Source organism: Dunckerocampus dactyliophorus, chromosome 7 (assembly GCF_027744805.1).
Source record: "Dunckerocampus dactyliophorus isolate RoL2022-P2 chromosome 7, RoL_Ddac_1.1, whole genome shotgun sequence".
Classification (NCBI taxonomy): Eukaryota; Metazoa; Chordata; class Actinopteri; order Syngnathiformes; family Syngnathidae; genus Dunckerocampus; species Dunckerocampus dactyliophorus.
Window position 1 is genome coordinate 10328628 of NC_072825.1, and position 130622 is coordinate 10459249.

General features: G+C 40.1%; 4 protein-coding genes across 8 annotated transcripts; 3 read left to right on the forward strand and 1 right to left on the reverse strand.

The window, feature by feature from the left end:
- The first annotated feature begins 10338 nt into the window (after nt 1-10338).
- Nucleotides 10339-48354, forward strand: vegfaa (vascular endothelial growth factor Aa). Of its 4 annotated transcripts, XM_054782357.1 has the most exons (7): nt 10339-11003; nt 12160-12202; nt 15639-15835; nt 16544-16620; nt 16703-16735; nt 18767-18898; nt 20964-23099. In XM_054782357.1, the coding sequence occupies exons 1-7, from the start codon at nt 10935-10937 to the stop codon at nt 20983-20985; spliced, it is 573 nt and encodes a 190-aa protein (XP_054638332.1). In that variant the 5' UTR covers nt 10339-10934; the 3' UTR covers nt 20986-23099. The 4 variants fall into 4 exon arrangements, with proteins under 4 accessions (XP_054638332.1, XP_054638335.1, XP_054638334.1 ...); XM_054782360.1 differs by lacking the exons at nt 18767-18898; nt 20964-23099 and adding an exon at nt 48276-48354 and having other exon boundaries at nt 16703-16739; XM_054782359.1 differs by lacking the exon at nt 20964-23099 and having other exon boundaries at nt 16703-16739; nt 18767-18903.
- A 10587-nt stretch (nt 48355-58941) lies between these two features.
- On the reverse strand, nt 58942-63490 carry LOC129185374 (uncharacterized). The gene is made up of 2 exons (XM_054782356.1): nt 63252-63490; nt 58942-62199 (listed from the first exon to the last, which is right to left on the reverse strand). Exons 1-2 carry the CDS (start codon nt 63265-63267, stop codon nt 60725-60727), a joined length of 1491 nt encoding a protein of 496 aa, XP_054638331.1. The 5' UTR covers nt 63268-63490; the 3' UTR covers nt 58942-60724.
- Nucleotides 63491-63901: 411 nt separating this feature from the next.
- rrp15 (ribosomal RNA processing 15 homolog) lies at nt 63902-69538 on the forward strand. The gene is made up of 5 exons (XM_054781817.1): nt 63902-63969; nt 64386-64663; nt 67953-68050; nt 68137-68329; nt 69007-69538. Exons 1-5 carry the CDS (start codon nt 63924-63926, stop codon nt 69148-69150), a joined length of 759 nt encoding a protein of 252 aa, XP_054637792.1. The 5' UTR covers nt 63902-63923; the 3' UTR covers nt 69151-69538.
- Nucleotides 69539-72210: 2672 nt separating this feature from the next.
- On the forward strand, nt 72211-112246 carry tgfb2 (transforming growth factor, beta 2). 2 transcript variants are annotated; one of them, XM_054782689.1, is made up of 8 exons: nt 72211-73224; nt 97820-97983; nt 105247-105379; nt 105465-105575; nt 105689-105863; nt 106881-107034; nt 107114-107248; nt 109250-112242. In XM_054782689.1, the coding sequence occupies exons 1-8, from the start codon at nt 72876-72878 to the stop codon at nt 109265-109267; spliced, it is 1239 nt and encodes a 412-aa protein (XP_054638664.1). In that variant the 5' UTR covers nt 72211-72875; the 3' UTR covers nt 109268-112242. The 2 variants fall into 2 exon arrangements, with proteins under 2 accessions (XP_054638664.1, XP_054638666.1); XM_054782691.1 differs by having other exon boundaries at nt 72862-73224; nt 107114-112246.
- The last annotated feature ends 18376 nt before the right edge of the window (nt 112247-130622 follow it).

The window sequence follows — 130622 nt, forward strand, 5'->3', positions numbered from 1 at the left end:
TCTGTATTGTTTGACGATTGCGAGGCACAGTACACTAGCCTGGCTCCAACGCGGTCTGGACACAGCACGATTGCACATGCACAGGACACAACACAGGTGTTTAACGCAGACTTAATAGTGACAGAAGTCCCAGTGTACTACTTATTGTACTGTTTGTCGTTTGTTAGGTGTGTCATCATATCATTGAAGATTATCAACCAAGAATGTTATCACCTGGCTATAACGGATGTCAACTACTGTATATCCATGTAATAATCGTGTTAACTAAATCCCTGGTGGTGTAATGTGTACACACTTCTGCCTTTCATAGCAGGGCACATGGGTTAGTTTCCTGGCCAGGGTTGCATTTTCATTTTAAAAGAGTATCCATTACGGATAATGCATTTTTGCCGAGTACGAGCATGAAACGAGTACAGCTCATCATTATCCATAATCGTGATGAAGGAAAATCCTCATTTTGTAACTACTTATGTATTCACTCTGTGATTGGCCAGTCACACGCAGCGACCGCCCTTCCCTAGACAGACTCGCTAAACTTGTTTCGTTACCTGCGCGGTCAGTTGGAAAACTTTGCTCGTTGCGGTGCTTTTATGAAAACTACAGTGAACAGATTATTTCCCTGTTTGCCATCACTGGATGTTTGCATGAATCACCAACTTTACACAGATCATTAAAAAATAATTAAATAATAGAGTCTTACAGATCACTTACACACAGTACACATATAGATGAATAATAAACAATAAATATAGCAACTTCTGATCAGTCCATGTCAATTTCAGACTTAAAATAATGTACTGATGTAAGCCCCACCCACTTCTGAGTAAACCACGCCCACCTCCTGTTTATTCCCCACCCACACTGAGTACACACGCAGATAATTTAGATGGGTGAACAGATACTGATACATATACAGAAAGCAGCGTACTCGCTCATCCCGAATGAATAATGTTCACACATTCATGGTGTAGAAATTACACAGTGCATTGTCTTTGATGCGCTACGTCGGACTTCTTCTAAGCAGTAAAAATAAGAGAAGTTAAACAATAAATGACGTCTGTCTCATGCCATTGTAAACCACCCACCATCGGAGCCAACTCACCACCAGGTGTCCAAATCACAACCCGACCACAGCCAGTCATTGTGTGAGGCATATTACTGTATTGTATAGGCTACTGCGTATAAGATACTTAGACAAAGTAGCAAAGTGAATCTTTTTAAGGCAAAACAATGTGCTTAAGGACAATTCATGTTAGGTTCGGACACTAATCTGCTACATGGATGTAGTTCATCTAAGCATCAGCTGAGTCTTTTGCTATTTGTTATGATATTTAACATTTTACGCATACTATGAAAATGTCATTTGGCCCAGACAAACGATCATCCTTAAGCATGCACACACTGGCAAATTAGTTTTTATGTTTTCAAATGTCTTCATAAAGACAGCATGAACCTCAAATTAGTCCAAACAAATACACATAGAAATTGCCACACATACATACATACACACACACACACACACACACACATAGTCTTGTTTCCTCCAGTGTACCTCACAAGATGTGCTCATGTGTAATTGGGTTGTTAACTGATCTGGTGAGTTGTGTGTGCTCAAGCCTGATGAGGTGAAAAGGATGTGGTTTTAGAACCAAGTCCATTTTAACTCAAAACATACCAGGACACTATTCGGGGGACTTTATGTGAGAGCAACAATACAGGAATCAGTTGGGTTGGACATCAAGCAGACATGACCTTGCCAGCTCCCAATTGTCTCTGTAAGTCTCTGTAGCGCCAAATTGAGTCCACATGTGAGAAAGCCAGGACATGCACGAGTCTGCTGTTGATGTTTTGAGTATGGGACTGGCTCGAGAAAGATATGAGACACATACAAGCAGAAGTGCAATTTATACAACAAATAAAAAACAACTTTTTAGAATTGTGGCCGTATTGTTTGTGGAAATTCTTTAAGCCAGGAGTGTCAAACTCATTTTCACTGAGGACCATGAAAGCCACTTGTAACTTAATACATACTGTATGAATATAGATATGAATATAACCTCATATTATTACACGATTGCCCATGCGTTTGATTATTATATTTTTACTAACACTGATGGATAGCTTGTTTTGAAATGAAAAGTGAAGTGAGAATGTCAACATGACGAGCATTCAAGTGTTTTTTTTTTTATAACAGAGGAATATCTTGTTGTATGATCAGATAATATTTAAGTTTAGAAGAAGTGCAACATGAAAGAACAAAAACATTTTGAAGGGAAAAGTCGAAGTGTATTATTGACACACATTATTCCCAGCCTCACTCAACACAATTAACATTCTCCTAAATGATCAATTACCGGCCCCTCCAGGATTTTAATGTGCTTCTTCCTGAGCCGCTCTTTTTTTGTCTAGGGTGTATGTTTTTGGTCATTGCCATGCTGGAAGACCCATCCACGACCCATCTTAAGTGTTCTGGCTGAGGCCAAGCATTTACCTCAATGCAGTGAAGTCTTCCTATACCTTTTAAAAGAGAAACAGCCTCAAAGCAGTAGCATTCCAAGTGTGAGGTGCAAGAAGGCTTCAGGGGAGGCATATTTTCAACATATTTTAACCACTCAGAATTGGATTCTTGGCATGGACCCTGCATCGCTCTCTGTATTGGGCAAGGTGGAGTGATTGCATTAAATATATGACTCTTTCTTCCGTACTTATCACATTATAGTCATTCTATGTCATTGTACAGACATGCCCAACCAGGAGCAGACTTCCGGGTAGACCTAGGACACGCCAGAGGGACTATGCCTCACAGCTGGCCTTGGTATTTCCATGGTGGAACTTGAGGAGGTGGCTGGAGACAGGGAAGTCTGAGTGTCCCTACTGAAGCTGCTGCTCCCATGACCCGGATAAGCAAAAGAAAGTGGATGGATTGGTTGAATGGACCACCGATACAGAATGTGTCTTATTAGTATTGGCATTATCAGAGAGTAACATGGGAAAAAGCATGCAACAAGACATGAACTATTCTGTAGGATCATTATACATTTGTATTTGCTGTCACTGGGCATGATGCAATAGCTTCAATTGAGACTTCAAAATACAGAGAAGATTTGGTATTCATAATCCTGTATTCGCTGCTTCAGGATGTCGAAGGCAAAGCCTCTTTTGGCAAAATTAAAGTAATAAAGATTCCGTTTTGATATTACAGATACAGCTGGTGGAGTCCAAACTTCACTGGAAACAAGTCGGACTTATTGCCGGCAATGGGGACCAAGCTCTGACACTGGTCATATAGGGCAGGGGGTCCCCAAACACCGGGCCGGGGCCCAGTACCGGTCCGTGGGCGGGGCCGAACTGGGCAGAGGAAACCTGTCAGGTGCAATGATAAAAAAATACACACACACAAAAAAAACCTTTTGTAAATAACTAAATGCAATTTTAAGTAAATGCATATCAATTTTGGAAATACGGGCCATTATTTTATTTAAAAAATAATATAGTTTGAAGTTTTTGCATGTTTATGTTGTTTGTTGCGAGTGTCCCACTTTGTTTGACAGTCCTTGAACGCACCATTGTATGTGCACTAGCCTTCTCCCACTCTGCACAGATTGTCAACTATACTGTATTTTTATCGGGGGGTTTTTCACTTCATATTTGCTCCCTAATGCTGATACTCTTTGGGAGTGCATAAAGGTAAAGTTTGATGACGTTATTGAGTGCTAATGTGTATACTTGTTGTGTGCACAGCTTCAAGTTAATTCATGCTAGCACAAGCAGCGGCTATAATCTTCTCTTTGAAAAACAAACTCCAAGCTTGTAATGGTGGATAGTGGGTCTGTATTCACTTTGTGCTTTTAATTTGATGTTGTTCCTGTCGTAGTTTTACACAATACATACTAAATGAGATCAATTACATCGCTATATGACCCCCACCCGTCTGGTACCTGTAGCATGTGCGTAATAAAATGTAAACAAATAAAAGTGTTTTCAAGGAGTCTGTGTATAAGCTGTAATTACCTGTGACTCAGCCGTTTATCAGACGTTTGTCTCTGTGCTTGGAGTTTTCCATGACCTTCCTCTTTGTGGTACCACTGTAACTAAAAATAACTTAAATCAATATGTGGCTCATTGCTTAGGCCAGGATGTCCAAGTGCAGGTTAGGGGCCATTTGCGGCCCGTGCCTGTTTTTTTATTGGCCTGTAGCACATTCTAAAATACAATTTTTAACAAGAAAAAAAAATATATGAAAAAATGTAAAAATAAGCTGTAATTTGACAAGAATGATGTCAAAATATCAAAACACAAAATGTAATCTAATGAAAATAATGTCATTTAAGTAGCATAAAGTTGAACTATTAAAGATGTTATGTTTTTAAAGTGGTAATATTATGAAAAAAAAACAAATAAGGTAATTTTTGGAAAATTAGGTTGCAGAAAAAAATATATTGTGACAAGAATAAAGTCAAAATATTATAGGAATAAAGTCATAATTATGAGAAACAAATTTAAAAGAAGAAATAGTTGGGGGGAAAAACAAAACATTAGAAATAAAAAAAAAGAATTGTAAATTAAGAGAAAAAAGGCGCAATTTTACAAGAATAAACTCATAATATTATGATGAAAAATAATATCATTTTAGTAGCATTGTGTGCAAACATAAAAAACATATATATGTCATTTTTTAGAAACAAAACACCAGGTTTAATTTTTGGGAAAATTGAGTTGGCAAAAAAGTTATATTATGGGAATACGGTTAAATATTATGAAGATAAAATAATAATATTACGAGAAGTAAATGTATGAAGATTATTTAAAAGTTTAAATATTTAGAAAATTTAGAAAATTTAAAAAAACAACAGCAAAAATGGGAAAAAGTGAGCATAGGCAGAAGCGCATATTATATATATTACAGGTGTGGAGAAAAGGAATGCAATGTCAGTCAAAGAAGTACAAGTGTGAGTATGTGTGTGTGTGTGTGTGTGTGTGTGTGTGTGTGTGTGTGTGTGTGTGTGTGTGTTTGACCAAGAGACAGAGAGAGGTCTAGGGGTGGAAGGTTGGGGTGGGGGTTGCCCATGGACAGTCCCTGCATTCCCCTGGGCAGACCCATGGAGCCGGACACCAGGAAGCTAACATCCCTGTCTGTCTGGGCCTTGGTGGGACACTGGACCACCCAGATGGATCCCACTGAACGGATTGGCTTTAAGCAGATTGTCCACCAGGATACTGAATATTCACAAACAGTGGTAGAATCATGGGAAAATATGACATGGGAATGTAATATTTTTAGCTTCAAATATCCGCAATAGTTTGATTTTAGAGGAGATGGAGGAGAATTATTCAATACGTCAAGGCATGCTTTAGTCAAAGTTCACCCAACCACAATTTTCCCATATTTTAACGTGCAAATGTTGACAGGTACGGCTTGTGAAGAGGACAATACTATCTCTGCTTACTGCAACAGTGATGCTCCTATTTTCAGATTGGTTGTCACTCCAGTCCAGTCCTCATTGTGATAATGATTTTTATATTGATCATCTCACATTATTTTTGTCCAAAAATGAAGAACACGGATCCACAGCCTTGTAATATTTTACTAACCTGTTTCTTTCTCTCCCCTGTGGTAGGCGCTCCTGCTTCAAAAGCTGCAGACACCAAAACTGCTATTAAAGTCCTATTGACAGTACACCTCAACTGCATATCATGACATCATAATTACTGCAAATTATGCAGCTTTTGTTGTGTGCTTTTCTCTCATCCGCATTCATGTCGTACTTGTATGTTAGTAACCTGTTTCTTGCGTTTTCTCTCCCCCTGTAGTAGGCACTCCTGCTTCCTGCAGCCATGACATCCCCTTTCTTGCATTAGTAGCGGTAATACCACCAGTGATGTTGGAAACAGATCCTCGTCATTACTGCCATAGTGCTATTTTTGTAGTTGATACAGATGGTAAAAAATAAAGAATTTTACCTTTATTGAAGACTCTTGTTGGCAAAGGTTGTGAGGGAGGAGGGCAGGGGACGCCAGCTTCATACCTGCCAATGAGTTCTTTCACCTTCTTTACCAAATTGCTCTCAACAACTTTCTGTGGGCCCATGGCATGTTATTTAGCAGTCGCACTCAGTAAAAAATACACGGACAGTGGGTCGCCAATGCGAAGGGTGCTTTGTTCTGGCACTCGATTCTGCGGAATGATACAGGACAGGACACACGGACTAGTCTGTTACGCACACTGTTGTACAAAAACCAAGACAAGATGTTGAACATTTTCATCAAAAACCGAATGATACAAAAACCGGAGTGTTTGAAACCCAAGGAAATAAAGATCGAAGGTAATTTGTGTTGTGGAAAATGTGGAATTTCTGGACTTCTGTGACTTTTTGGAGTGTATAAAATATCACAAATGATTTCAATGCATGAAATGTGAGAGAAATGTGTACAACTTGTAAAGTTGGTCAATTCATGCATAAACACTTAATATTGATTTGATTCATTTCCATTACTTCCTGTGGGACGCTTGAATTTTTCAGTCAAATGAATAATGGGTCAACCAGGCCGGACGGCGTCAGAAAAACTCTCTTGAACTCAGGGCCGATGATATAATTGTAATTCACAATCTTACAACTCATGCTCTCTGGAAAATTAATCTGTAGTGACTGCAGCATGTGATTGAGACTCCGTGTGGAATTTTTTTTCTGCATCACGCTTTATTCATCAAACATTGACCACTAAGTTCCTCTGAAGGGAATAGTCATCTGAGACATGAGACAACGTTTTTCCAGGTTGCATTTCTTTCTAAATTAGTAAGATGAAAAATTATTTCACACTGACTTTGTACACAAAGTATGACCATGGGCTGAAACCGACAAGCTTAGACCTCCCATTTGACCCTGTTTTCTTTTTACTCGACAGAATCTGAAATATCTGAGATATTACAGTTAACTGTCAGGGCAGTAGCATTGCTATCAATTTCTCTTCACTTTTAAATATTAAGACTCAGTGGGCCAGCTCGTCAGTGTATTTGTAACAATAGCTTGTAGTCATGGCATAGAAAGCCTGTTTACGATCTTCTAAATATGGTTTTTAACATTATTAGAGCCCTCTAGACATTGAAATAACACCATATGGCCACCTTTATGTTCATATTACCCATTATAGTAGACATAATCATAAAAATAAGGCATTTAAGACATAAATAAAACTTGTGCTTCCGTGTGGGGGAGAGGAAGTGACATCGGGGGCTCAGAGTTGAGTTTTAGCTTGTCGTGGATTAGGTCCCACGTAGCCTGTGTTATCATTATGATTACTATTATCGTGTTATTATTGTGCCTGTTGTGAGATAATTAGCATACTATAATGGTCATCATATGATGCATTAAATAATGCAATAAAAGCCTGTTGTCGCGGCGATCAAGTCCGGTGCTTGTCTCTCCGAACAATTACTGACACCCACCGACAAATATAGAATGCTACATTCACAATTCGAATGTCTTCTGAATGGTTTATATTTGTATTTTAGTTCATTTAGATATTTTTATGTCTGAAATTGCTTCAGTTAGGTAAAAAAAATACGTACAATTTGCTTAAATATGCTTTTTTCTTACTAATAACAGGCCGTATATAACCACAAAACAGCATGATTTAAAGGCTATGAATTAATTTGTATTTGATTTAGTGAAATGGTAAGTATTTTATCACCCACAGATTGTCAGATATCTCATTACTGTAGCGCTCTATATAAATCTAATCTATTCATGATAATTATTGTTATTGTTTTGGTGAATTGTTGAATGCTTTGGTCCATCAGACTGTCTTTCATTCTGCATTATGTTTGTGGCTTTCATTTTTCTTATAATAAGAATAACCCAGATCTTCCCCATCTCCTGACTGTGTGGCCAACATGCTAACCGCTCGGCCACCGTGTCACAAAATATGTGGATTTTTTTTTTTTTTAATGGATCAATAGATATGACGTGGAATTACGAACAATTCTACATTCATTTAGGTTGGAATCTTTTTCGGTTATGTCAAGGGAATTGGTTTGGATTGTGGCAAATTTGCAGGAATGGTTTAAAGGGGTTGAGAAATGTGGAAGCAGTCAGAATTCGTAAGATCAAAGGCAATTTGTGTTATGGAAAATGTGGAATTTCGGCAAAAGCAAACACATTGATGAGGAATAGTTTGAATCTGTGAAAACATGTGGAAGTAGCTCGGCGTCAAAAATACAAAAACAATAAAACAGTACTAAATAGAACTAGATGATGCGTAAGCTGAATGAACGAATGAAGGGGAAAAAAAGAAATGAGCAGGAATGGTGTGAGTGTCGATGCAGAAGAGGTCAAGCCACGCTGAAATGCCGCGGAAATTAACTGAAATTTAAAACGGATGTATGAATGATACCTAGCGTGATAACACTCAGTGTTTACTTATGAAAACGACTAAAATGCTACTATGCTAATGTTAGCATGCAACACCCAGTATGATAGAGCTAAGTGTCTGAATATGTTAATACTTATGAAAATGTCAAAAAATGATACTATGCTAACATTAGCATGGTAACACTTATCATGATAGCAAAACACAGTCTTTGCATATGTTAATGTTATATGTTAAAAAATGCTACTATGCTAATGTTGTCGTGCTAGCAATGCTAACTGCTAGCAAGATAGCGCAATACAGTCTATCAGGAACATTAAATGTTCTGATTGAGTCGTGCATTTTGACTTTGGAATGTTTTAAATCAGTTGAGAAATGTGGTACCATGACAATTGTTACGTTTTTAGAGAAAAGTGGGAACTTTGCGTAAAGCGAACATTTTTGTCATGTGAAACAGATATCCCGAATGTCCTGAACGTATTCAACAGTTTGATGTTGGAATGGCTTGAATAGGTTGAGAAATGTGGTACTAGAAACAATTGGTAGGCTGTTACAGAAAGTGAGAATTTTGCGTAAAACGAAAATTGTTGTCATCTGAAAAATAGGTAGCCTAAATGCATTGAACCAGTTTGATGTTGGAATGGCTTCAATGGGTCGAGAAATGCGGTCGTACAAATAACTGATACGGTTTTACAAAAAGTGAGAATTTCGTGTAAACCGAAAAATGTTGTAAGCTGAAAATTAGGTAGCCTGAACGTCCTGATCGTGTTGGACAGTTGGATGTTGAAATGGCTTGAATGAATTGAGAAATCTGCGTGTTCAAAGAAATCTTAGAAGAAGAGAAAACATTCTTACAAAAAAGTGTGAATTTTATGAAAAATAAAAAAATGTTGGCAAGTGAAAAATTGCCAGTTTAAAATCCCCGAATGACTGTCATGCTTCCATGGCGGAATGGTTGGAATCGGTTGAAAAATGGCCTATTCATTGTCAACCGGAAAAATTTGGAATTTGTGGAAAATCTGGGAATTTTTTTGAAATCTCTGAAATGCTTGTTAACTATTCCCGAATGAGCCTAACAATTTCATGCTTGGATGGTTTGAATCGGTCCAAAAATGAAGGCGTTAGAGTATTTGACCTGAAGCCATGTACCCCCTACACCTGCGCACTTACAAAAAGTAAAACGTTTTGCCTTAATTAACTTCAAATATTGAACATCATCTGCGATTGGCTGGCGACCAGTCCAGGGTGTACCCTGCCTCTCACCCAAATTCAGCTGGGATAGGCTCCAGCATACCCCTGTTACCCTAGTGAGGACAAGCGGCATGGAAAGTGGATGCATGGATGGATATTGAGCATAATGAATTGGTTAATTAATTTTATAGTAATTCTGGGTCATGCATGGTCACATTTTGATGACGTTTCACATGAGCACTGATAAATAGATAAGGGCTCATCGTACATATCTTTTATTTCGGTTTGCTGTTGGCATCCTTCTGTCTGAATGGCTTGAATTTGAGCTTCACATTTTTTGTCCGCTCACAGCTGCTATGGTTTAAGGTTGCATATTAATTTATGACCAAATTGAGGGGGGACGTTTAACAATCATGATAACGCATGACGAAAATGCCTACAACCAGAGATAAAGCCTCATTTTCGTCCGCTGCGCTGCACTGTGCGGGGATTGGAACACCGATGTAAATGAAATCTTCAAGATTAAAACACTCAAAATGTATTTGTTCATATAATAACAACTTAGTGTTGCTCTTTTCGGCTCCGTTCTCCTTGCGCCCGTAATTGTGAGTGTTAGTTGCCAATGTTTTTCTTTTTATTCATGTACCAGCTATAATAATTGGCGTACCCCTGTGGGTACACGCACCCCTCTCTGGGAACCTTGGTTCGACAGTGAAGAAATAGCGTTCTGCAATTGGCTGCTCTGTGTTGCCCCTCCTCCACAGTTGCTCAGGCACCTTTAATAAGGAATGACAACGCAGCTCTAAAGCCAACAGCAGACAGAGCGCTGAGCCCAGCCGGTGACAACCTGCCGTCTGTTTACTATCGAAACAAGCATAGAAAACAAGCGTAGACAGGGGTGGCCATTGAAGAAGAAACAGCGTGACACAGAAAGGCGTGAAGACGAAAGGGGGAAAATTGGATCACATTTTCCTGGCTGACGTTGCTCTTACCAGCCACACACACGCACACCTTTAAAAGACATCCAGCGAGTAAAGTTCCCGAGCTGATCCGCCGGTCCCTGCCTGGCTTGAGAACATTTTAGTAGAACGTCTGTTGAAGCTCGACCTGGTCCGGTGCGGATTGCAGACCTCGTCCCAGTGCCTTGGGATCAACGATGCCTGTTGGATGGTAACATTTCCTGAAGAAAACTGTCCGTGAACGTGCCACATGCGCGTGGAAGATATGGATTCGCTTTCACTATAGCCAAGATTTGCCGCGGTTTTTTTTAAACGTTCTCTTCCTTTGATCGTCAGCACATTTTTTTCCCCCAAATTTACTTTTATTGTCATTTTAAAGGACCTCTGGGATTACTAGACTCTGCTGGGGTTACAATCATGAACTTTGTTGTTAGTTTGGTACTACAAATTCTTTTGGCAGCGGTTCTTCACCTTTCCACCGTAAAGGTGAGTTTTGGACATTGAGTTTCTATTTCTGAAATGAACTGATGAATAACTACTTCAGGGGTGTCCAAACATACATGAAAATCGATACAATTTCTGCATTAAAGAGTATATAGGTGAATGTATACTAAGATATCTGAACAAAATATATTAAAGGTGACACAGCAAATAGTTATTAGTGTAATATCTAATAAATGTCTTATTAATAATTCATTAATTTTCAGAATATGCAGCGAGCCATTGAAAGGGCTGCACTTTGGACACCCTTGAACTGCTTGACTTCACTTTAAACAAATGTTGTGCAAGGTCACAAGACAACCAACGTACATACTACCAATAAGAAGTATTTGATTACATTTATAGTACGAAAAAGCGTTTGATTTGTACCGTAAGTAGAAATGATGCAATCAATGGTGGCGGGCTTATAGTCCTTCGTTACTGTACCCATCAGGTGGCATCATTTCCTCTTATAAATAACTTGCGCGATATTAAAAAGAAACAAAAAACATGGCAGTTTACTTTCAAAAAAGCAACTCGTGTTTAAATTTATAAATTTACATATGCAACCCACAAGTGCTAGAACGACCAATTAAATAAAAATGAAATAAGTCCCTTTATAGATTCCATCTTGCACAACTGTTGAAAGGAGTTCAGTGTAAGATTGTGGATTACCAACTCGAGCCCTCTTAGCTCCCCAAAAGTTCAGCCCTGGTCTATTTTTTTTCTCACGGTGATCATGAATATGTGGAGACTGGGGCTCGGTTTCTCCCTGCATGAAGCCCACCTCCTTCCCACCGCATTCCCCACACACAGGCAGAACCGCTTTCTCACGCAATATCTTGGCCAATTGCAGCAGCCACATGAGGTCAACGGATGATACCGCCTCGTCACTCTGCACATGTGAACAAAACCCGCTTGAATGGAGAACGAGAGCGCACCGGAAACGCATTTTGCGCTTCGACAACATTACACAGCTCATTTCGAATTCATACTGTAGGCTACTAATCACGTTATTACACAAGCCATCAGAATGACGACTCACCTTCCCAATCTCTCTTAATGTTCTACAATTTGTTTTAAAGAAGTATTTTATACTGAGTCGATTATGCATGACTTGCAGAAGTGTCAGGAATAAAATGCCAATGTGCTTTTCTTGCAGACTGCCAGCATTAAGAAGGGAGTGGATAAGAGTAAAAATGAGGGTAAGTGCCGTATAGATTTTTTAAATGCTGTGAGTTTGCTTTTCTTTGTGATGAGCAGTGTGAGAAATATACATATTGGCTATGCATAATTTGTGCTAAAATGTGTTATTTGGTGTCACACAGTACTTACATGGGTCCACGTGTGTTATTTTACCCTGTTAAAACCTCTCCTGAACTGGGGCTGCTGGGTCGTGCCTGTGTTGCTATGGTAACTGCTACGCAACGCTTGCATCAATATACACATACTGTACATCTACATAACCTGAAGAACGTCAGCTAAAAGGTCAACAAAAGCAATTTTAGGAAAACCGAAGACAATCCAAACCACAAACACTTCAATTGGCGAACATCAGTTAAAAATCAGCGTCGTGAATTAAAACGAAAGACTAATGCGACAAATTTGGCCCAAGCCAAGATCATCCATGCAGACCATGTAGATGTTATTTATTTGATTATGTCATTTTCAGAAAAAAGGTTTGAGAGGTTAAAGTATCAAATCCTGTTCTAATGTTGGTCTAAACCACGGGGTGTCCAAAGTGCGGCCTGGGGGCCATTTGAGGCCCATGACTGTTTTTTTTTTATTGGCCCGTGGCACATGCTAAAAATAAAAAAAAGGAAATAGAAAAAAAATTGAAATGGAAAAAAATTGAAATAATAAAATAATAATTTTTCGGCTGTGTAATAATAATAATAATGCTGTAATAGTACGAGAAAAAAATAATGTCATTTTAACAACATAAATTTTAAATATTAAAGATTTTTTTTTAAGTCATAATATTGTGAAAAAAACAAAACAAAACGATGAATAATTTTGAATAATTTTGATGCGAGTAAGTCCAAATATTATGGGAATAAAGTCAAAATTATGAGAAAAAAATTTACAAGAACAAAATATAAATACTTGGGGGCGGAAACATCAGCAGAAATGACAAAAGCAACTGTAACTTTACGAAAATAAAGGCAAACTATTAAGAGAACAAAGTTGTATTCTTCCGAGAGAAAAAAAAAGCGCAATTTTACAAGAATAAACTCAGAATATTATGAGGAAAAATTGTATTTTACTAGGAAAGTGTTGAATTATTTAAAAAATATACCTGTATGTAATTTTTTTTACGTTTTAATTTGAGAAACAACCAAAAACTAAAGTCGTAATTTATAGAAAATCAGGTTGGGAATAGTTATAATAATATGGGAATAAAGTCAAAATATTATAGAAATAAAGTCATGTTACATGAAGAAAATGTTAAAGATTATTTATGAAGAAAGTTGCCATCTTTGGAAAAGAAACACAGCCAAAATGGGGGGAAAAAAGGCCATGGACCTAACTTCATACTGCCTTTTCACTTAGATCACAAAGCTGAGATGCAGTTTTTTTCTTGAAATATATAGAACCTCTTATCATGTACTTTACAAAATATCAAAATGGCCCTCGGATCCATTCATTTTTCAGTAAGTGGTTCGCCGTGGAAAAAAATTGGACACGCCTGGTCTAAACCAAATGGTGTGACTTCAAAACAGCCGGAGGAACAATTGTTTTGATGCAAACTTGGATGGTTATGTATATCCAGAAGTATGTCTATGAATACGCTCCATTTAGTGTAGTAGGAAGGTTAAAGTTACAAATACAAAAGTCCAACAACTGATATATATGCTTCCTTGATGTGGTAGTGGTGGAGTTGTAAAAATTTTGTGTAAAACTTGTTAAATGTTTGGTCCAATAGTAGAAATGTAGCATGAGAGGTCCCTCCCTGTTTTTCCATTCCATCCCCTTTGCAGCCGTGAATAATCCATCCAGCAGTCCCTCAGACTAAGTTCTCAGTGATCCTTAGCAAACTCATGACCCCTGGTTGGTCAGAACAGCCTCACCTCAGGCGCTGCGGCGCCAGGGGTCATCTCGGACATGTGACCCTTTAAGCCCACCTATGTGTTGGCTGAGCTTCTGGACTAATGCCAGAGACTTAAATGTGTGCCAATGAGTTTTCCATTTTTATTTATATTTTCATGACGTATACATGAGATACCCTTGAGATCCTAATTATAGAAGTCACTAAAATTGATTGGCTGCACGGGTCAAATCACTATATCAGTGACGTTCTGCAATAAAAGTACCAATTAGCTCACTGTTAGTGTGGTGGTACCGCATTTTATCAACATGGCACAGGTTTGATTTCCAACACCCATCTATTGGAAGGTCTCTACTGCCGATCCCAAGCCCAGAATGGAAACAGAAGGGTTGCATCAGTGTCTTGTGTAAAAATTAAACCAAAAGAGAACCACTACCTCCAATTAGGTAATCACATGTTCTCCAATCACATAACAGCTCCAGAACCATAGCCAAGCCACAAAAACCTAATTACTGTTCTTATCTCGGTCTGACATGTGGTGTGACAGTAGCATGAACTCTGCCACTTCTGTGCTCTTGGACAGCAGTTAACGCCACTAGCAATCACACGGCCCTGTGCATGTATGTGCTCTAAAATGATGTCTGCAGCAGCCAATCTGTGTCGACATCCATCACCGTCCACATGGTCCAACCTTGGCCTGAACACAACAGTGCCACTGTCAAACAAACAAGCCTGTGGCATTGAACCAAGGCTGATTGCTGATGTATTGACTGAGCGACTGCCTGCATCAGACTCACACAATCTTGCGCCAAATATGACATCTCTAGTGATCTCCGTCTTCTTTTTTGCTGCACATTGAGTCACCACTTTTATGGCGACTCCAAAGTACCAAATCAGACCTTTAACCAACCTTGGAACTTTGATTCATGTCTTTGCTCGAAAGGAAAACAATCTTCAAACTATGCTGAGGGAACAATAACCACCATTGGAACGAAATCTTCCTTCATTTACTATTATTATTATAAATAAATGTATGTGTCCGTTACGTTTTACTTTTGAGCCCTGTACATTTTTGTTGTTTTTCAGGCTCCACTTCTTTTCTCAATTCTGACTGCACACAAGCCAAGTAACTGACTAGTGGAACGTCAAAGCGAACAATTTAAGTGGGCACACTGCACTGGCCAACTAAGAGCTACAACCTGACTGCTCACACACGTTTTTCGTCAGTGTTGTTCCACTGAAGCTTGCAGGTTGTAAATGTGTTTGTCCAACATACAGCATATGCACACAGCCGCACTGGTGCAATTATACAGTATTTACAGACTGTTGGTCCTCTTCCCGTGGATTTAGACATACATGATTAATGGCACATGATGGACTTGAAATTGGCCATAAATCAAAAGAGGCAGCAAAACACAGCCCCCCGCCCCATTAAGGAGCAACATTTCCCAATCAAATAGTAATTTAAATTAGCAGAGTTAACTGTGACCTTGGTTAATGAGCTGGTAAATGTGCATGTTGTGCTATATTAGGCACCGCTAAAATATCGTGCATAGTAATTAAAACGACCAAAAACATTCTCCTCTTTTCAGTTATCCAACTCACAGAGGTCATCAATAAGAGTCGGTGCCAGCCAAGAGAGGTGCTTGTGGATATCTCCCAGGAGTATCCAGAAGACACAGAACACACCTACATACCTTCCTGCGTGGTCCTCACTCGGTGCGGAGGCTGCTGCACTGATGAGGCGATGGAGTGCGTACCAATTGAAACCCGCAATGTTACACTGCAGGTGAGTTCAGGATGGTTGCAAACAATATATTTTTATAGCTTATATGGAATGTCACGGATCTATGCACAGTATTTATTCAAGGATAAACATTTTTGTTCTTAAAGTGTGTTGAGGGTTAATTTTTGGGGTGTCCCGATACGATATTAGTCTGATATCAGCGCAAAAATGAGTATCGGATGAAATCAACTTGCATCTAAAATCGCCGATATCGGCAGTCCGATACTAGCAATCCATTCCAGACTCGGTGCCAGCACTGGATTCGACATGCAGACCATGCCTATTGCCTATTGTGGATAAAGACGCATAAATAAGTACATGGGTCGGTTTTTCTCATACCTGCGGTACTATTTGATGATTATCGTTTTTGTGTTTGAGTATCATTTGATCAATTCTTTTGTAACTGTCCACGCGGCAAAATATATTCACAATGTTCACAATCATATGCACTACCAGCCAAAAGCTTGCAGACACTTTCCCATCCTAATGAATGAGAGAATGTCTCCTGGCCTTTGAACATGCTTGCACTTTGGCATGCATGACAGTTAAATACTAACAGGAATGGACCATCCTGTTGCACAAATGCACAAACATTCTCATGTTTTGAGTAGAGGGTGATGAGGGCTTTGGTTTTCCAAGGGAAAAGTTTCATCGATGTCATTCAATTGAACTTTTTTTTTTTTTTTGCCATGTCCTCTGTTTCCCTTCAAGGTAATGCAGTTGAGAACAATGGTAATACAACATAAAATCCAGTTAAGCTTCACAGAGCATCAAAAGTGTGATTGCAGGTGAGAGATTTTCATTCAGTTGAACTGTCATTTACATGCAAAATCGAAATAAATTCATATCAAATATATATTTTGACTTTAGGTTAAAGCCTGAAGTTCAAGCAAAGACAGAATAGTAAGTACGTTGTATATCTTTTTTTTCTTGTTGGTATTGTGAGGGTGTGGGGTGCATCAGTGGTTAGTGATTTTGCTCGGATTACTTGCGCTGGGCATTGTGGAGCCAGCAGAGGCACATACCTTTCCCAATGTGTCATGTAGTTTGGCTATAGATTGCCATCTTGCATATTGTCACACAATTACACAAGTAATTCAGATTTAAACCCGACCTTTCATTTTGATAGTTTTCCGTTGGGATTGTTTCGTCAACATATCCAGACACATTTGTGAGGTACAGTATTGTGCTTGACCAAAAAGGAGCATGTCCATTCCACACACTACAACCCAGGCCAGGCTCACAGGTGTACACCTAAATTGTGCTCACACATTTGGTTACGTTCAGTTAACTCGTGTGTGTGAACGCTGCAAAAATGTGAAACAAAAAACACCCAAAATGTGCCCACCATTTTTTTTAAATGTTAATCCAGACAAGTACAGCACATCAAATATGAACACAGCCTTCAATACTGTATTCCACCAAGATATATTGGACTCTTTTTTTATGCCGGTGTTAGTATTTGATGGTGTGGCTGAAGCAGTTGGAGTGACGGAGGCATAGTCTGCAGCCCACCCCTCTGCTGTCTGACTCCAGTTGCACAAATCTAACCCCCGGCTACCTCCCCAGTCTAATCGTAGCAACAGGTGTCACGCCGTTAACCTATTTTTATTTTTAGTGGCGCAAATAAGAGGGCGAAAGGAACTCTCTTGGTTACATGACTCGACACAAAGCACTGTGTCTTTACATAGCTCCGCTATCATCCCACAATCAATTGCTTGAGCTTTTAAGCAGCAGTGTGCACACATTAACCAAATGCTATTCACTTTGTGTTGTCTTCATAGCTTGCGCAGTTAAAAAACAAAGGCATCGTTCACACCTAAAAGTAGGTCAGGTTGCTCAAGTAGATAAGAGCAGTGTGTGACTGTACCTTCGCAGCTTGAAAGTGAATGTATTGGCAGCAGGGGAGAGATGATATATTAGCAAAGTCACATGCGTTTGTCGTGGGGCTGAAATCACCTTAGCTTCACCCTGTCGTGTTGGAGGTTTGCCCGTTGTTGTGCATAGTCCGCTGTTAGGCTGCGGCTGTGCTGTGAAGATTACAGTGTTGCGCGTTCATCAATCAAAGTGACATGCATCCTGATTCACCTTCATTGTTTGGATCAATATTCCAGCCTGCTAATGAGGAGACTAAATGAGAAGGCACGTGCACTGCTGGTTGATTAGTTTCTACTTGATTTTATTGATTTAGCTCAGCCAACTTTGCCTGTATGTGCTCCAGAGTCTCTGACAGAAGGAAGGTTTATCTGACCAAACCTTTGTTTTTACCATTTTGAAAATTTCCTTTATTTTCTACATCAAAATTTTCTGTTGTATTTGATGTTGGATGTGTTTTGTCCTACACTGATAATTGCTGCTGTCTGAGGACATTTTTATCTTCTGTCGTGTCTTCTTTTGCTCCCAGTGATAGTCGTCTTCATAGGCAGCAGTCAACTGTTAAATAAATGGAAGTTAAAACAATGTGGTAGACTGCTGTAGCCTTGACAGCCTCACCGATAAGGTCTGCTTTGGATTGCTTAGTTGCTTATTTAGTCCAATGAGGCAAAGCATTGTTTCATAAAGCCGGTCAGAGATATATATTTTAGTGTCCTTTTTTGCCTTGATTGTGACCTTCTGTCATATGAGAGCAGTGTAAATGTCTAGCTCAGCTTTAAAGTAGCGTTAAAGTTAATGTTATTCGATTGGCTCCAGTTTGTTTACATCATATGTTATTATTTGTCGATTTGCATTGATTTAATTCAAAGGAATAGTCATAAAGCATACATTTTCTTCACTCAACAAAACTGGTGATGAGATAATGAGGGGTGGGTTGGGATGTGAGAAGAAAGCGGGATTAAGCATTTTGCATGAGTGTCTGTCTGCCCTTTCTGCACAATTCGCTCTATAGCTTAGATCTCTCTCTCTTTTGTCTCTCCCTTTATGCTTCCCTTGCAGCCACTGTGCGCCTTGTTCAGAGAGAAGGAAGCGCTTGTTTGTGCAGGACCCTCTCACCTGTAAATGCTCCTGCAAATTCACACAATTAGACTGCAAGTCCAGGCAGCTTGAGTTAAACGAAAGAACTTGCAGGTTTGTTTACCATATACGCATTACGATAAACAGCGTGCCTTGAATCCCTACACTTCCAGCATAGATGGATTTCCTGTTGAGAAACGCATGCCTTTCCCTTGATGTTGATGTTGTGCTGTATGTGAATGTTGCATTTTCCTAGTTCGGAGCACTTGCGCTGCTGCGTCTTTTCAAACGCTTTTGTGACTTGCACGTAACAGTAACTCTGGTTGTTTAGCATCCCTTGTGAAATGCATTTACATGCAACTTGACATTCGTATTCTGCGTGATCACATATTGTATCCATCACTTTCACTATTTTTCATTTCAACATTTTTCTTCCTTATGTCAAGTAGCAGAAGATAATTCCTGTACAATCTTCTGTAATCTGCATGGACTTTTCCATTTCACCTTCCATCAAAGACTCCAAAGACATTTAAAATGGGTTGAAACCCATGGTGGGGGAAACCTTTACAGTATTGGACTGCTTCTGCCAAATAACAACATTGCAGCCAGTCCAGTCCATTCAAGGAAATTGTTGCATATTTTGTGACTAAATTAAGCATTTTCAAGCATAAAAATGGCTAAATAAAGAAAAATTCAAATATAAGGCATTCAAAATACGCATTCAAAGATGCTGTGTGGTCACTAGGTGTCAGTAATGTTACATTGATGAGACAACATCCACGGCAGGATGTACTGTCCAAAAATCGGAAGAACAATGAACTTTCCCAGTGCTGACGTGGTAGTTTGTAGTATGTTTTATTTGTGCCTTATATGTCTCATTTTCTCTTATTATGTCTCCTATATTGAGTAATAGTAATAATAGTGTCAAGGTGACTATAGGGCTGTTATTTCATGTCTAGAGGGCTCTAATACTGTAATGTTCAAAACTGTATTTTGGAGGTTGTAAACTGGTTTTTATGCTCTAAGGTCAAGTCTGCAACCAATTAACCGCTATAACGAGGGATTACTGCATATATAATTATTATTAGCAAACAAATGCACAAACCCAGCCCTTTATTCGACTAGCATTAACTCGGGGAGTTTCTAAAATTTCCACTGTGAGACCTGTTTTAAAAAGTAAAAAACGGGACCATTGTAAAAATGGCCCCAAAAAAAGAAGACCAAAAAAGGTAAATAAATTGCTAAATATACAGTTGGGTTAAGATTTTAATCAGACTTCCAGACTACAAGTTGCTCCAGAGTATAAGTCGCATCAGTCAAAAAATGTGTCACGAAGAGGAAAAATAACATATACAGAATATCAGTGGCATTTAAGAGCAGACCTTTTCATCTGGAAGGGCAATAGCACACACAAAAACAAGCTGAATAGGTGTCCGGTGCATCAACGTAACACTTTAACATTGAGCTACCCAATAGCATAAAGAGCATACCTGAGAGGCTAAACAGGCTAAATTAAAGTCCGACAAGCAAGTTACCGGTAAGCGAGTTCACCAAGCTTCCAATCTAATTCCACTTAGCTGAATGCATCGATGGTGTCCATGCTGTGTGCTGCTTACTCATGTTTCTTGCTCATGACTGAGTCTATATAAATGCAGCCGAGTTAAACGCATCCCGTTGCCTCTGTGTAGCACACGCCCCAAAAAGAGAAGCGACACGACTGCTGCCTCTAGTTAACAAGGCGACATGACCTCCCGTGACCTAATCACTTCCGTGACCCCTGAGCCCCCTGGGCCTCCCACACTGCTCTGGATTTAGAGAGCCACACACGTCTGGGTGGAATGACCGGTGAAATGATTCTAATTAGGAAGTTAGATTACTCCAACTTCCAGTTCCAGCTTTAAGCCTCAACAGCTTAACTCCGCTGCACATTAAACATAATCACTATATACATAACATGAGGCTTAAGCTGAACATCTACGTTTGACGTACAGAAATGTAGAAAGCCATAAAAGCTACACCCCTACTCCTCCTTCACTTGCCATTTCTTTTTTTTTTTTGTCTTGGCCCTGTTGCTAAATATGGTTCTGCATGGCGTGGTGTGTTCATTGGTTAAAACTACAAAACAAACAACGTAGTGCTCACTCATTGCTTAAACAAACTTCCGTCTTGTCCTCCACAGATGTGACAAACCGAGGAGATGAGACCAGGAGATGCAGACACTGTTATAACACTGTTATGAAGGAATTATTTTCGGCACAGCACTTTGAAATCTGAGGATGCATTCCCTGCAAGACACTCTATGACAATGCAAGACCGGACATTCTGGATCCTGATCCTGCCACAGCCAGTTTTCCGCCTAACACTATTCATATAGTATATGTGTACATACACTCTTAAGTACGACAACAATTTGTATTGCTGCTACTATTTAAAACCGAACGACTGCGCTGCCGCGTGTGAATGGGAAGTGTTGAACAAGCGGAAGACTGCGCGAGGATACAATTGAGGAGAAATTATTTTATTTGACACTTCACTGGATGCTTGTCTGCTGTGGATATGAACCCGACGTATGCCTCACTTTAAGGAGTAATTGGTGACCATAATTGAATCCATGAATGCAGCAAAGCCGAACTGAAGGGCCTTAAAAGGGGACTGGTGGACGATAAGGATGAGAAACCTGCAGCACTTGAACTGTACGGCAGGTTGAGAAGTTAGGAAGTGACTTCACTTAATGTGAGAACTCAAATCTGACACAAGTGCTGACACAGGTGTACGTGTTGTGGTGACGAATAATGTGACCTTCTTCCCAAATGGAAGTTCAGTGACGATGGCAAGAACCAAACCAAAATTTTGCCAATTAAGTACATTTGCTAAAGATTCGGGCTTATCTCCATGTTTGAAAGTCAAAGCTTTGTCAGGGTTAAAGGTATCGAACCACTACTTATCTGGTCCTGCCTTCATCACGCCACTCTTCCTGAGTTGGAAAATATATTTTCTGTGCACAGAGTTTATTTGTATTTTTTAAAATATTGTGTTAATTTCACTAAATGTCTTGAGACCAGGCGAAAGGGATGTTGTTGTAGGTATATATGACAATGATTAGTGACTCAAGAAACCCCCAAACCGTTATATATGAATGGCTTTGTTTGTGTTCCAAAGAAACAGTCATCCTTCCACAACAGAGCATTTCAGGAATGGTTTGTATGTGCTTACTTGATATCCCTTTTGTCAAATAGATTACATTTAATTTATAGAACGTGTTCAGTATTCTGTATTATAATATTTATATGCAGTGTTACAGTGATTTGATTTTGTTGGTCCTCAATTTCAATGTGGTTTGAAATTGAACATGTTTGACTGCGGATGCCTTTTTGTGAAGGAAAAGGACTGAAGACAACGCTTTGACATTCCTGGTTTGAACTAAAGCTGTGTTACTTACCAGCCGGCGAGGGAAGAGAGGGGGTCACGGTGGGCATGTTGACCAAGAGAAACCCAGTCATCAGCATGTGCGAATGATGCACCAGAACAGGTGCGCTTCATTTTGGACCCGGGCATGTGGTTTTGCACTCGTTTGCCCGCAGACACGTCATAAGCAGGACGGAAGGAGTCTCGCTGCTGCTGCTGCTGCAGCTGCTGTTGCTGCTGCTGCTCAGCTCGGACCTAATTTAGTGAGGACTGTCCAATCGGATTAAGGTCTTTAGTCTGAGGGTGGTGAATTGGCAGTTTACTTACTCTGGCTTCTCTGACAAACAGAATTGTGAATGCTGAGTTTTGCATTGTATTTTAATCAGGAGGAAACACAAATGCACATTTAAACTGTTACCCTTTGAGACTCAATGTATCAGAAGAGACAGCACAGGCTCCAATTAAGAACACTTGGATGTCCAGCAGTGACCTGATACAGAAAACTGTGTTATCTCATATACAGTACATATATCTCAAAAGACAAATATTGCAGATTTATTCTTAAAGACAGAAAAAATAACTTCGCAAAAGCTGCTGAAGTACATAGATTTTTCCACAACTTTGTGCCAGTTGCAAAACTGTCCTTTATCAGTCATGTGAGCCTGCAGTAAACCCTGATATTACAACCCTCACACTAAAGTCCTGAGAGAGAGAGTTCACTAAAAGACAGACAGCTGGGTCGCCTACGCCTCTTAAAGTCCTCATTTGATGAGAACATTCTCTTTGTATTTAAATGACAAATTGTTGTTGAATTTGTACAGCCACAAAATTTTTGTAGTATATTTTCACATTAATATATTTATTTCTGCTGTACATTCTTTTACAATATTAATAGTTATTTTTGTTGTTTCTAGTGTATTAAACATATTTATTTTTAAAATATATTGTTTGGGTTTTTGTTCCGTTGTTGCTGTGCTCGGACGTTTCTGGTAATCTTATAATTGGCAGACTTCACAACATATTAGAGTAATATGTTGTGTTTTGCAACATATGAAAATAATCTGTAATAACATAGATAAGATAAGAATGTACTTGATGTACATTCATTACCTTGGCTTCAGATTGCATATTTGGTCTTGCTTAACATGCTAAACTGCTGTCATTTAGAGCAGTAAAATACCTGGAAATTTGCCCAAAAGTTCCCACAAGCAAAACAGCCCCGCCATTAATTTGTTTCATCAACCTGTCTCTGAAACAAAGAACTTTTAAAGCTCAAGATTGCCACAAAAGCCCAAAAACTTTAACTTGCATGGGAAATACAGTTTATGACATACTATACTGCAACGTACAGTATTCCACTAGGTAGGGGGTACGTCAATAAAAATGAAAAACAATTAGTGCCTCACACAATTATGAGTGCACCTGAACGCCTCACGGCGCGAGGAGAACGGAGTAGAAAGGAGACAGAGTATGAAGTTGTTCATTGTTTTGTGTGCATTATATGAACAAGTAGGTAAGTTTGATGATTGTTTTGTGCATTAATAGTGTTTTAATTTGAAGATTTCATTAATATTGGTGTTCCAATCCCTGCGCGGCGCAGAAAATGAGGCTTTATCGTTGGTTGTATATATTTTTGTATTTCGGATACTGCTTTATCATGATTGTTAATCTTTCCCCATGAATTTGGTATTGAATTAATATGCACACTTAAACCATAGCCATCGTGAGTGGACAACATGAAGCTCAAATTCAACCCATTCAAACGGAAGGATTCCAGCATAAGACTGCAATAAAAGATATGTATGTATGATGATTACTTATCTATTTATCAGTGCTCATGTGAAACTTTATCAAAATGTCACCATGCACCCGGAATTACTATCAAATTAATTAAGCAAAAAATTAATTATGTTCAATATTTCAAGTTAATTAAGATTCAGTAAAAAGGTTTATGTTTTTTAAGTGTGCAGGAGTAGGGGGTACATGTGAAACGTTTGGGATCCACTGCCCTGGAGTACTTTTATGTGGACGTAGAACACACGCGTGTGTGTGCGTAGGGCCCCACAATTTATTGTGTGCGGGGGGTGGGGGGTGGTGTCCCATTTTTCATAAGGGGGCACATTCACAGCAAATGCTGTGAGAATGGCTGATTTCACCCACTCGCCTGTCAATCCCTGGTGGTGTAATGGTACAGCTGCTCCATTTTAAGGCCAGGGGTGCGGGTTTAATCCCATCCCTGGACATTTTTTTAAAAAGTATGTTAATTTATTATTTTGCACTCCAACTCATTTAATTCTGCATGTATCTATTATTCCAAAACATGCATTTAATTCTATACAGGTGAAAGTCAAATTGTATAAAAGTAGCTTTTGCCCACGGCTGCCGAGGGGGAGCCCACTGATTTTTTTTCACGGGGCCCAGAACTCCTGGCGGCACCCCTGTTCCTGATACTTTTATTTTGTAATGGGTGGGGGTGCCCAGTGTGGAGAGACCTTGAAATGAAAAAAATACCTTAAAAGAACCTGAGGAACCTGGAAATGCTGGAAAGATTGAAGAAATTTGGTGGAAAATTGTGACAACAATGGATAGGACAATAGTAAAATAGTACAGTTAGTGTTTGGACAATGGCATTTTTGCCTTTATACAACACCATTTGGTATTTAGCTGACTATAAGGAACACCTCACAATACGTCTCCTGACTTTGGTCAATCATAAAATGAATAAACAAAGCTAAAGAGTATACTACAGTGATTCTCAACTTGTGGTCCTGGAGTCGTTTTCAGTGGGTTGCAAAAAAAATGATGTAATGACCCAATGTCCATGAATGCACGTTGCTTTCCTGCCTATGCTATTCCCTTGCCTATGCTATTCCCTTGCTACGCCGCCAAGTTTGAGCAGGAAGGGAAGGGCATCAAAGTAATAAGTCGGTTTCTTCCCTCCAAAGAATGCAGTTGTCTGTCGGCTTCTTTCCTAAAGGGTCGCAACAAAAGGTCACTCGAGTCACAGCAAGATCTCCAGTGGGTAGGTGTTAGGGCATTGGCGAGGAAGCAAACTTGTGCCAGCCGCATGAAAGGAAGCAGTGTGTGCACCTCCGTGCTCATTTATCCAAACAATCTGATTAATAATTCCCGTAAGTCACATTTGTGTGAAACGTTTTTGATAATTCTCATTTTCTCTCAAGTTATGTTAGGCACACATGTTTTTCCTTGATTTAGAAATCTATCATAAAGTGTTCTCTCTGCGGTCTTTGAGATCGCCCTGATCTCTCTCTTGATGTATCAGAGTTTTCCTGTAACAAGCAGCTCTGAGCAGTTTGGAATTGATGACAAGCACAAGTGTTGAAGCATTTAAGCACCACAGTTTAGTAAGAGTGTTGAGTACTTGTGCACCTAAATACCCCAAAGAATGCTACAAGTGATTTGATCTGTGATTACAAAGGATTTTTTTTCTTAATATGGATCATTTTTCCCTCATGGTAAACAGCAACAGAGTTGAGTGGCTGAACTTTAAACAGCTCACTCACTAATACCGAGGCGACATGACACGAGCGCTAATACGTTCGGTAATGTTACGTCAGGATGCAGGCAATCCTCGTTTTGTGACATTATGTGGTTACGATGCACTCCCATGAATTATTACATTCGTAAATACACAGGACTTGATGGAAAATGTCCTTTGTGTCAATAGATGGTAATCACAACAGGCGTGGATGTTGAGAGTGGCATGGGAACTTTATCTCAGCCATGGGAAGGATGTACATTTTGGGACACATCATCAGTAGTGTACCCCCTGAATCAGCGGGTGTTTCGGCCTTTCAACACTAGACACCCTCATGAAAGGCGGCCAACTACAGGGTGATCAAGCCTGAGCCTGTGTCCCATGCCCAATCATGAGTCAAGTAGTGCCTGGAAAGTGGAGGGAGATGAGCTAGGTAGTAAGGTCCCGACCTGGGATCAAAAAAACTGCCACGCACAACGGGTCATCGCTCAGCCGGCCCCCTTCCCCCCACGCAGCAACCTTCAGTAAGGGCAGGAAGGAAGGGGGTGGGTTTAAAGGATCGTCAGGTGGGTACCCTCCTTCATTGGTGTTTCGATGATAGGCCCACTGATAGGCCCATGACACCTCCAGAGAGCTCATTGGCAACACCTGGTGTCCCAGTTGTGTGCCCCCCTCTTCTTAGAGCCCAGCAACTGTTCTTGCGCTTGATCCATAGCCACGGGCTGCTTCTTTCGGCCGTTTCAGAGACTGATCTTATAGTCTGTCGCAGAGCCTGTCCATGAATGCCAAGGTCTTTCATAAGCCTGATGGTAGAAGAAGTCACAAAACCTCTGCATCCAGCTGGATAGACCTTGGCCTTCCATCCTCGTTGTTGTCCATCAGCTGCCAGATCTGTGGAGCGCAGTTTCTTTCGTTCGTAGGCCTCTTCGGTGGAATCCTCCCATGGTACCGTGAGTTCTATGATGTAGACCACCTTTAGTGAAGGGGAACATATCACCAAGTCTGGCCTCAGGGTGGGGGTTGCAATCTCTTGGGGAAAGATTAGATGCTTGCCAGTATCAACTAGCATCTTCCAATCCCAGGCCATGGCTAGCTGTTCAGTTTCTGGTTTGGTAGCTGGGTGGTTAGGCTGTTTCTGTCCCTCTCGAACAAATGTTGGCACAGAGATGGAATTGGCAGCTCTCAAGGGCAAGGAGTTGCCAGACTTTTGAGGACCTGATTGTGCCTCCAGGTGTAGCAGCCTTGTGTAAGGCTGGTCCTACAACTGGTCAAGATGTGTTTGAGAGTCGCTGAATTTGGGCAGAGGGCGCAGGTTGAGTCCTCGCCGTACCACTAGTGAAGGTTTTTGGGGGATGGGAGCACATCATATGTAGCTCTTATGATGAAGCTGATGTTTCTTGCTCCCATTTCCCAGAGCTGCCTCCTGGTGAGCTTTCTCCTCCAACCTCATCCATTGTCCCTGCTTGGCTAGAGAGACAGCCTTTGCGATTCTTTCAGCCTCCTCCTGACGGTGCACTTCCTCTGCCACCATTTTCCTCCTTTCTGAGGCTGAAGCCTTGTGCCAAGTTGGTTTATTCACTGCAACGCCAAATCCTCCTCTTCCCAGCTGGACATGTCCCACAATGTCGTTGTGCTTCAGGGACGGACGGATGGGACGGATGGTGTCCATTTCCTTCCCGTTGACAGAGGTGGTCCAGCATATCTGATGGTCTGATCTCTGGAGTTCTTCAGTGTCATCTGCAGTCTCACTTTAGAGCACTTGTACTCTTCAGTGAGGCTCATGATAGGTAGTTCAAGGACTCCTTTGCCATCGATGCTAATGTTGGTCAGACAGCGTGGAACGCCAAGCCATTTCTTCACATACGAAGTTATGTTTTGCTCCATCATTTCCACCGTTCTTATTAGGACCTCGGAGATCGTGAGTGGACACATTACCCTAGGGAGAAGTCCAAATTGTAGGCACCTGAGTTTGAGCTTCCCTGGCAGCATCGTCTTGTTGATGGTGTCCAGACTGGTGGTGATGTCCTGCCTTAATACCTGCCTTTGGTCTTTGTCCCTGAGGCTTGCTTGTACCCTCTGCCAAGGCTTTTGACGGGTTGCTCGTAATTAGGTCGTCACCAATGCAGAACCTCACGTTCTTAAGCTGTCCCCTGGCTATTGAGATGCTTCGTGCCTTATTCGGCTTGATTTTCATCCAGACCCATCTGATGTTCTCCTGCAGCTTTTCAAGTAGTTGCCTGGTGCATGCTGCAGTAGCAGGAGTACTGTACAAAGAAAAAACGTTATGTTTGCGTGGAATACGTAGAATAATTCATAGGCAGGGTAATAACATAAACATAAACAAACATAGTCCCGCATCGCTACACTGAGGAAGGAGAACGTCACGTAACTGATTCTTTTGATGCGGTGCGTCAAAGAATAGGAAGGTGACGAGTAAAGTGATATTGAAGACATTGACATCGTAAAATGCCCCGAAACAGCATCAACATTGGTTGCATGCTTGGTCTAAACCGGGGATGTCTAAAGTTGCCCTTGGCACGAGCATAACGTCATAATACTTGTAGAAAGAAGAACAAAAAATAATGATTTTCACAATATCAACAATATCAGTAACGAAACAAAGAATGAAGCTGAAATGTTTGGAACAGTTGTAATATTACGAGAATAAAGTCAAAATATTATGGGCGTAAAGTCAGTGTTATGAAAATAATTACAAGACAGTTGAAATGTTTGTAAAATGAAAGAAAAACAGCAAAAATGGAAAAATGAGCAGTGGAGACAAAGTAATAATACATCCATTCATCTTCTATGCAGCTTATCCTCACTAGGGTGCTGGAGTCTATCCCAGCTGACATCGGGCGTGGTACATCCTGGACTGGTCGCCAGCCAATCACAGGGCACATATAGATAAACAATCATTCACTCTCACATTCATACCTATGGACAATTTAGAGTTGCCAATTAACCGAACATGCATGCTTTTGGAATGTGGGAGGAAACCGGAGTCCCCAGAAAAAACCCACACACGCACGGGGAGAACATGCAAACTCCACACAGAGATGCCCAACGGAAATTCAAACCTGACTGTGCCGCCAACATGCTAACCACTAGGCCACCGTGCGGCCCAGTAATAATACAGTCATGGAAACAATTATGAGACCACCCTTGTTTCTTCAGTTTCTTGTTCATTTTAATGCCTGATACAACTAAAGGTACCTTTGTTTGGACAAATATAACAATGACAACAAAAGTAGCTTATAAGAGTTGCATTTGTTTGGCAGAACAACGCTATAGCTATTCATGTAAGGACTTCATTGATTTTGATTATAATCGAGAAAACCATAGAAGTTGCTAGGTATCTTCTCCTTAGTTAAACTCTTATGAGTTCTATTTTATATTTTGTTCTCGTCATTATATTTGTCCAAACAAACGTACCTGTAGTTGTACCAGGCATTAAAATGGATCAATAAACTGAAGAAACAAGGGTGGTCTAATCATTCTTAAAGATCTGCTCGTATGAAAGGAACTTTACTATTGTACTTTATATGTCCATTATATGTTCTGTGTACAGTAGGAGTGACTGAGGTGTAAAGTTAGCTATAATGCATATATAAGTTCCGTCTTGTAGGAACAGAACTCACACATACACCAAAGACGACCTCCTGTATTTAAATTCTAACTTTAAAAGTAAAGCAGTAACTTGCATTAAACCCCAAGCATATTTAAAAGACTAAAGAATATATTCTTTAAGTAAATTAACTGATTGTGCTGAGACAATAATCAGGTGTCTATTCTATTTGCTTCTATTCGTTTGAAATAAAAATATGTGACCAACTGACCAACTGCAAACGTGAACAGCAGCAGCAGGACAGTTTCCCAGCCATTTACTTTCCAGTTGAATAATAATTCAGGGAAATCACAGGCAGGTTCAGCCACACAGAAGGGAGGGAGTGGAAAAAGCGCTCTTGTAATCTCTTTCTCCCTGTGATTATGAACGTGCTTCCATGAACGCACACGCACACCTCTATTATAAAAGCCTTCTCGAAGAGAGCAGGTAGACTCGAGATCAGATTCAGCCAGTCATTCTCTTTCATTGCTTTTGTTGAGTCATTTGAGTGTTAAAACACGTGTAATGTGCTTTTATGTACAGTATTTACACCAGGGGTGCCACCGAGGGCCACATACTGGAAAAGGAAAGGATGCAAGGGCCACTTTGATATTTTCTAAACCAACACAAGTAGATATGCTAAAAAAAAAATATATTTTTTTCAACTGCAACTCAGCTTTGTAATAAAGGTGAAAAAGCGTATTATTAGTGTGAATTTCCGTCTGCTCTTTTTTCCCATTCTTGCTGTTGTTGTTTTTTTATTTTCCAAATATTTAAAATTTATTCTTAAATAAATGTCGTAAATTTTATTTTTGTAATTTTATTATTTTATTCCCATAATATTTTTATTATCATTTTATTCCCATAATCATATAACTTTTTTTTACCCAACCTAATTAAAAAAAAAATAACCAAATTTATTTTGTTTTGGTGTTTTTCATAATATTACGACTTTTAAAAGAATAACATCTTTTTTTTCTTTAATATTTCGTCTGTATGCTGCTAAAATGGCATGGAGTTAATTCTCGTAAAATTGCCACTTTTTTCCTTGTTTCAATGCAACTTTTTTCTCTTAATATTTTGACTTTATTCTTGAAAAATAACAATTGTTTTTTCATGTCTGCTGTTTTTTCAATTTTAAATTAAGTATTTCAACTTTCTCCTCGTAAACTTTCTTCCCATAATTACGGCTTTATTCCCATAATATTTTGACTTTACCCTTGTAACCTTTTTTTGCAACCTAATTTTCCAGCAATTACAACTTTATTCGTTGTTTTTTTTTTGTTTCTCATAATATTACAACTTAAAAAAAAAATGTTTTCTTTAATATTTCAACTTTACGCTACTAAATGATGTCATTTTTCCTCATAATGTTGCGACATTATTCTCACAAAATTACAACTTTTTCTTGTTTATATTTTGACTTTATTCTTAAAATTACTGCAGATTTTTTTTCCATTTTTGCTGATTTTTTTTTTGTGTTCGTTTTCTTGTTAAATTATATTTTTAGAATGTGCCACGGGCCAATGAAAAAACATCCACAGGCCTCAAATGACCCCCAGGCTGCACTTTGGACACCCCTGATGTCCACCGTGTGTCAGAGAATGCTTCATTTTCTGTTCACTCCCCACGACAAAGGTTGATTTATTATTTAAGGCTTTGCAGCTATTTTTTGTGTTGACCGTTTTCTACTTTTAGCCTAACGATCCAAAATGTCAGCGTACTCCTGCGACAACCTTCAAAATGAAATACATGAAAATAAGACTGTTTTAATGCTGACATCCCGTAACTTCAGTTGACCGTACGTGTCTTTGGTTGAGCATGTCAACGGTTTCTATGTCTTCACTCATGCTCAAGCGGCACGTCTCGTATGAAGGAGGGTAATTTGCTTGTACCATCCTCTTAAAATGTGGCTAATTTGAACTCATTGCTGGTTTACTGTCGCCTGCCAGATTGTGCATTGCTGTGATGATTATGCAAGTTAGCAACAAATGACGACTTTTGTTCCATGTTGGGGTTTTAGCACTATTTCACACATTACTCTGACCTTCCCGTCTATATCCCGCTAACCAATTTTTAGATGGGGTATTCTCACATGTCTTGCTGTGACGCATTTTGGTACACGTGGAATTTTTCAGACATACTGTACAAACACGTTAAGACCAAAGAATGAGGTCTATAAGCGTGAAAGCGCCCTTATACAGTCGTCACAGTCCTGATCACCTTCAGTCATACTGATTTCCTCTTTGTGTTGCATTACTCAGTGCATTCATAAACTCTGGTTTATGTGACAGATTTTGCGTCACAAATATGTATTGTGTCATACATAAAATCATGGGTTTCTCAGTTTTTCCTGTCTGTCTTTAGCCATCTAAGACTTTTAACACGCACATTTTAATAAAGACGTTCCTAACGATGAAGTCAATGATTGTTTTTACATAAAAATTGAGTGTTACAAGTGTACAAGTATAGCATTTTGGAAAAAGAAATCAACAGTTATTTTGCTCAACCATGTCATCCTTTAATGCGTGAAAGGTTCAGTATTCAACAGATATTCAACATATTTGATTTGAAAATTATACAAGTAGGATTTAACAAGGCGTTCCTTTGAATGTGGGTAGGACATTTTAGGACATTTTTTCCGAAAATCCCATACAAGCTAAAAAAAACACCATCCAATTATACACTGTTAAGCAGAGGTGTCCAAACTTTTTCCAGCAAGGGCCACACACTGAAAAATGAAAGGGTGCAAGGGCCACTTTGATATTTTCTAAGTCAACACATAGAGATATGCTAAGAAGCTATGTGTAGCTAAAGAAAAAACAGCATTTCACCTTTGTCAAATAGGTGAAATGCTACGAAAAAAGACATAATAATCCCAGTTTATTCTTGTAAAATTGCGACTTTTGTTCTTTATTCAATTATGACTTATTTTCCTAATATTTTGACTTTATTCCCGTAAAATTACAGCTGTTTTTTTCCATTTTTTTTCTCACTATTTTATTGAAGCTTTCCTCTTGTAATTTTCTTCTTCTAATTATAACTTTATTCCCATAATATTTTTATCTTTTAAAACAATAATGCATTTTAACGTTGTAACTAAAATTATATTTTTCCTCATATTATACGTTTATTCTCGTAAAATTGCAACTTTTTCCCCATTAGAAAACGTTTTTTTTCTCTTAATATTTTGACTTTACTCTGGTAAAATTTCTGCTGTTGATTTTTTTTGGGTATAATTTTCAGAATATTTCAGCTTTCTTGTATATTTTCTTCTCCTAATATTTTCAATTTATTCCCATGTGATGAAATTTCCCCCGAGCTAAGTTTCCAAAAGTTACAACTTAAAAAAAAAAAAAAATTCTTGAACATTTCAAGTTCATGCTACTAAAATGACATTTTTCTTGTGAAATTACGTTTTTTGTTTTCCTTGCTCAATTACAACTCTCTTAATATTTTGACTTTTGACAGATTTTCCCATTTTTGCTGCTGCTGTTGTTTTTCCTTAAAGTTTCCTTGTCAAGTTACATTTTTAGAGTGTGCTGCGGGCCGATAAAATCACAGCTGCCGGCCGCAAATGGCCCCCGGGCCTCACTTTGGACACCCCTGCTGTAAAGTATTAAATGTAGACTGAATAACAGTTTGACACTACAATGTGCTCTTTGGCGATAACACTACATCTTATACAGAGCGGTGCCCTAGGCGAGATTTTATACGGCGCCCCCCTCCATTGGCCATTTACGTAGCTTGTAAAAGAAAGTGAATGGCATTATTTTTGCTTTTGTCTTTAATTTGTAAGATAGCGTGTCCCAAAATGTACATGGTTAACGAATTACGAATAAATACCAACAAATATGCTGCAAAATTTAAATACATTACGTATGTGAATAAATAATAACATTTAAAAAAGACTACTAATAGCAATAAAGCGTGCACACAATAACTCTCCATATAATCTGCATTTACATTATGTAATAACTGTACAAAAGAAATAAAATGACTATATTCAAAAGTGGCAGTAAATAAAAGACCTATATGCAAATACATGCAAAACTGTGTACAAAAATGAAACCTATTTGCTGTCCTTTGTAGTAATAATACTAATAATGGGCATTGCTTTACATTTGACTCAGTGTGAGCTTTTCCATTTTAAGACTTCGTAGTAATAACTAGTTTTAATACAGTATTTTTTCCCAATTTTTGGCAGCCCTTGAAGGCCATGGCGCCCGTAGCACCTGCCTATATTGCCTAATAGGCCAGCTGGCCTATCTTATATTTCCATGTTAAAACAGTATAGCTGAGTGTACATCTGTATTTATTAAATCCGCAGCACCTTTGTTTTCCTGCCTAGACTTGGCAGGGTACGGAGTCTTGGAATAATACTAATGAGGAGGAAGGGGTGGGGGGTGTGGGGGGTGGATTGGCTGCTTTGAAAGAGATAAGCCACATTAGTCCCAGTTGGGTGAACATGCGCACATTCTCTTTACATCCCATATATGCATGCAAAGACACATTACTACACTCAAAGACAGCATAAGTAAACCCATCTCTGCTCCGTACTGCTAATTGTACTACTTTAACTGACAGATTTAAAGTAAAAAAGCAAAACTGCAGCCCTCGCTGACCTGAGAAGCTCGCGAATGATGAGGAGCTTAAGCACCTCATGTTTCGACCTTGTAAATCCATTCGTCCCTGAGGAGAGGAGCCAGCAGGAGGACCTTAAAGGGGACACTAGCAGTACAGATGGCGGCATGTATTGGGAGCCGGCCATCGGGAGTGGAAGCGCAATTCCAGTTGGGCGCCAATGTGGTGGCCCCGTTTCTTTGTTCTTGCATGTTTTTATTACAAGGCAGCGTTATGTTTTCTTCCACGTTTGACATTTCTCTGTCAACCAATTGGACTGCAGCGGTTCCAGATCTACTCTTTAGGCATCGTAGGTTGTCAGTGCCTGGGGTGTCTCCCAATAGAAATTATACACCATAGCAAACTGTGCTTTAGGGCTATACTTGTCTGTGATCGGAGGAGTTTCATTCTTTAATCTAGTGTAGAATGGCATGCGATGCTGCTCCAGAATCATACGTTCCGCCAAAGCAACTAACTGCACAATGACAATGTCTGGACAATTGCACCGTTTCCACCACACAGACTTTTCATTTACCCCGGATTGAAAACCCTGGTGCATTTGTAACGGATGCCAGCCAGTGTGGTTATGCAAGTGCACGCTGGTAAACCTCACACTTTGAACCTTAAGAGCCAAGCTGGCGGCTGGGTTACCTTGGCGCCACTCTTGGCTCTCATGCAGAAGGACCTGGGTTCTTACCAAAGAACCAGAGCAAGACTTTGAGTCAGCAACTTGGAATGACAGTCTATGGAAAACTAGCTAACAAGCTAAATGTAGGGCATGCCGAAGCAAATTTGTGAAAAGCTGAAGAAACATACTCAAGGTTATAAAAAGGGGAAAGAGCACAACAATTGCAGTGGGTTGGAAGGCTGTACCAACAAGTAACAAGCCCGACATACTCCAGCGACAGAGGACTCCGCGACCTTGCTGGAGGATATGTGCCAAAATACAGAAGGGGCCGTGAAGCTGTGAAACGAAAGTAAATCTCATAAAATATTAACCATTTAGTTTGTCAGCGGTGTACCATTTGTTGAGTTAGCCAAAAGTCGAGTTCATCTAATTGCAACCGGTCAACAGGCTGACATTACAGCTAAATCACGCACAAAGAACTGGATGTGATTGTGTTGCCAATAATTAATACAACAATTATTGTTGAAAATGATCCATTATGTATCGTGACTTCCAGCCAAATTTGGCCACAAAGTTTTAACCCTTTTTTCTTTTTCCTCAATGCAATACTGAGGACATCTTTGCAGTACTTAGGAGCACTTCCATCGAAACCTCTGAGCAAAAGAGTCGTTCATTTACATGGTATCACAAGTATGCATGCAAGCACATAGCATCTTACATCAGGTGAGGCAGAACCTTTACAAGTCAGATGTAATAAAGATCATTTTATGCTCTGCCGAATGAATGAATGAATGAATCTGACGACTAAGATGGGGGATCCAAACTGTAATTTCAGACTGAACAGATTTTACTACAAAGTAACAAGTTTTACACAAAAAAATGTAAAAAAAAACAACAACCAAAAAACATACCCATACACTACTGGAAGAAACACAGCCAAGAGACGCTGTTAAATGAAGATAAGAGACTGTTAGTTATGTTTTTAGGCCAGCAGAGAAGGCTTTGCTGGCCCTGACTGCACACCACTATTTCATATTTGTAAAATAGCTCCAATGTGAACAAGGCTAACGGCCACCCATCATTAGGTGCTGAGAAAAACAGAAATAAATCAAATAAATACAGTGCTTAGTCAAATCCCCAACACCGAAAACTGCACTTTTTTTTAAAAATGTTGCCCATCATCCACAATTCTTATGTGGAAAAAAACTGCAGTTTTCCTTCAATGCAATCAAAGTGGAACGATAATGCAAGACTTGTCAGTCCTGCCTTCAGTAAACAATGTAGTCAAACTATCTAACTATCCCACAGGGGCTTTTCCAAAGATAGAAAAGAAGAAATGCGATTTTCACAGAAGAAAAGGGAGGATGATGGAATTACATATAATCTACCCAAATCATGTATACAAATGGACGCTGATAATAGAGCTTCTAACATGAAATCCATTTGCCCTGGCATGAAATTGAACTTAATTCTTTCAAACTACCATGTACAGTAGCTGTAAATGGTGTTTCCTGTAAGGTAGTTATTAGTCTTGCCACATAACTGCCTGGCATGTTCAATCATGGAATAGTTGAGGCTCTACAGTTGTGGTTTGAAAGGAAAAGCTCAATGGTATAACACTCCACCCACCAACAGTCACCTTCGCAGCCCAGTCTCCACCGAGAAGAGCGACGGTCAATCACTTTTCTCATCTAGGCAAAACGGAAAAACTGAAAATGGTGCCGGGACTCAATTTTTCCGGCATCTTCTACTGCAGCCGCCAGGAATGACATTTTGAAAGCTGGCATTGGATGTGTACACGAAAACTCCCCCACGTGGCTTTTATGTAAATAAAAGCCAAAGATACTCTCTTCTCTCTACTTCTCTTCGCCCGGCGCTTTACCGGGCGCGGTCGCCACAACCTCTAAACCGTGCATGCCGTGTCTTTTCAGATAATTTTGCCAGTTACACCCTCTAACTACAAGGACCAAGTTACAGGACATCAACGTCTGCAGCGAGCCTAACTTTGTAGCAACTTTGCAACGTTGTATGCAAACTAATATTTCTTGCTACTTACTTACAGTCTATCTCCTGACCGCATCTATTGATCTCCCTAAATGTATGTAGTGCACCCCTACACACATGAAAAAAGGACGTTTATTTAAGAGCATATAGAAATGTAAAAAGACGCACGCATGCGTATGCTATCTCTCGATCTCTCTCTCGCTCACACACACGTCCGTACACAATGTTCTATTCATTGTGTTTGCATTTTTGATGAATATTTTACATTTAAATAAACATCTTATTAGAAATATCTGTCCTGTTTAATATGTGTTGCACAAGAGTGAGTTACGCCGAACTCTGCCAGGGTAAGACCTCCAAAATTACTTCACTTTCACATATTACATCCGCCAATTGTGGTCGTTGTTATTCGTTCAGCTATTAATGGTTGAATTCCATGCTATTCCTTGTCTCGGGGTGGCACCTCAGAGATGTTAATGAAAATTAAGTCATCTTTCCTTCATAGGAGTATTTTTCAGTAACTATTACGTATATTTGACAGCCTAATTGGAAAGGATTCGCCCACCAAAGGCCAATAGTTGGTGCTTCCTGGTGCCTCAACACTGGATACTGCTATCTTTTGGTTCTAGAATGTATGAGGTTTACTTCTACTTTTTAGCAGACTTACATTAATAATTAGCTCAATATAAACAAACACTGCAATAGAAATGTCACATGCCCAACTTTAAGGAGCCAGTCCTGCCTATTACAACTGACAGTACAGAATTGTTATTAGCCACAGGTATGATTCCACGCCCCGACCTACGCTTACTATCGAACTGAGCAGTCCTTTGCTCTTTGTTATGCGTGGAATGTAAAGGGTAGGGCTTCATTGGCTGTGGCAATTACTCCTACACTCACTGAAAGTAGCATTCCTCATGATAGGCCACACAGCACTGGCATGAATAGCCGCAACTGAACTATGTTGTAGTAACATGACTCTATACGTGTGTCTGTTGAGTCATTGTACCAGGAACTGACACTACTGTCAACAAACCCAAATTCTTCAGAAGACTTCCGACATGCTACGCCTCTAACGTGAGACTCTTTTTAACTCTGCTCATCAGGATTGTGGGCTTCACTTCACCCAAATCATCTCTTTCAGCCAAGTGCTTTAAAAAAAAAGAGATTTAGCAGCGAAATACACGTTTTTGATATAACCTAGGTGTGTTCTATGTTCTCACCGTGCGTGTGAGTGTGAATGGTTGTTTGTCTATATGTGCCCTGTGATTGGCTGGCGACCAGTCCAGGTTGTACCCCACCTCTCGGCCGAAGTCAGCTGGGATAGGCTCCAGCATACGCGCCACCCTAGGCCGGATAAGCGGCATGGAAAACAGGTGGATGGATGATGTTCAATTTTCACCAAACTATATCTACGTTAAGTTGCAAAGTTTACAGGTAGTAGTTGATATAGAGTAGTTTACACCGTCCATCCATCTGTCAATTTTCTATGCTGCTTTGGAGCCTATCCCAGCTGGCTTCGGGCGAGAGGCGGGGTACACTCTGGACTGGTCGCCAGCCAGTCGCAGTTCCTATCATTGCATGTGGGAGGAAACCGGAGTACCCGGAGAAAACCCACGCACGCACGGCGGGAACATGCAAACTCTACACAGCGATGCCCAACTGAGGTTGGAATCCAGATCTTCCCGATCTCCTGACAGTGTGGCCAACATGCTAACCACGCGGCCACCGTGCGGCCCCCCTCTGACCTACACGTGTGTTATTAAGTATATGCAGTAGGATAACTGTCTGTAGGTCATGTGTATTTATTTTATTATATTGTGTTCATTTTTTAGGGCCAGATGTTGAACACGAAGAATAGCTTCAGGAGGACTCACAAGTATTGTTTTTTTTTTTCCCTCCTGTTTTTTTTCCCTCCTGTTACTGTAATATGTGCAGTAGCACTGGCAGTGTCGTGTAACCTGTGGGTTTTAAGACTTTGCCTTGTTGTATTTGGCCATTCTTTCACTTTCACTTGTCCATGTATTTTGTCATAACGTGTGTTTGCTTCACACATTGCCAGTCTCTCTACTGCTCTGCTTGTGCCCTGTTTCCAGTGTCTATTGTGGAGTCACCAGTTCACTGATTGCGCACCAGCAATTAACCTTTGATATACCCTGCGGCAGTGGCAGAGAGACGCCGGACAGTTTTCCTTCCCGCCTGTGACTTCGTTCTTCTTTGAACTGGTTCCTTGTTCCTTGTTTTTTGCTCATTTTACCGACCATGTCTTGGGTATTATGTCCTACCTCTTTGTAGTCTATTTGTGCCTATTTTAGCCTAGCGACTACGCTATTAGTATTTTTGTTTTGTTACTTTTGTGGCCTCTGTCTTTGCTTCGTGGTCCAGTGCTTTGCAAATCGTTACAATTTAATATCTTTCATTTCTGCATTTGAGAGGGGGCACGAATGAAGGTTTCCAGGCCCCTCGTCACATCAAAGGTAGTCACAAAAGCGCGATGCGTTACTCCCACAGTGACTGCATATAGGTACATTATACTGTATGCATTAGTGATGTGGCATAAGCACTGCAACCGTGACGCACTGTGCTTCAATTCCCTGTAAGTTTCCGTCTTAAATGGAAACGTCTCACTTGCCGTGAAGGATGACTCATGTGTGATTTTCCATTTCAACATCACTAAAGCAATATGCGACTCATGAGGTCTTCAAGGAAGCAGATATCAGCATCCGTTACACCTGGTTACACCTACAAAAATGTAGTCATTTATTGATATTTATATTGCATCTAGCGCTGCATTGGACGGAGTGTAAAGAGAAAAGAAAAACGGAAGGGCTTTGGCAAATCCGTTCACTTTAAAAACGCCTTCATTTAGTCGGTTCTCTTCAGTGCTGGGGTTATGTTCTTTTTAGTAAAATAAGTACTTTTTGTTTCTAAGAACCAGGGGGGTAATGATTCATCCACTACATCGATGCATCGATTTATATTCCTATGATCCAATTATATCGATCTGTGTTCAGCAAGTTTCCATTCCGGGCGACATATATCGATCTAACATCGTTGACAAGGTAATCAATCGATTGAATCGATACTAGGAAATAAAGCATTGGTTTTAAGCTTAGTGACGTCATCATCCAGTGCAGCGGGTCCAGGTCGAAACAACATATCTGAGCTGCGAAACGACTGTCAGTGTATTCTTGCTGGTTGCTGCACCGTTCTTTCAAATGACTGCTCTGATCAGGAGGATTATCAGCACAAAAAAGCGCCAGCTTCATTTCATGACTACCATTATGTGTGATTGTTCCAATGCAGCATTGTCATTGTGGTTGTTGATATTATTTTGTCCTTTCCGTCAGGGTCTTTATCGTCGTCACAGACATTTATTTGTTGATGTGGTCCTGTATGTTTCTGTTGTTCTGTTATTGTTGTCACAATTGTTGTTGCTGCTGTTGTCCTTGTCTCTTTGTCTCTTATCTCCCCCCCGCCTCTCTCACCTTTGGGTACAAAGTGCAGGTTTGGATTGCACTATTGAAAGTAAATAAATCATCATGGCAAGCTATACCACCCTCTGTTCATCTTGATTTTATATTGTATTTTCAACTCATATTTTGTACTTATTATTAATTACTGAGACCTGATTCCCGTACAGAAAACAACAGAAATCTGCACTGCACTGCCCAGTATCCACAAATTTATTTCACAGTCACACTGGATGAATTTTTGGCCAAAAAGTTACTGAATCGATTTAAAGTAACAGAATCATTTTGGACCGTATTGTTCTAAATCAGGGGTCACCAACGTGGTGCCCGCGGGCACCAGGTAGCCCCCCACGACCACATGAGGTGCCCGCAAGCCTGCTTTTCATTCAGGTTTTCAGTTAATAATGAAAGAACAGTAGAAAGAAATGCATTCTGAAATACAAAATGTGAGTTGTGGACACCAGCATTTTGTTAATGTTCTGGTAAAACAACCATATTCGTTTTGTTTGGGTTTAAAATAAGCTCTGAAAATAAATGTAACAAAAATGAGTACCCATTTTCATTTTGTAAAAGTAGCTCTCACAAGGAAAAACGTTGGTGACCCCTGCTCTAAATGAACCAATATCATCCTTGAATAGTATCGGCAACCATGAATCGTGGTACGAATCAAACCGTTATTAAAACGAATCGTTACACCCCTACTAAGAACGGTAGAACTAGCTCAGACACATGGGAGATGCCCAGTCATAAGGGCATGTGGTTCAGTCTCTTGAAAGGGGACCCAAAAGCGTGATACAGCAAACTTAGTTGAAAGTTCTTTTTGCATAGTAAAATAAAGTATCACTTGTTCCGTTTCACATTTTCACATCACATTTTGAGAACAAACCACACTTTGTGATAGCGACAGTAAACAAACATAAAACTCAAACACAGTCTATCGTAAGAAAGATCCCCTTATGAAAACATCCTTTTTACGTTCAGCAGACGTGGACAAAGAACTTCACCCCAAACTGAATCTTGGCAATATTCGAAATTTTGATCTTTGCCCTACATTTTCCGCTTTAATTTAAATATAGCAATACTGTATACCGAGCCAATTACGTAGTTAGCCTCCAATTTATTTATCCTAAACATAAGAATGGGTTTAAAACTGGGTGAGGAAGAAGGACAAAATAAGCAGGCAAAAATGTACACAGAATAATAGGCCATAGTCAACCACGAAACAGCGATCATTTATTAATTAATCATTTTTTGAAATACCGTGATCGTGTAAGGGAGTGGTATTCGAGCACCAATGCAGCGAGGGACGACTGTATTTTTATTTGGTTGTAGCTGCAAATCATTGCATTGCGTCATGCGAAGTGACAGCACCCTCTCTTTCAGGAGACTGACCCATACAATCAGGTAAAAACTGACAGGTGTAATTGTAAGGTGAAAACCGACAGGCATGTGAGGCAAAGACCGACAGGTCTGATGGAAGAACAGATAGTTCCATTTGTGATATCGTGACGCTACAGCTGGAAGAAGCCTGGTAGAAAAAGAATGTAAATAATGATAAGAAAGCTCAGGGAAGTGAAGAAGTGGCTGCTATCACCAGATGGTTAAAACAAACACACTGGTGCCATTTTTCCTTATCTGCAGGATTTTCATGGACGGTGTGGCCTGAAGGATGACCCCTCCTTCAGTTTTTACCCTCTAACCCCAAAAAGTCCCCCGCTCCAGCATCTGTCTGACCGGTCGCCACTATAGCAACCTCAACCACTGTCATGGCCTGGCCCTCCGTGACAGCCTGACCAACAGCCAAAGCATCGGCACCCCACCACCAGAACAAAAACCTGTCTCAGGCAGCCTGCAAGAAACATCCAGTGACAATGAGGAACACTCAGATGAGTTGGTGAAGGCATTTGCTGTTTTAGATTTAGCAATTAATACACTCAAAATACACAAAATGCCATTCTGCATATTCAAAGACAATATAAGCTGTTTGGAAATGACAGCTGTGGTCACTGAGTAGCACTAAGGGCACGACACAACCGATAAATATTCTCTTGGTTTTGCAAAGATTTACCTGATTTTTGTCTTGTTTCACTTACTACCATGGAGCTAACTGCTCTCATGCAATTTGCTTCTGGTCATGTGAAAATTGCTGTGTTTGCAGGTATAAAGACAATTGTAAGTGACATACTGTAACACAACACTGGTGATTGCTCTAAGACTGCAAGGGAAGATTCCCTTAAAATGTACACACCAAAAAACAAAAAAAGTGGTGAAATATGTACTGCTGTGTGTACATTTCATTGACTAAATATGCACTAAAATACCTCATCTTTTGTTCAGAATCAGCTACCTGTCACAGGTAACTGACACGACTTCCTGCTCATTCATCCCTGCAGTGCCATGGCGCTTTTACACAGTCGGACGCTGAGCGTTTAATGACTTTGATGGGGAAGCGTAGAGTGGCTTGTTCCACTGCGCAAAACTGGACTGTCATTGGATAAATGCTGAGCTTTGTCTGAGGCTGTCTGGGGCGAAATCCCTCTTTGATTGACAGTGAAATGAGATCTTGAATTATAAACCTCCACAGGATGGTATTTTTCAAGTTTTTCATTCCGTTGTTCTGAACTGATCCGGAGACTTTACCGATCCCCAGCGACTTCGTTGTCTTTGTTACGAACGATTAGAGTTTGGCGGCTCTCTTCTGCACACAGATCATTTTCTTGAAAAGGAACGGAGGGTAGAATTTGCATATAAATAAATAAACAGGACCTTCCCCTCCTTGAATGACCAGCAGCCGCCACCGTCCTCAACATATCCCACCCTTCCTCATAGGCTCTTGGTCTTTCTGTTAAAACCGTTCAGTTCACATCCTCCCAGCTCAAAATCCATTCCTTTCTCAGCATCATTTCAGGTTTCTGAGATTGCAATTACTTTAAATGGTTGGCACAAATATTGCTAGATGATGTTGAAATTGCAGTACATGCTTCTGCTGTTGCAAGGAATAATTGATCATTTTTTCTCATTTTTAGCAGTTGTTGCCAATATTGGAAACAAAATTAGTGTCTGGGTCCAATCCAGTCATTAATGGTTGGTGTAATGTAGATCCTCTTGTTCAGGAATCATCATCATAAATGTAGCGTCATCAGACTTCGTCATTCTATTTGTGTTGTGTATTTTGTTTCCCGTGCAGTCCAGTTGATTTGGTTCAATATTTTGTCCAATTTTTTTTTATGTTTTCGATTGCAAGTTTGGCTTCTTCCGGTTTGATGAATATTTTGTCGTACCACTTCCTACCGTGTGAATTTTATAAGAATCAGTGCCTCATGCCAGACAATGTTCAATTCAAGGGTGTCAACAAACATTCCTATAATTGTGGTCGAGGTTTTTGGTCCTGAAAAACACCAAAATAGTCCAAAACTCCAATAACTGCTTGCCACTTAGGCAGAAGGCTTACGTGCCCTTCGACAGGAATGACAATGACAGAACGATCGACAGCGATCATACCCGATTGTCAAAGCATTTAAACACTTACTGGGACAATGCCAAAGTCTTTAACGCATAGAATGTGAGTGTGCTTACTTAACAGTAACTTGACATGAATAGTCTCCTCTTACTACTGTTCTGTTGGAAAAAGTGTCACAAAAAGAAAAACAAATAAGTATTGCCTAGGGCATATTTATTAGCAAAATGTTTGTAAACTCCAACGTTTGGGACATGCAAATTTCAAGGCACCACTGCACTCTTTTTGGCATAGCTGAATGACTGTTGGGTAAGTAGTTTCTACTCAATCCCAAACCTCAATGCCCAGTGCCAAGCGTCGGTGACCTCCTGAGGATATTTATGGACTGAGGACGAGGGTCATTTTCTCAGTACTGAGATCTCACAGGCTCCCTGAGATCACCTGCTACATCAGAGATGTTTTCCACGATGAGTTAGCTTGAAAAAAATCTGGCCTGTCCCATCACACATTAATATGCACACACACAAAGTAATGTCATACATATATACAATTACTTAACTGAATGTGGAATTTTATGACTGGCTTGGGAAAGAAATTGAGTCACTTTTAGGACGTGTTAAAAGCATTACACTATTTTGATATTTTCATCATTGTTGTTAGTGCCTGGGTACAAGTCTTTGAAATTCATGCATTGTAGCATTGATCATTTACTTCTTCTATTCAGCCAGGGTCCAGGGTAAGATGGAGTCTATCCCAGCTAACCTGTGAGAGGGCGAGTACACCCACACTGGATACCTGTCTATCACAGCCATTTACATCATTACCTACACTGTCCATTTCAACTTATATTCATGTATTTGGACTGTAGGAGAACATGCAAACTCCATCTATTAAAACACAGCTATTTGCTGTAGTAAATGTTGCCGTGACGGCATGGGTCTATATCTGACCGCTCGACTGCTGGAACAGATGTCCTTTTTATACCAGCAATGCCACGTGATGACTTGGAAGCACAGCAAGGATCGGAATCTGATCCTGAAGTAACATGCTTCTCTTGGCAGTTTGGACAAATAGCCCAGGGAGGCCAGCACTGCAAATTAGATTCAATCATACAGGACAAGTGCAATATATCCAACATACATACTGTACATAAATACACATACACTCAGGCTTGACTAAAAGAGATTTCTACACTGAAAAGAAACCAGAGCCATTCCTCAATTCAATTAAGCAATTTTAATGAAAGCAACAGCATTCATTACCAGTCTACGCAATTTCAAAGTTTTGTGATGAGTCACACAAATTGTGTCTTTTTGGTTTAAGTTTTAGTTATTACCATTATACGGTGCATCCCTTTAGGATCACAAATGCTACATATATATTGTCAACTTTTCTCAGGGCACTGAATCGATTTCAGCCGGACTGTTCAGGTTGTCTTAAAAGACATTTAGCCTCTCATCAAAGCAGGCTTCATCGTTTCATGCTCAAAAACCTTATACGACAGCTCTAGTCTGACGATGACTAGATATAGACGAGAGCTGTCCTATCTGCTCAAATGAAAGGCAAAACATCTTCTAAGACAGTGGTCAGCAACCTTTTTGAGCAGAAGATCCCTGTTCTCGGCCATGAACCTACGCAAGAGCTACAAAAACATGAAAAATGCCTGGCCTAAATATAAACGTATAATTAGGGAATTTACAGCAACGCCTGGGCAAGTCCCAAAGATCGACTTGGTCCATTGTAATCAACGGGCTGGTGACCCCTGTTCTAAGACAACGTGAACAGTCTTACAGTCTGACTCTTGACTAGAGTCTTTCAGCAGGCCAAAGACTAGATAGGACACCTCTAAACAAAGTCAGACTAGAGCTGTCCTATCTAGTATTTGAGCATGAAGTGATGAAGCCTGCTCAGATGGGAGGCGAAACGTCTTCTAAGTAACCTGAACAGTCTAAGTGCAAACCCTTCAATGCCTTAAGAATACAATGACCTAGATGAATGACAATACCTCTACATACTGTATATTTATTGCCTTTGAAGGCACTGTAGCGCTCAGTCGTGCAGGTCTCCTGAGCTTTGCATTGTGTGTGTTGATGGTAATTAACAGAGACTTGGAGCATGTTGTAGACGGTGACACCGTTTATTTGCTGGTGTGAAATAATGTGCACTATTCAATACCTTGAGACTTTTTTTACACACTCAGGTCACGGGGCTATTGAATTGCCATATTAACAATAGCATAAACAATAACAAACACATACCTGCTGTGAGACAATGTGTGCTGGTCAATGCCGTGAGGTGTTACACACTACAATGACACTGAGTTACATTAGCATCGTAGCTACCCATACAATTGCTTAGCGCATCGTCCCTCCACTCACCTCAGGTCACAGGGCTCATGAACCGAAGCTGTAATGGCACCCTGTCTTATATAGCCCATGAATGAGAGGGCGCTATCGAGCAATCAAATGAACCATTCTTAGAACAAGTGGAATCACCATAACCACTTGCACCAATACAATATGTTGGGTTTTAATAAAATTACTGTTATGAAGGATTGAAGTATTAAATATCTAAAACACAGCTAGGGATTAGCCTGTAGCACCAGTGCAAAACTGTTGACAAGGACAAGAACCTCAGAACCTTCAAGTGTTATTCATCCAAAACCAAACAAGCTTTGGTAATGAAAAAGAAAGTGCATGTATCATTAAACTCTGTACAACTGAACTATCTAATCTATGATGCTTAGTCGCTGGGATCAAGCTCTGAATATGTTATGTCTAAGGCTTGCAAAAATAGTGCGTTAACGGCGGTAACTAATTCATTTCATTAATTATGTTACATTTACATTACATTTACATTTTTTGCATTTGTTAGCCTACTATAGACAAAGTTAATATAGCTGTATTTTTTTTACCATTGCATACTCTAACCCTCTGAAAGTATCAGGTGAGCACATTCACTGTGCAAAGTTTCCATGCACTTTTTTTAGTAAAATTCTTCTTGGCAGCCACAAACCTGACCATCAAATGACACCCCCCTGCAGCTACAAAACTCAGGCCTCCCAAGGAAACCCGGCAATAGATATATTGAAGAGGTTTATCTTTTAATTGTCTCCAGGACCCAACTGACCACTCAGCAGCTGTGGATTGTTTGAAACATGAGTCACAGCAGATCGAAGCCAGATGGTAAAAAAAAATGGTCGAGCGTCTCTTGAAAGGACGAAGGGAACACCTTCTCCCTCCCACTGAGTTCTAACGTAAGTTACATAAGACTTGTGTTTTCCCATCACAAGCCAAGTGTTGAATTATTAGCCATGTTTAAACTGCCACAGCACGGATCTCAGTAAAAATCATGTGACATCTGTGGTGAAACAAGTCAAAGAAGGATTGTCCAACCGTTAGAGACCCAAATCTTAACCTTTTGACTGTATAGCAGCTCTCCATAAATAAAAAAAAAGCATGACAAAAGCATTATTTTATCAGGCAGAAGATTTGCTGTGAAGTATGATTTGATCATGAGATTATTTGTGTGTTGCATGAGACTACTGCTCATAATATGCTTACATAAAGACAAGAAACATTTCAAACTTACAGTAGTGAACACATTTCATTCCTGAGCCTGATGAGAGATCTACTGCTCCACTTGCTGAGTCAACTACTACTAGTGGAGAAGTAGCTGCCTGAGGTGTGCTGATGGGAACACGTGCATGCAAACATGGTTCTGCAACCAAAGGCAGTGGTGGAAGGCCCAGTGGGCTGGCCAACGATTAATTTATAACAGCCTTGGCCACCACTGACCCCCCGCCCCTCGGCTCTGCATCACAAAAATACTATGTGAATGCAGCTGATAGCACAACTAAGCCATTTTCCTTGCGAGCCACATTAGAGTTATAGTAGCTCTTAGATGGCCCATTATGACTGGAAATCATACCTATCAACCCTCCTGTTTGCTCCGAATTTTACTCTTCTTTCCCGTTACGCTCCCGTAAATGTCCCCCTATTTTAACTTTAATCGAAAACAGCACTCAGCAAAACACTCCGGCACTGCACGCTCACTGCATGCAAATTCAGTAATTTGACAATGGGTTCAGAGAATGTGCTTTTGCTTCCGTCTAGTGTCTACTTGTAAGTTACCATAATTTTCGGTGTATTTGGCGCACCGGTGTTTAAGCTGAACCCACTAAATTTAGAGAGAACCTGCACAAGCCGCACTGGACTATAAACCACACATGTCCACGTCATAAAATGGCATATTGGGGCACGCACGAGGCTGTGAGCACCAGGCAGCTCGTTATTTGACAGGAGCCAATCACGAGCTATGAGAAAACTCACAGCTTATCAACGCATCAGAAATCGCAGGAAATAATTACTCAATATACTTTAACAGTCTGACTCATGGTGTCATCTTACAAAGCACGCTAAAATCATCACACAGCAACGTGACACTCAAAAGGTAGCTAAGAAATGTACAATCCAAGCACCAATACGAGTTTTAAATAAAAACAACCGTTATTTTAATGAGGTGTTATACTTCAGGAATCACAGCGGCTGAAACGTAACCTCCACCGTTTTTTATTATGTATTTCGTTGTCTTTGTCAACCTTTTTCATGTCACAAAATGACGATGCGCAAACAGGCTGAAAATGACATTAGATCGTGTTTTATACACAACAGGAATGAAGAAAGTATTCGATCGTGTAGCACACGACACAGTTAGTGCCCTGCCTTCGCCCACTAGGACAGAAAGGAAAAATGACTGACAGGATGGTTCACTCACTCCATTCATTCCATTATAGAACCAACGTGCCCAGATGTTGAGACAGATGCAGATCCAGCCTGTTTACTAGAGAGATGCTGCTTCAGATGCTCGACAAGGTTGGTCGTGTTAAACTTCCCCGGTTCTGTGCCACCATAGGAGACTTTTATTGTATGTAACAAATCGACTTGTATCACAGTGCCAATATCGGAGATTTTACATACAGGCTAATATAATCCAATACTCGTTTTTTGCCGATATCGGCGCGATATCCGATATCAATATCAGATGGGGACGCCCCTTCTTTCTACTAACTATATTCATCTTTTAACAGACGGTCTTGAAATATGTTGAAGCACATACTGTAATCATATCCACTAAAACACCAGATTTTATTTTAGCCCTTGGATTGTTTTACCATATTGCTCCATGAAATATGCTGATTTATGAGTTTTGGAGAGTCTCCACCCTGACCCTGCCTGGAGTTTTTAAAAAGCTCAGTTTTTCAGGACAAAAAAGGCTCTTTGCGTGTGGACAAAAGGTGTCAGCCAAAACACTGTCTTGACATTGCACAGACTCTTAACTGTTTTCATCATTTTGATGTATCTTCCAATAACTGTTAATATGGCTTTTCCACTGTCACTTGTGCATGCCACATGGCGACCCGCAGCGGACCACCGGAGCCACAAAGAGACGGCTCCAGGAGAGGGGCCCTCAACAGGTAGGCAACCTCCTATCCCCAACGGCACAGGAGTGCACCAGAGCATTCTGCCTGTCATACCCCCAACCGGGAGGAGAGTGAGGAAGTGTTTAGGAAATTTATATTGGGTGTAATCGGGAAGCCTCTTTCTGTGGCCATTCTGCAAAATAGAGGTGTGAGCCAAATGGCCAAAATTGCATGTAAAACTAAGGAAAGCCACCGAGGCTTGGAGCTTTATTCTGTGGCATATGTGGGACAGCTTCACTGACTTCCATCCGTGGGATAGAAAGTCAAAGGGTCGTGATCTGCTCGCTGTCAAAAGTGCAGATCTCTGAATATGTCCTTTATTTGCTCCGAGATTATGGTTAGTCTCCGATTAGAATCTTTTACTGCTAAGATAGATGCTTTTTCTGGTTGTTGTTATATTCTTAGTTCTCCAGCCTTTGTAGACAGAACTGTGTCTTCTTGTGAAGTTATTTCATTTACAGTAAACGCTGTGCCCTTGAGCAGGGCACAGAAACCCATATCTTCAGCACAGGGGCGCAGTCTGTTTGCAGCCTTCCTCACTCTGACATCTCTCTCTGCATGTGTGTACTCTGGTTGTGTGTTGCTGATATGGACAATGTGTGTGAAATGTGTGTGTGAGTTACTATGCATCATTTGTGCCCTGTTTCAGTGCCATTGAATTAATAACAACAAAATGAGGCACCGTTGGCTGCTTAATTTTTCAGTCCTGTTACTATCATTTACGTCGGCACCGGTACCATTATGGTACCAGGTGTCTGTACGTCTCCCTACTTTTAATAGTGTCTCCACCCAGGCGAGACTCCACATTTTGTTCATGGACGGAGATAGACGTCACAAGCCCTAACCTGGGATTGCTGCATGTGCAGTTAAGCATGCAACGAGGTTGTGCAACCTAATTACTTACATAATAGGCTATTTGAAACGGTTAATTGGTTTGGTTGTACGTGCTGACTGTCAAGTCCTGAGTGTTCGTTGATGCCAGTGGTTTTCTAGGTTGAAGCCCGACATCATGCTTTGAGTAAGAGTTGGATATGAGATGATATAATTAAACCAACAAAATTTGGTCCAAAAAAAGAAGCATGGCAACAAATGGAAAAAGTGGTTAACAAAATAGTCCTCTCGAAATAGTTCCCACATTAAAGCATAATCAGTTTGTCAATGTTACAGCATTACATGCTCCACTTTCACTCCTCAGGTTGTGATAAGTTTAAGGTCTGATATAAGACAGCACCAAGCATTACATCATGTCACGTCCGCAGCAGGAGGTCCTTGGAAAGCCAGCCTTTCATCCTTGATGGTGCACTCTCTCACGGTGAATCTAAACTGAAGTCTCACCGTTTCTGCGCTATGGCTTCAGACAGCAGGGTGCAGAGGTCACAGGGCAGAGTTAGGAAGGGAGCGATGTCATATTAGTGGCAGTAAATCAAAGTAACGACAAGAACCTCAGCTAATCTCCCGCAGGGAAGTTTGGGATCAGGTATCAGCAAGCCAGTCTTCAAAATGTGACTGAGCAAAGTCTTAATGTGTGTTGCAGAAAACACCTTAAAAATGCAGGTTAAACTTCCAGGACATATTTTGGTTAGCACATCTGTTTCACAGTCAGGAGATACTGTATGGGTTTGAATCTCCATTAGGGCTTCTTTGTGCTGGCCTGGGTTTTTTCTCGGTCTCCTCCACATCCCAAAAACATGCATGTTAGGCTTGGAATCGTCCATACTGTAGGTGTGAATGGTTATTTTCTATACAGTGCCCCCCAGAAGTACTGAAACAGTACAGTACATTTTGCAGTACACTGAAAAAAACTTGGGTTTGTTATCAAAAAATTAATACAAGACCCGAGAGCAACATTTCAGCTTTTATTTCCATGTATTTACATTTGACGCACAACTTCGAAGATAAAACTTTTTGTTTGAACCCATCCTTTTTTCATGTGGGCAAAAGTATTGGAACAATGACTGACAGGTGTGTTTTGTTGCCCAAGTGTGTCCTATTGCATTTCTTATTCAATAAATAAATACCACTGAATGGTTACGCTCAGGGCCAACACAGTAACAGCTCGGAGATCGGGAAGACCTGGGTTCGATTCTCCCCTGGGCATTTCTGTGTGGAGTTTGCATGTTCTCCCCGTGTGCGCGTGGGTTTTCTCCGGGTACTCCGGCTTCCTCCCACATTCCAAAAACATGCAGGTGAGGTTAATTGACGACTCTAAATTGCCCATAGGTATGAATGTGAGTGTGAATGGTTGTTTGTCTATATGTGCCCTGCGATTGGCTGGCGACCAGTCCAGGGTGTACCCCGCCTGTCGCCCGAAGTCAGCTGGGATAGGCTCCAGCATGCCCCGCGACCCTAATGAGGAAGAAGCGGTATAGAAAATGGATGGATGGATGGATGGGTTACGCTCAGTTCCAGATTGAGTAGGATAGGTTTTTACATTTAGAGGTGAAAACAACATGAAAACCAGAGAGCTTCTATGGTTGAAAAACAAGCAATTGTGAATTTGACAGAAGGTGAAAAATCAATCAGAACCATTGCACAGACATTGGTCATAGATAGTACAAATTGTTCACTGTTCCAAGAGTGTATTTGGCTTGTGATTGAAGAAACCATTCCAGGGTGTAACCTGCCTCTTCCTCGAAGTGAGCTGGGATAGGCCCCAGCTTACACTGTGACCAAAATGAGGACTAGTATTACAGAAAATGGATGATGGATGATGGTGTCCTGGACCTGATTATTTTTCCGAAACCTAATACTAATACTCATGTTGTTTTGTTTAATATGTCCTTCTTGTAAATGCATCAAAGTCAAATTAATATTTAGGCTGTATTTACAATTAGTGATGACATTTGGCAACTGGGAGACTTGTCACAATGAGTTGACAGTCGGTGACGATGAGTGAAGCAACACAGGAATCCAGGCAGGAAGTGAAAAAGATTTCTTTTCAAAAACATCCTTTAGGCAATAGAACATGAACTATCAGGAGCATAAACAGCATGAGGAACAGACTACCGCAAAAGACAACAACCTGGCAACGGCTGAACTGAACACAAGGAACAAAAGACACATGTATTGACACATCAGCGTTCAAGTTAGAACTTGAGCTTTGTCAGGGTCTACACATTCTAGGGGTGCGTGTATGGACACATGTATGGCTTGAAGAATATTTCTAGTTTTTTTGTGGTCAGTTACTATACATACAGATACTACTATATTTTCTGGATTATAAATCACTGCAGAGTATAAGCCGCATTAGTCAAAAAATACGAAACAAATAAGTTCAACAATAGCACACAGAACAACAGGCTGAATAGGTGTCTGGTATGTTAACGTTGTTAACTGTTAACGTAGCACATAAAAAGTTATTCAGCTACACAGTAACATAAAGAATATACCTTGGAGGCATAACAAGCCAGCGAGTCCAACAAGTTTACCAAGCTCCCGATCTCATTCCACATCACTAAATCCATGGAGCGCTCTCTTGCAGTAATGTTCAATCCTTGGTTCATGACAGTCAGTATGAATTCATATTTTAAAACATGTTCAATTTGATATACAGTCCTCCCTCGTTTATCGCGGTTAATTGGTTCCAGACCCGACTGCAAAGTAGGATTTGATATTAATAAATAGACTATTTTGATATTTAAAGCATAGAAAACCAGTTTACGACTCTCTAAATACGGTTGTTACCATTATTACAGCCCTGTAGACATGTAATAACACCTCTGTAATTCTGTGTTTACACTACACTGATGCGCAGGCCACAGGATCACTGCAGGGACATAAGAGAAGGTCGCGGATCATAGCTTATAGCAAACTATCAAGCTAACTAATTAGCCTTCAGTTCATTTGTTCTAAATTTAAGAAAGTGTTTCAAACGGTGTGGAGGAGAAGAAAGTAAGAAGCCAAAAACGTACCACCACAAACTTTTTTTTCACTCTTTCACTTTCTCAGCTGCAGTACATCCAGAATGCTGCTGCTTGAGTCCTGACTAAAACCAGGAAATATGAGCATATTAGTCCAGTACTCAGGTCTCTGCACTGGCTTCCTGTTGCTGAGAGAGTAGACTTTAAGACAGCTCTGCATGTGTACAAGTCTTTTCATGGTCTTGTGCCAAAATACATCTTTGACATGTCAGAGCCACATGAACCATCTCGAGCTCTGAGAAGCTCTGGGAGTGGTCTCCTGCTGGTGCCCAGAGTCAGGACTAAACACAATGAGGCGGCGTTTCAGTTTTTATGCTGCCAAAATCTGGAACAGTCTTCCAGAAGATGTGCAACAATCCTCAACTTTGGCAATGTTCAAATCCAAGCTGAAAGCACTTCTATTCAACTGTGCATATGACACCTGAAAGTATTTTATCTTCCCTCCATCCATCCATCCATTTTCTATGCCGCTTCTCCTCATTAGGGTCGCGGGGGCATGCTGGAGCCTATCCCAGCTGACTTCGGGCGACAGGTGAGGTACACCCTGGACTGGTCGTCAGCCAATCGCAGTTTTATCTTCACTCTTCATTTTTTATCTTTTTTTTTGTTTTAAGGAATGATTTATGGAATTTTATGTAATGATTTTAGATTGATTTTACGTTTTATGGAATTATTTTATGAAGTGATTTTACCCTTCTTTTCTGTAAATCACTTTGAATTACCTTGTGTATGAATGGTGTTTTATAAATAAACTTGCCTTGCGCCTTGCCTTGCCTTGCCTATCATGCCGGACATGCCGTAGATGACTGCATGCAGTGTGAAGGTAATCTAATATAATGTCACGTCTCCTCAATGTAACGTTACTGACGCCCAGTGACCAGAATACTAGATAGAACTTGTCTTTCAGTATTTTTTGACTAATAATAGTCCATAGTCAACCACAAAACAATGATAGAGCAAAGGAGCGATGTTCGAACCGCAATGTAGCGAGGGACGACTGCATATATTTTGATATATAAGTCGGACCTGACTATAAGTTGCAGGGCTAGCCAAACTATGTAAAAAAAGTGTGATTTATAGTCTGGTACTCTTTAAACTTCGCAGGAGAGGCGCCCTTTTTAGCAAGTATAATTGGCATATTGGTGATGACCACAAGTAAAAAAGTGCACCAGCATTTGTCCTAACAACGAATTTGGGGATCTCATCCCAGTTAGTTTAGTGAAGGCATGCAGGATGCATTTAGTGTCATACTCAATTTAACACTGTCATTATAAGTTGCCTCTGTTTACCTCAGCCCCTCTCTGAAGCATGCAATTCTGAAGCCGTAGTTGTGTTGAGCGGCTATAGCGTGTTGATATTTTGCCAATGCTCCCCAAACTGTTATGGACAGAACTTTCCACACAAGTTGCCAAAGCCAATTTATCTTCCCTCTCTTTTGCAACATTAGCAAAATAATAGCTGATTTATATTTGAGTCATTAACCAAATGTGTCTGAAGACACTGTTTCTCTTTGTACGTTCCTGTCAGAACAATTCTGCCTCCAATGGTTTTATTGCTTAGTGACCCGGTACTGATCTACTTCATCTGTTCTGGATGCACTTTTTTTTAAAGTTGTGTGAATAAACAAATATTTCATTTCAAAATAATAATACCACATATATCAGCTAAAGTAAAAGAATGATACAGTTAATAGGGAATAAAATCATGTATGCATTGGACTGTTGCTAAGTTGAACGGTCAAAAATAGTTTTGATGGGCAGTTGTGAAAATATTGGTATTGCAGATTTCACAGGTTTTTTGTGATTGTTGTGGTCCAAAATGCCTGATTTTTCACAAAGTTGCAGCAAAAGTGGCAATGTTTTGAGGCTTTTTTTTGTGAATAATATTGCATTAGCTTGTGATTTTACTAATTTGTTGTCAGTGTTTTAAGTGTGTTTCGTAACCTTTATCCAAAAAAAGCACAGGATTTTAACAAATCGAATAAAATATGCTTTATTTGCATATTGAACTCATGTGCAGAGCGCTTTTTTGAACATTGATAGCAATTTATCAGTTTCCTCTGGGATCTCGCAGGCATTTATTTAATTTTGTATGTTTGTTGCAATACAGTTCCTCTATATTACGGCAGGTGAAAATGGTTAATGGTATCCACCCATGAGCCACAATAAACTGTGAGGTCAATGGCGTAACGTGTTGGCAGTGGGCAGTAAGGCCGTGTTTACACCAAAATTACTCAGGTACAAAATTTGCCCCAGACCTTAAAATTTCCCTAGCAATGATGGTCTTTTTCAAAATTCATGAACGGTTGAGGGGTAGGCTGTGTTCTCCAGAATGCTGGTGAAACACACTTTTACTTTTTCTCTTCACCCACCATGATCAGGTAAGTGTGCATCGAAACTTGTGTAAACTTCGTAATTTCATTTCGTTCATTTGGGAAAAGGAGAAGTAGAGAATAGAAGAATAGAAGGGGACAGACTCATTCTGTAAAGAAACAAACTTGTAAAAGGCTGAATAAACTGTAGGACAGCCACAGTGGGTCTAATGATTGTGAATGGCAATAAAAATTCCTGGAAATGTAGGTGAATAAGGAGCTATTATGAATCCGTAACTTCAAAATGATAGATTATAATCATGGGACAGCAGGGGCTCCGACCACAAGCTGTTTTCTGTCAGATGTTACTCAGTGCCCCAGCAAACTTCGGATATCCAGTCCTGCTGAGAGACATCTGCAACTTGACCTGCAATGGTCACTTCCTGCCAAGTTCAGGGGGATGTCTGTGGTGATGTATGGTGGGCTGTCTGATCCAAGCAAACTTGTCTTATATGGGGGTTCACAAAACTTCACAACGAATTTGTGGACGCAAAAGTGAACGCAAGGACATCTTGAAACAGCTGAATTGTTAGAAGGCTCATCTAAATATAAGACATCTGCACACAACCAGCAAACATGCCGGTGCAGACCCACACTGTGGGGCACGCTCATTCATTCCACACAGACCCCATGTTTGCAGACATCAGGTTATCCCCGCATGCAGAAATGTCAGATGAATATTATGTAGATGACGACAAATTAGGAATTATAATTACAATGCTAGCCAAATGAAGCATTACATGCATACCTACATAACCTAGAGTAGTCAATGTACAGCTTGAAGAGCAGCATAGATTTACTATCCTCTGAAAATTACTCAACACGAGCCATTGTTGTCTAAATAGCTGGTAATACATGGGAGTCCTCCTCACAATCAACGTGTCCAAATTGTGTTCTGCCCTTACATGCAGTGTAAAGATATCTGCTTATGTTATAGTGCCACCTACTGGTGACACGTTTGTTAGCGTTTGTTAGTTTTCTTTGTTCTTATGACAAACATGTACTGTATGCTGTCTTATCACGCTGCACATGTGATTCTTTATTATTACTTATAAATTATTACAAACGCAGGTTGAGTGCGATCAATTTTCTGCAAGGAAAAAAAAACCTCCGGCCTATTTTTGGAGTAAAAGGCACAAAAAGGCAGGTTTTCTGGCACAAAAATGCACTTTAAAACATAACAAAAAGTAAAATAAATCATTTTAAAAATGAATTATTTTGAGAAGAAGTCTATGAGTATGCTGAGGTGCGAATGCCGAAGCACCAATAGCTGGGGATCTAATGTGATCTAATACTGATCTAATATTTCCGACAAATATCATGATATAACTTTAAAGCTATATCAGCATAATCAACGCTTTCAACTAGTTAGAGCTTTTGCATCGGTGCGTCTCCTTAGTGAAAAATGAGACCGGCGAGTAAGTGACTTGGTCATTTTTCTATAAAGAAACCAGATGAATGATGATGAATATTAAGGTGTTTTTTTTTACAAAGTTCGGTATGGGTTTCTCAGAGTTAGTCACAGGTTGTCATTAACCTATCAACACAACGCTGGTTTCAAAGGTAATAAATAACCATACATGACAATTTTCTACTTTGCGTCTGCATGGTTAAGGTCCCTCTGTGCTGTGCGCTGCACACTTCGTGCTTCAAAAGGCCATGATGGTTCTAGGCCACTGTTGTAAATATTTTTTCGTGCATGAGCATACACATCTAAAGGACACGTGTATGACTCCCAGCATGTTAAATGTCTTCCTTTGTGGATTCATCTGTGAGTGATGGCAACTGGCAGAAGGGCGCTGACCCACATTGACCCCATTGACCAAAAGAGGGCTGCGTGGGAAATACGGGGGTGGACATGGATCACTTCCCTTCCAGCGTTGCAGAATAGGAAGTAGGAATCCCACAGACTAATTTTGAGTGACGTTGCAACCTAGTCAGGGTCAGGGTTTAAATCATATAAACCACACAAAATAACACTTTGATTTTTTGATTAAGTAAAAGTTATGCCTTTTATGCCCTTAAAACTGTATTTTACAAATGGACAAGCAAGCAATGCAACGGTCCTGTGTGAAACGCATGTTGGCAAACACGGAGGTCAGATGTTTCTTGTAGTTGGCCACCAGGATTGCGGACATTTGTGCACATTACTCTTCAGTTCTGGAAGGTTTCGAGCTATCCCTCAGTGACTTGAAGTTTCAGCTCCCTCCAGGTTGTCAATAAGATTAAGCTCCGTAGGCCGGCTAGACCACTTCTTCTTGAGTCACTCCTCTGTTGCATTGGCCGTATGTTTTTGGTCATCGTAATACTGGTAGACCATCAACAACCCATCCTATGTGTTCTAGTTGAGGCCGGGAGGTTCTCATCCAAGATTCTACGACATGATTACATTCATTGTCCCCTCAGTGTGGTCAAGCCTTCTGGTACGCTTAGCAGAGAACCACCGCCAAATCATAATGTTTCCGCCTCCGTAGTTGACAGTGGGGATGGGGTTCTTGGGGTTCTTCAGCATTTTTCAGCCTCCAAACAAGGTCGAGTTGATGCCAAAGAGCTCCATTTTGGTCTCTTCTGACCATATCGCATTCTCCCAAACCTTCTCTGAATCATTTAGATAAACTTCAAACTTGTACATGTGTCTTCTTGAGAAGGGGGACCTTGTGTGACTTGTCTGATCTGCCCCTGCGCACACCCGGGGCTCGTACCACGGTCCACAGAATGAAAGCCTGAGCTGTCAACTCGATGTCCAGCGCAACTCTTAAGGCACCAGGGAATGAGGCTTACCAACTGTCATCTGTTACACTCACCTCCCCCAAAACTCAATCTCATCCAGGTCACAGCACCAACGTAGTCTGTCTGACATGCCCCGGCGCACGCGCAGGGCTCCACCACAGTCCACTGAATGACAGTTGAATGTGCTAGCCATCAAGCTAAAAGCCTGCGCTGTCAACTTGATGTCCAGCACGACTCCTAAGGCGCCAGGGAGTGAGGTTTACATACTTTCGCATAGCTGCATTAGCTGGCATCTTGCGGGCACGGCAGGATCTGCCTCCATTATGCGTTCCCAATGTTCTTCTTGGTGATTGTGGTCCCAGGTCCCATCATCAACATGCTGTTGTTCTGGGCTGACCCCTCGGGTTTCTCAGAATCCTCTTACAAATCTTGCATGGTTCTCTAGAACAAGGGAGATTGACTCTTGAATTGTTTCACTCAATCAACTAATTGGAACTAATGAGAAACTAATGACTAAGGCACATACATTTAGACTAGTTACTGATGAACTAATGAAAAACAAATGAGAAACTAATGAGTAGTGGTTCGGGTTAGGGCTAGGTAGGTTTGTTCCTCATTAACTACTGTAATTTTGTGTACCTTATTGGTGAGTGTTACCAAGGCAGCTTACTACACACTACGTACAGAAAAACTGTCCATAAAAGCCGTGTTCAACTAACAAGGTGGTTAAATTAGTCAATTATTTGTGTAAAGCATGTCAAATGCAGTCATCACAATGATAGCAAATACAACTCGTTGTCTTTGGCAGCGGTTTGGTTTGGATCTTTAAGTATTAAACAAGTCTAGTCATAAAATGATTAGAATTTGTATTGTTGTAACCCAGTATCACAGACTTGTAAGTCAAAATACACTAAGAAGGCTAAACACAAGAAAACAAGCTTATCCGACATAATCCAAATGCATTTATCTCTGCCCTGACCTTGTATGGCTTGGATCTGAAGGGCCATTCTCATCAATGATTGTGTCTTAGAGAGAGATAAGCAAGACCAATGCTGGATGTCAATTCACTTTTCAGCCTGCACTGCCCTTCAATGGTGAAACACTGAACCACGCATTCTCAACTGTTTTCAGGGTTCATCTAATACACTTTAAATTCCAACCGTGAAAACAGACAAGGAATTGTCTCCATTGTAAATAAATGGAAAATAAATAAATTGCAAATAAACCCTAATTTTTCAAGCCTTCTGGCTGTGATGACAGCTTAATTCATTAATTGCTTATTGTATTGGGCCCAATCATTATCATTATCATTTATTTATTTAATGATTTGTTTATTTTTACCATGAGATAGTTTTCCCTTGCTTTCTGAGGCCAAATAGTCCGACGATGCTGGTGTTGCTTTACAGCTTTAGCAATGTTTTTAAGGATACATGCACATTCATTTCATTTCACTTCACACAGAGTCATTGGCCCACAACATTCCAACTTGAATAAGCCCTTTTTTTCAATAAAAAAATCAGTGACTCATATTTTTAAAATGTACTTTTAATAACTTTCTATAAATTTCACTTTGATTTCATTTTTACACTCCAGAAATTTTTGGAATACAGTAACCCCTCATTTATGGGGCTTAATTGTTTCCCGCAAAGTAGGATTCCTTATTTATAAAATGAATATTTTCATATTTGGAGCATAGAAAACCTTGAAAATGTGATGTTATTACATCATTAGAGTCCTCTAGACATGAACTAACACCCCTATAGTCACCTTTACAAAGTTGTTCCTTTTTTTAAATTCCAGTTTCTGAACAGTACTGTACTTACTGTTTCATCAGTGTAATATTACTGACACCTTTGAGTGTAGAATACTACATACCATACACCATACAGTCTGCCAACATCTTTGCATGCGTCTTCTGAATGCCTTATATTTGTATTTTAGTTCATTTAGCGGTTTTTATATTTGAACATGCTCAATTTAGGGAAAAAAATACATAAAATTTGCCTTAATAATAATATTTTTGACTAATCATCAGATGTATTCAATGACAAAACAGTGGTGATTTATTAATTAATGTATTTTTTAAACTGCGATGGAGTGAAGCCGCAAAATTTGAAGCGCAAAATGGCGAGGGATTACTGTATAGCTGTTTTAATTGAAGAATGCGTCACTTACTACCCTATCATGCTGCATCATATACAGTACAAAAGTGCTAAAAATAAATAAATAGCATGGAGAAAAATAAACAGCATTTATAAAAGCTGTAAACCCAAGAATTTCAAAAACCTTAACCCCTGATTAAAAAAGATCAAAACATATTTTTAGTTTTTTTTAAATGTTCTGCAATGGTAAATAAATACATACCTTGATTGAGGTTTTGTCAAAGGCTCGTTTTCATCACCACCAGTATGGTGGTAGTGATAGTAACAAGAGTAAACAAAAGAAGAAAAAAAAAGAAATACAAATAAAGCGATTTTTAATCAAACTTTGTGAAAGGGATCAGCCGTCAGGAAAGGTGGATTGACTGTTCTGTGAATAGTACATGGTTCTTGATGATATTTCATCAGCAGGTGTGTATTGGGAGGTGTGTTTCAATGAAGTGGTGTCGTTCCACGAAAGGACTGTTTGGCCTTGGAAAAGTCCACTCTCTATTTTTTTGTGCTCCACTGAGCATGATAGTAATATTAAACTGATGTTACCATTGTGAAGTGCAAGCCTTAGAAGGCCATTTCCATCATGTTTTAGAATGCATTAGTCATAGCAAAGACAGAAGCAACAATAACTTGCAGTCCAGTCTTGACAATTTGCCAATCACCCATGACTAAAGCGCCAATAATGACACCTGCTACAGCCCCCCAGGTGCGTGGCCATGAAGAACACCTTCTGGCCATGGCTGCCACTGCACCCACAGACACCCCAGAAGCACCCACCACCCCCAGCAATGCCCCGGCTTTCCCCCCGTTTCCAAGTACTGGGGATAAAATTTCCACCGCTACTAGCAGACCTCCCGCCAATACCGCCGCACCGACTATGACTTTGTCCCCTCCAGCTGCATGCCTAACAAGGGGTCCCCCAATTGTGGCTCCCAAACCTAGCTGGCAAAGTTTTGCAGCAAAAATGGCTGCGCTCAAAGCTTCTTGTGCAGAGTACTCATTCATGCGATCATTGATTCTAGTCCTGTTTGGATTATTCCCATTCCCTTGCAGGTTCACAACATTTAGCACAACCGCCTGCCCGGCATGTATGGTGAGCATGGCAATGATAAATGTTGTGAGCATTCCCATGCATCCTACCAACATCCAGAACTTAAAGTCAGATGACCTCAGAAGCAAATAGCCTATGATTGCTACTAAACCAAGAAGAGCAATGAACACAGACTGGTGGCGTCCATACCCAGATAAACCAAAAACTGATGTTACAACAGCCACCACAGTCATTGGAATGCTAGAAAAAGCCAAAAAGTCCACATATTTGATCATAACAGTGTTGATCCATTCTTGGAGGGTCCGTTGTTCGATTTCTGCCTCCTCAGTCTCCATCTTCTTTCTCTCTATCACTTCTCTCAGCTTTCGCTCAGTCGCCCATGTCATCATGTCCTCTGTCTCACTGGTGTTCATTCCATTATTTATTGTCAGGATCTTATCTTCTATCTGCACGGCCACTCTATCTCTCTGTTCTAGCTCTGAAATCTCTAGCTGTTTTTTCTCTGCTTCCCAAATCGTTTGAGTGCAACAGGCAGCCTCTCCTTGCTTCCAGAGGACCCGGAATACAAAGCGTAGAGGTGGTTTAAGGATGCTGAAAAAGATCAGTGTACATAGAAGACCTGTCATTCCATAATTATTCACTATAACTTCAATAGAAAATGCCAGTGTGGCACCGCTGAGTGTGGATCCAAGGGTGCCGGCAAGTCCTGCTGATGCCCACAAGCTTGCATAGTCTGTGTGAGGAATTCCACAACTCCTTGTGGTGACAAACACTGAAGCTACCACTGCTGCCATGACAACACCGGCTACGACTGAGGTCATGGCGATGGTCAGTGCTGTAGCTCCCATAAGAGTCCCTAGTCCAAGAGCACCCACTGTCTTGATATCTTCAATCAGTGGTTTCAGTCGGATGGGTGACGTCATCACCATCAGGGTCTGGTCAACAGGGTCCTCTGTGACTCCCATTATCGAGCCTCCCACTGCTCCCAGTACAAACCCGATAACTGCTTCCTCTAAAAGGACAAGAACACAATTGGTAAACACCGTTTATCGTGGTTAATTGGTTCCAGACCAACCGTGATAGGTGAATTTGCACAAAGTAGGAGTCCTTCTTTAGCAATGGAATATATTCCTAGTTATAGCATAGAAAACTGCTTACGATTTTCTAAATATGTCATGTGGTCAGATGAGACCAAATTTGAGGTCTTGGGCATCAACTTGACTGAACTTGTTTGGAGGCAGAAAAATCCTTAATATCAGCCTCATAACACCATCCTTACTGTCAAACATGGAGGCGGAACCAATCTGCTTTGGGGCTGTTCGCTTTGGGATCAAATACTTATTTCCCTCAATTCGATAAAACTAATTTATAACCTTTTATTTCACACATCTAGAAACATGTTTAAAAATTCTAAAATACGTTTGAAAAGGGGTAAACTTACTCAACTAGGGATCGAATACTTATTTCCCCCATTGTATAGTGTGTGGACAGTAAAAATCTAGGTGTGCAAACCCAGTTCAATCATTATTGTGTGTGTAAATTATTGTGCTAAACCGCCAGTTAAGTACACTAATCATCTTTGGCTCACAGTTGAAAGTGAGTCAAGATAAATTGCAAGCAGTCTTCCTTCTAAACAAACTGGATGATCAGGTTTAACTTGTAGATGGACCATGTTGCTTTGTGTCACATCATCTTGCGTCATACTAGAAAGAAAATATTTCATTTTTAGATACATTATATACAGTATATATATATATATACATACATACAGGTATACATATATATGTATATAGAGAGAGAGAGAGAGAGAGCGACAGAGAGAGAGACAGAGAGAGAATAAAAATAAAACAACTAAATGAAATTACTTTTCGTAGCTCTCTGTTTAGCAGCATATTTAAAGTATAATCATGCCAAACTATATCAAGCCGCAAGAATGTACATACAACCAGTGGTGATGTCTGTCAATTAAAATATTAATATTCTCAATTAACATGACCGTGTAATAATTACGCTTTCAGTGTAAACACTAAAGAATAGGACAACGTTGCGGAGATATATACTCACTAATTTTCTTAGCCATGTTCGGAGTAGTGCAACAGGGATCCTTGAGACCTGTCCGGCTTTCGTCTCGTTGTTGTCTTAGCCTGCCCGAAAGACACCACAGGAATAATTGCTTTTGTCCTGTTTCTACCACAACTTTCGGACACACCCACTACAGGTAAGTCCTTTCCCCATTGCAAAGGTGGTCCTGTTCTGATCGCTACAATCTTCATACAGCGCACAGTATTACTAGTTCACATGCGCACACGTGCAACAGCAGTCCTAGTGGGTCACGTGACATGCTTTTTTTCAAACCACATTGTCTCTCGACCCATTCTAGCCGCTGACAGGGCAGATAAAGAAAAGTGATATTGATATTTTTATAGTTAATATTATAGAATATTAGGCATTTCCTCCTGAATTACGTAATTTGTGCATTTGTGTCGAACAAAAAATTATAATAGCAAATAATTAATAGCACAATAAATTTGAATTAAAAGTCCATTCACAAAGTCCATACCCATTCACCACAATTACTGTGTTTTTTTCACAGTGCATCATGTTGACACTCCAATATTATATAAGGCAGTAATGATATTATTATCATGTATTTTATTACAATATTTTCAAGTCCGAGGCGGAACCTTTGCTTGGCTTTGCTGGTTGCACCCGGAAACAGTTATTTGTTACTCCACAATGGCGGTTGTTGGTAGGACACATGTGCACGCTCTGGCAGATATAGGTAACTATTTAACTCTTTACAAGTGTTAACTACAGTTTTTATGCAAATGTATTTTTACTTCAGATTATGTCGTAAAACGTGGGTCAACTCTACATTGGACCTGTTAGCGTCAGCGACTTTTCCCGTAAATTTAATATGCGTCTAAATAATACTTTTATTTATATATGGCCTCAATAACTTAACATCAGAACATGATGGCGGTTTAAGGCCATTGAAACGTTGGTCATGTGACAATTGAACAACATTTTGCCAATGTCAAGACGTCAGTTACATTTAATGCTAATATCAAGCTGTGGCGTTAGCTGCTTGTCACATACTGTAATCAAAGAGAATGGCGGTCATGTCAAGCATCCACGTCTAAGCATTAAAAGTCCTGTTATCCAGTTGAATTAACGGAATCATTTTTCAATCTGGAGATGATGCAGGGTCTTCTTTGGAGGACACAAATGAGCTGATGAGCTCAGAAGAAGGGAGCGACATTCAAACGTCAGCTAACGGAGAAGATGATGGAGGGACTAACGGGGAGGATGAGGATGGTGTTCAGGGCAATGCTAATGCTGGCTGGGCTCAGGCCATGGCAAAAATTTTGGGGAAACAAACTCCCATGAAAAAACCCACCATTTTGGCAAAGAACACAGAAATCGACAACGTGAAGGCGAAAGAAAGACAGGAGCAGTTGGAGAGAAGGAACCAGGTAATTGCAGTACTCCTGAATGCACAATGCATGAATCTTGTTCTTTTTCTGTCTCTAGAGATAGCAATAACTAAAACCTGGTGTCTATGTTTTCTAGGCAGATTTTAATTCTGGCCTGACAATTCAACTTATTCTTGTTTTTTTTTAAAAAAAAAAAAAAACAACAACACCACGATATTGGCTTATGATGTAATACCTAGGTTCCCAAAGTGGGATACGTGAATAAAAAAAATAACACCTAACACTCACATTTACGAGTGCGCCTGAACGGAGCAGAAAAGAGTCAGAGAATGAAGTTGTTTACTGCTCTGTGTGCATAATATGAACAAATAAGTCATTTAAATGATTATTGTGTGTGTTAAGAGTGTTTTAAAAGCAGTCCCTGAAGGATTTCGTGATCTTAGGATCAGACCAATTCACACAATTACAACCAATCCCTACGAATGATGCACGTCCCTGCAACTTCGTCCAATCACCGCACCTTTCCAGCAAAATGTTGTCAATTTGTTGTCATTCTCTGCAAGTTTCATTGTCCCGGAGTAGCTCTCAATCACGTACATTAACCCTCTAATAAATCAAATGTGTCCCTGCATCCCGTTCTCACATCATGACTTGTTTGTTTACATAGTGGGGATGCAGACATAATACTGTCTTAGCTTCGACCATCAGTTAAAAAACATGGCATGCTTGCTCACTCCATGTTTGCAATACAGGAAGTGAATAAATGTATTTCAATTGATGTGAAATGGACAACGGGTAGGATTAAATAAGCTTTGCTTCTTCCTACTCCTTTTGGACACGTGGAACTGCGAATTGAACTATGTTATGTATTCCATTGTAACTTTTATGCATGTTCAAATAAAATTAAACCATCACCACTATCACAGTACATACATTGACGTCGTAAAGTATATGTCCAAAGAAAAGTCACTTAATTAATGTGAATGCTGCTCCCACAAGCTGATGAACGATAGCCACCGAGCCTTGCCAGTGGCGTGGGCCGTCAGTGGGTAAAAGCAGGGCAACAAGTCAACTTGCCCTGGCAAATGAAGCTCGCTGCGGGACAGGAAGTGTCGCTGTCATACAAACAACACTGCAGCATTTGTTTGTGATGCAGCACGTTAAGTACAAAAAAAATGTAAAATCGTCATTTGGAAATTAGATGACATGTTAGTGTGAATCCAGATTGAGATTATTTTGTGCTGTTCTAGTTGGAACATAAACGAAAGTCGATGATTGATAAACACTTTTCAAACACAAAATATATGTGGATTATTGCTGCAAGTTATGGACAACAGAGTAGACAAGAGGGCAATCGGGGAGACTTTTTCATCCACATTTCTTGTAATTGCTGAGTCGGGATGAGTAAAATGTATGTTTCGTATCATGTAGTAAATTATAGGCCAACTTCATGGTGGTGATTGTTTTAAAAACTAACATTATACATACATTTGTGTGAATTCATCACGTGCCTAAAAAAAAAAGCCCCCCAAAAAAGTAAAAAGCCAAGATGAAATACAAGCTTGTGTAAAATTAGATGTGAAGTATTGCCAGTGCTTGCAGAGGGACTGTTAACTGTCGGTTAAGGGATGCGGGTAAATAAACTTAGTAGTTTAGTTTGCGAAATGAGAATTTATTGGAGACTTTCCTAATCAGCATGTGTGTATGTATTCAATCCAGAGGGGTGTACTGGACCGTGAAGCGAGTTTAGTGCGTTAGCGAAGTCTGTTGAGTCTAAAGCCAGGCTTGCCTATACTACAGAGGTGGCTGTCTTTTAGCCATAGTAGATCACCATGGTAACATAGGTTTAGCTCATAACCTGGACTCAAACAGGTTATGTCCAGAGTTCCAGTTTACAATCTGCTAAAGAAAACACAGCTGTTTCATTGTGTAACTCATTCGCAGATGGCGTCACCATTTGTTGAAAACACGGTGGACCCGGGAGAAAGAATAATTCAGGCAGTGTTACAGGGAGAGCGGCTTGTTTGAGATCACACTGGTCCGCTATCACATGAAATTTTTTCTAAGATTTTCAGCCGTGGGAATACGCTACATTTACTCACTTTTTGAGCCGAGCATCAGAAATAAAATTCAATACGAAATATTAATTTGGCCATTGTTAGCAGACGTATGTGTCACAGCAGTTCTTGTGTGCGTACTCTGCCTGTTGGGCTTATATTACACTATTTGCTGGAGGAATAAGCACTCTGAGGCGTCAATCAAAAGGAACAAAATATTTGTTTATTCTAACATAAAGGAAAAACCTGGGCTGCACGGTGGTCAAAGCATGTTGGCCACACAGTCAGGGAGCCCAGAAAATCGGGGTTTGAATCTCTGGTGGCATCTCTGTGTACATAGAGCTTGCACGTTCTCCCCGTGTGTGCATGGGTCAGCACTGCCACCTAATGGTCACCGCAAAGTACAGCATGTACACATTGTGTAATTGAGGTCAGTAAAATATGAAAACAATATATGAACATATTTCAAAGATGGAAAAAGACAGTTGTTGCTTCAGTTTATCTATTTTTTTAAATGGTTAAGGGGTAATATGTAAAAGATGCACAATGTTGAGCTTTCAGCCATTAAAACACACAGGGTATTGTATAATAATCAGTGTTAACTTACGCATTAACATGGTCAGCAATTTTCTGCTAGTAGTCCTTCCTCGCACTGTTGGCGGTGACAGTGTAAAATACACCGACTGGGATATTTTTAAAATTGTATTTCACCTTTATTTTACCATTTAGGATCAATTGAGAACATCTTCTCATTTACAATGACGATCTGGCAAGAGGGCCCAGCATAAGGTAAAAACAGGATCGCTCCTTTTTGCGTGGAAGTAGAATAATAAGTTGGTAACCACCGTTGCAGTACTGTACTCTGGGCAATTTAGGTTTTGCTGAGCTGCATCATGAGCACAAAGCCCAGGTATGAACTACTTTTGCAATACAGGCCAGCTATGCAGTGATGGTGGAAAAAAAACAAATACTTCATCATTTACCTTTTTTTTTTTTTATAACTTTTAGTGCAAAACCCACTAAAAACCGCCACTTTTTTGAGAAGCTGCCTGCAAATTCAGGCATTTTGGGCGACAAGAGGATCATCATTCGAGAAAGTATTGCCTTGATTGCAAAAAAACAGTATATTATTTTATAATGGAATCAGTGATCTTTGTTTGAACGAATTTTATGTAAGGTACTCCGGGCAATAATATGGAGGCAAAGTTTTGAACGATTTAGATGTATCCTGCAAGTTTGTGAGCTGAATGTCTCATTGTTGTGTCCACCAGATTGACAAAAAGCGGAAGTGGGAGATGATGTGTAGAGAGAAACCTAACCTTGTGACGGACCGTGAAGCTGAAAGGGCTCTGCAGAGAATTGCAACCAGGTGTGTGTCATTGTGTCCTTGTGATGTTAAACAGGGAGCATGGGTAAATGCTGATTCCACTCCATTCTGTGTATCTTTCCACCCAGAGGAGTCGTGCAGCTATTTAATGCTGTGAGGAGTCACCAGAAGAATGTAGATGACAAAGTGAAGAAAGAGGCTGGTGGCTCAGAGAGGAAGAAGGCAAAAATACTTTCCTCCATTTCTAAAAAAGATTTCATCGATGTACTAAGGAAAACAGAAGGTGGCAGCAGCATCACAGTCAAGGAAGAAAAAAATTCTGTAAGTGGATTCCCCCCCCCCATTTCTATGTCACCTTCACACACACAAAACATTTTAAACACATTCTTGGGCCAATTACCTTGAATCTTAATGACTGATGCCACACATACAGTATGCTGGTTGAAGGAAGGGTGGGCTTTCATCATGAAACCAAAGAACTCCTGCGTAATGAAGAAACTGAAAATGTCGACTGTATCAGTTGTGCGTCAATGTTTCGCTTAAAGGGTTTTTTCAGTCTTTATTTTACCAACGATCATGACAAAACCGTCTTCAAAGTCCAGGTACAGTGTCCAGGAAGTCATGGAGCTTTGGGGCATGGATTTAGTGAAGACGCTGACCGAGTGTGACCAAAGGTCTCCAAAGGGCTCCTGTTTGGAACGCCTCATCCTAACTTTCGAAAAACCTTTGTAAAATACTGTATGTGTTCGATCATGGTCAAATTTGAAATGGATTTAAGTTATCGCCCCATTATGTTTTCCAGTCTATACCTCCAAACTAATTATTTTGAAGACAAGTTTGTGGGAAAACGTGGGGAACCTTTAAAAAAAATCATTTTTCAGTGTATTCAAACTCTTATTTGTCAGTATCAGAAGCACACATTCTCACTGTTTTTCTGGGAGAGCGCCCATCAAAGATTGCACATGTTCCAACTCGGTGTATGATATTGTGTGTCACAGGCTCCTGATGTGGAGGAGAAACCTGCATGGAGTGTCCTCAGAGACGACTACATGATGGGAGCCACGATGAAAGATTGGGACAAACACAGCGATGAGGAGGCGGCACACGCAGGAAGAGGTTCAGATGAAAATGACTCCGACTGACACCATTCTCATACAGACTCAAGCGACTTTGTTACCTGTAAATACACACTATGCAGTACAGCCAGGTGACTGTGATGTCGTTGAACTGCAGGGGGCAGACTTGGTTCAGTCAATGCAAATAATAGGGAGATCTTTATCAGAGTGAGGCCTGATCTAAAAGGATGGAGAACAACTAAAATGTTGACCCTAACTAATGTGGGATATGCAGGAAATAAAATATGTAGAAAGAAGATGGAAAGTGCAAGTCCAAATGCATGCATTCTATCAGTGCTTCGGTTTGGGGCCATGTGTACAAATTATTTTTATGTTATGTAATCTCTGTAAATATCACTGTTTCATACAGTGTGGGTATAGTAAAGTGCTGTGTTTTGCCTGTTTGTGACCACAACATTCATTCATTCATTTATTTTGTGGACAGCATAATATGTGCACAATTGCACTTTACATTTTCAGATCAACACCATCATTGGAAAGGAGCAGTAAGAAGAAAACAATTGTTATATTTACCAGCCACCTACTTGAACACACCAACACTTTGATTATAACAAAAACAAAACAACAAAAATAAAATTAATAACCCATACAAATAAACTTTTACAAGCTCAACAATTGATAAACATCCAATTTAAGTTTTAAGTACGTATTGAGCTTTTTTTCTACATTTATAAATGTTTTAAATCTATAAGTATCTGTACAACCTGTTAAATCGTGTGGTTGGGAATTCCATATTTTTCCAACCGAAATAAACATCTTGTTTCTAAGTAGTAGTAATTTTCTTCTATGATTTTCATCTTAAGTAAACACAAACAGCTTTTGCAGTTTTTTTGGTAAAACTCTGCTTTTGGATTTGAACATAATTAGTAACGTCTGGAGTTGTATTATCTCTGAGTTTCAATAACCCTGATTTAATAAATGAACTCTTGGTTTGTTCTCTAAATTGAACTGTTTGAATGCTTCGGATTGCTCTTTTCTGCAATAAGAACAAAGGCATTACATTGCTTGTGTGTGTATTTCCGCACACGCCTGCACAATAACTCAAATAAGGCAGTATAAGTGAGCAATATAACATTCTCATTGTTTTGCAATCTAAAACATACTTGATTTTGTTCAATATAAATATGTTCCTTGACAATTTCTTTTTAACATATGATCCATGTCAAATTTTCACCCAGTGTGATTCCCAAAAACGTAAACTCTGATACATTGTCAACATTAACCTCGTTAATGGATAATTCGACTTCATCTTTCCTTCTTTTAGCAAAAACCATGAACTTTGTTTTTATCAGATTTGACAATAACTTATTTATATCAAAGCAAATTTTAAGTTTCACCATTTCACTTCCAATGTTTTTCGATAATGTTTTTAAATTATCTCCTGAACAGAAGAAATTTGTGAAATCAAAGCAAACGAAATGAACCGCAACAATTCAGAAAAATCACAAAGGTCAGTGATATATAGAATGAAAAGTTTCGGCACCAAAACCGAACCTTGTGGGACAACACATTCAATCTTCAAACATTCAGGTGTATGATGTGTTGGTGTGGAACACTACTTTACTCCTCATGCGATTTAATCTAAGCAATTTTTGTTCCTTTCCCATCGTGTCCTGAGTGTTATCAAATTGTAACGTATCAATAGATAGCATCCTATGCATGAATGCATCAATAACTTCACAATTAACTCCAGCAGGCTGCTGCTGCTCTTGTAGCAATCCAATGTGGTGACGTGGCACCCAAAATTTTGCTGACTCCTCTTTTCTTCTGCTTCCTGTGTCTGGCCTTCGTTGTTGTCACAACCTGGGTAAATATTTGCACATGGTGTTATCAACAGAGAAGGGGGAAAGCGGCGAGTCGGGCTGTCTGCATCGCGTTGGAGACAAGTCTGTCATGGCAACACTGTGGCCTGCCATTCTGGTATGCCACCTTTTATCCCGGCACTGTTGACATGGCCGACCTTGGCCACCATCCCCACGCTGCATGCATTGCTCAAAGTAAGGTTGAACTATAGTGATCCTCAAGGATAAAAAAAAGCTAATTAACGGACTGGTGGAAGAAATCTCTACAGGTCCACAGGCGTGGAAGCATAAATTTGACCTCCCTGACTCACAAACTCACTGGATTCCGCACAGCAGTGAAAGGACAGGGAAAGCTAGGCAGACACAATATGTGTATATGTTATGTACAGAAAATGTATGTGTCAGTTGAATTGGAAGACCAGTATTCGAGCCATCAACACATACCTGCCATCAGATACCCCGCTGGGGTAATAAACTGGCTAAAGAAGCTAGAAACCGCTGAGGTCAAGACAAGGAAGCTCCTTAAAATGCTTGTCTGGTGTCCCCCCCCCCCCCCCAAGTCCAGCATCCTGAGACTGTACAGTAAAGCAGAAGCAGCGATTCATTACTTCATTCATTAATTTGCTGTGCATTCATTTTCAAAAGAAATACAGTCTGGTTTTTTTTCCATCACATCACAGTGCCATCTGTTGGGTGTTGTACGGCGCTATAAGACTTTCTTTAAGCAAAATTACAACTGGTCAGGAGCTCATAGCGGTGGGCGATACTGAATATTTTTAGTATCGATCCGATACCAAGTAAATACAGTTCCGATACTGACACCCTTTACTTGAAATTTTACACAATAATACATAAATACAACAACATCAATATTGTAAAAAAATCTGAACAACACAACAAACACATATTTGTGAAAATAAACAGAAGAGAATTGAGTAAAGTACTGTGTAGCAATGCTGTACTGCAAAATGACTAAATAAAAAGCAAGCACGGCTGTCTTTTAAATCATTTGGCTTTTTCGCCCCAAAGTATATAAACGGAATACATACATGTAACAGAATACATTAATATAACAGTATCAACAATGTAACAACACGAACAAAAATTAAAAAAAAAATAACTGAAAAATATTGATTTAATCACGCTAGTATAGCCCGGATACTGATACTACCATCGGTATCGATACGACGGATATTTGGATCGATCCAACCACCCCTACCAGGGTCCAGCAAACCATCCGCGCCTTGGCAGCACCATCCCGGTGTATGCATCGAACACTCAGATTTAAGATAAACCCGGTGGGATTAAAATGATTCACCGGCTCGTCTGAAGCGGGCGGGGATAAACACGTGGTGTCGGTCTTTTTATTCAAGTGGCAGCCAAGGTCGGTTAGATGCGGCGAGGAAGTACGCGTAAAGATCATCAGTTAGTTGCACAGACTGGATTGAAACGTGGAGATGTTTCATCGGGCAATACGGCGTTTATGTGGATTTTGTGTTTAACCGGTCGGCGTCGAGGAACGTGTCACTTTATACAGTCCGAATGAACTACAAGACTTGAGTGTTTTTTTTCCTTTTTTTAAGCAAATCAAGCTTATATTTATGAGGGTAATTAAGCCTCGTTTCGTCTGATTTGGAAGTTGGCTGTTTTGGAAGCTGCGATGTGATGGTGAAATTGTGCTTGAGGGGTAACGCCACAGTAAGCAACTTTTACCCCTCTAGTCTTTACTTTCTTGGTTTAAGTTACACACTTAAATCCACTTAATGGCGGCAAATCAAACTCCAGCCTACGGTTTCTTTTAACTAACTAAGAATCCTGTCACCTCGTTTAACGCACTCGTTTGTCTATAAAATGTGTCTCCTTGGTGACTTTTAAGTGGATGTTCTTCTTTCTAAATATCAATTTGTGGTGTGAAGCCTTGTGGAGAAGATGAACCTGCACTTTGTCAGCCTTTTTCTCCTCACTTTGGATTTAGTCTCCGTCGCACTCAGTTTGTCGACATGCAGCGTATTGGACACGGAGCAGTTCAAGAAGAGGCGCATCGAGGCCATCCGAGGGCAGATCCTGAGCAAACTCAAGCTCAGCAATCCCCCCGTGGACTTCCCCGAGCCCGAGGACGTTTCCCGGGACATCGTAGCCATTTACAACAGCACCAGGGACCTCCTGCAGGAGAAGGCCAATGAACGGGCGGCGACGTGCGAGCGACAGCGGAGTGAAGAGGAGTATTATGCCAAAGAGGTGCACAAGGTCGAAATGCAGCCCATCTACCCATCTGAGAGTAAGTGGATGATTTATATGCCATGACACTGCATACATTCAACTCGTAAACACAAGTACACCTACACATCTTGATTATTCATTAATCAGCCAGGGTTGGGTGAGAGTCACTGATGGTCTAGTGCAGGGGTCCCCAAGCACTGGGCCACAATCCAGTCACCGCCCAAGGACAGGGCTGAAAAAAGTCAATACCTACATTGAATTTTATGTAAATACATATAATTGTTGGAAATGCTGGTGTTTATTTTATTTACAGTAAAGTAATCCCTCGCTACATCACAGTTCAAATTCCGTGGCTTCACTTGATCACAGCTTTTCAAAAATATATTAATTAATAAATAATGCAGTTTCATGGTTGAATACGGTCTGTTAGTGTAAAAAAAAAAGCATATTTAAGCACATTTTATGTAGTTTTTGCTTAAATTAGACAAGCACGAAAATGACTACATCAACCACAACCACTACAACTGTATGGCATTCAAATGACGCATTCAGATACAATGAAATGTACTATTCTACACTGGTCAGTAGGTGTCACTAGTAATGTTACTGTAATGTTAAGTGAGGCTCAAAAGGACCAAACTTGATCGCAGGAACACAGTTTTATTGCAGGTTGGAATTATCTCACAACAGGCCCAATAATAATAACATAATAATAGTAATAATAGTAATAATACTAACATGGGCTACTGTTGTGGGCTTAACCCACCTAAAACTCAATTCTGAACCCCTTATCTCACTTCCTGTCCACACATCCGTAACACATTTATTAATTTTCTCTGATTATATCTACTATATTGGGTAATACAAGTGTAAAGATGACTATAGGGGTGTTATTTAATGTCTAGAGGGCTCTAATAATGTTAAAAATGTATTTAGAAGGTTAGAAGAACACGTTTTCTATGCTCTAACTATACAAATATTTGATTTATAAATGAGGGATCCTACTTTGCGAAATTCACTTATCACAATCTGGAACCAGTTAACCGCGATAAACGATAAACTGCATATATAAAGAAATCTATTTTAAGGTCTCATGGCCTTGTGATATGTCAGCCTCACAGTCAGGAGATCAAGGGTTCGAATCTCTGTCGGGGCATCTGTATTATACATACCTTCCAACCCTCCTGTTGTACCCGGGAAAATCCCATATTTTACCCTTCCTCCCCGGCACCCTCCCATTTTAATAGTTTCCCATATTTTAACTTTCATGAAAGGGCAGTGGGGGTTGGTTGTGTCATTACTTTGGATTAAAGTTAAAAAGAACTATGCAGAAGGCTCTACAATGGCATCGACGAAGTTGTTGCTATTCCCATCCAAGTCCAGATTTTCGGCACTTACCACCACCAAACGATGGACTCTAAAAACACACTGCGCCTACACGCGCCTACACGCGCCTACACGCGTCAAACCAAGCTATTATCATCGTCTCCCCGGCAAACGAACACCAGGTTTGTAGCAGTGGTGAGTCAGTTTTAAATTTGTGGTTTTAATTTTCTGTAAATCACAACACTGTCAGTGGTTTGACAGAAGTAATCCACTCAGAAAGGTTGGGGACCACTATTTATAGTGGTTGACTTACATGCAGGCAGAGTGGGTTCCGTCTATACTCTGTGAGTGTGTGGATGGTTGTTTGTCTCTATATGTGCCCTATGATTGACTGGACCTGTCCAGGGTGTAGTCTGCCTTTCGCCTAATGTCAGCTGGGATAGGCTTCCTGCAAGCTGGATGGATGGGTTGGGTTAGGTCATTTAATTCTGCAATTCTGTATCACTCTCTGGAGAAACGATTAGCCGCTTTTCTCAGTGTACAAAGCGAGGTCCATAAAGCTGGTCTCAACCTCATCAAACACCTGTGGCAAGAACGAGAGCAGACATTATGTTTCTTGTCCAACATCATTGACCTCAGACCTCACTAAAGCTCTCTTCAACGTAACAAAAAGTATTTCTTGTAGAAGTAGTTGTCTTTCAATATCCACATAGTTTTTGTCCACATAGTGAACATTGTATATGAAGTTGAAAATATTGTTGGCTCGCATGGATTTGTAGTTGTTATAAAAGTCCATCAGCTGTTGGATACTGCCAGAAATAGGAGTGTAAACTGAGCAGCAGACTTCCTTTGCGCACTTTGTTGTGCAACCATCAACAGTGTCGTAAAGACTTCACTCACTCTTCTTGTCACTCACTTAACTCTTAACTCTTAATTGTTCATGCGGAAGTACAATTTGCTGCATCTGAGATCGGAAATCTCAGAAAATACACTCAAAACATGTGAATTCAACTTAAATGACGTGGTGTCTTTGAACACAACTCCTCATTGCTCATAAGAACACGGATAAAGTGTGAATCAAATGCTCTGCTTCTATTAAAGAAACTAGTGTCAGGTAAATAGCATATTTCAGATTTAAGCCTTGTTTACAATTGCACGCACTGTGTCCCCGCATTGGTACGCAATATGCATGCCAATTAGCAAATTAGCAGTCGTTAACAGGTGTGAAGTATACGTAAACTGTGCTGGGCCGCATGCCAGTGCGCAAAGAAAATTTTGAAATGTTCAAAATTTGTGGTACAATTCCTGAGAATGCAGCATTTCTACTTTGCTCATTCTCTACCTGAAGCTGCAAGAAAATATATACTCACCTTTCTTTATTGCATGAGCTTCTTCTCTAGAGTTCAACATCTTGTAGGTACCTTGCAAATAGAGGAATTAAAGAAGCTTTAGGAGTGATGCCTGCTGTTGCTGGGCGTCACACGGGACACAGCGGGACCAAATAATGCCACGGATGCAGGAAGTGGTGGTGACAATGCATACTCATGCGGGAACAATGCGCGTCTCGCATATGATTGTGATTACTAAACAAACACTACTTGGCAAGGTGTAAATCAGTTGTGCGGGAGCGTGGTAAGGTTGTGTCAATGGCTCCATTTCGGTCACAAATTGCGTGCCAAGAGTGTAATTTATGCGTAAACAGAACGCAAACTCGTCTTCACGCTTTTCAGGCTTGCCATAAATAAATAAATAAGTGACACGTATCGAAAAAGACAACAAAACAAGGACACTGAACAAGTTGAACAAGTGCATTGTCTTCCACCTAATCAGACTCCTGGTAGAGCTGACAAAACGAGGCGTTTTGGCAAAATGCATGCAAATGTAAACGGCGCTATAGTTGCAAATGGTGATTAATCATGATTAATTCATTTGAAAGCCCTGATTAATGTGATTGAAAATGTTAATCATTTGACAGCCCTAGATTTTATGGATTTATTAATGATATATGCTGGCTGCAGAGTGTTGGCTTGTTTTTGACATTTGCCCATTTACGTGCTTGTGGTTTGAATTTTTCTAAAAATGGGTTTGTTAGACTTTTAGCTGACATTTGTTGCGTTACGTAGATGTGTTATTACATTATTAATACAGCAATATAACCAGGGCCTCGTTGCCGCATGGGACCGGGGTATTTCGGGCTTAAGGAGGTTAAAGCAGGAGTCTCACAGGGGCTCTGCCACCCTTAGACGTAAAGTACTGCAGGCCGATGGTGAAAACTTTTATTAAACAATTTGGATTATTTTTTATTTGTTCCTCGATTTTTTTTTTCCAACAAATGGATTTAGAAAAATATGCATTAACATAAATCTGACATATTTTATCAAATGGTTACATGGAGACGTACGTGGCGCTAGTTTATGTAATATAGAGGTTTATGTAATATAAGTTGCGGGATCGCTGGCCCACCTACCCATCAGTTTGGCCTGCAAAATGTTGAAAACCCCTGAGCAGCATTCGACCTGTCAGCTAAAAACTTTAAGCTTAATAGCGTCATTACTGTCAGGGCCACGTATGTTAGTTGTCAAGAAGCCTTGAAACAAAAAGCATTTGACGATGACCTCCTGCCCCCACACACACAAATGAGCACAGGCTCTTGAGGCAATTGCTTACTGTACCTCTCGGTAATCAATCTTTGATTTACTCAGAGGATAAGTATTGTTTGATAAGCAACAGGCTGTAGTTTATGGAATGCTGTATTTGACCATTAAGTTGTTCAACTTCTGAGAAAACACAGATGAATGCCAGAAAACTCCCTTTTATTTTTGTATGGTTTATTAATGATATAAAAATGTTAAGAAATAATATAGAAAACAAACTCGTACTTGTCGCATCATTATAATGACAATGCAAGGTGTCCGTAAAGTCTGGACTCGTAGGCAGTAATGCATATGTTCAGGAAATATTACATTTCAACATTTTATTTAACTTGAATATTAACAAATAACAGCTTCAATATATCGTAATATCGGAAATGACAGTATATATTACATGGAAATTAACATTAAAATTCTTTAATATTTCTAAAGTGAGTGTTTTGGCCAAATAAAAAATAATACACCCAATATATACAGTATAATATATAATGAATGATTAATCTATCATTTTATATTTATATGTTCCTCTGGGTGTCAAGTAAATGTGGCAAAAAATATGTTTTTTTTTTCTGGCAGGGACATCAATTCTTCGATAGTTGACCCCAAATGGTTCACCACACCGTATTGGAAATGCGAGCACATGGACTGAAGAAAAAATAAACTAGCATGACATTCTGAATGCCCTGAAGTGTCTTTTTCTTTTAATGTTATCCTTAGCTCTTCCTGCTGTGTAAATACCTTAAATATGAGGTGATTGGGCCTGCGTCCAAGTGCAGTCGAGAAAGTATTAACCGGTATAAATAATACTGAAGGGTGGGTGGGAGCCAAAATGGATTGCCATTCAAGTGAACTGGTGACACTGGCCAGGACACCAAGAGATACATACTGACCGGAGAGAGGTTTTGTGGCGCCTCTTTCATTTCTAGTGTCTGTTTATTTGGTCTTCTTCATGTGATGTATGTGTCTGTTATTGTGAAAGTGAATAGCTCACCATCACGGGGGCATCAGCCGTTTTGGTTTGGGCGCCAGGTAGTCGTCAGAGGCCATACTGTGAGGCTCAACAGCAGCCTTCCAGAGCTGCTGTGCCGGTTGTGCTTGGGGCAGCTTGAGGCACTGTATCAGGCTTCCGTGTCTAGTATTCAAACCCAGTGAGCTGTGTATGTCAGTCCTGTTGGCCAACAACTTACTCTATGGAAAATTCCAGCGGATGACCCACCTCCCCCCACCACACACCAAAAAAAAAAAACAACAACAACAAAAAAACACATACATACACACCCATTTTCTAACTCTTTATGTTTGCAATTGCATCCACAGGAGCCCACTGTCTTCACGGTAACCAATATTGCTCAATGTCTGTCATACTGTAATCACAACCAAAAGGGGAATTCCAACAATTTTACACTCAAATGTTGGTAACTTGTCAGTGGGAATTGTGCCAGTTACACAAGGTCTGTGTGGCTCTGGAGTAGCTATGTTAACTGTGGCAAGATAAATACTATGATGTCACACAGATGTCATAGCTTTGATTTTCTCCAAAACAACAGATGTGCAGTTTGGGGAAAATGCATTGCCCAACAGAGTCTCATTGTTTATGTTAGTCTTTAGCATTGGTTGCATTATGGGAAGTGTTCATGTCTTGTGTTTTTTTAAACTTGTCTATTCAAAGTCAGAAAACCATAGGACTCAAGTCAAGTAACTTTAAGGAAGCAAAACACCTAATTGCAGAATTTTACTTAATGTATTTAATCATTGGGATAAGGTGCAGAAACTTAAATATAATTAGGCATTGTGCTACTTTTCATTTATTTCTGCATTGAGCAATGCACACTTTGTACACCTATGCATATTTCGCCAGAAAGGAACGGTGCTGCTAGGCAGGCAATGGAGGAGTGTGTCCATGTTCTGCCTTCTTGGCACTGTCGCTAGTTAGGGGCTGGGTTGCATTGTGGAGGGGTTTAGGAAAGAAAAACAGCTACACATCAGTCGTTGATGCTGACGCTGGGAACAAAGAGGTAGGTTGGATTGAAGGGTTACTTGTGTGCAGTCCCAATAATGCCTCGCACACTGCCACTTCCGTATTACTGTATTATCATAGTAGTAGTGATGCCATAGTTCAGTCTGATTAGCTTCTGGCTGCTCTGTTCTCAGGAGACAGCTTTTCTCCAAACGAGAAATCTCGTCGCGTTGTAATCTTGCGTGACAACTCCTATTAAATATGCATATATTTTGACTAATAATAAGCCGTATTCAACCACAAAACTGCAACAATTTATTAATTAATTTTGAAAACCGTGAATCCGCGAAATTCTAACCAAGAAATGGTGGGGGACAACTGCATACTTTATACACACCCCCACGAGTTTCACTGCGACCAGACACATTTTGTAGCCATCAGCCAAGCAGCTTCTGGCATAATTCTGTCTGGATATTTGACCACTCTTCTTGGCAGAATTGGTGGAGTTGCTTTCAATTGGCTGGTTTCCTGGCACAGAAACGGCTTTTAAACATACTCCACAGATGTTCTATAGGGTTGATGTTAGCTTCATTTGAGCCTGCTTTATCCATTCCAAAACCAGTTTTGATGTGTGTTTGGGATCACTGTCATGTTGGAACACCCACTTGGATCCAAGTTTCAGCTGTGTACTGCTGATTTGAGATGAGGAATTTAGAGATGGTCCTCCTCATGATTCCATCTACTTCGTGCAGTGCATCAGTACCACTGGCAGCAAAACAGACCCATTGACAGTTTCTACAATGTTCTTAGGTTTCAAAAACTCACTTTGACTCCAAACACAGTTCTTGTGATTATGTCAAAATAACTCAATAACCAGAAAACGTTTGTACCGAAGTCAAAGTAAGTCAAATTCATTATGTAGCGCCAGTTTACAACAGAAGTTCTCTTCAGGTGCTTTACACATGAGCAGGTCTAGAACCACGCTCCTTGTACATTGAAAAAAAAAAAAAAAGCAATGACTGAATGCCACATGAGCAAGTACTTGGTGGAGGCAAGAAAAAAACTCCCTCTAGGGAAGAAACCTTAAACAACCTAGAGTCTGTGGGGCAGCCGTCTGTCTTAATCGGTTGGGTTGGCATCTGGCTTGTCCATGTGGGCAGTTGCAAATTTAAGTCAAGCTTGACGGTGTTGATTTTGGAGCAGAGCCTTCTTTCTTGCTCGACATCCTGTCAGTCCATGGCGATGTAAAAGTAGCTTCATTTTGGACTGGTCTTCCAGCAGTTCAGTTCAGCACCACTTATTACAATTAAGTGACTGCATGTATATACTTGAGCCAGTATATACGGTATGTCTGATCCTGTGTAAAATTGGGCACCCAATTCTTGTTCATAAAATCTTTGAAGATGTACATTGTATTGCTATTCCATCCTGGGAAAAGAACCCTTCAAATAAGTAATTAAAAGGCCAAAATGAATAAGACATTCAAGCCCATTGTGAGTGTATGTAAACTTCTGACCACAACTGTATGTCACCCACTTACGTGGTTGGACCCAAATACTTTTTGGAATAAAAGACTACTTTTTAGATATTTCCACATAATCATTAACTCTAGCTTAGACACAGTCCAGCAGTAAATCTGCTCACCTATGTGTAAAAGTCTGGGTTGGTTGACACAGTGTCTCTGTGTAATAGAGCGAAGTGGACAGAAAGGCTGTGTTTCAGGCTTGTGTGTCCCCCAGTGTGCTGCATGTCTCTTGGGTGCTATACAGTTCCATGCTTACTGAAGTGTATTATAAAATGAAAGTAACCACAGTTTTTCGTAGTGGCCAGAAAAAAAAAAAAAAAAAGATTGCAGTAAAGTTGTATGTTGTTCATGGAAAGATCTAGATGCATTTTCTGCTTAATTCTTTTGAAAAAGGTTGTTTATCAACAAGTTTTTGATTTCTTTTTTGTCTATTACTCATGTCTTCTTTTTCAAAATGTTAATAATTGTAATTTTCCCCCGGCCTTTCTCGGATTAGGTTCTGCAGTGTATTTCTGTGGGACACTGTGATAAAACAGATCTGTTCTTTTTGGCCAACAGACCTTCATCCGAGATGAACTATACTAATGATAGCTGAACTGCATAAAACCAGATTTTCCGCAGTTAGTAACTATACAAGGCGTCTGATTTATTCTTTTGTTTGCTTTGGAAGTGGCTTGGAAATGCGTTTAAACAGCAGACACATCATCAGTGCTTCAGTCACTGACACAGAGTGCCCACAACTGTAAATCTTCTTTCAAAACGCCAAACACCGTCTTAAAGAAAGTTTGTAAGACACACTGAACACAGGGAGCCAAAGCCTTTCCGCTTATTTATAAATCAAATATAGACCACAAGTTGTTTTCTGTTGTTATTTAGTGAGCTGGATTCAACTGCAGTAATTAGTTCTCCATTAGCTTGTAATTCACTACATTGGACAGCTAAATAGCTTTGCTATGCATAATTTGTATGGCTAAATAATTGATAAACATTGTGGTTCAGTGTGCACCATGAACAGCTGGTTCATGACACCTTGAAAAGGCGGAAGTCCCCAAAAGCGGTGACAAAATACATTCTCTTGTCGGGTAGCATTCAAACTCATTAAAGTGTTCATGACACGCAAACAAGTTAGAAAAAAAACAATAACAAAATGAAAGTACTCACTTTATGCTAAAAACGTTTTTGTCACAATGCTGTCATCCGCCAGTAAACAACTATAACGAGCGAAATGAAGTTGTGATTTTTAAACAGCCCACCGCGAGTTATCCGAACCCCCGCCATCTTGGCTGTGACGTCATGTTGAGAACGCTTTCCAGCAACCAGATTCAACAAAACACAGCCATGAGCGCACAGCAAAGCCAAGCAAGTGGCATATTCACAACAATAACACAATCATAGCATTCAGTGATGTTGTTTTGTAATGAAAAAGACAAAACAGCCAAAAAATCGGCCCCAAGAGGTATGTTTTTTGACACCCAGTGATTGACACAGACAGATGGACTGCAAGGAGAAATACAGTGAGCAGTGATTGCTGCTTGGCTAGCCCTGGCATGAAAACCCATAAAAAACCCAACCCCTCGTTATTCTAAGATTTGTAGAATATATCTAGTAAAAAAAAAAAGCCTCCTGAAACTGACACTGCAAGATAGGCTACAAGAACAGTGACAGCGATCGCTATTGTGCTAGAAATTTGGCATGAAAACCCATATCATAATAAGATTTGTTGAAGATAACTTTTTTTGAATGTTTTTCAGTACTTGTGTTTTTCTTGGTCTCATTCAAGAAAAGATGAGTGTTTCTACCTGACGGTAAAAACACTCTTTACACGTTCAGCTTCAAATTTTCCCTATTTATGTGAGGCGCAGTAGCAAAACAATTGTCCTCAAAATACAGAAGCATCTGACGCGGTGAATGGCGTCTTTTGAAAATGTGAACAAGCTTACATCTGACCCAGCGATCTGCGTCTTTTGGAAATGTTAAGTTTACTCCGTCGTCTCGCGTGTTCACGCAAAAGCCTTCCACATAATGAGCATGCATGATTATTAACAACCCCCCCATAGTGAACCACCATAGTGAAAAAAACCCCTCAGTGATGGTCTGGGGAGGTATAGGCACAGACCTCTACAGGTTAGATAATGGCACCCTGACTGCTATTAGGTATTGGGATAAAATCCTTGGACCCATTGTCAAAACCTACGCTGGTGCAGTGGGACCTGGGTTCCTCCTGGTCCACGACAATGCCCGACCTCATGTGGCTAGTGTATGCAGGTAGTTCCTGGAGGATGAAGGAATTGATACCATTGACTGGCCCCCACGTTCACCTGACCTAAACCCTGGGACATTATGTTTAGGTCCATCCGGCGCCGCCAGGTTGCTCCTCAGACTGTCCAGGAGCTCATTGATGCCCTAGGCCAGATCTGGGAGGAAATCCCCCAGGACACCATCAGTAGTCTCATTAGGAGCATGCCCCGACGTTGTCAGGCATGCGTACAAGCACGTGGGGGCCACACAAACTACTGAGAATCATTTTGAGTTGCTACAATGACATTTTAGCTAAATGGACCAGTCTGCTGCATCATTTTTTCACTTTCATTTTTGGGGTGTCTTTGATTTCCCCCCTCTATAGGGTGATCATTTTCATTTCTATCAAATTATGTGGCATCATTTTGTTACTAATACATCACCCACTTATTATCAGGAAAGATATTCAAGATCATTTTTCCCCCAGTTTAGATCTGATGTGTTTTCGAAGTGTTCCTTTAATTTTTTTGAGCAGTATATAAAACAAACAAATCCAATATAGTTTGGGTCATTTTTGGAGACTGGTTTCAGTGACAAAAAGTGTAACGAACAGTAAATATTTAAACATTCCAGCACACATCTAACACAGTAAATATGCCTTTCAATGTTATTTTTTACTGTGAGTATAACAAGACTAACTTGTGTTTTAGTGTCACGAGCACTTTAAACTGTAAATCTGTGTTGTTCAGGTCTTTTTTGTCTGGGATTTACTCGTACAGTGTATTCGTACGTTATTTCTCTTCAACAGATAGGCCTAAACATTTCTTCCAAAATGTGACTAAAAAGTAATAGTCAAAGCTTAGCCCAGGGGTCTCCAACTTTCTTTCTTATGAGAGCTACTTTTACAAAACGTCCGAGAGCTACTCTTTTTTGTTTCATTTGTTTTCATACCTTATGTCAACCAAAAGAACCTTAATAAGCTTGTTAGGCTAGAACATGAACAAAATGTTGGCATTGACAACTCACATTTTGTACAAAAACATTAGCAAACAAAAGTGATCATCTGCATCTTGTATTCTTGTATCTTGTAGGATGCATTTATATCTAGTGCAGGTTTCTCTAAACTTTCAGCACTTTTAGAGCTATATTTAACTTACCAGAGATATCTTAAACTGCAAATACTGCTGTCTTGTTTTGTACAGTTTTAAAAGCAACGTTTCTCCTCAGCTGTTGTTATTTGGAGCGGAGTTCTTATTTTCTTATGGTGCCTGTGTTGTATGGTTGTGAGACACCTCTTACATGCTGCAAAGTCCTTATCCAGCATTGTCTCATCCATCCATACTATAAAAGCCAAAGTGAGTCCAGACTTTTGATTTTACTATGCCTGGCGCATCTTTCCCTTTTAAATTCGCTGCTCGCATCCGCCATAGCGCTGTTGTTTCAGTTTTCTTCTTCTGTGACTTCCACGGCTGAAATTCCGCCCAACCTTCTGCCACTCTTGCGAGGATCACCTCCTGGATGGCATGTACAATGGCGACAACTCACTGACGAAGAACGGTGAAGGACATTTATAGCAGCTATATTTGAATAATAATAATAAAAAAACTTGATACACTGCAAGAGCGTATTATAATAATTCGTCGTAAGGTAAAACATCGCAAAAGTTTGATATCGATATTTTGTCACACCCCATTGCAGTTAATTTTATTGCCTTTGATTCTGAATTGCACATACATATACACCTTATAGTGTTCTAGCTGAGAACCCAGCTGTAAGAAGAGGTTGACATGTTGAGACTGTGTTGGGTCTGATGGGTGTTTGCTTGAGTGAAGACTTAGGGTTGTAGTTGAGAGCTCGTTGTTCCCTTATGCAAGACCTGGACACTGCTGCCATTTGAACTACTCAGACTATGTGGCCAAGTAGTGTTGCATAATAGAACATGAGAAAGTGAGCAATTGAATGAGTTAAAGAAAAACAAGATCTTCTCCAGAAATTTCTTTTACTATTCACAGCAATGGCGAAGTCCTCCTTCAGATGATGGCCTTAACAGGGAGTGTAAGTGCAAGTGTAAGCAGGTGCTTTGTTGTGGTGTGGCTCAATACACGGAGAGAAGAGCTTGGGCAGCCAATATTCATGCCTGACATTATGCAACAGTCTGCTTGAACGAGACTACTGGGTCTGTGGTCACAATGGTTTGTGTCATTCACAATGTAATGTGCCAATATTAGTCTGCCTCACGCACACAGTGCGCAAACGGTGCTTGCGAGTGTGTTTCTGCTGTGAAGTGACAGTGGACGTTTGCCATCACACACTTTAATTACAAACTTCTGATGAAGAGGCAGAGTTTAAAATTGGCCTAATGAGATCCAAATGTTCACACTGAGTCATGGTTGTGTTTTAACTGTCACTTGACAGTTTTAAATGTGTGTCAGAAAAGTTATTTCATAATAAAAAAAACACAGTAGACAGTATTTCAGCCTTGTATACACGGCAATAGTTTCTGTGTGATGAGTTTGGTGTTTCTCTAGGTCAGGGGTCGCAAACTCGCGTCCCGCGGGCCATTTGCTGCCCACCAAATCGTATCTTGCGGCCCGCGGCTCGATGGTTTGTCCTCATTAGGGTCATGGGTAAGCTGGAGCCTATCCCAGCTGAATGCAGCAAAAAAAAATTTGTGTCACCCTAACACCGTATCAAGATATTAGTGTTATTGTGAGCCATGCATTGTGAATTGTATTGCATCGTGAGGTACCCTTAGATTCCCAGCCCTACTTCCAATACTTGATGCGGCCCAGCCTCACCCAGACTCTACCTCCAGTGGCCCCCAGTGAAATTGATTTTGAGACCCCTGCTCTAGATAATGCCAACTGTTACAATTGATAATTGCCGAAAGAGGTAATATAGTATGCGGTTGTTTTTTGGGGGGTGGTGAAAAATTTAGTTACAAGGATGACAGGACAGGTGCTTTTTATTCTAAACCCGTATTGGTCTTTGTATTGTATATTTCTACCTACTGTTTCAGTTTTAAGTTCCTGTGTTTCTAAGATGACACCGTGATTGAGACTGTTATATTGAGTAATGACCTATGATTTCCAAGGGTTGATAAGCTCGTTGTGAGTTTTCTCATAGCTCATGATTGGTTTGAACGTAAAGGTGACTATAGGGGTGTTTTTCATGTCTAGAGGGCTTTAATAATATTAAAAATGGTAAAAAGGTTTTCTATGCTGTAACTACGGAAATATTCAGTGTATTAATATTGAATAATATCCTACTTTGCGAAAATGCATTTCTCGGGAACAATTTACCGCGATAGACGAGGGATTACTGTATACAAAGTTGTGCTGATGTCAATACTTCTGGGGAAGGGGGTAGATAGCTGTCATTAGTTTCCTTAATAGGATTCCACGACTCGTTTCGACTCATGGAAGCCTTTTGTGCTGAAGCCTGACTTGAAATGGTTAAATGAAACGTTAAGTTGCTAAACCTATAGCAAGAGTAACAGACTGAAAATTATATTTGCATTCATGGACCTCTATGCACAGTCCCTCTTCGTGCACCAGGCAAAAAAAAAAGGCTCTTCCAGCACTTAAACAGGCTTGTCAGGTAAGTGTGAAAACTGTGCTGTCGAGGCCCATGTTACTGAACCATGCACTCTGGTGTCTGGTGAAAACAGTCTGTATATTTACATGCCCTGGAGACAACCAAACTACCGAACTATTGCATAGAAACCGTGATCTGACTGTATTAAACGCTTAATGATTTATTTGTGTGTCTACACTTCTGTTTTAATCAATACAACATCCATGTGCATGCCATTGTATATGCTAACTGTATGCTGCATGATTTAGAGGCAATCTGATTTCATTCAAGTCAGGTTTTAATCATTTTGTTGTTGTCTGGCATCATTCATTGTCTGTTACTGTGTAACACGTTTGTTAGTAATACGAGTACAAAGAACATGCAGGCCGCATTCAGTGTGTGTGTATATGAGTGTTTGTCTGTTGCTGTGTCTGTAGAGAGTGACAGTTTATGGTGGACGGGCCGTCAAAGCTCTGGGTATTTTTAGTTCCCAGGGATTATGTGTGGAGTGGTTTCCAATTTGTTATTGGCAGGTGAGCGGCTGGGTGGAGATATCCGAGCTCGTCCCTAACCCCCCCTGTCATCTCGTTCTCATTTTCATGTATTCTCTCGCTCTGAACACATTCCTCCCCTCCTCCTGTTATCCCATCCTTTGCTTCTTCCTCTTTCATTTCCTCTTGGCTGCTATGTGCTTCAAGCTGTCTGCTCCTGTCATTTCCACTCTCCTTCTTTCATTCCTTACCCCGTTGTTCGTCAAAATCACTTTTACAGTGTCTGCTGAGTACTTATCTTTGATGTCTCATGTCTGGTTTCAGGGCTTTTTGCATTTGCTCAAATGGTAATTATTCACTTATCTGATCCGCATTGCCTTTAGGATTTCTTTTGGAATCTTGACTATACATTGTTAACACACGTCACTGTTATATGGTATTGTATTATCTCAGTGTTTACCCTATCAGTCACACATGTGCACATCATCAGTTTAGATATATAATATGTGATATGTTTTTGTGTAAACTGCCCATCAAACGTAATTCTATTTTTTTGATGTATAAAACAAAGGTAAGCACAACATCAGATTAAAAGCACAGGCAGGCGGCTTGTTTTTACCCCTCATTGCTTGGTAAGTCCCAAAAATGTAGTCTTCAATGCCATTGTAGAAAGTTCTCGATAGTTTATCTTTAATCCGAAATGACGAAACACAAATAACACACAAGTTGTGTGGAAGCAACAAAACCATATTTTAAGTTGCTGCTGTCATCATTTCAGCTTTGTTCTCGTCTGCCTAATATCCTGAGTTGTCGTCTATGTAGTTTTTTCAGCATCCCTAGTGAGAAGGCTTGTTAACTTACTTTAACTTCGCAACTGCTAGTAGTGATTGCGAATGCCAACATTTGATGCCCGATGTGATGTCTGAGTAAAATGACGCAGTTGTATATAATTTTTGGAATAAAATAATGGCCTTTTACTCCCAAAATGTATATGCATTTACAGCGGATTCCTGCACATTCGGGCTTCAGCATTCCATGGCTGTGCAAATTTGCAGATTTTCATCCAAAAGTTATTTGATTTTTTTTTCTCTCCAAATACAGGCAGTTTTTTTCCTCATAAAAACCATCACATTCACCAAAAATCTGTAATAATTTACTTCTACTTACTGCTTCACTAAAAGTTTTTTTTTGTCAAGTGTTGGTGTTTTGAATTTTGTTTTGTGGTCCTGGAACACACCATGATTGAGACGTAAAAGCAACAGTCAGTCCGACCTCTTTCAATGAGATCACCACAAATTAATACATGATTGTAAGTCATTAGTTAGTAGTGATTACTAATACATTTTGCACTTTAAATGCATTCAAAAACTGTGTGAGGCATATATTTATGACTTTAACCTGAATTGTGTCATGAGTTAATAATACAAGGGGAGGGTTCTGGAGCTGAATTTAACGTTTATTGCAAATCTTGATCCAAAATCGGAAGACAGCGTTAACATCAAGGTACAGGAGGCTCTGAAGGGCCGTCAAAAATAGACATTTTTATGGCCATATTCATTACTGATGGTTTCGGTGCGTAACCCCCGTGAGAAGTGGGGATCTACATTACATTAAATTTGATGTCGCTTTTCAAAAAACTTTGGGGGGGAAAAAAGTGTCTATTTTTTATTATTATTATTTTTTCATCGCTTCTGAAAGTTTTCCACCGTGGTATCGGGCAGTCCCGTGGTGGTTGGGGACCCCTACTCTAAAGTATTCCTCATTCGGAAGCATCACAATTTCACTCTGTATAAACATATTTACTCATGACCCTTATCCGCCTTTCCCCTCTACATGTCTTATTAAAGTGAGAAATAGTCAAAAGTAGGTGAAATAGTTTTACTGAATTAAGTCCCAGAACTTGTAGACAAGTATTCAGTCTGTGTTTCCAATTTGTCCAAAATTCTGAGGTTGGAATTGTATCCTGTAGTAAATCACAAAAGCCGTGCACTTTGTACAGCCTGAGAAAAACACAACAGCTGCAAAGCACAACAGCGTCAAATAAAATATGTATGCTTGAATGGTGTGACATGTATTTCTATATGTTGTGACATGATCCGCACAGTAAATGCAATCTTAAAGGGACAAAAAACAATAAAACTACCGCGTGTGAGAGAAGAGAAAGACGATAACGATCGTGATGTCGAGGCCAGAAGCCACTAACAGCGCTGAGGAGTCACAAAGCACATGTGCATTTCTGTATGCCAGTACTTCTGAAACATCTGCAAAAGCAGTCACAGCTGAATTCCTAACAGCTTGGGATCACAGTGCAATTATTTCACTGCAAATGTTTTCATTTATCTATTCCCACACTTTCGGCTTCTGTTTTTGTTCAGCTCATGGTTTGAACTGAATATTATGGCTGTCACCTGTTCAGGTCATTGAGGGGAGCTGAGGCTTGGAAAATAAAACTGGAAATGGTACAAAAATGCTCCCATGGCCTGATGTCAGTAAAATGAGATGAAGTGGAGTATTGAGGCTGCCTAAATCCTCACAAAAAGACTCCAAGTGAAACAGTTTTAACTCAAATTGTTCTTCCTGTCCTCCAGATCACATATTTGCCCACTGCAGGTGTCCTACTTAAACCAGCCAAGGCCATAATGACCCTTTCATGTTGCAACTCCTTGTGCTTAAAGTAGCCTGTAAAGTTGGGGCCAGCTGAACCATTACATCTTTTCCACACAAACCATGGACTTGTGGAAAGATCAGAGACTTTGGTCGGCTACAAAATGTAACACTTAAACAGCCAGGAAGTGTGACTCTGGCCAGTAGAGGTTAGAGAACTGCTGTGTTAACACACCCTTACTGATATTATGTAACAGCAGAGTTGATGAGCTTGACATGAAAAAAAAAAAACTCTCTCAAACCCCATGAAAAGATGTGGATAACAAAGAATGACTTGTGTTCTAGATGAACTCGTTCTTTACCTTGTCTTTCCCACCTGCAGTTTCCTCTTCCAGAGTGAGCGAGTGATGAGTGTTTAATTGTGCAGTCATATACCACTCCCAAACAGTAAAAGTTTGAACAGTGTGATGAGTATTTTATTGTTAGTAAGGTTATCGTATCTGAAGTGCGGTGTTAATAGTTGCAGTGTGCAGAACTGCTCTCATCTCTACTGAACATGGCAGCATGTTGCTTTCATCTTATGCCTTCATCTTTGTCCGTTTACAAAGGTGAAGTATTCAAAAACAGATGCACCACACCTCGACGTCAGGGCCAGGAGGCGGGGGGCCCGGTGGGCACCATAACTAAGGAGATTCGCTGGGTCTGAGTCGCCACAATGCATTGCCAACACAGACGGGTGGAACCATGCGGCTGTTGTGGCCTATACTCTTCGATATATACTCTGTCGCCGAATGCCTTGCCTGTTCGTCTGCTTTTAAGGAGACTGTCCCTCGCTTGAAATATGTACAGCATGGGATAACTTTGGGGTGAGGGCTTTTCGCCAGCCTGGACAGGCACGCGCAAAATGTATTGAAAAACCGCAATCCATAAGGGTGGATTGTCCCGTGCATACTCCACAGTTTTTCCCAATGCTCTCTCACACGCAAGTACATTCATGTGCGTAATAAAGATGTGTCATTTAATTAAGGCAAGCGCTCCTCTCGCAAGTAATTAACGACATTTGCCTCTTTCCACAATAGAAATAATCAGAACGGCTCAAAATGTGATTGGAAATAATTCACAAAGTCAGGGAATACAGCAGTTTAGAAGTTACGGCACAAGCACAAAGTACTTGTGCTCAGTGCGAGCCCAAGCCAGCGGGGGCCGGGAGAGGGAGGGGGAATCATGTCCAAGTCTAACACAGAATGAATGGCCTAGTGTGAGCACACCCTCGATAGTCTGTGAAGCCAAGGTTGCTTGCTTTGACTCCAAATGCAAAGGTTAAAAACCCGGTCTTGATATGTATCAAGGGAATATTCACAAAGAGGATTTTGATTTACTTGCCTTTGATTGGCAATAGTTGCTCACTCTTCCTTGCAAAAGTAACTCAAATGTGCCTCTTGATGTTTAAATTGGTAAAATTTGCGTTTCAGACTGTCCCCTAGCAGAGAACAGCTGAAGGAAATACATCCCCAAGGCCGTTGGTTAGCTGGTTATTTAGCTTTTTGGTTCATTTTTTTGTGCAATATTCCTAGTCAGTCATACAAAGAGACATTTTTGTCTACTGCACTAAACAACCAGCTGATGCCAAAGCTGAGACAAAAAAAAAGAATTGTTCAAAAACAAAAAAAAAATGACTGGATATTATCAATACTCTTGCTGAGGCTCAGCCTTTTTGTTATTTTACAAACACATGAACTTTCTGTGCTTCTTTAACTTTAGGCCACATAGCACATGCTTTAGTACTTTACCATTGGTATGTGAGGTAATGGGAGTGATGAGTAATGAAGTGACGGATTACAAGAGTCAGGGGTATGAAAGGAGTTGTAGCCATGTCATCTGTCATGTGATGTCACCTGCATCACTTCTTCACACATACAAAGACTATAATGGGACCATTTGCTTTGGCTCATTTCCATGTCCAAGCTTGAATATCATCGCTAATGTCTATTCTGCTACAACGCTGCCTGCAGACAGTGAGGCAATGAGACCCAAAGCTTCAACTCATTTTAACCATTTGCCTGTGAATTCCTGAACGTCTTGTTATGTATTCCGATTGAAAGTCTTCTAATCTTTACAGATTAATTGTAATTCATGAAATATTGAGCAACATTTCCATTTGTGGCTCATCCACAATTAGCATAGTATAAGAAACTACAGTTTTAGGGGGGAATTTGGGGAAAATCTTGGACTCAAAATTTAATCAGTTCTACCATATCCCTCTTCAATTCCTGAAAATTTCATCCAAATTCATTCAGAGCTTTTCAAGTTATTTTGAACAAAGACACACAGACAGATAAACGCTGGCAAAAACATAACCTCCACGCTCCGCTTGCGCTTTGTGCTGCGCTTGGCGGAGGTAAAAATATCTGATTAAGTTAGGGAAATAGTGTGGTAGTGTTGGGTACTACATTAACAGAAAATGGAAATGATGAGCAGTATCCACCCAGCGGAGGATGATGCCAATAGAGGACTTTTTGTCAGTTATACTATTTAAACACTTGCGACCAGATATCCGGTTTGACCAGCAAGAGATGCGGATGCATCAGTAGCAGTCTCCTGGTTCAATAAGAATCAACCATAAATCCTCAGATTAATAGATTGTAAAGACATGCACTGGGCATCGCAAAACTGGCAAACTCTTGGCAGTAAGTCTCTTTAACAAGTTGCGCAAGTTCCATAGCTTACCCTGACTGAAGACGGGAATGGATGTAAATAGTAGCAGCGCACTCGCTAGTCCCTGATTTTCAACACATCAGCAAAACATACGTACATTATAGCAATCTAATCTATCTTATTTATTATGTCTTGTGTAAAAGTAAGACAGGAATATCATCAAATTAAAAGCACTAAATGAATACAGACCCACTAACCAGCAGTACGGGCCTGGATTTTGTTTTTCTGAGAGACGATTATACCTTGCTCTTTGATGTGTGTGTGCTAGCATGAATTAACCTGAGGTTGTGGATCATACAAATATGCACAGTAGCACACCACAACGTAATCAAATCTTACCTTTATGCATTTCAACATTTTATGAGCATTTGGGACCAAATATGAGGTGAAAGAAAAAGGGGGAAAATACAGTATAGTAGTCTACCTGTGGGGAGAAAGTTAGATGGTGCGTTCAAGGGCCGTCAAATGAAGTGGACAGGTCGCCTTTATGTTTTGTTTTGGGTTTTTTTTATCACTGTGATTTGGGACCACTGCCTTACAGAATGCTTCGCGGTATGATGTGCTCTTTTCCACATTTGAAAATAATGTAAGCATGCAACTTTTATAGAATTGGCCTCTTTATTTTTATAATATAAGATTAATGTCTAAATCAACAAATGTAACAGTAGAATCTTATCGAATCATATCGTTTGTACACTGTATCGAATCATATGGAATTGGTCTGTTTTTAAACTATATCGTTTTTTAATCGTATCGTAACCTGTATCTCCAGATGCATATCGAATCGTTTATCATACTTAGATCAATACTTAGATACTTTATTCATCTCCAAAAGAAATTCACATCCTATCTATTTATTAGTCATGCTTAATATTTCTATTTAATGAAAATTAAAAGTAGTTTATGTTTTTAGTAGGGCTGTACATGGCTTCAAGTCAGATGTCTGAAGGGGTACGCGACTCTGAAAAGTTCGGGAACCACCACTCTATCACAAAGAGATTTACATCCCTACTATTTACTCAACTATGTAAACATGTTTGTCATGTGACGCTTATCAGTGAAATATAATCTGCAAAGTGTCTCTGCTATCCAAAGTGTGTATCAGTGTGACTGAAACCTTCCAGTGAACCTCTCCTCAATGCGGCCAGTGTCGTGTCAAAACAGCACACTCATTCACAAGGGTCTGAAGCAGTTTGTGTAAGTGGTTCTCATTCAGGACCCCTGGGAGCTGGAAGCTTAACTTTCTCTGTTGAGAGCTGGGAAGGAAACGAAGAAGAGATTCATTAGTGTTGACTTATCTTGCTTGCTACTGTTCCTTAGACTACATGCTAGCTGATGATATAAAGTGTTTAGTACCAGTACCGTCTGTTCACAATCAGGCAGCAAATGAACAATTAAAACAACACAAATATTGTACTTCAATTTTATTTTGATTTTTAGTTAAAAGACCTATGAGGATGTGTGCACTTTAGTTACAACTTTAGTTATTCTGCATAACATAATAGTATTGGTAAAACACAACTATCAATGAACTACGATTGCACAGGACTGTAGATGTTTATATGACATCTTCTGCTGGTTCGGTTTAGTACTTGTGCAGCAGCATTTTGGACCTTTTTTCTGGTATTTCACAAATTAAAAATGTGCCCTTGACACTTGTGTGTGGGAATTAAGATACATCCTAATCAAATGTAGCAGCAACGTTACTTCCTGCGCTGCTGCTGGTGGCGAGCGCAAAGTAATCCCGAGCATGTTTGAGACATTGCCTATTCATTACGTGTTTAGTCTTTACTAGACAAAGTCCAGCAGTCCTCACAAAAACTGAAGACTGATCATACCTGGTTGTTACTGTCATGCATTTCAGCCTGAATAAGAAGTAGGAGTGAGAGACTCACAGCATGCTGTTAGCCCTGTGAAAATTGCACGGAGCCAGCTGCAAGTAGCATTTAGCTTGAGTAAGTTTAAAATTAATTCCCAAACTGTTAGTCTTGCAGGCATCGCACGTTTTAAAAGCAAAAGATGATTTTATTAGCATTAGCATAGGTTTATGTTTCTTATGTTCTTATTCTTTCATTTGTTTTCTTTCTTTTCTTGGGAGAATGAACAGAATAAGATGTTTCTTATGTTCTTATTCTTTCATTTGTTTTCTTTCTTTTCTTGGGAGAATGAACAGAATAAGATTTTCATTGCATGGTATAACTGCTGTTTTACCATGCACATGACAATAAAACTCTCTTGAATCTTGAATCTTGAATCTTGAATCTGGCCCCAAACTGCTATTCCATCAACAGCCACTAGATGGAGGTGTAGCCCTAACTGTTGATGATAATTGTTGAATTTTTTTTTTTTTTGTATTTTTGCTGTTGTTTGTGTTTAGCCAACAGAAGAGCCAGTTGTTGCAAAACAATTTCGTTGTTTAGGCTAATACTTTATGACCTCCGTAATCTCCACTAGCTGTCCTATAGTCATTCATTTGACCTCACTCAAAAGGGAATGCATGTCCACATGTGGAGGTAGTCAAACTGCGTAATGTTATAAAATTGAGTACCTGTAAGTTACCTTCTGAGCGCAAAATGTGTGTCTTCCAAAAGCCAAAAACGATCAGAAAGCAATGCGTTACTTTAGTGACCTACACACTTCAGTCACAGCTCTGTTCCCAGAACGAAGAACTGTTCGGACTTAGGTAAAAAAAAAAACAAACCTTGTTTCACTAGTCAATGTCATTCTGGATACAGTAATCCCTCATGTATCGCAGTAAATTGGTTAGACACTTGACCGTGATAAGTGAATTTCCATGAAGTAGCATTACTTATTTATGAGTGGAATATTTTTGTTTTAGGAGCATAGAAAACCTGTTTACAACCTTCTAAATATGGTTTTAAACATTAGAGCCCTCTTGACATGAAATAACACCCCCATAGTCACCTTTACACTCGTATTACCCAATATAGTAGACAAATAAAATAAGACGTATGAGTGAGACATAATATAGAAAATTTGCAAAATAATCCTCCAGCACTACAAATAACAATTACCTAAGTACTAATTTCTTGGATGAAATACGCAATACATTCTCTGCAACATGTCACTCAGTCAGTGACTGTACTACAGCTGCAACGATGAATCAATGATTAATTGATTATGTAATTAATCAACAACTCTTTTGGTGTATGATTAATCGTTTTTTTAAATTAAAAAATGTAAATATCCTGTGATTTCAGCCTCTCAAATGTGAATTAATTTAATTCCCTTAGTAATCCATGAAAGCAGCACTATTATGTTTGTGTTGTAGGCAAAACAAGATATTTACACACATCAGCTTTGACCGGAAAACAGTGATTGATATTTTTGCCTCTTTTCTGATATGTTGCGGACCAAACCACTAGCTGTGTTTGGCTCATTTCGATTTGGTCCATCTATGGCCTAACCGGCCTAACTGATTACTCGATTAATCGAAACAACAAGCTTCAGATTAATCAAGTAACTTTGCAGTTAGCTCATAGCCTTGTACACAGGGTAGAAGGTAAAGCTAGGCATACAGTCCACTGCAAATTAAGCTTCAACCCTGATTATGACTCAGGCACTCACATAAATAATCCTTCCATTTTTTTCTGGCCAGTCCCAGTCAGTCTGTCTTTTTGCTGACTGAAATTGTCTACCCTTTCAAAACAAACCACTGTGTCGTACTAATCCAGGCTTGTGCCTCATGTTCCAACCATCTATTCAAGACCTCATAGGCTTCTATTTCACTGTGTTGTGGGCTGCTGTCAAACACTTCTCCAGCTCACACATGGTTTCCAGTACTATGGTACGTTGTTAATGACAAATTGTGTGTGTTCCGCAGCATCTGTCAGACATGGTAACAAATACTCTGTGGCTGTCAGTGCTGCGCGTGTCACCCTGGTCATGAGGAAGCATCTGTCAAAGCCTTGCACGCACATGTTTCTAAGTAGTGTTTGCGGGGAGTTGTATGGTTGCTACTGTGCATGGCTGCTGACGTTGTGACTTCTGGGGTTCTGCTCCTCTGGTGTTGGCACATTCAACAAAAAAAGATAATTGACATTTCATCAAGTTTATCTTGTTAAACAAGAGATGGCAAATGCAAAGTTGGCCGTATACTACTCGACTAATTTTGTACTTGAGTCTTTATAATATCAGTCCTGGATTGGGTTGTTCAGGGTCACGGGTGAGCTGGAGTCGACCTCAGATGACTTTGGGTGAGATGTGCGGTACATTCTGGACTAGTTGACAGTCAATCACAGTGCACATATTGACACACAACTAGTCACACAAACACTAACATTATGTGTATGGGCAAGCAATCCACTTCACATCATTTTGCATCTTGGCTTTGCTCACTATTGACACCTTTCCACTACAATATTTGTAGTGCCTTGGCAGCTGAGGTTCCAATTAGGCTTGAGATTCTGACAGTATTATAACCTTGGACAAAAATATCAGTTTTACAGTTTCACGGTATTGTAATTAGAGCTCTAAAATGCGTTAATTTCAAATATCTTTATTGAAAACAGGCATTTTTAAACCACATAAAACACGATCAAAGTGGATGAAAGTAGAACTTATGTGTTTAACATAAATAACAAAAAATAACTGAAAACTTTGTCAATAAAGAAATAAAATGTAGTTTTCAATGCAGTCTACTGTGGCTAATAGTGCAATTCAAGTATTTTCTTAATAATAAATAAAATAATAAAAATAATTAAAAAAAACAACGCTAAATGCAAATCAAGTAGCTCAAGAAGGTCACAACATAAATAATACTAAAAAAAAAAACTTGTAATGTTACGTTATTATTTGATAGTGGCAGGTCGCACTTTTCCACAAACTTACGTTTTCGGGTCATGTGATTGTTGTTAGCAACTGAGACATTAAGTGGTTGTTGCTTGTTATCCAGTGGAAAATAAACTGTTCATACCACTTATCCCCCACTCCTGTCTTGTCTCCACATTTGGCGACCCTCAACGTGAGTAATATGCCGACCGACAACGGCGACAACACCGCGGCCGTACTGGCACCGCTAAATGCTAACGAGGTAGCTAACGACTTTTTGCAACACATCGGAGGCCAGTCCCGACTGCAAGGACTAACACAGAACGTGACAAAGTATTTCCACCGAGTGGCTACGCTGGACCTCTACTTTCTCTCATGTCGTAGAAACGGTATGACACAAAATTTTAGTGGTTTTGAAACCGTGACTTTTTTCATACCGTGGATATACCTTGAAACCGGGAACCGGCCAATGCCTACTTCCAAATTTACCAGTATTATAACATGAGTAGTGATTGCTCATCAGTAAAGCAGTTTTGGAAACATGGTGACAGAAGCCTCTTTCATCCAGAGAGATCCCTCATAAGTGAAGCATCAGGATCTGAAGAAGATCCTGCACTCGTCCATCAGGTCTCATGGCATTCGTTGCTCGTTGTCATTGGTAGTTTGTTGCATTCACGATTCCGTCAGTTATCAATTAATCATCAGCCTACCAATGTGTGTGTTCATCTTTGGCACTGTACAAAAACCCAGATGTAACCTGCCTGTTCTCTGTGTTTCAGATGTTATCTCCCCCACTCTCTTCAACCCCTACTTCAGACGGCTAATGTTTGATGTTTCCTCCATGGAGAAGAATGCCTCCAACCTGGTGAAAGCTGAGTTGAGGATCTTTCGACTTCAAAACCCCAGTGCCAGAGTATCCGAGCAACGCATTGAGCTATACCAGGTACAGCTGCTAGGTCTTCATGAAATAATTTCGTTGATAGATTATGTATGCCGTTACAATGAAGAAAAATGGTTAGGCCTTTTACTGTAGGAGTTGAAGTTGTTTGTATTTAGTGCTCAAAATGACCAAATATGTACCATATTTTACTACATACAGCGGAACCTCAATTAGCGTGTTTTTCAGTTGATGTCAAAAATTTTAAATGTTTGCCTTGGTTTATGTACAGTTTTCGGTTAGCGTAGAATGTGGCACCCGTCTTGTCATGCTTTAATAAATCGCGTGAGCCCAACTGTGATCTTAATGTATTTTTATCATAAAAAGTCCCTAGCCTCTAACAAAGAAGCTAGCTTGCTCACAAAATGGCAACTGGAACTCTCAAAAATGTTACCACAAAACACATTTTTATAGTTTTACATGCATAAAACAATTCTAAATGCATATAAATGATGAATGAAAGGGATAAATGGACATCTAAGTTTACTTTTACTGTACCTTCATTGAAGATGTGATTGTTGATGTGAGTGTTATTGAGGTGAGAAACACTATTGAATTCAAGAACTCATTCTTATGGCAAAACAGGAAGTTAGTGTCTGTGTGGTGTCTCGCTGCCACATCTGTCTTTGGGAACAGTCACATCAAATTCAATGAAGATAAAAGTAACCTTAAATGTTCATTTATCCCTTTCGGTCATCATTTAGTGTATATGTATTTGGAATTGCGTACTGCATGTCAAACAGTGGTCTTAAACTTGTGGCCACAGGGCATTTGCGGCCGGTTGGACCCTATTTTGTGGCCCTGTACTTGATGTCAAAATGTTATGTAAGTATGGTCCATATACCCTTGGGGAGCTAGTGAGCGGCACTTTAGCTTGCTTAAAGGAAGCAGCTCTTTAATTGAGGAACAGCCCGCATTGAACTCGCAGAGAGCTTGTCATACAGTGAAATGAACAGGGGGTCATTAGACAGAACATTAACTACAATCATGGTGCCAACACAAAACTGGCAGCACAACTTGTAACAGGTAAATAAACAGGTACATGCTGGGAGCCGGCATCAATCTGCTTCCGGCTTCCCAGCATGCTTGGAGGCACTTGTTTGGTAAAAAGTTGCTAAGTTACCTGTTTAGAGTTAACATTGGTGTTATTATTCCCTATCATAGTAGTCGATGCCCTGTGTATCTACCTGTTGCTGTGTGATGTTATTTATTTTATGGCACGGTGAGTCAGACTGCTATGTTGAGTAATGACTTCCTGTTTGTTGACAAGTTAGTCACTTTGTTGAAACGTAATTCCGAATTGAGTACTTGATGTGGCCCAGCCTCACCCAGAATCCAGACCTAAAGCAGCTCCCAGATTGAGTTTGAGACCCATGTAGCATATATTAATGAGTGTATTTTTAAAATTGTATATCACCCCTTTTTTGGAGAACGTTCTGTATAGTAAAGTTAACGTCCCGTTTCACAACACAGTACAACCCAGGGTTGTACAAGAGGCAGCCGTTCCTCGCACTTGTTCCAGACATGCCCAATTGCTGCCAGTTTGTCAGTGAATGAGAATATTCACAGCCTTTGTCAGTGACACGCCGTGCTTGTCTTGTCTCACGATTGTCAAATCTGAGCACAGCCGCTATAGTACGGAACATTTACAGGGACATAGCGGCTCGAAATACAGTGGGAAAATAAGTATTTGATGCAGAACAGCTTGGTAATTGGTGGGGAAAGACTTGTTGGCAGGCACTGAGGTCTTGTAGTTGGTCACCAGGGTTGCACACATCTCAGGAGGGATTTTGATGAGAGAAACAGCCCCAAAGCACGAATGTTTCCACCTCTGTGTATGACAGCAGGTGATGAGGACGATGTAAGTCAAGTTTTAGTGTAAATCGGAACGTATGCTTAAATTAAACATAAATTTACACCTAAGTCACTCCCACTATACACAGAACACGTGAAGAACAAATGAATACAGTCATAAAAAGATTAAATATAAGAATTGTCTGAAACGGTAATAAAAAGAGACAACTCCTTACTTTTATCCCCGTGGTTGGCTTTCACACAGGAAGGGGCATTGTATGAGAGGAAGACACAGGCTTATTGGGAGGAAGTCTCAATAATGAGACCGCTACGCTGCTGTACTTTCCATTTCATAGGAGCAGCTCCTTTCACATGTTCAAAACTACCATCTTTATCTTTGATGATGGTCGTGTCATTTGCGTGGCTTGGACGGGGCATGCAGCCAATGTTGACTGGCGTTTCTCCGCTTTCTGAGCATTTTGCATTTTCAGAAGTGTAATTTCACTTCACTTTTCACTTTCCTATTCTTTGATACATTGCCATCAGAAGATTCTTCTTCACGCTGAGACATTGGCTGAATCCCAATTGTACCCCGTCGCCGTTCCACTTCATCTTAACCCTACCCCTTAAAACTGAGGGCCAAGGGGAAGAAACCACTAAGAAATGGGACACCACCTGATTCTCATTATGTCATTAGCCTTCACCGCTTGCTGGCTGTGACGTAGGCAGATGAGAAAATTAAATTGTTTATAATAAATGTTTCCTCCCGTAAAGTAAAGTGCATATATTTCTACATGAATTCAGTGTAACATAGCCTATCTCAGAACACCTTCTCTTAAATACAACAAACACATTTGTACAAACTGTGACATTTATTGCAAAAACACAAAACAAAATAAATAACAGCTTACAACCTGCACTGCAACATTAATAAAAATAGACAATCTATCAAATATACATATGAAATACAAATAACAATATAACAAACTTTATGAACATCAACAAATGTATAAACCTTATCAAGCATTATTTCAAGGTTTAAAAACCTCCCTGATTTGGCCTTGCTCTCCTCCTGTCATTGATGTTCTCTCTCAGATTCTTTTGTAAGAAGGTCCAGAATGACGTTTTGTTGCATTTGACCCCAACCTGTCTACTGCATCAGGCTTAGCAACTGTGACTAACTTCCTTGTACATTTGTGGTAGAGTTTGTCGTGCTAAATAATTGTGACTGCAAAGCTCGCTGGACATTGCGAGTTCATTCTTTTCAGCATGTTTTTAAATCATTTTTTCCACTGTTGCAACGGGGACCATATCTGTAGCAATGTGATAGAACGCCGTTTTGTGTTGTGCCGGGAATTGTGCAGCTAGCACACAGCTTCAGGCATTCCCCGTATTGGACTTTGTGCCAAGTTTTAAGGTGGTGAACAAGATTTTTTTAATACTCTGAATTTGAAGTACCTTTTAAATTACTGAGCTACGACGGAGTATCAGGGCTCTGACTAATTCTTCCACCGCAGATGCTGTCACTTCTTCTGAGCAGCCGGGCTTCTGCTCCACCCCTCCCACCCTCCCCTTGCACGTACGGAGGGGTGTGTGCCAGGAGCTCACACACACCACAGAGAGATGAGGGAGATACAGCGCAAATCTCAGCTCAGCATCTCCTGCAAGAATGACACATATGCATGACTGATGGGCTACAGCTATTAACTCATTGTAAATACAATCATCATAGTAAAATTGTACAGTAATAGTACGCTGAAAAAAAATACAGAGTGATAGTGAAAAACTACACAGGACCACGTTAGATTAATTCATTCATTCATTCATCTTCTGTGCCGCTTATCCTCACCAGGGTTGCAGGGGTATGCTGGAGCCTATCCCACCTGACTTTGACAGGGAGAGGCGGGGTACACCCTGGACCGGTCGCCAGTCAACTGCAGGGCACATACAGACAAACAACCATTCACTCTCACATTCATTTAGAGTCACCAATTAAACTAACATGCATGTGGGAGGGAACCAGAGTACCCGGAGAAAACCCACGCACGCACGGGGAGAACATGCAGACTCTACACAGAGACGCCCAATGGAGATTTGAAGCCAGATCTCCTGACTGTGTGGCCGACATGCTATCTCACTAATGCGGCCCATCTAATAAAACATGAGTGACGTTACCATGAAAATGAATAATTATGATTAATTACTTACATTTATATGCTTCTTTCGGTCTCCGTTCTGCCGTCCTTCAGCTGGAATTAGGTGTCCAATTAAACTCCGCCTAGCGCTACGTTTCAAGTCTGGTCCACGACCACACTTGGTTTCTAGGGCTGTGTCCCTCGTAACACTTACCCCTTCCACTTTGATTTAAGGTGAATTGGGACACCACTTGATTCTTGTGAACGCACAAAACCAAGGGGTGAGGGCTAAGATGAGGGGTAAGGAGTAGAATTGGGATTCAGCCGTAATGAAAAAGTTAACTAAAGAGAACAAAAGTGATGTCCTTCCTAAATGTAGCGACACGTGACTTACCTCTTATTCTGCCTCACACACATAACTAGTTCTCTTTTTCTTTTTATACAATACTGTATTCATTGTATTAATTAGCGTTATTAATAAGTGCTACTAATAAGCACGCCGAAACCACAAAATGTCGTAACACGTAACACACCTGTAAGGATGGTGTTGCTCACGAGTCGATTTGAATGCCAATGAGGTCAATGAGGTCACATCTGACCACATGGCATTCTCCCAAGCCTTGTCTGAGTCATTGAGGTGTTCATTGGCAAATTTCACATGGGCCTGGGAACGTGACCAATGCTGTGCTGTCAAACAACCGCTATAGTGGAAATGTCCTGACGTAGAACATCGAACATTTTTTTTAAGCTTCCATGCTCTTTCCAAACAGTACTCAAGTACTACTTTATTACAAAAGTGTTTCCAACACATTGGGGAATTATTTAGATTTGTGAATTGACCCTGTAGTCACCCTGGGCCTGGCTATGGGTCGGTCTGTCTGCACCAGCCGGTCTCCATGCTATGTTTACATCCAGACAAGGGGATGACAGCTGGGCTAAACACAGCTCCAAACAGAGAGACTTTCTCATGCAAACATGCCTGTAAATGTATTAGGGAGGAAGGGACAGGCCGGTACAATGAGGCAGACCTGATAAAATCCACTCTGGAGACATCCATCACAAACGCACTCATCTAGACATGTTTGAAAGTGTAAGAGCCTCTGAAGTAGTGTAAAGACTTTCTGTGATAAATATGTGGGGGACATTTACATACATCCTGCCAAACTAATTGGTGGGTTTCTCTAATTACAATGACCCTGATAGACATCGAGGTCACACTGCATATGCTTTTAAATGTCTAATTTCTGAAGTTGGTTTGGATTTTCTGTTTCTAAATACAGTATGTTAGTTATCTTCATTCAAAGCCATGCATTATCTTATGTATGTATAAGTGTGTCACTGTATCAAACATAAATCAAATAGAGATCATTTTCAGTTATATTATAACTATTTTAATTAATATTATTAATGACAGAAGCACCACTATGAGACAGGGAATTCACCGATTATTGTCTAGTATCAGTCTCATAAGCTTGAGGTTAAGAACAAACGGAATTATAATTAATAGCTAAATTAGTAACAATTACCAAATGGAATAAGTGAAAGTGAAGATATCATGAGCATGCTCGGTACACACGATAAAAGGAATGTCCTTTGTTCATGTATGAGGGGTCTGTTGCATGTATGCAGAGATATTCCATATTAGCGGGAGATTAAAAGCTTCTTTTGACCTCAAGAAAGGTTATTCACTACATGTGATCAATAGATGTAAACTGATGTTAGTGGTCAGTAATGAAAAATGACTTTGCATTTTGCCCTGTGTCTATAGAAGCATGCCTACACATCACATCGCCAACTGAGCAAAGCAATCCCCAAAATGGTATTAGTAACAAATCCACACAAAAAAACAAACCTATTCTGCAATATTCAGCAGCGAGATCCAACAGCTTTAATGTCATCAACACCAATGATAAATAATGGGATTTTATTATGATTTCTTTTATGTGCCCATTTACTATTGTTACCACTGTCAATTAATTGTGCTTAAATCTCAATTTCTCAAGTCCACTCCTTATCAAAATGTTAAGAGTAGTTGAAAATTTCCAAGAATTCAGATTTTGCACTGTTAGATCTTAAGGAGGTCCAAAGTAGAGCTTCAAAATGCAAAAAAAAACAAAAACAAATGGGAGCGAGACAAAAAAATGTTTGAGTAAGCAATTTATTGCAAACAAAAATTAAACTGAAATAGAAACAAAACTTGAAACCCTCCTAAAATAGAAATACAACTTTCAAAAAAAGGACTCGGTAATCTTGTTAATCACCTCAAAAATGAGTTTGGGCATGCTTGATGCTAGTGTTTCCCAGATGCTAGTGGGACTGTTGCTTCCGGTGGCGAAGATGGCTTTTCTTCCTTTTTGCATTTTGAAGCTCTGTTTAGAACCTCCTTAAGATCCAACGGTGCAAAATTAAAAATGTCAAATCTTGCAGTTTTTCAGCTGGTCTTAACATTTTGATCAGGAGTGTATCACAATTCACAGCAAAAAAGAAGATGTGAATTAAAACTGCAGGAATTGTGTTTTACACATTAGATAAAGATGAGCCAAAATAAACATGGTTCTGAAGGACAGGATAGCAAAATAATAGAGGTCCGTCCGCCATCTGGTTCCGCTCTCGCTACTCCTCACAGACCTGGCCAATCAATCAAAGAGGAGGGAGGAGGCTGGCTTGACCTCAGTTAGCTAAAGTAATTGTTGTGTCTTGTTTTGATAAATAGGACTATTCATTGTTTTGATACTCGTTTTCCTTTGTGATATATGCTGCTGCACACCTAATATAGTTTTGTGGGGTTGAGAGTCAAAATTGTGCAAAACCGTCAGTGTACAAACTGCAACTACACTTGTTCTACTGCTATTTCATTTGTTTTGGGGGGATTTTTTGACAATTCGGCAGTCGACATCATGTGTGCCACAGCCATACTGTAACTGTTTTAAATCCAAATACGGTCTTCTTAAAGTCAGTCACGTTGTATTTTTTTCAAAAATGTCACACTTTCATCTGAGCATTATACAGTTTTCGCTATCTCACATCTGGTTTGCGGATCGTAGGATAGACAGAAATATAAATAGGAAAAAAATAGAAAATAAATAGAAATATAAATAGGAAAAAAAGGAAAATAAATAGAAATAATATTAAAATAGAAAATAAGGAAACATAATGGTTTATGACTTTTAAGTATGTGGGTTTAAGTTAGAAAGGCAATGCCCGAAGTAGCCCGCACTAGTCTTTTACACAGATATTAAGGTATCTAAAACAACTGGAAAATTGACAAATTACGAATCATTGTAATGGTTTGTATTTTAGGTGTTAGATTTGATGTTTTACTCTTCTGTACTCTGCACAGATTTTAACACACAAAGACCTGACATCCCCAACGCAACGATATATTGACAGCAGAGTAGTGCGAACACAAACAGAAGGCGAATGGCTGACTTTTGATGTGACTGAGGCTGTGAGTGAATGGATGAACCACAGAGGTGAGTGCATGCATTTCCCCTCACTTGTTATTAGATGTATACCATTGTGACATCACCTTGTTGTTTGACATTTATCTCTCCTTAGACAGAAACAGTGGATTCAAGCTCACCCTACACTGTCCATGCTGTACTTTTGTACCATCAAATAACTACATCATTCCCAACAAGAGCGAGGAGCTGGAGGCACGGTTTGCAGGTTATTTGATCTGAAAGCTTGTTAATCAATGTTCGATTACAATTTCTCAACTACCATAACCAACAATGTCTGTAGTCTGCTGCAGCCGATTGATCCATGTGTCATGTTTGTAGGTATTGATGACAGCTTCATCCACGGTGGTGACCTAAAAGTATTCAAGAGGCGGCGCCACAGTGTTAGGGCTCCTCACCTCCTACTCATGCTGCTGCCCTCATATCGGTTGGAGTCTCCGTTTCACCCCAAAACCCACCGAACAAAGCGAGCCTTGGATGCAGCTTACTGCTCCAGGTACTGAGCTACCCAACCATTGAAGCAATATGCTATTAAACATATTGTGGGTGGGCCACAGTAGACAGTCCCACAGTAGGGCTGATTTCCTTGAAGTTCACTCAGCATGCTTTGCACAGACATACTGTACACGCTGAGATCAAGTCTACGGTAACAAGCAATATTAGTGACAATTATTCTTTGTAGTGAATGAACATTAACGAGCTGCTCTGCACACCTTTTTGATGTAATGTGGGATTTATGTGATCGATTATAATGTTAATTTCATGGACTGATCTATTTAACTTATGAGCCGTACTTAGAAGCGTCATAAACAGGTTTTCTATACTCTTAACTGTGAAACTATTCCATTTACTAATCAGGAATTCTACTTCACGGAAATTCAGTTATCACCGTTGGGTCCACCAGTTATCTGTGATAAACGAGGGATTTCTATGATTGCGACTGGTTTTGCGATAAAAGAGGTCGATAATTTAGGTTTGATTCAAGTTAAATATGTGCGAGTCATCTGACTTGACTCGACGAATCTGACATTGCACTCGTTGCCATGCAATGATTGACAGCGCTCAGCAGAATAAGAGAATTAAATGGCAGAATTCACCTGCTCATCTGTCAATCCCTGGTGGTGTAACTTATCATTAATGGCACAGCTGCTGCCATTTAAGGCAGAGGGTGTGGGGTTGATCACAGGCCGAACAGTTTTTTAAAATTATTCTGTAATTTGTTATACTCAAAAACATGCATCTAACTAAATTCTGGTTGAAGTCCAGTCGTCTAAAAATAGCTTCTAATAGGCCAGTTAGGCCCTAAAGATGTGGTGACCACAGCTGCCCAAAGAAGGCCCAATGTGATTTTTTAACATTTTTTTTTCATGAGGCCCAGAATCGTTGGTGGCTCCCTTGTTTGTGTTAGTCATCTTGTAACGCTTACTGTATCGGACAAGTCACATAAGAGCAGAATGCTGTGTCTCACACTGCAGTTCACCAATTACCTTCTTGTCCTTTTCATGAATAATAGAAACGTTCAGGACAACTGTTGCTTAAGGTCCCTCTACATCGACTTTAAGAAAGACCTCGGCTTTAGGTGGATTCATGAGCCCAAGGGCTACGAGGCCAACTTCTGTGCCGGAGCCTGTCCTTATCTATGGAGTGCTGACACACAACATTCCAGGGTACCGTAAGATTCACAAAGCATCATCCTTTAGTCATTCTGTCAGCCGTGTGATCATTTGATTGTAATTGTGTTTCCAGGTGTTGGGCCTGTATAACACCATTAACCCAGATGCATCAGCGTCACCCTGCTGTGTGTCCCAGGACCTGGAACCCCTCACCATCCTGTACTATATCGGCAAGACTCCCAAAATAGAACAACTCTCCAATATGAAGGTCAAGTCTTGCAAGTGCAGCTAGAAACTCTTAGCACAACCCACGCCCACTTTCCTTCACACAATGTGCAGCCGCAGCCTCTTCTATTTCCGCATACATGCGGACTCAAGTGTCATGTGCACCGGCAATGCTTCCAAACACACCGAACACCATTGGCATGACATACTCAAAAGACTTTGACACCAATGCACAGTGTCTACCACAATGGCTCACGTTGCTTAACGCGGCAAATCTGGGCTTGTGGGTTGATATTTTCATGAGGAACACGAGTCCACGTTGCAATGTGCTGTCAATTTGCGGTGCCCTACTTGGCTCTCTAAGCACGAGCGCCTGTTGGCTATCAGATGTCAACATTCAGCCTTTTAGACCCAATAAACCCTCTTCTCTTGGAAGAGAAACATTGCAGTCATTTTGGTGCTAAGTAAAGGGCATTGTTCCCATGCAGACATATTTAATGCTGGAAGATAAAGACATCCCGAATACTTTGTTATAAAAATGACAACCGTGAAATAATGGACATGTTTCTACACGACATGGGCAGTGACGTGTGCGCAGTATGTGGACCACACCACGGTCACAAACAGTTTTAGTGAGTTTGACAATATCGGCTACAGATAACAGATGTGTGTCTCATTCGATCAGTCCAGTTTAGTTTAGCAAAACTGCTCTGTTATTTTTATTGTATTATTTTTATGACCAAATTTGCTACATTCACGACGGTCGGCTTCACCACACAAATCGAATAAAACCTGCCAAATGACAACCGTGACGAATTGTCATAATGAACAAGTGGCTTTACAAGTCGATGCCCTTTTGTTTGTCTTTTGAAGGCCAAGTCAACACGAATCACCTCACGCACTTGTCACACCAGACATGAGAGTTAAGGCAAACACTGGAGGTTTATGTGAGAAGTATGAAGGTTCATTTGTTCCTTTATTGCCAGAGCTTTTTTTTTGGAGACGCTGACTTTTGTGGACTGGATTTTTTTTCCCCCGTCAAATTATGCTGACGTTTTAATTGAATAAAAATGTGTAAGCAAAATGAAGGCATTTTGAAATTGAGTTAATTAAAATACAGTGTTCTAAAATTCAGTGCAAATAAATATTTTGGATGTTTTAAGACTCACAGATGGGCTTCAGGTAAATTAAGACGATCGCTCAGAACCAGTAAGTGTCATGTGACGCGACAACGACACGACAAAAATTGGATGTGTGTCTTGAAAAAATATATTCATATATTTGCACTGAATGTTTATAAACTATACATTTTTATTAACAGAATTTTTATAAACTGAATCTTAAAACACTGTATTTAAAAAAAAAAAAAACAATTACACACGCATTTTGATGAATGACTGACATTTTCACCATAATTTGATGTGGAGAAAAAAACGTTCCCAAAATTCAAATTCAGTGTCTCTAAACAGCTGTGGTAATAAAAGAAAAAAAAATCTTCTATCTGTGTCTATATGTGAAGTAATAGAAATGTCATAGCTCCACCCTCAGCATCCATCCATCGTTTTGAGGGCTCTCTTATCCACAGTCCCATCCCCATTTGAAAGTGTTGTGTCTGTTTTTATATACTTCGTACGTTAATGTATTCTTGGTTTTGCTATTTAAGATGTTCGTGCTTGCGTGCTTCAGCACCCGAAACATTTTGAATAAGGTAGAACAGTGGGAACTCTTGCATTGATGGAAATGCAACCTCGACATTCTTTTCTATGATACAGGTGCTGGACCTATTTATTAATATTTTCATGATTGTCAGAAAAGGTCACCAGAAGAGATGTCATGTTAGAAATGCATTAATTTAGTTGAAATTGTACAGTGGAACCTCAGTTACCGTCCGCCCCGGTTAGCATGTTTTTTTTTGGTTAATGTAAAAAATGTAGGCCAAACTTTTGCGTCAGTTTACGTACATTTGCTGGTTAGTGTAAAATCTTGTCGTGTTATTAATATACTGCTTGAGTCCAACTCTGTTCTTAATGTATTTTTATTACAGAATATCCTTAGCTTCTAAAAAAGAAGCTTAACTTGCTAACACAATAGCAACCGGACCGGAAGTCAGCTGCGTCGCCTGTCAGAATCAGTAAGTAAGTATGCTTACACAAACAAGGAATTTGACTTTGGTTAAATTAGCTCTCACTGTGCATATACACAACACTTAAGAAAGAAATAATGAAAAAGTAGATTAACATGTGCAAAAGGGGATAACAAAAAAACAGGGGAAGAAACTGTCTCTGTGCCTGCGGGGTGGAGTTTGAACGGTTGTTCGGGGTCTGCAGTGATGTTCCCTGCCCACTTCCTGGCCCTGGACCGATACAGGTCACCTATAGAGGGAAGGTCGGCTCCAATTATGTTTTCTACAGACCTCATGGTCCTTTTTAGTCTGTTCCTGTCCTGAACCAAACCAGACAGTGTCTATGATGTTAACACAAAACATGTTTTTCTAATTTTGCATGCATAAAACAATTCTAAATGCATATAAATGATGAATGAAAGTGATACATGAACATTTCAGGTAACTTTTACCTTCATTGAAGATGTGATTCTTGACGTGACTATTCCCAAAGACAGGATGTGGCAGCGAGACACCACACAGACACCACCTTCCTGTGTCGTCATGAGTTATTTCTTGAATTCAATCATACTTCTCACCTTCTTGATCAAAATGCTGGCACTTGCAACTTTCTTTGGCTCCATTTTGGGTCACTGAGGTGAGAAACACTATTTCATTGAATAACTCATGGTAAAACAGGAAGGTGGTATTCGAGTGGTGTCTCGCTGCCACAATGTGTCTTTGGGAACAGTCACGTGAAATTCAGTGAGGGTTTTGCCTTAACATTTTTGGTTTTCTGGAACAGATTAATTGGATTCACATGACTTCTTACGGGAAAAATGTATTCAGTTGGCGTCCATTTCAGTTAGAGTCAGACCTTTTGGAACGAATTCATGACGCTAACCAAGGTTCCACTGTATTAGTGTTGAACATCAGTCCTGGTAAGAGTTTATGGAAGCATCCATCATAAAAGCATTGTTGCAACCCAATGACTGCAGCATATAAAAAATATACAACAGTTTTGAGTTACCTATCAATAAGAAAGAGAAACATTTAACACGCTAAATTTTTGACAGACCCAAGACCTTTGACCTTGAGGCTGATTGATTGATTTCAGACACCTTACTATTAGTATTAGTGGTCGAGTATGTTGGTATCAAGGGCATGGAAGCAACTGTTATAATGCATGTCAACATATTACATTAATAACAGTATTTATTACTGGAAATGCAAATTCTGTTTATTTTTTTCCTCAAAAATGATCTCCCAGGAATAGCAGTGACTCTCATACTTGAAGTGGAGTTCCTCCACTTTAGCTCCTTTTAAACAGACATGAATTGAAATGGATATGAAATTAGTAAAAATTAAGTAAAAGAGAAAGTTAGACTGTGTTTAAGCGTAAATCAGACATATGTGCTTTGCTGTCATGACTATTTACAGGAATCGATGGGGATAAACTAGAAATGTGCAAAATTAGTTATTTGCTAGTTTGTTGGGAAACCGAAATGTTTTTGTTTTTTTTTTAATAATAGTACTCGATTCAAGTACTGTTAACTTGTAAGTCAACGTAAAAGATAAAAGGTAAAAATAGACATTTTTTTATGGGCGTATCAATTACTTGGCTGCATTTTTGCCATTCGCTGAATGTAGCCCCCACAAAAAGCGGGGAGGTATTATACTGTATATTTGTATGAGTTGACATAAATTAGCCAACATTTCCATGTCATTCCTATTAAAAGTGCATATAGAATATTTCAAAACTTCTTCAACAAAAAGTTTATTTTCTGCAAGTTGAGTATGAATCCAATACGATGTAGATGTCTGTGAGCGCCATGTATGAAAGTGTGCCACACAACACACTGGACTATTTTTGTACCCCAATACTAAGGTTAGATTCTAGGAACGACTTTTTTGTTTGTTTCTTTGTTGTTTCATGTGCTCCACAGAATAAAACCCTGATTTTGCCTATTTTAAAGATTTTGCTTCCGAGAAGAAGTCAACTTGAACAAGATTTGAAAACATGACAAAAGCAGTCAAGCGGTCCGCTCGGTTCGAGCCTGTAATGATGTCATCACTGTGGCATATTGTTGCCAATTGGAGGCTTTTGTTTCGTACACAATGTCTGTCTGTCATTTGCTTTTAAAACAAATTGCACTGATGCTGTTTTATTTTTAGTACGTTGAAATAAACAACTTCATTTTTGTAGCTAGGCCGTGAAATATCCCCTCCCCCTCCTTTTTCGCAAGAGGGAGTGTCGCCTCATTCGGGCATTTGGACTTTCTAAATAAAACAACAAATTTCTAGGCATTTGAGGCATATTTTGTCATGGTAGATGATGTTGTTTCTGTGTGTACTTGTTATTTTGATGTGATGATGTTATTGTAACCCACTATACTGTAATATAATACAGTATTTTGGTGGTGCTCTTGTGGTAAATAAATTATTTAAGTTTCAAGGAAGCCGTTGTTACGTGTTGCATTACAGAAACCATCAGACTATTTGCATGATGTTGCAGCTTTTCATGAAACCGTCACCTATCAGTGTTTTCCCTACATTCGTCAGAGGCGCCTCACCACGAATGCATTGAACAGCCACGAATAAACTTGGCACTACCTGTTCGCCCTTGCTCATAAACACAACATATTGAGACTGTCGGTAAATGGATCTTGTTGTTGTAACTCTGTGCAGTAGATGACATAGTAACTGCTTCTTACCGTACCTGGTCTGCCAGAAAAGAAGATGTAGTGGGAGGGATCAGTTGCGATGTTTTGCGGCATAGAAAATGGAAGGATGGATGCTATATTTGTCCAAACAAATGAACATTTTGTTGTATCAGGCATTACAGTAAAATGAACAAAAAACTGAAGAAACAAGGTCGGTCTAATACTTTTTTCCATGACTGTACATGCATTTTTGGTCAAATCATTTTGTTTCATCAAAAGGCACAGACTTACTGTATATACTGTAGTTTCAATTTTCTAGCACATACAGCCTTTATGGCATTTGAGGTTCAACTGTATTCTAAGGCCTCAATAATAAGAATAAGAATAATAATACCCCCAGTATGAACATAAATGGCTTTATTTCTTCCTGCCAATTGCTGAAACTGCAACGTGATGGAGCAATACTTCATAAATCAAAGCTAGATGCCAGTGTGTGTAGTTGCAATGGGCTGCTTACGCATACAAGTGTGACTAATACAGTGGCAGGGTTCATAGTGAAGAAATAATAGTACATAAATCTGCAGTTAAAAGTTCAGAGGCGGTTAATGCTGCATTCATATTTTCCATGCTCATCTTCTGCAGAGGAATACAGTATGTCTTGTGCACCAACACTAAAATCCTATTTAATCTGTGGACATAAAAAAAATGTGATGACAAAGTGTAATAAAAGTAACTTAATAAATAAAAAACAGTACGTCCAAACACTCAAAAAAATATATATTTTGAACCCTTTAGAGGGAAGCTAATCACGATGTCTTCAGTCATGCTAAGAGGACATGATATTACAGAAAGCATACATAATAATAGTTCCTGCGATTTCAACATGAGACAAATATGGTATTTCCTTTGGTAGTTTTCACAAATATGAGAAAAAAAAATCAGCCCCCAAAAAAGTTACACCAAACTTAGAATTGTAGGCACTGGCTCACACTAAGCCATTCATACTCTGCTGGACTTGGGCACGATTCCACCTCCCTCTCCTGGCCCCTGTTGGCCTCTGCTCACACTGAGCATTTGTGCTACGGCCTCTCCCGTGCTACGGCCCGTTATTTTGGAATTCACATTCTATTGACATTAAATATTGGTGGGGATCAACAATGACAGGACAAATAAAAAACACACAATATCTCTCTAGGCTGCAGATTAGTGTACATTAAAACATATTACGACACTATATACATAACATAAATAGCAGAGGCCAGGTATGGTGCTGATCTCAGAAGCCTCCAAGCAACTATTCCAGAACCAGAGAAAGAGGGCAAAGTATGCCGAGTTGGCGGAAGTATGTCGGAGCAACAGATGGCAAGTCAGGAGGCAAAGGGCTATCACAGAGGCCACTGAGACAGCAGAGTTCTCCTCAAGGTGGCTGTAGATCACGAAAGGAGATCTGTGGGTGGCGTAGCGCTACCTGGATACAAGCATGAGCCTGATAAACCCCGGCTGGGTCGCCTGGTTGAGAGTGTCTGGTGAATGAAATACCAAGTGACCCCCAGGGGACATCACTGATGATGTGTCCAGGTCACATCACAAGATGTGTGCTGATCAAATTACGTTACTGGCGCATTGACACTTAGCCAGAACGCACCGCTATTAGCTATTAGCTATTAGCCGCCTAGCGATTAGTTTCACCTCAGACTCGGCTGCAGCGCGTCGGCGTCGCGCTCACAACACCTCAGACCACTACAAAAAAAGGAAAACTACATATACAGTATGAGCTGACACCACTGCTGCTGTGTTTTTATTTTTGGAAGTTTTTGAAAGTTTGGAAAAGTTAACGCTAGGTGTAGGCATTTTGCTATGAGAAATCCATGCACCGAGGAAGGAAATTCCGTCAAAATGGCCAAAATACGGTAAGTATTACATGTTATCATGAATGTACTTGTCACTACATGGCCACAGCATGTATATAAAACCATAAAACCTTGTTTGAGGTTTTTGGAGGTGTTTTAATTGCGGCCCTTGTAGGCGGCATAGGTGCAGTAATGAGCTGTCTGTTTTTATATCTTTTAAAGACGCGTGTGTTCATGTCTCACATGTGGATTGTGGATGATGGGCAAAATTCCAAAGACCTTACTGTTTTGTGTTTTACCTCCATCCATATAGCCTCAATGTCTCCATTTTTTTGTATTGTTCTTTATCAGTCCTTCTTTATCCCCTCTATACCCTGCCTTCTTCCTGCCCTTCCGCTCTTTCTTTCTCCCTTTTTGACCGATAAACAGGCAACACAGCGGAAAGGCTACGGGCCAGGAAACCATTGTGGCTCAGTCAGGGAAACTGTCTACCCAAGACAGGAAACTCTTGTTAATATATGTGTCTTTATGAGCTTTTTCAGTGCTGCCATATACAGTGAGGGAAATCATTATTTCATCCCCTGCTGATTTTGTAAGTTTACAACAACATAAACAGCATTAACAGCCTATACATTTTTGGTAGCTTTGTTTTAACAGAACATAAACCAAAAAATCCAGAAAAAAAATGTGAAATAAATCTGATAAATAAATTTGTATGTGAGTGTGTGATCCCCAAGTAAATCGTGGCTCGGTACTTGGTGGGGAAACTCGTGTTGGTAAACACAGAGATTAGGCGTTATCTTCTGGTTGGTCACTAGGATTGCACACATCTCAGGAGGGAATTTGGTCCACTTCTCTTTACAGATACTCTCCAAATCCTGAAGTTTCCTTCCACAGGTTTTAATGCCCATAAAATTGGCTAGGCCACAACAGGATCTTGATGCCCTTCTTGAGCCACTCCCCCTGTTGCCTGCCTGTACATTTTTTTTATCATTGGATAATTGGATTATCATGTTGGAAGACTCATTCATAACCCATCGTTGGTGTTCTGGCTGAGGCCAGGAGGTTATCATCCAAGACTACGGTACAAGGCTGCGTTCATCGGCCTCTCGATGTGGTGAGGTCTTCCTGTACCCTTAGCAGAGAAACAGCTCCAAAGCAGAATGTTTCCACCTCCATGTTTGACAGTGGGAATGGTGTTCTTGGGTCATATTCAGCATTTCTCTGCCTCCAAACACTTGGAGTCCTGTTGATGCCAAATAACTCAATTTTGGTCTCATCTGACCATATTCTTCCAGGTTTTCAATATCATACCAAATGTGAGGCATTGGGATAGGCATGTCATAGTTTGGGGCAGCTGGATGTTGTAACGTCTACGTAGCAATAATGATCATCCTATAACATATACATATCACCCTTTGTGCGGTCCCAGAACCACAAATCCAGTATACTATATCATAGTACAGGAAACAGCGAAGACAATCCGATTCAAACAATGATGATGGAATTAGGGATACCCAATTTTGGTCTTTGCTTTGTGCATTTTGCACTTAAATACTCCTGCCTCTGTGATGAACCATAAAAGTCGAATTAATGCATTTTTAACCTACGCATCATTTTTTTTTTTTACTTTCTACATGCTGGAGTTCTAAACCTATATTCACGTACTCTCCTCTGACATGTCACAGGATTCGACTCTATCTCAACTTGTCACAATCAGACACAGACAGATGGCTCCAAATCTTGGTCAGTTTGACAGTAAATGCCCCAATCAAGAAGGGGGTTCGATCTCCATGGGACAGTTCAGACGTACTCGCGTCACTGCTGCTGCTCTGACAAAGCCGTGCCCAAACAACACAGAGACTGCGATCCAATCCACGTTTCAAACAGCAGTCTTCCACTCTGATGACTGTGAACACACAAATGAAATGTAGGTCAACCAGAACCTGGCAGTGCTATAAAGATCTCATAAATTACTGTGATTTGACTTTTCTTTTTTTCCCGATCAGTATCACAGTTCTAAAACAATAGACAGCAACTACGGGTCCACAAAGGAAGTCACGCATCCACGCACTTCTGTTAATCCCCCGTTCAATCAGGCGCCAACTCATTAGCCACTGAACCTGACGATGCAAGAATCTCCATTCATTGCAACATAATCTCTGCACCTGCCATGTGGACTGTGCCAGAGCTATACGATAATGAAGAGGAGAGCAAAGTATTAAAATAACAGCTGAGACTGTAAGTACTTCAGGACAATGACTTTGGGTTAGATACAAAAATATGGGGATTGAGATTGGAGCAAAGGTTGGTAGAAAGCTGTCACTCTGCTTCCAGGTTTTGTTGAGCAAGAGACCAAACCCTCAACTCAGTCCCTAACAAGCCGAATGGTTGATATTTATTGTGGAATATCTGTAATGCAATGTATGATTTTAGTGCACCACTGACTGATAATACAGAATGATCATTATAGAGCACGATTTATGTTGTTTGATAATACAATAGGAGGCTGCAGGGATCTGCTAGACTTCCAGCCATACCAGTCTCTGATTAATGACATGAACAAACTGCAGCACAAAGGCTTGCTGCTTTGTCATTGTTTCCCTTCACCGTATAAATGTCAGAGTGACGGCGCCAGTCACAAAGAATGGTCATATAGTTTTTTCTAAACCTTGGCCCAAACTATCAAACACAAGTCCAATCTTTCCAAAAGCAGGCATAAAAACCCTTCCAGAATTTCTTCACAGTAAAGCAAAAATGAAAGCAGCAGATCGAAACGATTTGTTTGTAAGGCATGAGCAGGAGAGACATTGCCTTTATGGAGTTTCCATTTAGACATGTCGTATTCCCCAACACACTTTCCAATGTTCCCCCATTTAACATTACTTGTCACACATAACCCCTGTACGGTGGCTGAGTAGTACAAAACAAATTACAATTACGCCATCCGGAAGGGAAATATACCAAATCCCACATTTACAGGAAATGATAACAATTCGACCAATCTGATACGGGGATTCGGTACATTCCTTTCCCAGTTCAAGTCAGCGGTACACTTTTCCAAATTGTGAAACAAATTACAATTCCTCCAAGCTATGTTGGATGTGGCAAGAGCGAGCGGAGAAGATTCCTCATTCATGTGCTGCATAAAGTTGTACCAAACGGTTTACAGTTTAAATCAGCTCTCATGGAATTAGACTGAAAAATACTTGTGATCGCATTTGGCCAATTAAAACGTGTTTCCAAACATAATTTGGTGACTTTGCGCAAAGCTAGTTAGCAAGCCAGCCTTCTAGCTTTCTGCTAAGCTCAAACTAAATGCTCTGATAAGCAATGGATGCTTTGGTTAGTATCTCATACCAGATCGCTTTTAAATGTTTTCAGCCCCCAGTGCAGAATGTAACCCTCTTTAACATTATTACACTTTCTCAATACACCCCAAGGCACCCGGGGGTGGGGTAGGGTGGGTGCGGGGGTGCAGAGCTCTGTTTTAACCCAGATTTCTTTCTAATTACAGTCTGTTTTTATTTTAAGTGGAATTTTAAACATACAGCGCTAAAGTTGCACAGGGTCAGCGAACCCACATGGAATAGTGGTTACTCAATCTGCATGTTCTCATCCCTGACTTCACGCAAACGTGGTTTATAGTGAATTGTGCCTGGGGGTCAAAATACCGCCCCATGGCCCACCCACACCATTTCCACATGGTTCTCCTTGTTACAGCTCAATGGGAAAACAGAAATATAAACTGTCAAGGACCAATTGTGCACTGCAGGCCCATTCCCACGCTTCAAAAATAAAAGACAGCGGTGGATAGGGATGGGTATTGTTTTCGATGTGATTGCTGACGACAAATTGATATGAAGATGCTTACAAGTAATAGTATCTCAGGGTCTTATTCACAAGTGAGGGGAGGTTGGAGCGTGAGGTTGACAGGCAGGTCGGAGGAGCGTTGACAGGAATGCGGTCGCTTTACTGGACCGTCGTGGTGAAGGGAGAGCTGAGCCGGAAGGCAAAGCTCTCAATTTACCGGTCGATCTATGTTCCCTCCCTCACCTATGGTCATGAGCTTTGGGTCGTGACCGAAAGAACGAGATTGCGGATACGAGCGCCTGAAATGAGTTTCCTCTGTAGGGTGGCTGGACTCACCCTAAGAGATGGGGCGAGGAGCTCAGTCATCCGGGAGGAGCTCAGAGTAGAGCCGCTGCTCCTTCACATCGGGAGGAGCCAGGTGAGGTACCGGACGCCTCTGTGGTGAGGTGTTCTGGGCATGCCCAGCCGGGAGAAGGCCCCCTGGGCAGGCTTAGGACATGCTAGGACACTATATAGAACTCAGTGTGTGGGTGTGTGTGTATCAGGGGTTCACTTGATGGTACTGTTGTAGTCAAGACCACATAAAGCAAGACCAAGGCAATGCAAAACCTGCTGCAGGTTTAGGGCTTATGTTTGAATTTTTTCTTGTAAATCTACAAAAGGTGAGGTGATAGTATTAATAATGCATGGAATAAACAGGGGAAACAGTGTCAAATATTTTCTTTGGGTCTGTTGTGTATAAAACAAGATTGCATGTTATCGCATTGGGACATGCAAAACTGTGTCACAAATATGATGAAATCATACAAAACGGTGGAACTTACGGTTCAGCTGCTGTGATTTCCAAAGTATAACACCTCATTGTGCACCAAACACACTTTGCTGCATCCAAAACACGCACTTTGACCAAACTCTGACACAACATGTACGCGTGGCAAACATAACGAGCGTTGTCCACATAAAATGTGACTAAAATGGAATCAAGAAAGAGTATAAGCAAATGAGCTGACCTCTTACCTAAATACAATTCATCCGTTCCAGACACAAACATATTAACAAATACATTTTATAGACAATAATTATGAAGAAAACAATGTGAAATAATTATAAATGACGAATGGATGGAACTTATTGTTGATGCGGCCTTATTGTGTATCCTGGCGAGATCAAATTCAGTAGTGTTTGTCACCTTCATGAAATTGCTGGCACTCCCAACTTTCGTAGTCCTTTTCGTAGTTATTTAGCAATCGTACTTGATAAAAAATGCTCAGACAGTGATTTAGCAACGCATACGGTGCTTTGTTTGGGCACTCAATTTTGTGGAATGATACAGAACAGGGCAAACTAGTTTGTTGTGTGTAATATTGTCTGACAAAAGAGACAGTGTATGAAAACTGAGATGAAATTTTGCCCAAAAATGTTGCCAATAACTGAATAATACAAAAACCCTTCTTTTCTGTAAAGCACTTTGAATTACCTTGAGTACAAATGATGTTCTATAAATACACTCGCCTTGCCTTGCGTACAAAAAACAAGGTTTGACTGTAGACCCACTTATCATTACATTAGAGATTATAGTACGTTGTGCGGTGGGTGAAGTGTTTTGACTTTGAAGAAAGTGATAAAAAAAAGAAACTCTCCAAAATATTATCTCTTATAATTGCAGTATTTATCAAATGGTAATCCGAACTGACCTAAAACAGGAAACGTTTAGTCGGATTGAATTTCAGATAGCGAAAAAATGAATTTTTGTGTGTAAAATTCTGGCTTCAACTGTAGTGACAAACAATCATTCAGGCCCACATTTACACATATGGCAGATTTAGTCTCCAATGAACCTAACATACAATGGTCTTCATCACGTTTTGATGTCGCATGACAAATGACAACTTCAGGGGGATTCTACTTAAGAGGTTTCCACTATGTATTACTACATTGATTTCCTCATTTATTTTTCCAGAAAGGCACGGACAGTCATTGGTGTCCTTCACTCCCCTAAACCCCCACCGATATTCTTTAAGTTCTGTTTCACTCGACTCTTGTTTTACATTACAAGCCAAGTTTACAAAAGCTGAGGTCAGTGTAATGAGAGAGTGGAAAAACTGACTTGTATCTCTTTCGTTCGTTTAAACTGCGATGATGAATATAGCATGTTGAAGATCATGAAATCCAAGAAAACACAAAGGTTTGCCCACTACCTCCTATTTGTCAATCCGGTGTTGTAACTTTCCCACAGCATTTTGATATGCGGCTTCGTTTTGCTCTGCAATCTGATGGCTGTGTTTGCTCCACCAAGGTTCTGAAACTCCCATTTCCTGTCAAAATCAGCCTAGGGATGAGACAAAATACCAATATCATGATATGTTTCATCATGAGATCTCACAGTACAGTATGAATACGCCAAGATCAAATAACAATATTGCCCTTCTCCAATGTGTGACGTGAATTTTGTCATTTTTCCTCCATCAGCAGTAAATACTGAGGCTCTAAACAACCAACAACATATTTTACTATGTTGTGTTTTTTCACATTTAGTTGTTCTGCTACACATTTTTTTTTTTTACTGTTTTACCTTTTGTAAAATGTATTTGAATGTAAAATTCACTGTTCTTTCCTCATTTGCATATAGATATTGTGATGAACAGTGTACGCCCAAGTTAGCCTGTTTTTCGGTTAAAGTAAAAAATTTTGACCAAAATTCTGCTCGGTTTGTGTACATTGTCTTGCTAGCATACAATTTGGTGCGCGTCTTGTCGTGTGATTAATACACTGTGTGAGTATAACTGTATTTTTTAATATAACACTCCTCGCTAGTATCCTTAGCTTGCTAACAAAATGGCAACCTGAACTGGTAGTCAGCTATGTCGCCCATCGATGTTGTCATCAGTGGTTGACTCTCAAAAAGGTAACACAAAACAAGTTTTACAATGATAATTTTACATGTGTAAAACAATAAATGGACATGGAAGGTTACGTTTATCTTCAATGAGGATGTGACTGTTTGCCTGGGAAAGATTTTTTGGTTAGCGTCCTTACTGCTATTCAGGTCCTTTTTAGTCGGACCTTCAGGAGCAAATTAATGACACTAACCAAGGGTCCACTGTACTTTATATGATTTTAATGAAGTGCCCAAACAAAGCATCCTACGCCGATTTCTGCCCCCTTTAATATCACACATTTGCCATAAAGGCATATCTCCTTACTTCAGCTAAGTCATTTTTCATGTTCAAGTTCATTCAAAAAAAGATATGGAAAGGTCTCGTTCAGCTAATGTACAGTGTTTTTTTCTTAATACAGTACTGTAAATGTTATTAGTTATCTGTTTCACTTTTGCATCTCAAAATCTCAAGCTTGCCGAAAAAACATCAGCGAGGCATAAATACAGAAACTTAAAAATTGTGGGATTTTTTTTAAACAATGCTATCCATTTTACTTGTTTATCTATCACCTCTTCATAAATTATTAGGATGATTGAAATGTGTTTTCTGCGGGAATAAATAAAACGGAAAACATTTTGTTTGTTTTTTTAAAAAAAACAAACATTGGCGGTATTTCAGCTTTGTCACACTCATTGTGTTAAATTGAACCAAGTGGGTTACAGTCTCCCTTTTGTGGTATTTTTACAAGCCTCTAAAATATCTGAATGGCTTTAGTTGGTACAAGTCAGGATCGGTGGTTTGAATTTTGTTCCACAAAACCATAAATAAAATGACCATTTTGGTCTTTAAAATAAATTAGTTGACTGACTCCGTCCTTTTGATAGATACTATAACATTCAATTTCATCACTATGTAAAAGCACTGGAGACAGATTCTCGTGGTTTTCAAATTTAAAAAAATCAAGTGCATTTTTAAGTATAAACATTGCTGTCATTGTTTCCATCAGTAGAACAGGATGCCAAACGTGCTCCAATTACACTCATGTTTGGGTTCCATACACTTCAAAATATGCTCCATGTGTGCAGAACCAAAGCCTTTTATGTCCCAATTTTATACAGATTACATCACCACAATGCCATAGAGCCTTCCTGCCCCCATCCTTACTCATTTGTGCTTCTACGTGCTGAAGAGGTTTGAGTCGTGCTCCGAGTTAGAGGCTCTCAAAGGAGTTCTCAAATCACTCAAATGTCCTCTCAGTGTGAGCACTCCAAACTGGATGTTGCAGTACCCATTGAATTGCATAAGGAGAAACTTGTTCATCAACATAGAGAGAGCTACTATATGGCGAGGGTGTACAAATCACTCACCGTATTGCACAATCAGAGCCCAGTCAGTCACCAGAGGACCACCCCCAAGGAATCTGTTTTTACATTCCACATTAACTGTGTGTTCAAGAATAACCAACACGAATGGTTGTTAGTAATGTAATGAACAAAATATATACAATCATGGGAAAAATGCTTAGACCACCCTTGTTTCTTAAGTTTATTGATCCATTTTAATGCCTGGTACAACAAAAATCTTTGGACAAATATAATTATGATAACAAATATAGCTCATGAGAGTTTAATTCAAGAGCTGATATCTAGCGACTCCCATTGTTTTCTTGATAAAAACCCAAATCACTTAAGTTCTTACATTAATTACATTGTACTGCCAAACAATTAACTCTTATGAGCTATTTTTGTTGTCATAGTTATATTTGTCCGAACGAAGGCACCTTTAGTTGTATCAGGCATTAAAATGAACAAGAAACTGAAGAAACAAGGGTGATCTAATCATTTTTTCCATGACTGTATATAAAGTCGGAGTGTGGTTAGCCAAAAAAACTCATCCCCAGAACTGCGTGTTGTTTCTGGACTTGTACACGTGTCACACGAAATGAAGAGGTTAAATTAATTACTTTAAAATGCTGAACATTCTTTGTTACCACTTAACAAAAAAATGATTAAATCAATCATTAGACTGAAAGTACATTTTAATAACCATTGATTAGGATGACTGGAAAATAACATGTTTGTTCTTACCAGTGGAGGTCCAAGAACACGTGATTTAAGGCTTCAGTTTTTCAACTGGCGACAAGGAGACATTGACGTCAATGGTCCCATTCGCGCAGTTGACCAAAGTACGTAAAATATAACCTTACGTTTATTTTCCAAAGCTGTTAACAAGACTTTGATTATCCTGCTTAAGTTGACAGTGTACATGTTGTTACAGCCGTGCTTACACATTCTTGACAAATGTAGAGAGAAAATTTGGTGATTTAAGATGCACATAAAGAACTCAGTTGTGTTCATCACATATCATGGCCAATAATGAAGACATTTTAATCATAAGGGCTTAGTATTATTTACGCATTGCTAATTACCATACCATACTACTTAATAAAGCTAGTTTTGTGACCTTGTGGAAACAGACGCTATCACACATTGTTATCTTTGGCAATAATACCTGGTCAAAGACTAACACATGACCAGTTAACATTAACATTGCGGAATTTAACAAGTTACAAGTATTTGACAAGCTGCGGTATTTATGAGGTTTATTTACCCTGAGTCTTTCGTCCACTTCATGCCAAACCTTACTGATATCTTGAAGTAAACATAGCTGCTTCCAGTTTCCCCTGCACAAAAATGACAGAGCGTCTGCATATGTGGTCATTCTTTCAATGTGAAAATGTTAAATCAAAACAGTACAGGTGGCCCTCGGGTTACGAACGAGTTCCATTCCTACAGCGCGTTGTAAGTCCAATTTTAGTGGGAGTACATTAGCACTTTGAGGGATAGTTGGGATTTTTGGACATGAGGTTGTTTGGCATCCCCATCAGCAGTGTAGGGCATCAACAATGACTTTCCCCTCCCCACTTCATCCCGTGAACAAAGTTCTGGTCAGTTCCGGCTAGTTGGTGGGGTCACAAAATTAAAGCATTTTGATTCTCGAAACAATATCAAAAGAGTGGGGATGCGCCGATCAGGGTTTCATGCTGCCGATTTGCATAGTGCTCATCCATGAGTGAGATCGGCCGATACCGATCACATGGATTAACTGTAAATTTTTAAATTTATTTATGATGAGTGCTGTTGGCCAGGCCCGCCGTTAGACAATTCCAAAGGCACCTGGGATAGGTAATTATTAAAAAATAAACTTTTTGGCGGGTTTGTTTTTTCCTTTGCCTTTACTTGTGTGAAACAATTTTTGTACAATTTGGCACAAACCTGAATTTAATTTGATGCATGTTTTGGAGTAATGTTTGGCTTTGAAAGGCATTTATTGGCATTTACCGATTGTGTTTTTTTTTTACGGAAATCGGCTGATACTGATCGGTAGCCGATCGATCGCATCCCTACAAAAGAGTAATAAATTTGCATCACACGTCCACCTGTCATTGAATCAGATATATAATCGCTGCAAAACCCTCCTTAAGTTTCCTGGTTACCCAGAAAGGACTACCCCCTGAGCAGGGACATCTTTCAGCTCGGCAAAATGACCAGGAACTTAATTACGCCGTCCAAACACGCACAGTTTCGGGGTAAAGTTCCCGGTTCTTTGGTAAAGTTCCTGTGGCGCTGAAGGGGAAGCACATGACATTGACACCCACGAAGTGGGAATGGATCCCAGGTTGGCTGCGGGAATGTCAGAAAACATTGTTTCCTCATCATGCTGTTAAGTTGTAAAAACCCTTGACTCTGTTGTTACAAATAGCAATACATCAGCAACCAAACCTGGAAAGACACGATTTTCTTTGTTTAACGACAATAAAGCATCCATGGTAACGTATCTAGGTAACAGTGTTCAATATAACATTAATATGATCTACATCCGTGGGACGTTTAATAGCTAAAAGACAGAGGGCATACATTGGTCAAGTTACTGGATGCTCTTCAGGAACAACATTCGGTAGGAACTGATGTAATGGCTGAATTAAATCATTGTGACAAAAGAGAACAAGTTGAAAGAGCTGTTAAATCACAATGCTCTCCATGGAAGTTTCAGTTTGTTCCAGGAGGTACAGGATGACTTGTTTTATTCAACAAATTTGTTTTGCCTCTGTATCTGTTGACTTTTTATGTTTTTTTTCATCCTCTGGATGCTGTGGCTACCGCCACTGGGCGGAGCAACAAGGCACACCCATATCCTATTTTGTATTTTTTTTAATTTTTACAAAGTGTGACTATGTAATTTAGGCCACTTTTTCCTGCTTTTGACATCTGTCGCAATTATCTGTCATCTTAAGTTGCTCATTACGTAGGCATGTTTATATCCCTCTCCAAAAACAAGTGTGAATAGGAGAAAATGATCCTATTATAAATCCATTATAAGTCCCTAAAATCCTCCTGGAGGATTATTATTACCTAACAAGTGAATCACCTCAATGCTTTTACTGTAATTGATAAGAACATTAAGCGACATTTAATGTACTTAACCGCTTTAATACTCACATCTTTGTGATAAAAAGTGTCATTCTCAGCTTGATCTACTGCATTCTCCTTCTCCTTGGCTGACACTGATAGTAGTGGTGCTGCTGCACTCGTGTCGCTGTTTGTTGTGACGGTGAAAGCGGTTGACCCCGACGGTAGTTTTGTTAAAAACTGTTTTCCACTCGCCTTCTCCTCTTCGCTGCCGGCGCCACCGAGTTTGTTTTGCTCCCGTCTTCCGGAATCAGTGTGCACATGCGTAGTAACATGGAATAGTCCATTGCGTGACAAGGGAGGGGCAGCGGTCGAAATGCTTATGAAAGATGATGCATTTTGATGTTGTTTTAAGCATGTGAATTAAGACGAAAACAGTAGTGTGTACTTTAAATTGAAGACAAAAATCAATAAAATCAATAGTTATTCTGAGATGTTTGGGGGGCCCTGGAAATCTGAGGACCACGGGCAATTGCCTGTGTTTGCCTAAGAGTAAGTCCGCCCCTGAGCACACCTGAATCGCTTTTAAGCGCTGTGCCAACTCCAGTAAGACGCAACACAGTGAAAGGCAAGGCATTCATAGAGCACCGTTCATACACAAGGTAATTCAAAGTGCTTTACAGAAAAGAAGGGTCAAATCACTTCATAAAATCATTCCATAAAATCATTCTAAAATCATAAAATTCTATAAATCATTCCATAAAATAAAATATTAAAAATGAAGAGTGCTCACATTTCTGTGTCCTCTTTGTATCAGCCATCCCTTAATCATCCTTAAAACTGATGATCACAGTAATTATTCCTTGTTAACTGTAACCTGTTTGAGGTCGCACTGGAATGTCTTGTTCCTCTGCACCAGTTCCTTTTTACCCCACTGTTTGTTTTTGCTCATGTTTTTGGCCACTGTGCCTTTTGTTAGTTTTTTTTTAGCACTGTCACCTTTTCTTAGCATATCACTGACATTCTTTTGTTTGTCTGTACTTTTGCATGCTTTGGACACTCTGATGTGAGACTATTTTATATATACACTTCTGATCAAAATTTTAGACCAGTTGAACAATTGCAAAAATGGGAATTTTGCATTTTTGGATCTTAAGTAGGTTTTAAGAACAGCTTATGTTCTTAAAAAAATGTTTTCATTAAGCAATTTATTGCAAATAAGCATTAAAGTGGAATAGGCTGTTCATCAGCTGAGTTTAGGATCACAGCCTTAAAAAACCAAAATATTGCCAAACATATGGATTCAGTGTCATTGTCTGTCAGGTACTCACACTGTCATGATCTCTTGATGGCAAAGGCGAAAGAGCTTTCTCCCTTTGAACAAGGTTGGATTGTTGAGCTGCATGAATGAGCAAGGCACGCCATTGCTGCTGAGGTTGGATGCAGTAAGAGATTTGAAACTTCTTAAATGATCCTGAGGGTTACTGTCGCAGCGTACAGTCCAAAACCATTAGACAACATCTGCAAGAGAAGGGTTTGAAGCACAAAAACGTCTTCAGAGGCCTCGTCTTCTTCAACGCCATTTGGAATTTGCACAACTGCACCAAACATGGGATATTGAAAAGTTTTATTCTCTGATGACAAAAAATTAAACTTTGACCGTCCTGTTGGGTTCCATCATTACCGGCATGACAAGGAGATCCTACCTGAGATGTTTTCCACACGGCACAGTGGAGGGGGCACCATCATGATCTGGGGTGCTTTATCCTTCAATGGAACAATGGAGCTTCAGGTTGTGCAGGGGCGCCACGCGGCAGCTGGCTATATGGAGATGTTGCTGGGGACATCCCTCATGCAAGAAGGCCCTTGTCTATGTGGTAATGACTGGGTTTTCAATAGGACAACGCTGCACTTCACAATGCTCGCCTGGCAAAGGATTTCTTCCAGAGGAATAATAACCTCACTCTTTTGGACAATGCTACGTGTCCCCCCGATCTAAATCCAATTGAGAACATTTGGGGATGGATGGCAAGGGAAGTTTCAGGGGCTATCCACACGGAAATGTCTTCAGGTCAAAACGGCAATGTATTTTATGGTTTCAGCCTCTCATCCACAGCCTTTTTTTAAAACGGCTTCCTGAGGGGGAAAATCTGAGAATGCTAGCTTGTCGTTGCCGTGTATACAGGCAATACGAAAACAATGTCACCGACTCACCGCTGCCTCCACGCCGTCATGTGACCACAAGTGAGCTTTGACGACAAAACCAACACAATAGCTGAATATTTCGACATACGTGCCTCACCCCAGTCGACATTCTCCTCATATTTTGTTGTCTTATACTCCATAATGACTTGCAAAAGTAATTCCTCTTCTTGGAAGTTTTCTTCTTCTATGATTTGGTCTGTCACATGGTTCCGCCCGTTTGTTTGTTCACAGCGCCACATGTAGGTGTGCTTGCCAAAAAAAAAATCTCGGGAACGTTCTTGTGTGGACATGGCCCCAGACAGTGGATAAACTCCGTGAAGCCATCTTCACCACCTGAAGCAACATTCCCACTAGCCTCCTGGAAACACTGGCATCAAGCATGCCCAAACCAACTTTCCAGGTGATTAACAAGAATGGCGCAGCTACTCATTAATGAGTCCTTTTTTGAACATTTTTCTATTTTAGGGTGGTTTTGCTTTTTTTTGGTTGTATGTTTTTTAAGCTACGGTGTTAAACTTTTGATCAGCTGATGAACATCCAATTTCATTTTAATGGTTGTTTGCAATAATTGCTTACTCAAAACGTTTTGGCTCACTCCCATTTCTTCTTTTCACATTTTGAAGCTCTGCTTAGAGCCAACACTGCAAAATGTAAATTCTTGTAAATTTTTCAACTGAGAGAGAGAAATGTTGTTCTGCTGTAAACTCTGTCATCCACAACATTTGGCAACCCAGTCTTTCGGTCATGGTGCATCATTTTCTCCAACACCTCCCAGGAAGTATACAATCCAAGTCATTTAAATTTATAGCGCAATAGTCAGAAGCTGCTTGCAATTGCTCATTCCCCGAGTGCTTCAAACCTGGAAAATTGCTTACCGTGCTCCATGAAAATGTGATTTAGTTTTAACAGCTGTTGGAGAGTAGTAAGAGTTGTGAAAAAGTTGCCTCTTTCCGAGCACGCCGAGGGTGCTTATTGTTCTTGTAAGTTCTTAAACAAGTAGTGTCCACCCTGTTCGAACAAAAGAGTCCACACTGAGAAACTGGCAAGAGAAGCTCGTAGTTTTAGTTCAGATATTCACCACTAAATAACCACTTCATCGTTAACATTTCAAATTCATGATCAATAGCTAAAATCCAGCTCTCAGAAAAGAGTTGTTGCATTTCCACAGTCACATCCAGGCACTATCTGTTAATTTGTGCAGTACTTGGTGAGCTAGTGTTCCAAGTGTGCATAACCGAGCGAGTATCGGAGATGTAAACCACTGCGGTTGATCATTGGCCGAGCTGATTTGTCATCTCACGTACTCACATGAATACCAAAAAGATTAAAGGATGACATTGCTTATTAGTTTTCTTTTTGCACTTCCTTCTGTCTCTCAAGTTTAAGGCAGGCTGTTCTGGTGGAAGCACGCCAAGGAAGAGAAAAGTCGTCACCATTGAACTGAAAATGAACATCATGAAAAGCTCCCAAGAGAGGAGAAACACCGCTACTGGTGGCACTTTTGGTCTTAATCGCTTGACTGTCGTGACCATCATTAAGGATAAATATTGTATCCTTGAGCATGTTAAAGCAGGGATCCCCAACCCCCGGGCTGCGGCCCGGTACCGGGCCGTGGGTCATTTAGTACCGGGCCGCACAGAAAGAAAAAATAATTTCCATTATTTCATTTTGTTATGTTTTATTTTGAAAAGTGGCCGGATTCTCTCGGTTACATCAGTCTCACTTGACACATGCCCATTGTGCGTGTGCTAACTTTATCTCATGCCGCACAGATAGACTACTACTGTATTTTTACCATTTTTCTTTCACCTCGTATTTGGTGTCAAATGCTGATACTATGTGGGAATGCATAAAGGTAAGTTTTGATGACTTAATGAGTGCTAATGTGCACATTTGTCTCAAATTAATTCTTAATTCATGCTAGCGCACTGCCTTTTACCACACACGTCAAACAGCGATGTAATAATCTCTCTGGAAAAACTTGGCTGGAACTTGAACTGGTGGATGGTGGGTCGGCATTCATTTTGTGCTTTTAATTTGATGTTATTTATGTCTTAGTTTTACACAATCCATAATAAATAAGATAAATTAGATTGCTATAATGTACGAACCCACCCCACCCCACCCCACCCCCCACCAGGTCCGCGGGAGATTTGTGAGTAGACAAGCCGGTGCGTGGGTCAAAAAAGGTTGGGGACCACTGTGTTAAAGGATCTGCTCAGTGACAGTGATAATTAAGCAGTGTAGTGGTCTTATTATTGTGATGGAGAGGTTGGCTAGAAGTACGATACTTCCGATACCCAGTCTTTATGCTCTAAAATTGATTCTCAAATCAAAATATTGATACTTTGGATACTTCTGTCAGAGTCAGAGGTAATGTATATCATTAACATGAACACAGTGGAAAGCAATTTAAATGATTGAGATCTTATCTAAATGATATGTGGTTGCTGGGAACTACTTTTTCTTCCACCTTGCGAATGTCACCTTTATGGCATTCACAGGTCTTCTGTGGGGGCCGCACGGTGGCCGAGCGGTTGGCATGTTGGCCACACAGTCAGGAGATCTGAGAGATCTGGGTTCAAATCTCCACTGGAGTTTGCATGTTCTCCCCGTGCGTGCGTGGGTTTTCTCCTGCTACTCCGGTTTCCTCCCCCATTCAAAAAACATGCATGTTAGGTTATTTGGCGATTCTAAATTGCCCATAGGTGTGAATGTGAGTGTGAATGTTTGTTTGTCTATATGTGCCCTGCGATTGGCTGGCGACCAGTCCAGGGTGTGCCCCGCCTCTCGCCCGACGTCAGGTGGGATAGGCTCCAGCATACCCGCGACCCTGGTGAGGATGAATGGATGGATGGAGGTCTTCTGTGGTACGCTGAGATTTCACACATTTTGTTTATGTTGATTTGAAAAGTGGGTCAAAATCTGAAGTACCAACCTCAGGAGTGTACTTCAGTTTCACCTTGCATCACTCATACCGTCTTGGACTGGATCATTAATGTCTGACTTGACATACTCTTTATTACGTCTACCAAAAAAATAGTCATGATCCCTCTAATATGCCTCAGGCTCCCAGATCCCCTTCTCTCGCCCCTCCAAGGATCATGTTCGAGCTTATATGACTCTGGAATTGAATCAATGTCTGTTTGTTCACTTACCACACACATTTTCCACAGTGTTGGAATATCTTCAAAACATTTTCAGATGGAAAATAGTAAAGGGGGATTTGAGATTCATCTCACTGTCGTGTTCACACCAGATTATTCATTACCTTGTTTTTCTCTCTGTGCCAAATCTGATTCTCCTCTGGTGGGGGAACAAGAGTGGGATACGTCTCTGTCAGCCTTAAAGGACACATTCATTACCACGTCCACCTACGCCGCTGCTATCGTTCCTGTCTTTTCCCACGATAAGAGGGTCAACTCCCAGACATTCCCAACAGTTAGAACCTTTCCATTGCAGTTATCACCTTGACCAGGGACACTTAACTTTTTCAA

What these genes read in the sequence shown, in the direction of transcription:
- vegfaa (XM_054782357.1), top strand. Translation starts at nt 10,935, where the DNA reads ATGAACTTTGTTGTTAGTTTGGTACTACAAATTCTTTTGGCAGCGGTT. An exon ending in TTCACCTTTCCACCGTAAAG is followed by an intron (nt 11,004 to 12,159) that starts GTGAGTTTTGGA and finishes CTTTTCTTGCAG; the next exon opens with ACTGCCAGCATTAAGAAGGG. An exon ending in GGATAAGAGTAAAAATGAGG is followed by an intron (nt 12,203 to 15,638) that starts GTAAGTGCCGTA and finishes TCCTCTTTTCAG; the next exon opens with TTATCCAACTCACAGAGGTC.
- rrp15 (XM_054781817.1), top strand. Translation starts at nt 63,924, where the DNA reads ATGGCGGTTGTTGGTAGGACACATGTGCACGCTCTGGCAGATATAG. An exon ending in GCACGCTCTGGCAGATATAG is followed by an intron (nt 63,970 to 64,385) that starts GTAACTATTTAA and finishes TTCAATCTGGAG; the next exon opens with ATGATGCAGGGTCTTCTTTG. An exon ending in CTGCAGAGAATTGCAACCAG is followed by an intron (nt 68,051 to 68,136) that starts GTGTGTGTCATT and finishes CTTTCCACCCAG; the next exon opens with AGGAGTCGTGCAGCTATTTA.
- tgfb2 (XM_054782691.1), top strand. Translation starts at nt 72,876, where the DNA reads ATGAACCTGCACTTTGTCAGCCTTTTTCTCCTCACTTTGGATTTAGTC. An exon ending in TGAATGGATGAACCACAGAG is followed by an intron (nt 105,380 to 105,464) that starts GTGAGTGCATGC and finishes ATCTCTCCTTAG; the next exon opens with ACAGAAACAGTGGATTCAAG. An exon ending in CTGACACACAACATTCCAGG is followed by an intron (nt 107,035 to 107,113) that starts GTACCGTAAGAT and finishes TTGTGTTTCCAG; the next exon opens with GTGTTGGGCCTGTATAACAC.